We start from the raw sequence: 144,179 nt of genomic DNA on the forward strand, positions 1-144,179 counted from the left end.
TGGATAATGTCAGTAACTCACAATCATAATAGTGGTACGAAGAGTGAAACACAGCGGCTCGATCGTCGGAACACATCACACAAGGCATAACATAGATCATAGAGGTAGAATGCAATAGTAGCGGCCCAAAGGTCGAATCAGCGGTGGCTCGAGCATTGGATCAGTGCTGAAATCGTATGCCAACACGGATCGAATATCATATGGGCGTCAGAAGGGCATGACAGTGTGGATCGAGGGTTGAATAGGCGCCGTGAATGTGGCAGCGACGCTGGATGGTCAGATTTGGTGATAGGGGTGCCTGTAGCGATGATGGAGGGTGTGGCATCGACGAAGGCCATGGGTCGGCCGGTGGCTGTCGCTGGAGGTGGCATGGAAGGGCGGCAGCAACTACCGCTAGAGGTGGCAACGGAGGCCGCTAGAGGTGGCAGCCGCTGAAGGTCGCAGCCGCTAGAGTCTGCAACGGCTGGAGTCAGCGGCGGCGGCGGCGGCGGCAGCGGCGGCGGCGGCAGCAGCCGCTAGGGACAGTGGAGGTGCCTGCGATGCTCCTCGACGGCGTTAGCGGTGCGAGTGCCCTCTCCTCTTGTGCAAGAGCTCGTGGAGATACAAGAGATCCAAAACACAAAGCGGTGAGAGGGAGGGAGAAGCGTATGAGATCTCCAGCGAGGTGACAGCGAGAGCCTCCGGCAGCGGTGCAGCGTGCACACATCATCCCTGTGTCGGCCGTCTCTATGCGGCAGAGAGAAATACGAAGAAAAACTTCCTACGAGCTTGGAAAGGGGGCCCTCCTGCTGAAGCAGCGAGAGGGGAGAGGAAGGAAGCGTAGCCGACGGCAAAGGCGGTGCTGACGTCAGCGGAGAGAGGGGGAAGCATCTTCGAGTGCTGGGCGGTGATGACGACACGAGTCCGGTGATGTTTCCGTGAGGCGGTGATAGCTTGAGAGGGAAGAGGAAGTGGTTGCTGGAGTGGACGTAGAGGTGGTGTGGGCAGCGACTGGTGTGCGACCGGCGACCTGTCGGCCCCGTGCGTGGCGGCGGAAGAAAAAAACCCAGCCGTCTCTCCTCCAAAGCGATGAACAACACCCCATATAAACTCAAAACCCTAATAGTGAAAAGACCAAACTGCCCCTCCCTTCCTCCCTAATTACTCCTAGGTCCCTAACTACGTTCGCTTCAGTTATCAATTTTTAGAAAATTTGTGGGAATTATTTTTCAAAAATCTAAATTTTTACGATTAAAAATTAATTTTTGTAAAAAAAAATTTAATTTTTTTTTGAATTTTTAAAAAAAATCTAAATTTTTTTGTCATGGTTAAAAACAATAATCTAGAATAGAGTTAAAATTTCCACGAATAAAAAAAATTAATATAAGTAATAATAAATTATTTTATACATAGAGATGTATTTTTTAAAAAAAATATTTAAAAATAGATTTTGATCTCAAAATATTTTATAAAAATTTCTGAGTATATAATATAGAAAGTTTATTTACAAAAAATAATAAATTAAAACATCCAAATCAATTAAATTTAAAGAAAAATTTAAACTAAATATGATTTTAGAACTCAATATAGGTTTCTACCTACTAGATTAACAAGATATTTTCTAAGAATGTATTTTTATGATACTTTTACCATTTGATCCTTATGATATCTAAAATACCAATTTATTCCTTGAAATTTTCTAAGTTTATGAACGTGTAAACCTGCATCACTCTTTTCCAATTATTCTAATGCTTTTTAACTTAGCATTTTTAATTTTTAATTTGTCAAAATCTTCTAATAAACAGAAATTTGCTATGGTTATTTTCATTTCTAGGTTTTCATTTTTTCAATTTCTTATTTGTTTCAGTTTATAGAGTGATTTAGACATATTTTATTCAAAAATATAATTGATTAGGAGGTAAGAGACATACCTCACTTACCATATCAGATCTGAAACTGGATTCTCCACCCGTATTGCTGCATTCTTCTGATGTGGTTTCCTCTTCATCGATGCTAGCTTCCGAGTTACTTGGTTCATTGTAACTAGCCATCAGTGTCAGTCCAGCATACACTTCTATCTTGGATTTGGATGAAGAACTTTCATCCCAGGTGGCCTTAAGATTCTTGTACTTGGATCTTCTTAGCCCTTTGTCTTTCTCCTTCTTGAGCTTTGGATAGCTGTTCTTGATGTTCCCTTCTTCCTGGTAATTATAACATCGAACTTTTCTTTTTCTTCTTGGATTTTTCTTGGCCTGCATCTCATTAAATTTGTTAGATCCAAAAAAGTTTTTGAATTTTCTTACCATATACGCTTCTTAGTCTGCATCAAGTTCTCAGTATAACTTGAATTCGTCCTTCTTATTGACTCTCAATGCCAGGTTCTAACTTGACTCTTTTCTTGTACTTACACATTTAGATTTATGTAATTCTAATATTGAAAAAAGACTTTCTAGCGTTCTTACCTCTAGATCTTTTGATATATAATACGCGTCTATGACCGAGGTTCACTTTGGAATTCGGGTAAAGGCATTGAATGCATAGCAGACTAAGTCCCGATTAATTACTACTTCGCCAAAATTGATTAGTCCGGTGATGAGTGGTGTTTTCCATTTTGCATGTCACGTAGCACATCAAATAAATTAAGATTGGAAACTCACATAAGCTAAAGATAAATGTTGTAGCAACGAGTCCCGAGTCATATTTTTCCAAGGATAACTAGTGAGTGTGTGTTAATTCTAGAATCGATTCAAGTTGAACTCATTTCAACTCGAATACATTTAATTCCCAAAAGTGCACTAGAACAATCTAAAATAGGAGCAAGTCAGTATTGTTTTCTTCTACACATGATTCATTTCCTTCTCATCATACTAAAATCAACTAAGCTCAGATTCTAATGTCTCATTGAATCAAATAGATCAATTATTATCTTTTTGATTCAAAATCACAGTAAACATGAAACTCAAGAGCTCACTATACTTCTAGAAACCGAAATAGCATCCTAACCACAGACACGATCAACTTCAACAATTAATTCGATCACCACATCTTCAATTCATTCCCACAATCAACAAAATGATACAAAGGTAAATCATGAAGAACATCAAGTGATCCATTCAACAACTAAACTAGTTCACAATCATTAAGATCAAGAATCAAATCAACACTAATAAAGGAAAACCAAGTTAGTAGCTAAACATTCCAAACAAAACACTAGCTAAACACTAGTTAGAAACTAAACACTAGTTGTGTGTTACATATAAAGCAAGAGTTTCATCACATATTCACGAATTAAAACTGAACACAAATTGGCATTAACTGAGATTCCCAAAACAAGACAAACTCAAATTACAAGCAATTAAGTAGCTGTAACAGATCTTGTATTGCAGAAATTAAAAGAAATCAGATAGCAAGCTTAGAAATCAAACGGAAATTACAAAGCAGTAAATCAGATCATAAGATCTGAGCAGGTATGAGTAATCTAAAGTAAACAAAAACAAACAAACATGTTCCACATCCAATTCCAAGCTCAAACCTCACTCAACCTACTGTCAACAGAAATGCTCCAAGAAAACTCCCTTCGAACACCCAACTACGATCAACCAAGCTTCCAACTATTACCAGGTGATACTCACAGCTCCAAGAAACCTCCCTCGAAGCTCCCACCCATATGGTAACTTCATCGGCCAAAGAACAGAGCATAGATTCTGTGAATTGCCAAACTAGATCAACTGATCAGATCAACCTAGTTTCGCGATGGAATGAAGATCGGAAAAGGATCAGAGACTCTAAGAAACCTCCCTCGAAGCTCTGTTGAATACGAAATTCACTGATCGGGAACCTCCCTCGAACAAGAACGCGGCGGCGAACAAAATCCAAATCGCGGCTGAAGAAACCTCCCTTTTGCGACTCTCTGATCTCGGACGATGAACGCCGACAGCTTGAGATCACCGTCATTGAAGAAAATAAGCTCTCGGATCTAGAATGCGAACGGGAGAGTCGGGGACAGAAGATGAACAGTGGATTTGTCGCAAGGAAGAAAATACGCCCAAGCTCAGGAAGCACTGTAGCTTCTCACGGCTTTTAAACCTCTCCCAATCTAATCCAACGGCTGCGATGCTTGGAGCTCAATCAACGGTGGAAGATCGCCTAAAATCCGATCCAACGGTACTGATCTTCATTTACGGTCTAGATCTACTCCTTACTAGGTTGGATGGTTCGGATCTTCAATGGATGGTGTAGATATGCTCCAATCTTGAATGAATGGCTACTATTGTTCTGGAGCTTGATTGTCTCATTAAAACCTCGATCCGAACACAAATTTGGTTCAAATTCATCCCAGTCCCCGAACCTATGATGCTTACAAAATAACCATAAAAAATTAGCATCAAATAAAGCCGTAATAAAATAATTTATAATTAAGTCCAAAATCGATACAATGCATAAAATGTAATGTAAATATGGGTTCCATCTATGAAAACTACATCAAACCATGAATATATGAATGAGAATAGTGTAGTAAAATCATGGTTATCAAATCCCCCATACTTACTCTTGAACGTCCCGTGCAAGTAAAGAAAAACTAAAAATCCTACTTAAATGACACCCCCTAAACAAATTCCTAAACATGATTAGAAAATAAAGAAAGTAAACCATCTAAGATTATCACATTCCAAAATCTCAAGCATTCATGGACTTCAAACTTTACTCTTGGTTAACAACATTATAATTTCCATCTATCAAGAGTAAATTGAAATTGATTTCACACTAAAAAGCTCACAAGATAGAGTTTTTGTGACCCTCATCCTATTTCACATGTAATCACAAAAATGGAGGGCGCTCATACTACTTGTGCTTCTTGTACTACCATATGCTTGCTTATCTTCTACTCTCTACCATGATCATGGATATAAATCACAATATGAAGGTTAATCATAGAAAGAAAAATGTAAGAATATGAATTAAGTGCACATCAGGGCATTAGTTGCAAGAAAAAAAAATAAGAAAAGGAAGAATTAGCTCAAAGAAAAGATAAGAAAGAAAGTATGAGTTTTAGTTCTAATGGAAGACATGGATACAAAAGAGTGCTATATAAATGAATACTTGGCCATACTTCCTTTTTTCTCTTCTTCCTTAACTTTCTTCCAATTACTCACCATTAATCAACAATTTCAGTTTCTCATTCCTTTAATTTCAATGAATGCATCTCTAAAAATTCACCCTTGAGAACCATTTCATTCCTTCCCAATTCCAGTAATCTTCATTTACTTAACTTCAGTTCTTAGCCTTTCAAAATTCTGGCACAAAAACTGCATTAGTAGAACTTAACCTTCATTGCATTTGTCTCCTTCCTGTTTAGATGCAAAACCCACTGTACACTTCCCTTTTAATTGTTTCTTTCAAGTTCTAACTAATGATCCTACTAATCCTTGAACTCTACAGCTTTTCCTTCTAAATTTAAGCATACCATTGATACAAAATTCTGCATTTCTGATTCCACTTCAACATTTCAGCATTTCATCATCTGAGATGGTACCAATTTAAACCTTCATGTTCTCTAACTGTGCATTCAACCAATGAGACAACTTGGATCATACCTTACCTCCCCCACACTTAGATCTTTGCTCGTCTCAAGCAATGAAACTCAACAAATGCTCAACTAACTTAAGAATTTCTACAATTTCCTGCAACTTCACAGAATTTAACACAGTGCTAGATTTCAAACATTTTGCATTTCATTACTCATTTAATCATCAGTGGTTCCAGATCATGTATCTGTAACAGCTAATGGAATGAATTAACAATTGAATACTTTTCAAAATTCTGCCCAACAGAACTTTAATATCGGTCTGCAATTTCAAAATCCTACCCTTAGTATCCAGATTCTGATATAGGCTGATTTCTGCAAAAATTTTCCAAAAAGTTGAGCTTAAGAAGATGGTTCGTTTGATATTAAGTCGAAAGACTTTGAGTTCCATTAATTTCTAACCAGAAATAGCAAGGAATCTTAACCCAAATCTGTCTTCTTGAAATCAGAATCAACTTCCTGTGTTAATAAGTTTCATCTCCTTTTTCATCATTTTTACATCCTTTATTTCTGTAGCTTTCCTTCTACATTCAATCCATAGCAAGACCTAACCAAATTCATCTCGAAATATACCTTCAATGACTGCATATTCAGAATTCTAACTCAACTGCAAAATGGACAGATTCATATCATAAATTCCAACTTCCATTTTCCATCTTTTATCACTATTCTATATCAAATTCTCACTCTAAAATTCAGCTAAACTATGGAGATGCAAGGTCTTCTTTTATCAATACTCTACAACAGCTAGCTTCCAAATTTTCAATGAACAAATAGCTTTTAATTCTAGTTGTCACAGCAAATGCAGATTTTCTGATTTTTGTATAGTTTCTGAATTTGTATCAACTCATCATCATCTAACATTTTAAGATCCCTATCAAATCATCCTGCAAAGATTTCTGAATTTAAGCAACTTAAGCTTGCTACAACTCCTTCATTCAGTTTTCAGCCAGCACACTGTTTGAGTATCAAGTACTATCCTTCCCTTCCTTCTTTTCAGATTAAATGATTCTATCTTCAAGTACTCCATGAGTGTAAAGGTTCTTATCAGTCAAATTCCGAATTTTTATCCATTAGATCAGATTACCAGCAGATGCATTTGTTGGAATCCCAAGGTTATTTTGGTGTGATCAACAAGTTAAGTTAGGTCCTGTATGTTTCTAACCTTGTGTCTAAGTGTGCAGGAACTTAGGAGCACAGGTAGTCGAGTGGAAGACACAGCTAGCGAGAAGGACGACACGAGGTGCGTCCGAGCGACGAGGCACTGCGAAAGAATACACCGACGGATGAGAAGGAAGCGTGCGGGGGTTCCGAGAGACGAAAGCCGGAGCGGAAGACTGCTCGAGGAGCAAGAGACACAGCTAGCGAGAAGGACGACACGCGGTGCGTCCGAGGGACGAAGACTACGGATGAGTATGCCGGCGGACGAGAAGGAAACACACGGCGATTCTGAGGGACAAGAAGCCGGAGGGAAGTCCGCTCGAGAAGACCAGAAGTTGGGTACGGGTGAGCCCTTTTCCAGATAGCAGAGATCACCCAAACGAGCGGATCCGGAGTAGAAGACCCGGACCGAGGCGAACTGAACCGGAGCAGTGGTCCCCAGATGAAAAAGTCAACATTGGTTGACTTTAGGATCTGGGGCGCCCGGACCAGCCTGGGGCGCCCGGAACCCTTCTGGGCGCTCGGACTGTAAAGTTTGACCAGATCGAGTTTTGACTCGATCTGAACGTTGGGGGATAAAATTTATCCCCCCCAAGGCGCTCGGAACCCTCCAAGCGCCCCGACCAAGGCTATAAATATAACCTTGGTCCAGAAGCTTTTCAATCAGTTCAAAAATTGTAACAACGCTTGTGCGCTTCCACTGTTTATATTAGCTTCTTTCTTTCTGTGTCTATATTGCTGTAAAAGAGGATTCTCCGCCTGAAGGAGATAGTAATGCGATCATTTTCCTTGGATTAACAACCTCCCCGGTTGTAACCAAGTAAACATCTAGTGCCTCATCTTTTTCTGTTTTGATTTATTGCTTTTCTATTTTATATGCAAGTGTTAGTTTGAAAAGTCGGGAAGGGTTGTGTTTTATTTTTACAGGGCTATTCAACCCCCCCCCTCTAGTCGGCCACAACGGTCCTACAGCATTCACCTTGCGAACAGTTTACAGTTTCACATATACAACCCTATAGACTTTGCAATCTCTGTCCAGTCGCATTGTCTAATTCCGGATCAGCAGCAAATCTATCTCTGCATTTAACACTTAACTGCTAAACATTAACATCCAAATTTAACAATGTTTTGGCTTACAGATTCTGCATTTCTGATTTTTGTACCAGATTTCTTTCTTCATGTTTGTAATATCAAGAAGCATGTGATTTCATATCTTCACTACTTTTCCTCACTATACATTAAATTTATTTAAATATTAAACAATGTTTCTGATTCAATCAGCTTCAGAAATTCAGCTAGGTCCAACAACTCACTTCCTCTGCACTGTCCAGAATCAACAAAATTCAGCCTTATTTCATTTCTGAAATTGTTCAAAAGAGTTGTTGGATTGTAATTTCTTCAAATATTCAAAGTTATGGAACCATCTTGAAGTGCTCCATTAATAAAATGATTTACTACAAAAGAAATTCGAAACCTAACTCATAGTATTCAGATTCAATCTTCTCAAATTTTCTTCACTGTTTCGAGTATTGTATCAAGTAGTTACTATTATCCTCATTCCTTCAGAATTTCTATTCCAATTGAAAGTGCTCCACGAGTGGAATGGTGCTTTGCAAATGAATTTCGAATTTTTGATCCATTTTAATCAGATTTCAATAGCTACAAGAGTTCACTGTTGAAAATCAGAATTCAACTCAGTAATCAATTCTGCTCCAAACATACAGAATTCCAAACTGCAGACTCAATTCTTGCATCTGATTTTTCTTCTCCAAAACAACCACTTTTAGCTTTGCATGCTCATTTATACATCCTTAATCCAGCTTAACTGCAATGCCCCCTATTACTAAATTTGTCAAAGCTTCACACTTCAAACTCACTGTGCTTCTGATTACTTTCAAACTCGTGTAATTAATACTGCCCATTGCAACTGCAATTGCTGAAAATTAGAGTTCATTACTCATTGAATCAATTCCAGTAGAAACTTAGTTATATTAAATTAATCATGATACAACTCTTTCATTTCCCTTTTCACACTTCCAATGTTTATACAGAAACCCCTTTATTTTTCTTCAAAAATCTTCTCTACTTGACATCAAATCTTGATACAAAATTAAAGTACTCAAAGTGCATCAATACTTTTAGCTCTGAAATTTCACTAAACAATTCAACACAAGGACAATGTACCAAGCTTCATGAAACCTTACCAAATCTTCAAAATTTCCAAATCGCGCAAAATCTTCCCCCACACTTCAACTTTTATTCATCTTGGCCAAGTCATTCATCATATAACATTCAAAGTATCCTCATCCAAGATAGAAATATAGCAAGAAATTGTGTTGGAAGAATGAACAAATAGATTAACCTTCATAAACATGATTTAATCCATTAGATTGTGGTTTTGAAAGAATCAAAGCAAGTTCTAGAGTGCAATGACACAAGTGCATCACTCAATTAAGGCTTAAACTCACTAGGCATGAAAAAGTATCAATCCAATTCATCAATCAAATGTCCATCATTAAGTAGAAACCTTGAGAAAATCAAAAGTCCATTATTGACATTAAGCCCCAAAATAGATTCTCAAATTTAGCTCACATTCCCTACTTCTAACATGTTATAGAAAAATTGCTAGGGGTGTTATTTTCTTATTCACATTCAAAATCAAATGCAATAAGAAAACTACCAACTGTAAACATAACTAAATGTAATAAGAAAATCAACATTTGTATTCACAAGATTTATTAAAGTAAAGACTAAACATAAAGCATGAATTGAAATGCAAAAGGAAATCAAGTCGAAACAAACTCCCCTTCTTCCCGGTGGTTGAAGAAGATTTAAAAGAAGAAGCCACCCCGGAAGTGGAGTAATCATGGATATAAACAAATCCTTTTTATTCTTCATTTTTTTTCATTGCAAATCCTTTCCGGAGGTCGAAGGCGGTTCAGTTCAAGCATCCACTCTGGAAGCTTGTATTCTCCTATAACATCATTAAAAAGAAACACCTCCCACATGCATATAGGATAAAAAGAAAATAGGAGAATATTAGTGTGAGTAGAAAATATTTCAAGAAATGAATCACATTTAATAAAGTCAACAATTGGTACCTCAATTAAATTTTCTTAAAAATCACAAAAAAAAATCACCTTGTCATGTTGAAATGTACCTAAAGTGGTGTTTGTTACCTCTTTCTCATCAAGAATGACTCAGGTTTTGGTTCTGGTGAATGTACAACCAAAGGTAGTGATTCTTGGGTACTTGGCTCCATAGTACAAGTCCATACACTCTCTTTATCATCATCATCAAATCCAGGTGATTCTTGAGGTAATGCTTCCAATAAACATTCCCCTACATTTAAATTATCTTCAGCATCAATACCTGCATCATTTCCAACATCTACAGCAACAATATCAGTAAAATCAAAAGTATGTTCAACTACATCATCACAACAATAAAAAGTACTTAAAGAATCTAGTGAAGAAGTAGATGCAGTGTCAGGCCTGACAAGATCTCCACAATCCATCTCTTCACTGGTGTTTTGTGTTTGTAACTGGTTGATGGATGATGCAATTTGATCCAACTGATTCTGTATATTTTGAATTCATGAGAATTGTTTCTTTTGATGCTCTCTCATTTGTTGCATAATATCCTTTAATTTCCATGTTGACTCATCCATCTGAAGATTATTCTGTTGAAAAGGATTTGTCATAAAAGATGTTGAAACCTCTTGAAACCCATATGAATTCTGGTAGGTTGGATATAGTTCAATAAATTGTCCTTATGTACTTTCATACCTGAAACATGAATTATCCACCTAATTAGCATTATAAGCATTAGAAAATGATTCATACCTATTTTGTTGATCTGTGTTTGGATAAAATTGATACTCAGGCTGAAAATACTGACTCTCCATTCCTCCTCCAAAATTCTGAAAAAATGGATCCATGCTACTGAAATCTCCTGTCTTTCACTGCAACACTAAACTCAAAATTAGAAGATTCAAGAGCATAAAGTTTCAAACACATGAATTAATGAAAATTAAAGAACTTACAATTTAGAGATAAGCCAACATGAAAATACAAAAAGAAATAAGCAATCAAATCAAGAAAGACGCTAACAAAATAAATCAATCAATGCTCAATCTAAAATAAACACACACTACTAGTTAGTCTCGCCGGCAACGGTGCCAAAATTTGGTGTTTTCCATTTTGCTTGTCACGTGGCACATCAAATTAATTAAGATTGGAAACTCACATAAGCTAAAGATAAATGTTGTAGTAACGAGTCCCAAGTCGTATTTTTCCAAGGATAACTAGTGAGTGTGTGTTAATTCTAGAATCGATTCAAGTTGAACTCATTTCAACTCGAATACATTTAATTCCCAAAAGTGCACTAGAACAATCTAAAATAGGAGCAAGTCAATGTTGTTTTCTTCTACACATGATTCATTTCCTTCTCATCATACTAAAATCAACTAAGCTCGGATTCTAATATCTCATTGAATTAAATAGATCAATTATTATCTTTTCGATTCAAAATCACAGTAAACATGAAACTCAAGAGCTCACTATACTTCTAGAAACCGAAATAGTATCCTAGCCACAAACACAATCAACTTCAACAATTAATTCGATCACCACATCTTCAATTCATTCCCATAATCAACAAAATGATACAAAGGTAAATCATGAAGAACATCAAGTGATCCATTCAACATCTAAACTAGTTCACAATCATTAAGATCAAGAATCAAATCAACACTAATAAAGGAAAACCAAGTTAGTAGCTAAACATTCCAAACAAAACACTAGCTAAACACTAGTTAGAAACTAAACACTAGTTGTGTGTTACATATAAAGCAAGAGTTTTATCACACATTCACGAATTAAAACTGAACACAAAATGAAATTAACTAAGATTCCCAAAACAAGACAAACTCAAATTACGAGCAATTAAGTAGCTGTAACAGATCTTGTATTGCAGAAATTAAAAGAAATCAGATAGCAAGCTTAGAAATCAAACGGAAATTACAAAGCAGTAAATCAGATCATAAGATCTAAGCAGGTATGAGTAATCTAAAGTAAACAAAAACAAACAAACACGTTCCACATCCAATTCCAAGTTCAAACCTCACTCAACCTGCTGTCAACAGAAATGCTCCAAGAAAACTCCCTTCGAACACCCAACTACGATCAATCAAGCTTCCAACTATTACCAGGTGACACTCACATCTCCAAGAAACCTCCCTCGAAGCTCCCACCCGTCTGGTAACTTCATCGGCCAAAGAACAGAGCATAGATCCTTTGAATTGCCAAACTAGATCAACTGATCAGATCAACCTAGTTTCGCGACGGAATGAAGATCGGAAAAGGATCAGAAACTCTAAGAAATCTCCCTCGAAGCTCTATTGAATACAAAATTTGTTGATCGGTGTTGGTGCAATATTCCCCAGGTCAAGGTTGACCGTGTTGATTGAGCTTGAATTGAGTCAAGCTCGAGTCTTGATGTTGTGGTTTCGATGTTTGACAATACATGTAGTCAATACATGAAGATTGCAGGTGCAATTGTTCATGTGTGAAGAAGAGTCAAGTAGGTCAAGATTGACTGGATACTTGACCAGAAAGTCCTGGTGAGTGAAGCCAGGTGAAAGTCCTAACTGAGAAGTTAGGCAGAAGGGAAATCCTAGTGAGTGAAGCTAGGTGAAAGTCCTGGTGAGTGAAGCCAGGCAGAAGGGAAGTCTTGGTGAGTGAAGTCAGGCAGAAGGGAAGTCCTAGTGAGTGAAGCTAGGCAGAAGGGAAGTCCTGGTGAGTGAAGCTAGGCAGAAGGGAAGTCCTGGTGAGTGAAGCCAGGCAGACATGAAGTCCTAGTGAGTGAAGCTAGGCAAAAGGGAAGTCCTGGTGAGTGAAGACAAGCGAGGAAATCCAGATGGATCAAGGATGATCGGACACCTGGTGTTGGGAAGTCCAAGTAGGTCAAAGGGATTGACCGGATACTTGGCACGAGAATAAAAGTCCAAGTAGGTCAAAGGAATTGACCGGATACTTGGCACGAGGAGGAAAGTCCAAGTGGGTCAAAGGGATTGACCGGACACTTGGTGAGCGAGTTCTAGCAGGTCAAGGTTGACCAGATGCTAGGCACGATGAACCAACAGGTCATGGTTGACCAGATGTTGGTTTAGGAGGCTTTAGACTTGATTTTGGGAGAAATCATGAGCTGGATCGATCAGCCAATCGATTGGCTCATGCCCAATCGATCTGCCGATCGATTCGCTCATGCCCAATCGATCGGCCGATCGATTGGGCAAGTCTTCATGACAAGCCTCCTCCCAATCGATCAATGGATCGATTGAGACAAGTGCGTGATCGCACAGAACAGCGCTGGATCGATTGGGGAGCTGCGATTTTGCACGATAAGATCTGGATCGATCAACCAATCGATTCAGGCAATTCCCGAGAGCATAGAGGCGCTCTGGATCGATCAGTCGATCGATCCAAAGACTCCCCGATCGATCGGGATCCGACCGTTGGCATCATATTTAGCTGCAGGCGTTCGATTCCTTCGGTAGAACTTCCAGATTTCATTTCAGATCTTCACAGCAACTCCACAGCTTTTCCACAAAGTTCAGATCGCCAGTTCTTGAAGGTTCTTGGAGGTTTTTCCATGTCAAGAGGCGGATCTACAGCTGAAAAAGAAAGTTAGGGTTAGGGTTTCCTTGTGCAAACGTGTAAGTTTTTGCTTGTATTTAGTACCCTTTTCTTTCTTCTTGTAGTGTGAACTTGTAGGGTTTCTCCACCTTCGGTAGTTACCGAAAAGGAGTGTTTTATTAGTGGAGGGTGCGTGAGTATGTGGATCCTTGGACTAGTCACCTCTTCTTGAGGTGGATACCAAGTAAATCCTTAGTCTTAGCGTTGTGTTTGTTTCCTTTGTATTTTCCGCTGCATATCTTGAAGAAACAAGCAACGAAGAGCAAGACGAGCGCAACGAGCGCATCGAGCTATTCAACCCCCCCCTCTAGCTACATAATCGGTCCCAACAAGTGGTATCAGAGCGAGGCCGCTCTTCACCGGAATCATCGCCAGAAGGGGCAACAAAGCTAGAGGGTGTAGAAGTTGGAGCAAATTCTACAAGTCGAAGACTTCATCAAAAGGCTCAACTTCAAATGGAATTCCAAGATGGACTTGGATTCGATACGAGGGTGCCTCCACTATTCACAATGACAAGCTTCGATTCTTGGAGATCAAGAATCGAAAACTTATTGATAATGGAGATAGAGCAATGGTTTGCTCTAATTGAAGGATTTGAAGCTCCAACAAATTCCAAGGGCAATGTTCTAAAGAGCAGCAAGTGGAGCCAAGAACAAATCCAAAGATGTGAGGCCAATGACAAAGTGATCAAGCTTTTGGTCAATTTATTGCCAAGCAACATCTTGGAGCAAATTGGAGATTTTGAAGATGCCAAAGAGCTATGGAACAAATTGGCAAAGATTCATGAGATCCCCTCCACTGTACCAAACCAAGAAGAATCCAAAGAGGGTGACTCATTGGATCAAGATCAAGAGGAAGAGGACTCCGAGGTTGAGAGATGCTCAACTTCCGAAGAAGAAGTCCAAGAAGCTTCATCTTCAAAGGAATGCAATGAAGAAGGCAAGGAGGGAGCATACTCCTTGTTCCATGTACAAGATGAGGATGAGGAAGCCTCCACCTCTAGGATTGAGGGGGAGCAATTTTCATTGACACCGGATCAAGAGCAAGAAGAAGCCTCCACATCCGGGTCAAAAGAAGAAGAGGATGAAGAAGCTTCCACCTCCACAAGTCAAGACAAATCTATTGGAGGAGTATCAAGTTCAGATCAAGAGGAAGCTTCTACCTCAGGATCAAAAGGAGAAGATGTCACCCCTACAAGCAAAGGTATAACAATTTCAATAGAAAATAACAAAAATCATATCATTTGCTTTGAGTGTAGGGGAAAAGGGCATTACAAAAGTAAATGCCCTAAATTGGCCAAGAAAAAGGGTCAAGTGGCACAAAAGGGTCAAGTGGCACAAAAGGGCAAGGAGAAGCCCAAGGAGACCGCTCCCGGAACAAAAAGGAGCAAGGAGCACATTGTGTGCTTTTTGTGCAATCAAAAGGGACATTACCGAGTCAATGTCCCAAGGGGAAGAAGGCGGTCAAGGCTCAAGGGGGAAGCATACCTCAAGGGGGAGTCTCCAAGGTAAAAAGAAAGGTATCATTTATTGAGCCTACTCCCTTGAACAATGGTAAAAAGCATGCTAAGTCAAGTCTTTATCATTTTAATGCTATTTACCATAAGAATAGAGAGCATGATAGCATTAAGGAAAAACACATGGTTCTCCATGCTAAAACTACCACACCTAGGGTTAGGAAAGTAGATGGAATTTTAGGCAAGAACTCTAAGGATTTTAGCTACAAGCCTAGAAACAAAAATGCTCATGGACTTAATGGAAAACCAAAAACTAAGGACTTAGTGATGGAAAATTAAGTCTTAAGGTCAAGACTTGACAAACTAGAAAAGACCCTAAAAAGGATAGAAAATATCTTTAAAGGGCAAAATGAGCAAAATCTAGGTTTAGGACAACAAGGGTCATCCAAGGGCCATAGAGGTTTGGGATACAAACCTAAAACCAAAAAGGATGTACCTACTTACCATAGAGTTCCATATAGTTATGGAACAAACCCTAGGTCTAGTGGTCAAGTCAAGAATACTAAGGAGGTTATTCCTAAGAGTATTTTTGCAACAAATGTGACTAAGACTTCTAAGAAGTCCAAGAAAGTCACAAAGAATGTCACAAGGGAAGCAATCCCTAGGGTTGACCTAGAAAATGTGACCAAGGCTTCTAAGAAGTCAAACAAGATCACTAGGAAGGTATCTAGGGAAGTTATCCCTAGTGAGTACCTAGAGCATCCAAGGAGCACCAATAGGTTTTGGGTTCCTAGGAGCATCTTCTCTACCCCATAGATGGGTTAGAGAGTGTCAACTCTAAGTGGAAGGGTAGTTAACCCAATCATGATGAAGTTGACACTCAAGGGGCATCTTCAAGGTTATTATTAACCTTTGAAAATGAAAAGGATAAAGGGTTTACTCTTAGAAAGCGTAAAATGTGTCATATTTTGAGAAATTGGATGAAATTTTAAATGACACAATTTGAGAAAATCATAAGAACTACCAAGTTGGGATTTTGGTATGTTCTTAGGAAGTTAAAGGTAAATTTAAGCCTTAACTCAATTGATTACTCTTTAAAAGAGTAATTTGTGCCAAAATTTGAGGAATATGTTTAATTTAAATTGGCACAAATTAGGAAAAGCAAAAGAAATGTCAAAATTAGATTATTGGCATTTTCTTGGGAAATAGTGGGCAATCTAAGTTTTAAATCTTAATTTAGCTAAGGCTTAAGGATACTTAGGTAGACAACCTAGGTGTTTCATTAATGCTAAAACTTGTCATGCTTTGTTTGCCCATCATATGTCATGACATCATGCTTATTTTTTCATTCATATTTTAGTATGAAAAATATAAAAATACCATGTCATGCCATACATACATCATGTAGTGATAAAAATTTTCTTCTGAAAATTATTTCTTTTTGATGTATGTCATAACATCATCATGCATTATTTTATTTCCTTGCAATTTAAGGACAAATGGCATTTATTAACAAATCACATCCTTGGTGGATGTTCATCACCTCAAAATGCCTAGATAGATATGCATGATCCCTAGATTAGGGCAAAACCAAAGTGTACATCTCACAAAAGAACTATAAGGTGACTTGTATGTGTTTTAGTACACATTAGATACGAGATGTTAGAATGATGAACAAAACTCAAGATGTTGATTTAGTGTATTCTTTTGAGTTTTAGATTCATCAAAACACATAGTTATGTGTTTTCCAATCATTGGGAAAGCTAATGTACAAGTCATGTGCATTGAGCCCAAGGAACATGGTTGGATATTGATTTTGAAAATGATTTTAAATATATTTTGGAAAACCTTGATGAAGGCTATCTTTTAATAGTAATCATTATTGAATAGTTGAACACAAACTTGAAGAAAACACTAAAGTTTTTACAAGTTTTCAAGTTTGTGTCAATCTTTGAAAATAGAATGTATTTTCATAGAAAACTATTTTTCCATGATAATATATGCCCTAAATAATATCTACAATAATTTTCACGATTTTTGGAATTTTGTAGATTTTTCTAGGGGTTTCTAAAATTGACTGAAATGGAATTTCAGCTTTTTCAGAGCTTCAATCGATCACCCGATCGATTGAAGGGTCTCAATCGATCGGGCGATCGATTGAGAGCAAGCTTCTCGTGGACAGAAGCTTCCTGGATCAATCCACCGATCAATCCATCCCTCCTGAATCGATCAGTGAATCGATTCAAACAGGTTCAATCGATTGGGACCCAACTCCAATCGATTGGGAATGTTGATTTTGGCTGATAAAGCCTGATTTCAGCATTTTGGACCATCTTCAGTCTCGGTAACCATTCCTAACCCCTTAAAACATATTTATACACATTTAAGGGGAGTTTTCATGATGAAAACAAGGATGGATTGGTTAAGGAAGACTAAGTCGAAGTTTAGGTTGAGGTTCGGTTTCATTATTGAATTTATGAACCTCAAAACTTCTAATTTTGGATTTTCTAAAGGTTTAGGGATTCCTAGTCATTGTTGGTGCAATGACAGAAGTTTCATGCATGTCTTTAGGGGGAGTTACTCTTTAAGGACATGAAAATCTAATTTTTCATACACCTTGGAAGGTGGTTAACCTTCTGTCGTGAAAATGCTCAAGGTTGGACATTTGACTTCAATGGAGAGTGGATATCTTCATTGTTCAAGTGGTGCATGCTCATGGATGAGCATGTGATGATAATGAAGGGTATGAGACCTTCATTTGAATCGTGTGTGAACACAACAAGTGGCTCTGTTCCAACAAGTGGTATTCACACAACAAGTCTATATACCAAGTGGTATATGCTCAAGAATGAGTGTTGAGAATGATAGTGAAGGGTATGGGTCCTTCGTTATCGGATTGTGAGCAACAAGTGAAGTTGTGAACAAAGTTAGGTAACTCTTCAGGGGGAGAGTTTGCTTATTTTGATGTGTGCCAATAGGGGGAGAATGGAAGGGTTTAAGTTAGGCCTTCATTATCTAAGAGGGAGTTTGCCCTCTTAGGGGGAGAATGTAGGGTTTAACTTATGTCTTCATTACCTAGTGGCATGAAGAAGGTTGAGGCTATAAGATTAGCCTAACTTACAAGTGGTATTGTCAAACATCAAAAAGGGGGAGATTGTTGGTGCAATATTCCCTAGGTCAAGGTTGACCGTGTTGACTGAGCTTGAATTGAGTCAAGCTTGAGTCTTGATGTTGTGGTTTCGATGTTTGACAATACATGTAGTCAATACATGAAGATTGCAGGTGCAATTATTCATGTGTGAAGAAGAGTCAAGTAGGTCAAGATTGACTGGATACTTGACCAGAAAGTCCTGGTGAGTGAAGCCAGGTGAAAGTCCTAACTGAGAAGTTAGGCAGAAGGGAAATTCTAGTGAGTGAAGCTAGGTGAAAGTCCTGGTGAGTGAAGCCAGACAGAAGGGAAGTCCTAGTGAGTGAAGCCAAGCAGAAGGGAAGTCCTAGTGAGTGAAGCTAGGTAGAAGGGAAGTCCTGGTGAGTGAAGCCAGGCAGACATGAAGTCCTAGTGAGTGAAGCTATGCAAAAGAGAAGTCCTGGTGAGTGAAGCCAGGCAGACATGAAGTCCTAGTGAGTAAAGCTAAGCAGAAGGGAAGTCCTGCAGAGTGAAGTCAGGCGAGGAAATCCAGATGGATCAAGGATGATCGGACATCTGGTGTTGGGAAGTCCAAGTAGGTCAAAGGGATTGACCGGATACTTGGCACGAGGAGAAAAGTCCAAGTAGGTCAAAGGGATTGACTGGATACTTGGCACGAGGAGGAAAGTCCAAGTGGGTCAAAGGGATTGACCGGACACTTGGTGAGCTAGTTCTAGCAGGTCAAGGTTGACCAGATACTAGGCACGATGAACCAACAGGTCATGGTTGACCAGATGTTGGTTTAGGAGGCTTTAGACTTGATTTTGAGAGAAATCATGAGCTGGATCGATCAACCGATCGATTGGGCAAGTCTTCATGACAAGCCTCCTCCCAATCGATCAATGGATCGATTGGGACAAGTGCGCGATCGGATAGAACAGCGCTAGATCGATCGGTTGATCGATCCAGAGCCCCCAATCGATCAATGGATCGATTGGGGAGCTGCGATTTCGCATGATAAGCTCTGGATCGATCAGCCGATCGATTCAGGCAAATCCCGAGAGCACAGAGGCACTCTGGATCGATCAGCCGATCGATCCAAAGCCTCCCCGATTAATTGGGAGCAATCCAATCGATCGGGATCCGACCGTTGGCAACATATTTAGCTGCAAGAATTCGATTCCTTCGGTAGAACTTCCAGATTTCATTTCAGATCTTCACAGCAACTCCACAGCTTCTCCACAAAGTTCAGATCGCCAGTTCTTGAAGGTTCTTGGAGGTTTTTCCAAGTCAAGAGGCGGATCTACAGCTGAAGAAGAAAGTTAGGGTTAGGGTTTCCTTATGCAAACGTGTAAGTTTTTGCTTGTATTTTGTACCCTTTTCTTTCTTCTTGTAGTGAAAACTTGTAGGGCTTCTCCGCCTTCGATAGTTACCAAAAAGGAGTGTTTTATTAGTGGAGGGTGCGTGAGTGTGTGGATCCTTGGACTAGTCACCTCTTCTTGAGGTGGATACTGTTAGGATCTTCGGATGGCTAGAGAGGGGGGTGTGAATAGCCTCCTCTAAAACTTAACTAAATTCTTCAATCAAATCGTTAGCGCAGCGGAAATATGCACATGAAAATCTAATACAAGGAAAAGAAAGACACACACCACTAACACCAGTATGTACGAGGTTCGGGGATAACTTGCCCCTACTCCTCGGCGTGTCCGTAAGGTGGACGATCCCTTGATCTTTCGGTAGATCACACCCCGGATAGATACCGGCTAAAGATTTCTCCTTCTCGGTGGAGTAACCTCTCCACAAAGTCTCAGAAGATATGTAAATAAAGCACAAGACTTACAGATCAGTGGCTAAAGAGAATGAAGAAAAACGCTCACAGCCACACGAAGACAACAGTTAAACAGAGCACAAGAAGGAAGCTCAGCCAAGAACTCAAAGCTCAGCACCCTTGCTTGATCGACCGAGAGTTCTCTACTCGAACCTCTCTTCATCCTTCTTCTTATGCCTCTGCTTCCACTGCATTCAGCCTGTCCCGAATTACTGTCAACCTGTACTGAATCCCTGCTGCAAGCTACGACGTCGCCAATCACTTTTCCTCCTCCTCTGGTTCTCTGAACTCACACCAATAGAACCCATGGTCTTCACTGGGGTCTCTGAGCTCGAACCAATGAGCAAGAGTCAAGCTGATTCCCATCTGATCACAGCCATATCACAGCCTGATCGCAGCCAGTAACCGTTGATGCTCCAATTGCACCATTTGCAGCGAAACACAGTAGAAAGAACCCTTTGTCTTATTCTTCTGATGGAGCTTAATTTGAATTTAAGCATTGGCATGATACCTGCAACCTGCAACTTAAAAAGCTAACAGCAGATGGTTAATTCAGATGGATCAGAAGTTGCAGAGAAACAGCAGAAACTTCAGACAGTATTGTGGATCGGTCAACAGATCGATCCACAGCTTGTTGGACTGATCAGGCTATGGCCTGATCGGTCCAGGAGAGCTCTGATCGGTCTATGGACCGATCAGGCTATAGGTGGATTGGTCCACAGACCGATCCCCTATACTCTATCCTAACTTCATTGCCTCCTGATCGGTCTCCAGACCTATCAGTAAATCTCACAGAGTGTTACTGATTGGTTACTGATCGGTCTACAGACCGATCAGTAATTCTCACAGTGAGTTACTGATTGGTTACTGATTGGTCTGGTGACCGATCAGATAACCATAGTATCACTGGATCGGTCAACAGACCGATCAGATATCCATAGTATCACTGGATCGATCAACAGACCGATCCAATGCCTATATAGGTAGGTTTAGAGCTTCCCAGCCCTAAACCCTAAAGCCTTCCTGGTCTAGAGAACGAGCTACCGAGCCCTCTCTGACCTAGTCCGGAGAATGAGCTACCGAGCCCTCTCCAACTTCGTCCGATCCAGAGAACGAGCTACCGAGCCCTCTCTGACTTAGTCCGGAGAACGAGCTACCGAGCCCTCTCTGACCTAGTCCGGAGAACGAGCTACCGAGCCCTCTCCGACTTCGTCCGGTCCAGAGAACGAGCTACCGAGCCCTCTCTGATCTAGTCCGGAGAACGAGCTACCGAGCCCTCTCTGACTTCGCGTGCCAAGTTTCCATACTTGGACTTTTCCCTTCCACCTGATCAACATTGATCGGTAATCAATCTGAGTTTAATTAATATCTGATACAAACTTAAATCAGTGTCAACATCAAAACAACAGTCAGGTCAGACCGTATCAACAATCTCCCCCTTTTTGTTGTTTGACAACACGATTTAAGTTTAGATCAGAAATGCTCATATTTCCCTAATTTTAGGGGAATCAAGATCCTTCCCCTAAGACGAATACAACACTAAGGAAGTCAATAATCCTCAAGGTTATCCTCTCCCCTAAAATCAAAACTTCATTCTTCTCTAAACTTAGTCATCTTCTCCCCCTTTGTCAAACACCGAAAAGGTGCGAATTAGGTAATAAGACTCAAAGGACTCCCCCTTAACCCATACTGTCTCTTTCTTAATCCACACAGAATTCCCTCTAAGTGTAATATCGGACAGTAAATAAGAGACAATCAAGATATGGCATATGAAAAGCATATAAATAGTCAATAAGAACTGAAAAATAAAGAGAAGCAAGTAATACAAAAATGAGTAGCATAAACAGCTAATATCCAGGTCAGACACAGTATCTATCAAACAGTATCTGAAACATAGGCAGTCAAAATGACCAACATAAAACAAAGTGTATCAATCAACATCCTCAATATGATGAGCATCATCATCATCTGCTGGAGGAATGAATCCCTGAGGCGGCATGCTCGAGGGTGGATCGCCCGAGTAATACTGCGGAGGTGGGTAGCTGGCCATCCATCCCAGAATCACCTGCTGCGTCGCTAACTGCTGACTGCGTAGATCATCGTAACGCTGGTCAATCGGAACGCGCAGCCCATGGAGCTCAGCAGCCAGTAGCTCATCGTGCTGATCAATGCGGCTCTCCAGCTCAGCAATCTGCCAGCGCAGATCAGGATCTGCCTCTCCATACTCAGCAGCAGCAGGAAGAGGAGCAGCAACGGGAGCAGCATCAACCTGTCGTGGAGGTGCCCATGGTAACTCACCCAGTGCTCTCTCGTCCTTCCAACGAACCGTCCCATTCTGTCCTATGATGCCAGACTTGGAAAATGCACGTTTTCCAAGTCTGTAGTCCTGCCTCACCATCTTGACTATCCTTCCCTTGGAGACATCAATCTGTAGGGTCTCGAGCCAATCCGTAATTATATGCCTATAAGGCATATAAACTGTGAAGTTGTTAGGCTCACTATAGGAGATGATAGAAGAGTAAATGCTCGACATGATGTCAAAATCGAGACGCCGACGCAATCCATAAAGCATCAGGCAGAGATATGGTCGGATCTCTGACAAGGGCTTGGATGTGATTGGCGGAAGGCAATTTGTGACAATCTTAAAAAGAATGTAATCTGGGGCAGATAGTCTCAGGGCTGCAAAGGTAGGAAAATCAACATCCAACTCATCCTGTCCACCCGGTCTAGGATGTCCGAAGAAATACTCATAAATGGAGTCAGATGAGACATGAAATGGAGAAGGTAAAGGGTCTGATAAATCAGGATATATGGAAAAGATATTTCCTGAACACCTCCGGCAGGCTAGATAGTCAAAGAAGGCCGAGAAAGAGAAATCAACAGTTTGCTTAGCAACTTTAGTTCTATAATTAACATCATTAGTTTGATGAAGATTATTATAAAACTCAGATACTAAGTCGTAATTGATGTCCCGTTCTAAGTAGACTAGAGAATCAAGTTTGTAATAGGCAATTATTTCTGACACAGATGGACAAAATTCATCCATGAATTTTCGATCCACAGACTTACAAGGAAGCAGTTTGAAGGTTCTTTGTTTAAAGACTTCTTCAAAGTGATGGTTTGGAAATCGTCCAGAAACGGATGGTTGAGGTCGGGAGGGAGCCTTAGATTTGGATTTCTCAGTTGACGACTTAGAGGTTCCCTCACCAGCTTGTTTCTTCCTAAAGGTTTAAAAAAAATGTGACATGGACGGGGCAAATAGGTGAGCACAGAAAGCACCAACAACCGAGAACCAAGTCAATAACACAGATACGATGAGAAATGAAAAATGAAGTGCCAAAATGAGTAGAGCTCGAGGAGAATGGAGTTACCTTGGTGCCATATCTCTCGGAGAACGAAGAGAAGAGTTGAGGCGTAGGAGGGTGTCGGCTAGGGCTTCGGCTTGCAATGGGAAGAGAAAGGATCGGGAAGAGTTAAGAGGGATGGGATCGATCCAGGTGTTGATTGATCGGACGGCTGTCCGATCAGGATCTCCCTTGGTCTCCTGAATACCATGATCGGTCGATGGACCGACCAGGGAATCTCCTGATCGGTCCCTGGACCGATCAGGATCCTCGCTTGGTCTCCTGAATACCCTGATCGGTCGGTGGACCGATCAGGGAATCTCCTGATCGGTCCCTGGACCAATCAGGATCCTCGCATACCAGAATAATCTGATCGGTCCCTGGACCGATCAGGGAGAGTATCAGCAAGCAAACAGAGAGTTCTGGATCGGTCGATAGACCGATCCAGCCTCTTCTGATTGGGCTGTAGATCGATCGGTGTCTGACAAATTGAAAATTCAGGAATTTCAGTAATCTGAGATTCGAAGAAGTTTTAGGGTTTCTAAAAACTGAAGATTCAGAACTCAATAAGTTCAGAAACTTCCGAATTCAGAACCTAGTACCTGAAGAATCTACAAACATGAATATTTCCGAAAGATAAGCTTTTACAATCTGAAATTGCTCAGAACCCGAAAGTTCCAAACCTTTAAAAAAAACTTAGATCAACTCCAAACGCATAGAGTTCAGACGTTTTTGAATCTAAAAGTTTCAAAACCAGAAAAACTTCTGAAACTATGATCTATAGTGGACCAAGGTATTAATCAAGACTTAGGCTCTCTATTACCTGGTTCAAAACACATCCTTGCTATGATCAGTTTCGAGTTTGTCAAAATATATCCAAATTGCTATCATTACTTCAACAACTTGTCCTATTTTCAATCAAAATCATGAAAGGTATCGATCAAAGGTATCAATCAACACATCATCCATAGTTAGATAATTTCTAGGTAAAGGTCCAACCAAGTTTCCTTGGTTGGAATATTTGAGTAAGATCTAGGAACCAAATACACATGAATTATGTAATGGTCTTCCCCATACTCAATTTATGTCTCTTCAACCTAATTATTCAAGAGATGCATGATACATTTTGAATAATTTGGCTGATCCTAGCATCTCACCCCATTTCTAGCAAACAAAAATAATTTGTTAAACCTTATAGTTTGTGTGAGATGTCCCCAAGTTGCCCAAATTAATTTCCCAATTTCTCTTGTCGTTTTAATTGTCCTTATTGATCATGATGAAGTCCTAATGGCCTATTGAGCCAAATACATTCCCAATTCTCTCCTTAAATGATTAAATTCATTTTCCGGAAGGGGTTTGGTGAAAATATTGGCTAGGTTTGATTTTGACTCAACATATGTGAGCGCAATGTCTCCCCTAGCTACGTGATCTCTAATGAAGTGATGACGCACTTCAATGTGTTTGGTCTTTGAATAATGGACTGGATTTTTCGTTAGGTTTATTGTGCTGATGTTGTCACACAACACTTGCACTTCCTTATACGAAAGCCCATAATCTTCTAGGGTGTGGATCATCCACGACAATTGTGATACACTCTCTCCCATGGCAATGTATTCAGCCTCGGTCGTGGAGAGAGCAACGCAATGTTGCTTCCGACTTGACCAACTAACCAATGATGAACCTAAAAATTGGCAACCCCCACTAGTGCTTTTCCGATCCAACTTGCACCCAGCATAATCGGAGTCGGTATAACCTATCAAGTCAAAAGACTCCGTACGAGGGTACCATAGACCTACTCTAATTGTGCCCTTAAGATATCTCAGGATTCTCTTAACTGTAATTAAATGAGATTCCTTGGCACAGACTTGATATCTAGCGCACATGCCCACAGCAAAAAGTATGTTCGGTCGACTAGCTGTGAGATATAGAAGACTACCGATCATGCTTCTATATTGCGTTAGATCAACTGGTTTTCCATTCTCATCATTGTCAAGGCGAGTGTTTGTCGCCATTGGAGTGGATACTTCCTTAGAGTCACTCATTTTGAATTTCTTGAGCATCTCTTGAGTGTATTTCGTCTGATGGACATAAATGTCATCTCGAGTTTGTTTGATTTCAAGTCCAAGGAAGAATGTCAATTCTCCCACCAGACTCATCTCAAACTCACTTTCCACGTGAGTGATAAATTCATTCAAATAGCCCTTGTTATTTGAGCCACAAATTATGTCATCGACATACACCTGGGCTACAAATATGTTTTCACCATCTCTACGCAGAAATAGTGTTGGGTCTATTTGACCTCTTACAAAACCCTTTTCTAGTAAGTAAGTTGACAACCTTTCGTACCAAGCTCGAGGTGCTTGTTTAAGCCCATAAAGAGCTTTCTTGAGCTTGTACACGTGGTTTGGAGCTTCGGTATTCACAACCCCCGGTGGTTGTTCAACATAGACCTCTTCTTTAATGAAACCGTTTAAGAAGGCTGATTTAACGTCCATTTGATAGAGCTTGAAGCCTCTATGTGCAGCAAAAGCTAGCATCAAACGAATGGACTCTAATCGGGCCACGGGAGCATAAGTCTCATCATAATCGAGGCCTTCGACTTGACTATAGCCCTTGGCTACAAGTCTTGCCTTGTTTCTTACGACTTCTCCCTTTTGGTTTAACTTATTTTTGAAAACCCATTTGGTTCCAATAATGGTGGTCTTCTTAGGTCTAGGAACTAAGTCCCACACTTGGCTCCTTTCAAATTGACCTAACTCATCTTGTATAGCTATGATCCAGTCAGGATCGTGCAATGCCACATCAACCATTTTTGGTTCGATTTCTGAGATCAAGGCGACCTCATTAGACTCATTTCTAAAGAATGATCTAGTCCTAACCCCTTGTTGGATGTCTCCAACAATCTGGTCTTGGGGATGACTAGAGACTATCCTGGATTGCCTTGGCGTCGGCGGTGCCTCATGAGTGGTCTCACTAGGCACATGCAAAGACTCAGTATCAGGCAAAGGATCAGCCTGAGCCCTTTGTTGCCTTTGCTCATCGTCATCGGAGTCAACTTCGACTCTTTCTATGTTTTGATCATTCAAACTTAGCCTTCTAAGTTCAAATTGAATTTCTCCTACATCCCTCGATTGATCATTTGATTTAGGGATTTCTTCAAATGCTACATCCGAGGACTCTTCAATCAATTTAGTCCTATTGTTGTAGACTCGATAGGCTTTGCTGATGAGAGAGTACCCGACCAGTATCCCTTCATCAGCCTTAGCCGTGAACTTTCCAAGATGATCCTTGGTGTTCAAGATAAACACCTTACAACCAAACACCCTAAGATGTTTAATTGTAGGGGGTTTTCCAAACCAAAGTTCATGGGGAGTCTTTCCTAAAAACCTATGTATCAAGACTCGGTTTTGCACATAGCAAGCTGTATTTACAGCTTCAGCCCATAAGTAGCTCGGTAGTGAGTACTCATTGAGCATGCTTCGTGCAGCCTCTTGCAAGACTCGATTCTTTCTCTCCACAACCCCATTTTGTTGTGGGGTCCTTGGAGTAGAGAACTCATGCCTATATCCTTTTTCTTGACAAAATTCTAAAAATCTATGATTTTGAAATTCTCCACCATGATCACTTCTAATTGTTTTAATTGTTGTTGATTTTTCATTTTCAGTTCTTCTACAAAAGGAAACAAAAATATCTATGGTTTGATCCTTATTTTTCAAAAAGAAAGTCCACGTATATCTAGTAAAGTCATCAATGATCACTAAGCAATATCTACTTCCATTCAATGAAATGACATTACTACAATCAAATAAGTCCATATGCAATAAATCTAAAGCAGTAGAGGTACTTACAGCGCTTTTACCTTTATGAGACGCTTTTGTTTGCTTACCCTTTTGACATGCATCACATAATTTTGTCTTTTGGTACTTGATGCTTGGTAGGCCTCGCACTAATCCTTTGTTGGCCAGCTTTTGAATATTCTCCAACCTCATATAACAAAGGAATGATTCTTCTTCTTTTGACATGAAGCACTTAGCAGAGGCATTAGTAGCGCTTTTAAAAGATACTTGATAAATGTTATCTACCCTTGTGCCTACTAGTACCGTGTCAAGTGTGTCAATGTGTTTGACCAGACATTGACTTGAATGAACTCAATTGTGTAACCCGTATCACACAATTGGCGGACACTTAGGAGATTAAAGGTCATCCCCTTGACTAGAAGGATATTCTTGATTTGGAGACATTCGGATATATGAATGTCTCCAACTCCTATAACCTTAAGGCTACCATTATTACCAAATGACACATTACCTCTATTTTTGTTTTGAAGGGTGGTAAAGAGTGACTTTTCCCCGGTCATGTGCTTGGAGCATCCACTATCAACAAACCAAGTTGATAGATGCTCCCCCTTGACCAATGCCTACAAGACACGAAAAATAGACGTTTTAGGTACCCAAATCTTGGGACCTAATGCATCTACAATGAAAGACCTAGGAACCCATGCCTTGGTCACAACCTTCCTAGTCTCATGAACCCTAGAAGCATGTGATCTATGAAATTGGGTTCTAGACACTAGTGAAATGAAACTAGACTCCTTAGGTTGATATCCTAACTCAGTCTTGTTGTAGACCGCCCTTTGGGCATTTAGAATCATATCTAAGGTCTTAGAGCTAGTTGAGAATTTTTCAAGCATTTTCTTGAGTTTCTCAACTTCACCCTTTAAGGCTTTGTTTTCATCCTCAAGGACCTCTAGATGTAGGTCATCAACCTCATCTTCCCTAAGGGCCCTCAAGTGCGCTACTTCATCTTTTAATGATTTAATTTGAGTTTTTGATTTCTTAAGCAAAGTAGATAAATGTGCAATGGTTTTATAACATTTCTCTAAATGAGGAGAGGTTACCTCTTCATCATCCGAAGATGATGAAGCCACGGTTGAGGTGTCACTTGTGTCACCATCACTCCCGGAATCTGGTTCCTCCCTTTCCATGAACGCTAATTGACGTGTGCTTTTCTCCTTCTTCTCTTCCTCCGATGAGCTTGAGGAGGATTCATCCCAAGTAGCCTTGAGAGCTTTCTTCTTCTTGGCCCTTTCCTCCTTCTTCTTGAGTTTTGGACACTCGCTCCGATAGTGTCCTTTCTTGCTACACTCATAACAAGTAACATTAGTTTTATCAACATTTTGATCGATAGGTTTACCTTTCCCTTTGTATCTCCGGCTTCTTCTCATGATTCTCCTTACAAAGTTGGTCATCTCACTTGATGATGATCCACCTTCATCATCGGACTCGGAGGAGGACGAGGATGAAGGAATCTCTTTTTCCTTCTTCTTTTCTTTCTTCCTTCTTCCATCTTTGCTCTTTTCTCCTGCAACTAAGGCAATACCTTTCTCTTTTTTACCCTTGTTAGCAAACTCATGGAGTTCCATTTCACAAAAAAATTCATCTACTTTAACAATTGAAAGGTCCTTGGAGACCTTGTAGGCATCTATCATAGATGACCACAGGGCATTCCTAGGAAAGACTTTGAGAGCATACCTTACGAGATCGCGATTCTCTACGCGTTCATCTACGGAATGAAGACCATTGATAATTTCTTTGAACCTTCCGTGTAGTTCACTTACTGTCTCGTTCTCCTTCATGGTGAGGTTTGTAGTTGGTTTAAGAATAAATCTCTCTTGGCGATCCGAGAGTCTCGAGTTCCTTCTTGGAGCTCGATGAGCTTGTTCCACAAGTCTTTTGTGCTCGTGAATGGACCTACCTTGACGAGTTGATCCTTGGCTATCCCACATTGTAGAGTGACCACTGCCTTGGCATCAGCTTGTCCTTTGCGAGTTTGCTCGGTGGACCACCTTGATGAGTCAAGTTCCTTACCTTCTTCGTCCTTCGGAGGTGTAAACCCTTCCTTGACAGAGAACCACATTGAGATGTCGGTCTTGAGATAATATTCCATGCGGCTCTTCCAGTATTGAAAGTCTGCTCCGTCGAAGTAGGGTGGACAATTGGTGCTAAACCCTTCCTTCATAGCCATCTTCTTGCTCTTTAGGGTGTTAATCCGGATGAAGAGCACCTAGCTCTGATACCACTTGTTAGGATCTTCGGATGGCTAGAGAGGGGGGGTGTGAATAGCCTCCTCTAAAACTTAACTAAATTCTTCAATCAAATCGTTAGCGCAGCGGAAATATGCACATGAAAATCTAATACAAGGAAAAGAAAGACACACACCACTAACACCAGTATGTACGAGGTTCGGGGATAACTTGCCCCTACTCCTCGGCGTGTCCGTAAGGTGGACGATCCCTTGATCTTTCGGTAGATCACACCCCGGATAGATACCGGCTAAAGATTTCTCCTTCTCGGTGGAGTAACCTCTCCACAAAGTCTCAGAAGATATGTAAATAAAGCACAAGACTTACAGATCAGTGGCTAAAGAGAATGAAGAAAAACACTCACAGCCACGCGAAGACAACAGTTAAACAGAGCACAAGAAGGAAGCTCAGCCAAGAACTCAAAGCTCAGCACCCTTGCTTGATCGACCGAGAGTTCTCTACTCGAACCTCTCTTCATCCTTCTTCTTATGCCTCTGCTTCCACTGCGTTCAGCCTGTCCCGAATTGCTGTCAACCTACACTGAATCCCTGCTGCAAGCTACGACGTCGCCAATCACTCTTCCTCCTCCTCTGGTTCTCTGAACTCACACTAATAGAACCCATGGTCTTCACTGGGGTCTCTGAGCTCGAACCAATGAGCAAGAGTCAAGCTGATTCCCAACTGATCGCAGCCAGATCACAGCCTGATCGCAGCCAGTAACCGTTGATGCTCCAATTGCACCATTTGCAGCGAAACACAGTAGAAAGAACCCTTTGTCTTATTCTTCTGATGGAGCTTAATTTGAATTTAAGCATTGACATGATACCTGCAACCTGCAACTTAAAAAGCTAACAGCAGATGATTAATTCAAATGGATCAGAAGTTGCAGAGAAACAGCAGAAACTTCAGACAGTATTGTGGATCGGTCAATAGATCGATCCACAGCTTGTTGGACCGATCAGGCTATAGGTGGATCGGTCCACAGACCGATCCCCTATACTCTCTCCCGAACTTCATTGCCTCCTGATCGATCTCCAGACCGATCAGTAAATCTCACAGAGTGTTACTGATTGGTTACTGATCGGTCTACAGACCAATCAGTAATTCTCACAGTGAGTTACTGATTGGTTACTGATCGGCCTGGTGACCGATCAGATAACCATAGTATCACTGGATCGGTCAACAGACCGATCAGATATCCATAGTATCACTGGATCGATCAACAGACCGATCTAATGCCTATGTAGGTAGGTTTAGAGCTTCCCAGCCCTAAACCCTAAAGCCTTCCTGGTCTAGAGAACGAGCTACCGAGCCCTCTCTGACCTAGTCCGGAGAACGAGCTACCGAGCCCTCTCCGACTTCGTCCGGTCCAGAGAACGAGCTACCGAGCCCTCTCTGACCTAGTCCGGAGAACGAGCTACCGAGCCCTCTCTGACTTCGCGTGCCAAGTTTCCATACTTGGACTTTTCCCTTCCACCTGATCAACATTGATCAGTAATCAATCTGAGTTTAATTAATATCTGATACAAACTTAAATCAGTGTCAACATCAAAACAACAGCCAGGTCAGACCGTATCAACAGATACCAAGTAAATCCTTAGTCTTAGCGTTGTGTTTGTTTCCTTTGTATTTTCCGCTGCATATCTTGAAGAAACAAGCAACGAAGAGCAAGACGAGCGCATCGAGCTATTCACCCCCCCCCCCCCTCTAGCTACATAATCGGTCCCAACAGGGAACCTCCCTCGAACAGGAACGCGACGGCGAACAAAATCCAAATCGCGGCTGAAGAAACCTCCCTTTTGCCACTCTCTGATCTCGGACGATGAACGCCGGCAGCTTGAGATCGTTGTCGTTGAAGAAAATAAGCTCTCGGATCTAGAATGCGAACGGGAGCGTCGGGGACGGAAGATGAACAGTGGATTTGTCGCAAGGAAGAAAATACGCCCGAGCTCAGGAAGCACTGTAGCTTCTCACGGCTTTTAAACCTCTCCCAATCTGATCCAATGGATGAGAATGCTCGGAGCTCAATCAACGGTGGAAGATCGCCTAAAATATGATCCAACGGTACTGATCTTCATTTACGGCCCAGATCTACTCCTTATTAGGTTGGATGGTCTAGATCTTCAATGGATGGTGTAGATATTCTCCAATCTTGAATAACGGCTACTATTGTTATGGTGCTTGATCGTCTCGTTAAAACTCCGATCCGAACACAAATTTGATTCAAATTCATCCTAGTCCCCGAACCTATGATGCCTACAAAATAACCATCAAAAATTAGCATCAAATAAAGTCGTAATAAAATAATTTACAATTAAGTCCAAAATCGATACAATGCATAAAATATAATATAAATATGGGTTCTATCTATGAAAACTACATCAAACCATGAATATATGAATGAAAATAGTGTAGTAAAATCATGATTATCAATGAGCTCCTTGATCTTCACTTGTAGTTGAGTCACAATCTTACCTTTTTCCAAATGGAGGTTTATTAGCTTACTTCAAAGAATGTCCTATCGTGCAAGCGTTGTTTTGAATGTGTCTTCATGGAACTCTAGAAATTTCTCCCAGAGTTCTTTGGCTAAGGTGTAGCTTTTGATGTGGTTGACCTCTTGAGGTGGCAAAACACTGAGCAAGTGAAACATTGCTTTTCCGTTGGCCACGAATTCTGCTTGTTCCTTCTTGGTTCAATTATCTTCTTTTACGTTGTCGTTATTATCGCGAGATGCTACAAAACCATACTTTATTATTAGCAATATATCAAAGTTAGTTTTAAAAATACCTCCATTTTTCTCTTCCAGTGAGCAAAGTCCTCCTCGAACTTAGGCGGGTGAATGCTAACTCCAGCCATCTTCTTTTTTACTTCGGTTAACGGTTAGTCCTTCTAAAGCTCCCTTGCTTTGATACCAATTATTGGTCCTTTGGCAGCCAGCTAAAGGAGGGTGAATAGTCCTGCAATTAAGACGAATCTACCTTTCTCTTTCTTTTGGCGTTAACTACGATAATAAAAAATAAATACAATAACTGAAAGAAATATGAGGTAAAAAGGTTATTTGGTTTAGAACGAGAAGGTTGCTAACTCAAGACAAATGAATCTCTTTAAGTCGACTCCTTCTTTGACACAAGTCGGAGGCGGAGAAACCTCGTACAAGACGTTGACAGCTCACGTACAATAAAGAACGGGAAAGTATTCGAGTACAATTCGAGTGTTCTTTCAATGAAGAAGACCATGGCTCTATTTATAGCTCACAGGTCGAAAATAGTCGTTTGTTGATGTGGTGATTCCGAGTGCCTGGACCTGCTCCGGGCCCCTGGACCCACTCTGGGTGCCCCTAACTGTGCGTCTTATCTGCTCGTGACAACTATGTAACAGTGCGATGGTAAAACTTTATCATCATCCGGGCACCTAAACCAAGTCCGGGCTCCTGGACCTACTCCGAGTGCCCGGAATGCTACTGACGTGGCCCCTAAGGTTATCAGCAGCAATAGGGCGCATGTTCGGCACCATGGTGGTTCAGGCGCTCGGACTGGCTTGAGCTCCCGGATAAGTTAGCTCTGTGCTGACTCATCCGACTTCTCTCGTCAAACGAGTGATCCTTCAGTCATCCAGAGTTGAACTCACCCGAATCCAACTCTGATTTTCTCCTCGAGCAGTCTTCCGCTCCGGCTTCTCATCCTTAGAAAGGATTGTGCGCCTTATCTGCTCGTAACAACTATGTAATAGTGTGATGGTAAAACTTTATCATCATCCGGGCACCTGGACCAACTCAGAGCGCCCGGAGTGCTGCTGACGTGGCCCCTAAGATTATCCGTAGCAATGGGGTGCTTGTTCGGTGCCATGGTGGTTCAGGCGCTCAGACTGGCCTGAGCGTCTAGATAAGTTAGCTCTGTGCTAATTCATCCGGCTTCTTCTCTCGTCAAATGAGTGATCCTTCAGTCATCCAGAGTTGAACTCACCCGAACTTAAGTTTGATCCTCTCCTCGAGCAGTCTTCCGCTCCGGCTTTCTCATCCTTAGAAAGGATTGTGTGCATCCTTCTCGCTCCATCGATGTACTCTTCCGCAGCTTCTTACCCTCGAATGTACCTAGTTGTCAACTCTATTTCCGTGTCATTTTTCTTGTTGGCCGCATCTTTCGCTCAACTTTTTACGCTCCTAAGTCCCTGCATACTTAAACGTAAGACATTAAATATGCAGAACTTAACTTGATTGATCATATCAAAATCAACACAAAATAGTTACATAATGTCGAGACCCCTTTCCTGATACACAGGACATTTCGAAGTTTTTGTTTGGTTAACAACGGAATTGAGGTTCTAGCTATCCATCTTCTTAATTTCGGATAGGATAACTCACCTTTGTGGATGATTGCATCCGCATCATTCGCATGGTTGATGCATGCTACCGGCATCATCGGCCCACATCCAGAAATGCTTCCTGACAAAAACTACCTTCTCCTCCACTACCTCCACGCCCTCGCCGTTCTCTTCCGTCGAGAATTCACCCGCCTCCAGCAGTCCATCCACGTCGGCATCAACGATATGCAAGATGTAGCGTGCCGGAAGGCCCGGATAAGAGGCGGAAGCCCTGTCCTCCACCCTTATCTCATACATCCCGGGCACAATCCTCACCGCATCTCTCCCCAATTCCTCACGGACCGCACGGACGGCAGCCTCCTCGATAGCCTCCCCAGGCATCATCTTCTCGGAGAGTGGTCAGTACCGGCGTCGCATCGTGTCGTCAGAGAGGATCTGGTGCGACTCGACAAGCACTTCGCCCCGGGGATTACGGATCCTGATGATAGCCACGTTGACGACTCGGAGGGCGGTGAGGCCTCCGTCATTCTTGCAGCTCCAATCAAGCTCAGAGTCGGGAATGAGGAGGATCGAGGTCTCCCTATCATCTCGGGACGGTCTGGGTTCGAATCTCTATGCAGCCAAGATAAATATCTCCCTCCAAGAGTTAATAGCCACTATCCATGATTATGATTTTACCTGTATTGGCCGTGGGATGTACTGGGGGCGCTGGAGCGAGCATCGTTACGTTTTGCAAATCGACGAATAAAGTGGCGGACCAAAGGAGCGATGTCGTGGAATTCCACCGTACACCGGACTGAGTGGATTTTCTAAGGCTAGGAATCACCAAAGCCCAGCAACCGGCCCGACCCACGAAATATAACCAAGGAAAACCTAGGAGCCAGTTGATACCATTGCACGTCAGTGTCTTCTGCGGACGCCAGACGAAATGGTTCCCACCGGTCCCCAGAATGCGACAAGTCACAAAAGCGACGCCAGATTAATAATCACGATACGGCAGACCTGACGTTTGATAAAAAATAAAGGAGGCGAAATTAATGGGCAGGCTGCTTTTCTTTAATCATTCTACGAGTCCTCATTGTCTATTGATCCGACACCACCCCTCTTAGACAAACTCGGATAAAAATTTAAAAGTATTATTATTATTACTTAAATAATTTTTTAAATAGGATTTTTTTAAAACGGATTGAATCGGTAAAAAAAACTAAATATCTGAATTAAAGAAAAACAATTACAAGTAGTTAATGTAGTAACGATTGAATTAATCAACTCATCGGGTGGCATTAAAGCGCACGTGTCAGTCAAGTGCATGGGGGATGTACTTGTGCCCATTACTCAAGTGCCCAGTGGGTGGGATTCGGACAAGCTGTCGACGGACTCCTTTAATGTCACTAGTCGTGGCAACTGGACATGCTACATAATTGGACGGCACATGCCTTAGCGAAGAAGTTTAAATAATAATAATAATAATAATTAAAAACCACCGATCTTGACCGTCATCAGCGGACCCTAGCCAGCGTGAGGTGCTATTTGTGGGACCCACATAGCATTTGGCAATCGTGACGAAGTGTGCGTCCCTAGGTCAGGAACGGCGTTGCCATCGATCCTACTCTTTATCTCTCGCTATTAACACGCCTTTAGGATTAAAAAATAGCGGCCCAACTCCGACCATCCAAGAACGCGCTCGTTCAGCGTAACGGATGCGGTACGTGTCTGGGTCTATTATCTTAGGGTCTACTCTGTGAACGTTCCTGTGAAGCTCAAGCGTCACCCAATCCGCCGACAAAAGTCGTCAACGTGGCTCTTCCTCGCCTTCGTGGCTCTATCGGGCAAGTCACTGTCTCTGTTCCATGTTTGTCATGTGACAGGATAAAACAATCCCGAGAAACCAAAATGCGTTAATCCTTCTATATTTCAACAGGAGAAGCTCGCATGTTATTGCAAGACAGGGAACACCGTAATTACTGTGTGCGACAACTGAGGGCCCACCCTTGGGAATCGGTGCGAATGGTCTTTCCTGTCCTGCCCTCACTTTCCACACCTTCCTTTTTTTTTCCCACCTCTTTTTATTTTGGTGGACGACGAGCTACCGACTAGGCATCTCCCTCAATTCTTCGATCGAGATCCTCCTCGTCTCCTGTCTTCGCATCTCATGGCGGATCTCAACGGCGAACTCACTGCTCCCCTCATCGACTCCGAGGTCGCCATCGACGTGAACGGCTTACTTGAGCGGGGAACCGACGCAGCGCTGGATGAGAGCCCCTACGCGTTCCTTGGCGCGCCGCCCCTCGAACTGCCTCCGATGAGCCCTATCGACCCTTTCCGGAACCAGATCCCTTCCATATCCGGGATGTACGAGTGGTGCAAGACGGTCCTATGCCTGCCCATAGCCGCGGCGCGGCTCGTCCTCTTCGGCATCGCGATCGCGGTGGGCTATGTGGCGACGTTGGTGGCGCTGTATGGATGGAACGATAAGCAAAACCCCATGCCGAGATGGCGTTGCCGTGCCATGTGGCTCACCAGGCTTTGTGCCCGCTTAATCCTCTTCTCCTTCGGGTAATATTCCGTCTTACTAGAAGCGTAAAAAGAGGGTTTCTTTGGCAGTCTGGTTTAGGTTTGATTATGGAAGTTAACATTTTAGTGTAGTTGAGTACAAATTGTTTTTTTTCCCTACTCTTGGTTAATATTGGCACTATTAGTCGTCAGTAAATGCTAACCACAAAGCAACTAGTTGTCAGAATTATTGCGTATATTTATTTTGATGAAAAATGTGATGACAATTTTTTTTTTTTTTGATACTTTGATTGGAGTAATAAAAAAATAGTCTTATAACTTCTTTGGTATAAGTTCGGAGTTTCGACTCAGTAAATCATGGACCTGTCTTGGTTTGGATAAGTCTGAGTTATATGGGTCCACTGTCTTGGTTTGGATAAATCTGAATTATATTGGTCCACTACAAACACTGTTGTGATGTCCCTTGTGTAAATGAATATTCTGTTTGAATATCAATCCCTCAATACAATTGTTTTCGTACTTTCTATGATCATGCCATTCTATACTTTCTATTGTTTTCAAAATCATATCCTCTTTCTTTATCTCCTGATTTTCATTTAAAAATATGTGGTATTTTAATCGTAAATGTGAATTCTTTGATCTTTTAGGAACTGTATCTCCCCCCTTTACATGTGGGTTGAATATCAAGAACATGGTTAAGTCATGTTTATTTATGTGAATTTTTCTCAAGTATCTGCCTCATTGGTATTTGCAAACAAAACCTCAATTGTTGTGGGAGGTTCACTGTTGCTAAATATGCTTCCTTTACATGAGTTCAACCAAACTCTTCACTGCTGTAACTCTAAGCATACTTTCTTTTATATAATTTGTAAGCCTGCGCACAAACTAAGGAGAGTTTTAATAAATTTTGGGATGAACTTAATGACTCAAATTGGACCTGAAACATCTACCAAGCTGGTTCTGATATGTCGCTTGTGAAAATTCATTACACCATGAACACATCATTACATTTTTAACATAAAAATGATTATATCAGTTAAATTCAGTGTCAAGTGGTGGCAGGCTAAAGTCTCATGGTTTTGTTACACATTGTTAAGTCTGTATTGCTTGCAGGTCCACCTCCAATGGTCTTTACAAGTAAAATTCTAGCAAAAATTGATTTTGTTATTTGAAAATATAATAAGACCAGGGAAGCTTTTATTGTCCTTAGAGTATTAATCCAAATCATTATAACTACAAAATTCTATAATTGACCTAGGTTTTCCTTAGATGATGGTATATTATTAAGTCTGCATTGCTTGCAGTTCCACCTTGAATGGAGGGTTCAGCTTTGGTGTCTTTACAAGAAAAATTCTAGCAAAAATTGATTTTATTCTTTGAAAAATATAATAAGATCTGGTAAAGTTTTGTTGTCTTTAGAGTATTAATCCAATTCATTAGAGCTACAAAATTCTGTAATTGATGTATGTTTTCCTTTGATGATGGTATATTCATTATGTATTTTCTGTGAAGGCTTCAATATTTCTTCCTTAGGGTTGTCTCGTATTCAAAGTATTGCTTGAATTGCAGGAATGTAGATTTTTCCCAACTTATGAAGCATGTTTAACTTGTAGATGCTTGTCTATTTAGCTTATTAATGGTTGCTTCTATGACTGCTTTTCTAACAGCTACCAGTGGATTAAACGAAAAGGAAGACCGGCTCCCAGGGAGATTGCACCTATAGTTGTTTGCAATCATATCTCATACATTGAGCCAATATTCTTTTTCTATGAACTAATTCCAACTATGGTTGCTTCTGAATCACATGATTCATTGCCTTTTGTTGGAACTATTGTTAGAGCAATGCAGGTAATCTCTGTTGTCTAGGGATCTTTCATAAACAAGTCTTCATTTTAATAAATAATTTATTCTTATCCTCTCATGGGAATTTTTTTATCGAATCATTTTATAATGGTATGCTTGTCATATTTTGTAGGTTATATATGTTGATAGGTTCTCACCACAATCAAGAAAGCTTGCTATTCATGAAATAAAGGTATAAAGACTGTATGACTTCTAGATCAGTGCTATTATCTATATAATCAATTTTCTTTCCTACATTTGCTCAGCTACATTCTATTTAAGTTAGTTTATTGAATTTAATATCTATTGTTCTTTGGCATTCAGATACATTACATAGTTGGTAAAACCAACGTTCCTACCACGGTGGCAATAACAAACTTACCTAGTCAATATTGATTGAGTTAGGGCCTAACAAAATGCCTCTATGTCCAACAGCTTTAGACATTAACCATCACAGAACATATATATATATATATATATATATATATATATATATATATAGAGAGAGAGAGAGAGAGAGAGAGAGAGAATGACTTAAAATTTAAGATAATAACATGATAATATAGGCTGGGAACTTCTTTCTTCACTTCTCTTGATCATACTACCTGTCTTGCTTTTTTTGTTTGTTTCTTCCCCCAATTCTAAGGGAAACATACAGTTGGCATCGGGAGATTTTTGCAATTTCAGTTTGCTGCAGATGGATTTTCTATCATCTCCTTGCTTGAGTTTGCCTTTGTTAGCACTTTGTCTCTAGTCTATAGATTACACACCAAGAGATTAACTTTATCTCTTTATAAATTGAGTAATCCTAAATGATCCTAGTCTATCTTATTAACTCGATGGACATAAATGTAATTTGACTTTTATTTACTTTAACTCTGCAAAACCATACCATTTTACCTCTAAGTTTAACTATGTTAATATGATGGTCAATTGAAAGAGAAAATTTCATTTTCTCCCAGAATTTACCTTCTTTTTAAAATGCCTTCTCGAGTGAATAACTAACTCTTATCATTTCACACCCTAGTCATTAGGTGTGGGCAAGTGAAATATCATACCTAACCCTGTTTGAACTTTGGGTTTAAAAATCTCTTTACCCAAACTCAAAACTCTAAAAAAATTCCTTGAACCTGTACCTAATTTTTTAAAAATCCCTTCAAATTTTCAGGTTGGTTTCAGGTTGATTTTTATGTTTTGCTTTTTTTCTTTTGTAGAATATCTACTACCAAGTAATAAGACAATATTTGAAAGCAATCGAATTCAAAATTAAATTCTGAATCCAAAATTCAAATAATTTTTCTCCAGAAAATTACTAAATATGAGTAACATGAGTTGATTGCACCTCAAGTTATATTTGTCTTAGCCAACTTAAAAGTTTAGCTAATCAAGTAAAATTTGGCTTGGGAGATTCACATTTTGAAGTCTAGCTTATTGGCTTGCTTTCTTCACATGTCAAGATCAAATAGCCATTTTTAGAATAAAATGCTGGTTATCAGGGGCCCAGAGTCTTCAGACATTAGCTAGCTAATTAGAAGATTGTTGCCTCAGTACTTACTATGTGATTTTGATTGGTGTTGTAGAACATAATTCACTTTACCTCTTCATGTAAAGATTTTTCGTAAGCAACTTGTTTTGGCGTTACAATAGCTATGATGATGAATGAGTATCTCTAATTTATATTTAGGAGGAGGAAAACAACCTAATTTTAAGAGTACTGATAAGAAAAATTAAATTGAAATATATTTATTAGCTATTGATACAGAAATTTGCTTTCTAGGACATGCAAACAGAGAAAGGCTTCTTCCAATGATTTTCCACGTGTTATGTTATTTCCTGAGGGGACCACTACAAATGGGAGGTTCCTCATTTCATTTCGACTAGGTGCATTCCTTCCTGGTTTGCCACTTCAACCTGTGGTTGTTCGCTATCCTTATGTACATTTTGACCAATCTTGGTATGGATTCTACACATAATATATTTTTAATTATTGTTCTTGGTGTACTTGTAATGAATTACTTTTCACTCAATTTAGGGGAAATGTTAATTTGCTGAAGCTCATGTTTAGAATGTTCACACAGTTTCACAATTTTATGGAGGTACATTATCTGATAGTTCCTAATTTTTTTTATCATATTAATTGTGTTATGGTATTTTGCATCTTTCAGTTTTATCAGTTCTAAGGTTCACATGTATTTCTGAAATTAGTATTTAATTGTTCCAAGTATGATTGTTTGCATAATTATTTTTCCTATTTTATTCCCTTACGGTTGTCAGAATATTTGTTCTTCATCAATGATTTCTGGTCTTGTGCGACAATAAATTTATTTTTTGCGACCAACCATTATTTGAATCCAGGATACAGTTTCCATTCAGATTAAATATATATAGGAGTGAAACAAAAATAATTGAACAGTAAAGGGCAAACATGCTTACAAATCTTGTAGTTGCCATCGTTGAAACAACTTTGTTCATGACAGGGCTTTAAGCATAGATGTGTTTCATCTATTATATAGTTTGCTTACTTCCTGAGTCTTGCTCTTGCCCAAAACTAGAAACAGCCACTTGCAAAAAGCAGGGTAAGGCTGCATACAATGGATCTTTCCCCGAGACCCCGCATAGCGGGAGCTTTGTGCACCGGACTGCCCTTCCTTGGTCCTATGAGTCTTGGATCTCCTGCAAAGACGATATTAGGTTAACACTTGAATAATCTCATTATCCAAGCTAGAAACCATAAGGTTTCTTCAATTAGTTTGAAACTTTCAGATGATGCATTTGTTTTTGTTCAATATATGATTGTTTGAGAGTATCTTAAATATCAAGTATAAAAATTTATACAACTATTTTTTACGTGTCCATCATACTTGACCTTAACAAGACATATTCAACTTTAGGAAAACTATCCTGAAGGTCTTCAATGCTGGATACAACGTAAGGAAATGCCTTTTGTAGTTTTTCACACTGAAGGTTGGATTGCTGCAGTTAATGCAACTTGTTTGTGTTTATTATGGCAATGCTATTGATTTGCTGATAGCCAGACACTCCTATGATACTGAAATGAAATACATATAACTTAGTTCTGAACTTATCTTCAGGTTGTTTTGCTCATGAATCAGATTTTGTTGCTATTGTTTTACTGATGTTGTAGTTCAATTTTTCCTAAAAGTAGAATTTGGTTATTACATATGCATGATTACACGAATACGTAAGCTTATTATTAGCACACAACTATTCTTCAGGATATTAGAAAATATTTTTGTAAGTCTTGGATCTATGATTGAGTTTGCTTCATCTGTAGACTTGTTTACTAAGAATGTGTTTGTTCACTTGATAGGTGGAATACCTTCCTGTTATCTTCCCAGATGAGAGCAAACAACAAAACATAACAAAATTTTCAGATAGGGTATACATGTTCAATGGATTTTGATACATGCTTCCAGTTTTGTAATATATTTTCAATAATTTTTGTATTACTTGATGAATTAGATTAGCAGTAATCTTCTTTCTTTGTGGCATTTATTCTCAACATTAAATCATGGCTTATAATCTCATGCCATGCTTACCTGCACAATCAAGATATTACGTTCTATTCTTGCTGAGGTGATATCTGATGTTGATCAACTGTGAGAGGCAGATGGTTTTGTTATGCTTCGGTTTTGATGTGGACAAGTTAGGGAGACACCGAGGCTTCATGCAGATCTTGTGAAGCTTTCTCCAGCACCAGTGACGTCTTTTTCTTTGTCTTCCTCATCAGTGCCACCAACACCATATGCTAACATGGGCTACATGTCACAATACCTATTCCTTCTTGTTAGGGACCCAAACGCTAGCTCAGAATGAAACTTAAATATTTAATGAAAATTCAATTTTGTGAGTTCTAGGATAGTTGGATTTTCTGTTGTAGCAATTTCAAGGTTTTATTTGAATTATGGTTTGCTATATGTTTACAAAATCATCATTGGAGAATATCTGAAACCTTTCTTTAGTTAGACTAGATTCTTTTCATCTCGACGCTGAGTTCGGATATGTTTCACTACAAGAATAGCCAGTCTCTTCTAGAACATCCAAAACTAGCCTTATGAGGCAGTTTTCTTGACATATTCAGATCTATGAGCAAAAGAGGTTGAATTGATCCAAACTTATGAAGTGAGTTAAGAAGGTGTCGATAACCCATCAAATTTTAAAAAATAATAAGATGGCCAAACTAGATGTAGGCTGACTAGATTTCAAATGCTAGTGAACTTGCAGTTTGAGTTGTACTGACTAATACTGTTGTCCCTTAGACAGCTTGTACTTTCCTATAGGGTTGGCAAAATTTAACATGACATTTATACATCATCAACATAGTACACATTAGTAGGTTTGTATTTAACATAATTGTGGTCATAACAGATTGTGGACACTTCTTTGCTTACACAATATCCAACAGCTGATTCAAATTACAGGTTTGAGTTTGGAATAATTATTACCAAGGTCATAACAAGTTGACTCAAACATAAAGTTTTCATTTTTGTGGATTGATCTGCATAACATCTTAATATATTAGTATAAACTACATATTTATATCCTATTTCGTTTTATTTTTTTGGTGAATTATTGTTCAGTTGTTATTGGATATTACTTTGGTAGGTATTTTGATGCATGTAGGAATCTATAGAAGATTTTATAATAAGATGATGAGTTGATTCTAGCTCAAATCAATTGGAGAGAAAAAGGCATAAGAGGCAGAGGCACCAAAGAATACTCTAATTAATATAATAAAAAATGATATGGATATTATTGATTATATAGTCTCACATAGAACTTAAATGGATGTGAACTTAATGGAGGATGGAAGGATAAGATTGATGCAGCTGATCCAAATAGTTGGCATAAACACAGCTTGAGGATAGAATTTTGAATTTACATGTTACTTGGGCCCCCTTTCTTGTTTTCTCTTTGTGGAGTAAATCAGCTTTCTCCAACACAAACAATTACCGTTTTACAATTTTCGCAATCATGCAGAATTACTGATGCACGATAACCTCAATATCTTTTAAGATTCTTCCTACTGAATCCATAAATATGATTATTTGCTATTTTATTCTTTAGGTGTTGAACTTCTAAATTTGTTATTATTCCATCCCAGCATTAGACTTTCATTTATTGGAAGTGGCTACCTTTTATCTGTTTTTGTACAAACCTTTCACAGACTAGCAATGCCATGTCGAGGGCCCTTAATGTTCTACAGACAACTCACTCTTTTGGAGATATGATACTTTTCTCAAGAGCATCTGAACTTGGAAAGGTAAACAGTAAATTTTCCATATTTGATACTATCATAATATCATCCACTTGCATCATTGTTCAGTTCATCACTCAAGTTACTTTCTCGTGTTTAAATATTGGCTCAATACACTATTAGCTGATTTATTGAGGAGCACCTTATCAGCTGATATACTTCTGAAGGAAGTAAAATTGAGTTGCATATTAAAAAGATGCTTTGTTTTCAAATTATTTAATGGCTCTTATATGGATTTTGGAGAATCTACTGTTAGGAATTAGTTAACGCAGTTAATGGTTGGTTTTTCAAACACATACTAGAGGCAATGCCTGGCAGAATACAAATCCAGGATCTACCAATAATTACAAAGGCCCTACCAACTAGGTTGCTTGCCAGCTTGTTAGTTAATACTTGGTTATACAACTCCAATTATTTCTTATGAAAGAAGAATCCAATAAGATGGCTTCTAAGTTCTATAGGCACTTGATAAATTTTGTTTCTTGTTTCTACATTCAAGTTCTCATATGACCTTTCTAAGTAGTCATTTCATCTTATTCCTCGATTTTAATTCACAGGAGAGATGCTCGAACTACATGGTAGAGATGGGATGGGTAGAAAATGTGAGTACTGAATCTATCATATTAATCCCAGTATAAGATTTTATTTGGTAGTGTTATCGCTAAGTTCTAACATTGTTTAGAATAATTGTACTTATTACTTAACCTAAAAAGAAGTGTAATTGTATTCTTTTTCATTCTTATAAAGCTATTATTCATTATGAATTCTGCATTTGCAATTTCGTTCAGATTCATCTAAGTTGGTAATAGATATTGATTTTCCAGAATTACTCAGCCCCTGAATACAATCCACATTAGTTCACATCACCAACTTTTGATGTTGGCATGACTATTGTTTGTCTATCAAGACTCAAGATCATAGAAAGGAGATTATTCACTGACAACAAAACAAAAGAACGACTCATTTAGATGATTCTGCCATGGAATCTTAATGTGTTCGCAGTATGAATATCACTTAACAAATCCCAATCTAGACATTCAATGCTCTATTATATTGTGGTATGAGGAAATGTCACTTTGTTCAGGGTGACACATCCACTCTATTGATGCCATCTGTCACTTGAATTCATTATGCTACCAAGGCCCACAGGCATTATCTTTCTTTTCAATTGCTCTGAGTGTCCCACATTTTGGATGCACATGCATGATGTTTTATCTGAATTTTAATTGAGACAAACAAATTACTATGCAGTTTTCTCAAAAAAAAAAAAAGAAGACTATTCTACAATTTTTGGATTATAACAGGATCTTTGTGTTTTTTAATTGCAGAAGATATTTTAAGATCATAATTCGATGGTAGTTTCTAGGTTACAACAATGTGACTACTTTTGCATTTCATCTTTTAGATATTCTAGCATTTACTGACTGAAGTCTACTTGCTCTATATCTTCTTTTGGATGCGGTTACCCATGATGGCATATATTATTTTATGAAAAGATGACTTCTTTTATATGTTTGATTAATTACAAACCTTTTTCACTGTGCAGTCATTTAACATAAGCACATCGGAAGCTGTTGTACTTTTGGATAAATTTCTTGCTATGGACCCAGATTCTAAGTAAGTCTGCATAAGTCTGAAGTTTCTTCGATATAAATTATTTTCTTTCGCTGTTAATGTAGGAGTTAGCTTAAAGTTGTTAGAACCAACAGGGTAAAAACGGGTTATGTAGCAATTTCGTAATGCTATAAAAAAATGATATAGATGGCATGTAACCACATTGCTACATACTCCATGTTGATCTATTTTGCAATCACATATGTAGCCTTACTGTCAATTTCTAAAACATCTTGTTTTACACGTCCAGTACATCATCATGCTTTAACTTTTAATTGAAGCTTAAATTTTTTTTTTTGTTGTTCTTTTTTTTTTCTCAATGCTAATTTTTGATATATGTAATGTTGGGGTGACAGCGGGCGGGTTCAAATTTATGGTTTTCTGAAAGCATATGGACTTTGCTTGAATCCTCTGGGTGAGAAGGTTAGTCGAACGTCTTGTGCTTATTTAACCCAAGGAATTTACCTTCCCTTCTGAATGAGTGGTTTCTACTTCTCTAGGTTGAATTGTTTGTGCTGATCTAACATGTAACTAATTTATTTTTATGCTCAAGCAATTCCAACTAAGATTTGTCACAACCGATTGTCTCAAATGGTTCAGGATTGAAATCCCATCAGGAATTCTTGTCAGTTGGCCCTTTCCATATTCACTATATTAGTGTCTTCATAGGTGTGAGTTGTATGACAATTATCTTAGATTTCAGATCTCATTCAAGTTGGTTTAATAGGAAGGCACATTTCAAGAGTTTTAATAATCATTTAAATGATCGACAAAAACCAGAACCCTAACAGAGTTGTTGATTTATGACATCCAGATTATCATGCTACTGAGTATAATGAATTCAGTGGATTAGATATTATAGTATCTACTTTGCACTATTTGCACAATTACCAATTACAGGTATGGAAGTATTAGTCAAATAATTGTATTTCTTAAACCTGATATTTATAGGCAAATGCAGTTGTAACACTCAACTCCTATTGGATTAAAATTTGATGCTTTAATGCTTGCTCATATTTGACCAAGAAACTTTCAGTCCTATGACAAAATTCTGTTTTGGTTCACAAATGATGTCTATACTAAACTCTTTACAAATAGTTGGAACTTATGACTTCAGATTGTTACATATGTGCCTAAGCTAACCCTTGAAAAATGCCTTAACGAAGGATCTCTTTTAACTGTCTCTTCAGATATTTGGCTATTTGGACACGGAAAAGAAGGGGTCAATAACATTTCGGCAGGTAAGATAACTAACTTCTTAGTAAGGAATTTTTTCTTGATTTAAAGTTCCACTTATTATATGTAATTGCAACTTTAACAGCATCTGCTATACTTACTAATTTCACAATGATGCAAGTATCACATGAATAGCATTTGAACCACACAAGTTATGATTGACTCTGATATCACGTTCAATGTCTCAGTCTTGACAATGCAAATTCAACTTTTCTAAATAATGTTTGTTTGTATAACAACACGTTTGACCTGCACATCCAAGTATGACTTTGTTTGATGCAGTTTATTGTCTTTATAGAACCTTCGTCTGTATATATTTGATGTCAAATGTCAAATTTAGTGTAGTGTAATTTTTTTTTGGTTCTTCAACTAATTTGCACTGCAATTGACCGCAATCTGCAGTTTTTGACTGGATCAGCACTAATTAGAAAACAGCCATCATTTTGGAGGGCATGTGAAACGGCTTTTGCCAAGTGCTGTGAGAACTCAACAGACTGCATTTCTACCGAACAGGTAACGAACCAAAGTTAATCCATTTCTTATTATTGAATGCATATTGGTCGTATTCTTGAGCCAACATAAAATGCTGTAAATGGAGATATTTTTAAGTTACTTCGGTTTAGCTTTTGAACTTATGGTGTTGTTTGGTCATTACACTAAGTGAGCTATAATTCCTTCAGCTTCATCAACTGTTCGATACAACTGCTGATGGCGTGATCAGAAAAGACGAATTCATGGAATGCCTACAAAAGAATCCATTACTCATAGCACTTTTCAGCACACATCTGAAGACTGATGACCAGTCGGAAATAGCGTGAGATTGGAATTGTGATCAAACTTTGCACATCATTTCGATTATGACGACACAGACGTTATGCCTCAGTGGCAACTAACCAACCCATCCAGTGGTATTCTTTTTTGCCTCACGTCGGTTGGCTGCAAAGCACAATATTTGATAAAATGATGCAAGGTTTTGAATATATATTTGTGTTTGAGGTGGATATTATTAGATTCTGCAAATGGCATTAGTTATATGCTTGAACTCATTGTAAACACTGTTTGCATCTTGTTATTTATAGCAAAACCTGGTATAGAGCATCAGAGTTATTAAATCATAGTATGGAAGATGCATTCCATTATAGTCAAATTTGCAGACCATTCAATTAGTTCATGATCACCTGCATCAGGAAAAAAGCATATTCATATTCATCTGGATGAAAATTCTACTTGATTTCGATGTTTACTTGAGATGATTAGTCGAATTACACTCGTGTGCCATGAGTAAATCAAGGCACTATTTGTTTTTTAAATAAAAAATAGAAGCGATTATTTAATATGTTTAAATTTATCAAAGATGAATAATACGATAAATATTTTAAATTTTTTAATAGTTTTAAACTAGCAGAGAAGTACAAATTTCCCAGCTACGTATTCTCTTTCCTCGTTATCCAGAGCGAACGACGAACAAATTCCAACGAATATAAAACTCACGGAGGAAATTGAATATATATATATATATATAATTTCTCTCCATCATTCTCTCAAACAAGAAGGTGAACCAGCGTTAAGCTTTATCCAAACTTGAGCATCAAAGAAGGATTCTCACAAACTCAACATCATTTGTCTCTTACTCGCCAGATTCAGATGCTAACTCTCAAGTCGATTCCGACGAATCCCAATCAATCAACTCAACGAGTTCATCGACTTGAACTTCTCATGAGATGAATTCATAAACTGGATAAGAACTCGGAGATCTTGGAAAATAAAACAACTTGAAAACTCATACTCAGAACACATTAAACGTTCTTACTCTAGATTATTCAGAAAAATTAAAGCTTTTTCCGAGGTTCTTTAGACAGAGGGCAGATAAGGTGATCTAAATGGCCGACCAGTTCAGTAGTACCAAGGCGAGTGTCTCGTCCGCTTGATGGGAGTTGGCGCAGGGGAAATCTGTGGCACCATGAATATGTCCTCGCTCAACTGTTCTGGCCCCGTCTTCGCGCCCCGCTGGTAGCTGACACTTGCCTCCTTGTTCGCGTGCCACGTCTGGTGGTGCCCGACGCCGGCGGTGGAGGTCGCGGCGGAGAAATACGGCGGAGGGAACTGGGGCACCTGCGCCGCCCACGCTGGGAACTTCTCCGCCGCCGCTTCCTGCCCGCCGCCGTCCAGATCCGGCTCCAGGAAAGGAAGCAACTCGGTTCCCTGCGCAATGATGATAAAAATCTGTTCTTTATCTTTTCCGCGCGAAAAAGATGAAGTTTTTAGGGTTTCTAAGGCCAAACAGGAGGGCGAAATAATGTTCCTGAACCTTCGCGAAATCCTCCATCAAAACGGCCGCATCGTCCACGAGAAGGTCCTCGACGCGCCACCCGGGGCACATCTTTATTAGGTACTCGGAGATGCTGCTTGTAGAATCGGCGGCGACGCCCGTGGATGCAGTTACGGGCGGCCTGACGGTGCCGCTGCTGGTAGTACTGCAGCTGGTTGTGGCGATGGGGGAGGAAGCGTCGACAATCAAGACCGAACTTCGAACTCTCGCAGGAACGGAGGTTTTGGCACTATCTTTAGCCGGCGTCGACTCCGACTCCGGCTCGGTGGAGGAAGAGGAGGATATCGGGGCGGCGGAAAGACGTGCGCCGGTGAGGATGAACCTATTGTGCTTCATGGTGAGTTGGTTGGCGCTGTGGATGGACTCGTCGCAGTCCCTGCAAAGAATCGCGCGGTCCTCCTGGCAGAACACGAACCCCCGCTTCTCCTGCAATTCCCAAATCCAAAGAAGTGAAAAAATCCAGACTTTTTTATCGCAGATCCACCACGAAACCATCAAAATCGCATCTTGGACAGACCTGGCAGACATCGCAGACGGGGTGGGACTGGGCGGAGAGGGAGAAGCGGCGGTGCTTTCCGGCCAGCTTGTTCGCCCGGTGGACCCGCCGGTCGCAAGCTTCGCAGAGGGCAGCCTCGTCGGCGCAGCAAAACGCCGAGGCCGCCTCTTGGCTGCAGACGTCGCACAGTATCTTCATCGAGCTCTTCGACTCCGTCGAGGAGGAGTTGGCCGGAGCAGCGGACCAACGCCGGGGAGTTCAGGTGGGAAGCCATTGGAACGGAGGCCTTGTTGGAATTTATGCTGTGGATTGGGAATTGCCAGTTGTACAAGTGGCAACGATTAAACTATAATTAAATCTGGGAATATTTTATTTTAACCCCTCCAATAGTTTTATTTACTTTCTATTTTGCTCCTGTAACCTAAAATATTACATTTTACCGCCTTAATTTATTAAATAGTAAAAAAACATTCCCTAACCTTAAACATTGCTTTCTCACTATTGTGATATCTCAAGTACACACCTAGAACACATTATATCGGAATTTATATAATTAAATTAATTAAAAAGGATGATATTAAAATTTTATGATAATTTACATATACTAGTGAGGAATCCCCGACATTACTTTGTACTAAATTATTTATAAATTTGCTTAAGCTCAAGTAGGAGATATCTAATTCTCAATCTTGTATCATTTGAATAGATGGCTACAACATTGTGAGCTGCAACACATAGATATAGTACTCTTTTGCTCCTTCCAATATCGTTTTTTAATCTAACAAGTGGACTACTAATCGAATAAGTTTAGTCCTCTAAACTATTTACTTTTCAAACAAAAATAAACTATTGATGTGTACCAGCAAAACTAATATAATTTTCATCATTATGAGTAAATTTCTCGCTTAGTAAATTATTTTTGTTCTTGAAAATGCCCTTTGCAAAGGGCCAAAAGCCTACCGACACCCTTTAAACTTTTATTGAATTAATTTAAAATACATCCAACCATTATCTAATATTTAATATATTTGATTCTTCGCAATTTTCATCAGGGTGACTCTGTTCCTAGGTTACGGTTTGCAAAATAATGCTTTTATATTTAGCGAAAGAGGATGAGGCAAAGTGTAAAATTGGCATTCATGATTGCAAGTAGAGGAGTGCTTTTGTTTTTGTGCAATGCATGTAGACTAAACTAATTTGCAAAAAAGGAGATATGATTCCCTAAAGATAAGGGTATCTTGCCAAGTATTTTATTATTTAGTCATTAATCATGTAACCATAATTAATTGATTTATTAACCCCTTGTCATTTTTTTTCCTTACAATAGAATGAGTGGAATCATGGATCAAACTATTTTCAAAAAATAATACACATTTTTTAAAAAAAAAAACTTGAGGATTAATTTTTGTTGAAATATATTATTAATTATAGTAAAAAATTATTACACTCATATCATATGCTTATCAGAGTACGTTATCAAGTCATTTAAAGGGAGATAAATCTTCAGTTTATCATCAACAACCAAATAATTATGAGTGGGAAGAGTTTTTTTCCTAATAGCATGCATATTGAAATACATTGTTAAAAAAAATTGTTCAATCGACTAACATTAAACTTAGGGCGATTGGTCCAGTCCCAAAGAAATTTTCTATCCATTGATAGGGTAAATGGGAAAACACTCACGATGAGTAACCTAGAAATCTAATATTCTATAATTATACATCCTTTTTGGAGAAAAATCTCTATAAATATCTGTATTTAGGGATCAAATTTTGACTATCTGAGTAGTAAACCTAGGATATAATTTTAGTGTTGAAATATATTGTAAAAATAATAAATAAATAAATGATAATCCCAATTGAGCTTATTGACTATCCCTAGGGTGACCGATCCGATTCCATGGAAATTTTTCATCAGCCACAAGAATAAATCGAGAAACGTACACGACGACCAGTATAGAAATCGAGCATCTTTTGATTATGATCCTTATTTGAATGATAAATTTATATATATATATATATATATATATATATATATATATATATATATATTATAATTGAGAATTGAATTATAAATATCTAGATAATAATTTAAATATTTTATTGTGACATCGTAATCCTGGAGATGGTTGAAATATACTGTAAGCTACTTGAATAGATGGTATCGATAATATTAATGGTGAGGCATGGGCTCAAGCATAGACATATGTATACATTGAATCCCACGGCATGGGCACATGCATGTTTACAAGAAAGAAGCACGAAACCATATCCTTGCTCCATGATGCATTATTTTATTACAAATATCCAAGGGAAGGGCAACGTAATTTCATCTTCTTTCATTTCATTTCATGTTTCATGATGTGGCCATTTTATTTTATGATGATTGTTCTTTAAAAAGACTTTGTTTTTCATATCAAGTAAAAAGGGGGAAAAAAAGAACTTTAGAATATCTTTTATGAATAAAAAAGATTAGTTTAACTCCATGTATTTTTTGAATAAGAAATTATTTAATTTTAATTATGGAGTCATTTTCAACGTTTATGATGAGACAAATGTACGGATTGAAAGTTAAGAGACCTCACATCGTTGCCGCTACGAAGAGAGAAGATAACGCATCAACGTGTGCAAGCGCATGATCCATGTATAATATTATGATTTGTTTTTTTTAAAAAAAAATATTGTATTAAAGAAAATGGCAAACTCAATCTAATATTTAATTGAAGGATAAAAGAATAAAAAAAAAATAAAGAAATTAAAAATAGGTTATTAGATTCCTCATTCACTATCTTAAAATAATTTGAATCCACATATTTTTATCACATTTCTTTTTATAAAAAAATCCACATGCTATAACTAAAGGAATACATTTGTTATAACTAAATAAGTGCAATATCTTATAACTAAACAAAAATATCTAATATAATTAAATAACGAAATAATTATACATTTGGATATTTTTATATAAAAATAAAAGCATATAATATGATAAACCTAATTAGACTCATTTACTAATTTAGATAATCGGATTGTTAGGGTCATTTTGGTACTAGAAGGGGGTGAATAGCTTGTTGTGCATCTCGTTACTTGCTTCTTGATGATGATGTGCAGCGGAATGAACAAGAAACAAACTTACAACATTAACACAAGGGATTTACTTGGTATCTATTTCAAGAAGAGATGACTAATCCAAGGATCCACACGCGACACACACTCCACTAATCAAAATACTCCTTCTGGTCGGAGGCGGAGAAGCTTCATACAAACTCACACAATAATATACAACACCCACAAGAAGAAAATACAAAAAATACAAATGGAAACTCTTTCTTCTTGCTTACTTGTTGCTTGTTATTGTCTCTTGAACTTTGGAAGTGTAACTACACTTGTTTCCAAGAGCATTCAAGAACTGGCTACGAAGGTGTGGAGAAGCTTGTGAATCATCACTTTTTGCGCTGTAGTCGCTGGAGAGGAATGCACGAAGAAGATGCTCGCCAACGGCTATAACCAGCACAACGGTCGGATCCCAATTGATTGAATGACTCTCAATCGATTGGGGAGGCTTTGAATCGATCGGCTGATCGATTCAGAGCGCCTCTGTGTTCTCTGGAAAACCCCTGAATCGATTGCCCGATCGATTCAGCCTATATCGTACGATTTCTAGCTTCCCAATTGATCAGCTGACCGATTGGAAGTTTCAATCGATCAACTGATCGATTTAGAAGCTCACTGTTCGCTCAGAAACTTAATCGATCAAGACAGTTTCTGTATAAAATCATGTCAATCAATCGATTGGTTGATCGATTGAACCCCTCCCCCCAATCGATTGTCCAATCGATTAGCAAGCAGAAAACTGTGTAGAGCTTGAAACGAGCTTTGTTTCGCATCCGAGATCACCTCATTCCGATATCCGAGTCAAAAGTTATGGCCTTCGGAAGTTTACTACGTCCGAACTTTCTAGTTCCATGCCAACTCTTATTGGACTTACGATCGCTAAGTGTTTGGTCAACTTTTGACCCATCAGGACTTTCTCTTTGTCAACTTCTTGTTGGACTTCTGATCACCAAGTAGGGGTGATCATGGATCGGGTTGGTTCGGTTATTGGGCTAAAAAATTATCCGGCCCTACTAGATCAGATAATGCAAAATCGGGACCTACATCCGACCCTATATCCAGCGGTTCTTATGTATCAGATATCCAACGGGTTGTCAGTTATTTGGATATCCGACCCTATATCCAATGAAATATAAAATATAAATATAAATATAACAAAAAAAAAATTAAATGATAATAGACATTACTCATTACACTTTATAGCAGCTAATCGGAAATAGTTATTACAACGTATAGCAGCTTATTGGCAGTAGTTACTACAACGTGTAATAGCTTGTCAACATTAGTTGCTACAAGTAGGGGTGATCACGGATCGGGTTGGTTCGGTTATTGGGATAAAAAACTATCCGACCCTACTAGATCAGATAATGCAATATTAGGACCCTACATCCGGTCCTATATCCGGCGGATTATTTTTTTTCGGTTCAATTCGGGTCGGTATAAACGGGTTGGTCGGTTTGGCGGGTTGACTGCTCACCCCTATCACCAAGTGCCGATCCTCCTTGACCCACTTAGATTTACCATTTCGTGTCAAGTGTTCGGTCCTCCATGACTCACTTAGACTTCCACCAAATGTCTGGTTACCCTTGACCCATCTAGATTTCCTTGTGCCAAGTATCCGGTCAATCCTTTGACCTACTTAGACTTCTTAATACCAGGTGTCCTGTCAACCTTGACCCACCTGGATTTCCACATGTCTGGTTTCACTCACCAGATCTTTCTATCTGCCTAGCTTCATTCACTAGGACTTCCCATCTGTCTGACTTCACTTATCAGGACTTTCACCTAGCTTCACTCACTAGAGTTTTCACCTGACTTCACTCACCAGGATTTTCACACTGCCTGGCTTCACTCACCGAAACTTTCACCTACTTGGCTTCACTCACCAGGTCTTTCCACTACCCGCCTTCACTCACCGGGACTTTCACCTACCTAGTTTCACTCACCAAGACTTTCATCTAGCTTCACCCACTATAATTTTCCAACTGTCTAGCTTCACTCACTAGGTCTTTCACCTGACTTCACTCACCAGAATTTTTCATCTGCCTAACCTCCAGTTAGGACTTTCCCAGTCAAGTATCCAGTTAACCCTTTGACCTACTTCACTCTTCTTCATATATAACTGGTCAACCTTGATCAGAGGAGAATTGTATCAATAATCTCCCCAAACGGACGATCATATTTATAATCTCTATATATTGTCAAATATCGAAATCTAAATATCAAGACTCAAGCTTGAGTCAACTCAAACTTAATCAATCAGATCAATCTTGATAAAAAAATATTACACCAACAAGGATCGACCCTACAAAAATTTACCACCGATCAAATAAATAAATAAAAATAAAAGCACATAAGGCATTTGATGTAGTTGTCAAAATTCATACAACACTAATAAAAGGTAGCTTTTATTCAACTATGATAGACATATTCAATCTTACCCTTTAAAATACTACTTAATTTGTCTCCCATACTAACGCTTGACTAGAGTATTGCAATAATATAAAATGATATTTGAGTTCAACTTAAAAAAAATATATGAGATATTTGAATTTATTTTGAAGCTCGAAAATATATTTAATTTTGGCTAATTCGGTTCAAATGGCTCGAATCTTGACTTGGACGACAGAATCTAATTATAGTTTGAAATAATTTAAATTTAAGTTCCTTTCGAATTATTTAAAATTGAATTTAAGTATATTTAAATTAAAATTATGTAAAAATAATTAGAGTTTTGATTCGAGTTTAACTTGTGAACGGCTTGTAAATAATCGAATAAAATATTATGAATTTGAATTTGGTTTAAAAAAAATTATTCAATATATTAAAATTCGGCTCGAATTTAATAATTTTAAATATAAATTAAATATTTTTTTGAGTTGGCTCCAAAAATTTGAGAACATGTTCAATTCATTTGTATCCCTAATACTAATCTATCAATCTCTTTACCCTCATCAGCGTAGTAAAAAAATGGAATCAGTTATCTAGCAAAGTAATTATACACCGTCAACTCTATAATCATTTATGAGGAGATAAATAAAAAAATTACAATCGATCATTACAGAGAGAATATTTTTTTTTAATTTTATCAAGACTAATCTTTACCGTCCTCATCAGAATTGTCGAGTGGAAGATGAGGATGAAACCATCTTAGGAATCATGACAAACAAAATAACATAATAAATTAAGATTAGGATGATGATGGGAGCGGAAGCCTCCAGCTCTCAACAGGTTGCCTCTCAGATGTTAGCGATCTCTTTTCCCTCATCCGAAGGGGCAAGATACTTTTTCACATAAATAAATTTTAAATTTCATTCACGGACGCTTTTGCCTAGGTAAACTCGAACGAGAGAAAATTCATGTGCCTCAGCTCCTGTAGATCCATAAAAAAAAAAAAAAAGTTTCCATCCTTAAATATCAAGACACCCCTAAACCCCAAAACGGCCAAACCCCAAAATCGCCCAGCCCCAAAACCTCAGCATTTCCCTCTTTTTCTATTTCCGCATCCTAACAAACCCTGAACCCCCAAACCCTCGACATTTCCCTCTTTTCTATCTCCCCGTCCGAGTAAACCAGCAGCGTAAAGCCAGTCACAGAGCCGCTGGGCACGTCCGATCTCCAGCGCAGCCTCCAACTCCTGCGAGTGCTGTTTTCGATAAACTGAATGAAGATGTTGTCAGCGTCACTGCCGACAGAGGCCTAGGCGGCTAGGCCGGGTGCTGCCATGGCCAAACAGTGCGCATTTTTTTTTCTTCTTCCACTTTTAATGCTTGCTCCCGTGTACTTTTGCCCTCTCATTGCTCAGATCGCAGCCTGTTGGGAGCGTTGTTCAACAGCTGTTCCACCACTTCGCCAATCATTAAACAATTACTAGGCGTTCCAGGTGAATCGCTTGGATAGCACAGGCCTCTCTGCTCAGGCTTAAATAAATGTTGGAATTGTGGTGATTAAGATAATGTTGGGGGACTTTTATATAACAATGATTGTCCAATCAAATCTTATCGTGTCCCTGTGCATTAATGTAAACATCAAATGTTGCATCTAATTGAGAGTGATGGGGGGAGACATTGAATGCGTTGGTTGAGTTCGAGCATCGGAGTGGAATAGAAAAAGGGTAATTTCACCTAACGACGCATTTAAAATTATGTAATTCTTAAACGACGTTATTTTACTTTTCTCGTTAATTATTATGATACTACGTTCGAAAAACAGTAGCATTAATTTTAAAGAACAACCCCAAGACTATTGTAATATTAATTTTTAAAAATGACAAAAGTTGATCATGATCATCCCTAACACCCTTGTTTGTCAATCTATCCCAAAGTCAATAAATTATCAAAGTCAATAAATTATAATGATGTGCACACGAAGAAGGTATTGATTTGAACCTTAAATTTCATGATGATAACATCTCATGTGCTAGCCATTAGACCATTCCGAGAATGACTTTAAAACCAACACACATGTCGCATACCAAAATGTTGTTGCATTAACTCTAAAATCAATATCATTATGATATTGTATTTTGAAAATAAATATCTTAGTAGTGTTATTTTTGAAATACAATATCAAAAATCAACATCACAATTGTATTAATTTTTTAAAATATATTACGATAATGTTGTTCTTTAACATCTAACACATGGTACTATTTTTAAAATGCAGCACCATAATAATTAACGACAAGAGGAATAAAATAAAAAATAAATATGTCCTTTAAGTAATTTAAAAGTTAATTGCACCTTTTAAAAACATCACAATTTTAAATGCCCCTATTTGAAAGAAGAACTACAAAGTTAAGATGAAATTTTCTATTAATTTTTTAAAGTAAGCTTGAATGCTGGTGATATGCTCCTTGTTAATTACGTCCAAAGTGTTCACATTGATAATTAGAGTAAGAGCGTGGTACAACGATTAGTTGGCTTCAATTATTGATTGTGAATTTAGTAAATCTCGACTTTTAGAGAGCCACATATTCTGTGTGCGAGGGAAACGAGCTAAATATTAAAATCATAAATTTATTAAAAAATTTAGCAAAAGAATTTTAAGTTGTTCAAATGATAATCTAAGGTGCACGTGTTTCTATTTGGGGTTTAACAACTATTGAAATTCTTTTCAACTCAACTAGTTGACAAATCTTATTATGTAACTCAAACAGGGTTATGTTAATAAGAACAACCATAATCAAAGTTAGTTTTGAGCGCCTTCGGTAACATTGAATCACAGGTTAAAGGAATGTCTCTATATAAGTGTGCATACCCTAAACCATAGCTAAACTATTGCTTTATTTCTTCCATAGTTACGTTCCAATAATTGACAATGAGATCTACTCGTGCTATAAACAGAGATCTACTCGCGCTATGATTGAAATCTACAAATTTTGGTAGGCATTAAATTGAGATGGATTGCACTTTTCAACCAAACCAAGCCTTGGATCGAGTCAAATGATTCATACGAGGAGAGGAGCATGAAACATGTGCTTCCCTTATGGGAGGAGGGGGAGAAGTCGATAGTCGCATGCATTCATGGAACCTCATCTAACAAAGTGGAGCCACTTGCTTATCTTTATTTCTCATTGCATGGTTTTGATAGTCATTAATTAAAAAGGAATCACTATTGAAAATCATAATTAGTAATGAGATGGAGACCAAATTCAAGGCCTTTGAACAAATTTTCTAAGAGGGAGGGGATAAGAAAGCAATTGTGGACTAGGAGTGGTGAGTTTGGATATGAAGAGATCTTATATCAACATTGATTGCAACGTCTCACCTTACTTTCATAACATTATTAATAGAGGGGGAAAAAAACGGGGAAATGTTTGGCATGCTCTATTCTTCTTTAGTGTTTTCATGCTGAGCCGATAGACTTTGCATCATAAGCTATTACAATTAAAAAAGATACGTGTTACTTACAGAAGTAATCACTTGCGTATTCAGCTGTGGAAGCCCATTTGTATGCTCATAAACAACCTAGACCTTCAAATTTGTGATGTGGACCAGCTATTTCAGTTTCATCACAAAAATGCTTTGTCAAACTGAGAATCAAAACACATGTTGCAGTCGAACTGGAGAAACCTGGGAGCACAATGAAGGGTAAATCAAATATAGAAGAGGATTACAACAGAACATAGCTTTTTAAGTCCAAGATCTGCACCCCTCATTTCATTGTCTATAGATTCATAATTCATTATGAAAAATAATATCAAAGTCAATTCTAGATAAATCCAATTCTAAATATTCCATTTAACAGTTGTCTTAATTGTCATGTGTAATTGATTGGCCTTCACATGGGGCATAAAAGAGTTCATATGAAGCATGATGGAGGTGGTAGAAATAATAAGGTCAAACTTTTGAACGAGGGCTTAACTTGCTGCCCTCAGTGTGTTTGGGTTCTGTTCCCCATGTCCCTAATAAGATTGAAGGCCCACACAAACAAATGTTTCCCCCTCTTAGATTATAAGGAACTGAGTAAAGAGAGAGGAAGGATGACAAAGCACCATGTATCTTTTCCAGTTTTCTGGGAAAAAATGATGGCTACAAACAAAAATAAATAAATAAATTAGTAAAGCTTAAGTATATCACACAGGCGGAACAGCTGAAGCTTCTAAAACTAGAGTATAAAGATCTGAAAAGAGAATCCTAACAAAACTTACCTACAAATTTTCTTCCGAGGGAAAACAATTTCCTGCTGTGTTCAAACCTCACAAATGAAAAAAAAAAAAAAAACACAATATCATTTCAATTTTCAAGCTTAAATTATAGAGTAACAAGAACCCTTATATCATTAAAATAGATACTAGATATGAACTATTGAATGAATACATAATCATTAAAATCTCAGGTATTTTCCGTTCATTATAACCCTTCTATCATTGTCTTGCTTTACATGATGCATGATATCATTTTTTATTAATCTTAAACCACATCAGTTGATTTTTCTATAATAGATCTTATCTAGTAAAAAGCTTGTCCTTTTCTTTTATTCAGCAACAATCGAAAAGTAGCTGACTACTCTCAACTGAGAGTATCTCTTTGAGGGGAAATCACACTCAGTCTATTGAACAGGGGGATAGAAATATTTGTGGATGTCTTCGCATATTAAACATTAATGAAGATGTATCCTCCATTATGTAAAATATTCAGTCATGCCAATAAGTAAGAGAAATTCCTTTTTCTGCCTACTTTAGCAACCAAAGTTTTCTGAGAAAACAAAGTTTTAGTTAATTCATGTTTTACCCATCGATTTATATGAAATAAAGGATCACAATGGCAAGAAGCAGAGTTTCAAAGTTGGCAACACCATGCATAATAGCAGTTTCTTAGTGTACCTTAGCAATTGCATAATTCCATGAATGTATCTCTTGGAAGGAAGTATTGGGACAATGCAGTTAGGAACATTGGACCAGAAAATTAGTAAGTCATACGATTATCATTGGAAAAGCTTTTGGGGAACCACGGTAACAAGATTTTCATCTTATCTGATCATAAAAGTTAATCTAGGGGCAACACTCATGAAATAGTTCCACAATACAATGCATATATAATATACTCGCTCATGAAAACTTATTACAAGTTTTGCACCTAACCATTATAGCCATATAACAAATATATAATATTTAAGGCATCATATATTTTCCTATCAGTTTATACCTTAAAAGGCACAAGGTATCTTCATATAATTGCTATGGACATTCATCATATCAACTATTTCAATGGTTTGTTTTACAATTTTGACTTCCAAAAAAGGAGGTAGTAAGCATACAAGATTTTCATGGCACAGAATTGGTGCAGATGCAAAAGATGCAGTTTTACTTTGCACGTTAGCAGATTAGTTTAATGACTTAACAAGGATAACCTAGCAAATTGAGCATTTATTACCTTTGCACTAAACGGCTAAGCCACCAAGGCACTCTCTAAATATATATTCCTTAACTACACATGAAAATCAAGAGGTAGAAGTTGAAAAAAACAGAAGAAATTTGAACACAGTGATAAAAGATTAACTTTACTGAACTCATAAGTTGTTTACCGACAAAAAGAATTAATTTGGTAGTGATTTATACAGGTGGTATGAAATCTTAGTTCATATCAATTATCAAACCATATTCAGAAAATTAAAAAAGTTTTAGAAATCATTAAAAATACAACCCATAACTAGATGCCCACAGTATATTAGACAATTCTCAAAATGAAAAATATCTGGAATTATATAATCAAATGTTCTTCTAGATCATTATTCAGATAAATATGACAGTGTGGCATCAAAAATTTACATTAATGGTTTACAGGCTTAGCTTGTCTCGGAGCATTGAGACTGCTGCTTTATCAGTAAACCATGTTAACTCTCCATCTTCAAGGGAAACCATCTCAACAGGCAGCACATTAGTTGTTTTCTCATTGCCCAGAGCTTTGCTAACGACACTAGCTTTCCCAGCTCCAGCAACCACCATTGCAACATAAGCAGATGAATTGATTACAGGTAAAGTGAATGTAATCCTTTCTGGTGGCGGCTTTGGAGAGTCCTTTATGAAGGCAACCCACTTATCTGTCACATTAACGAGGGGGTGGCTGGGAAAGAGGGAAGCAATATGACCATCTGGTCCCATTCCTAATAACATGAGATCAAATCTAGGATAACCAGTTGCTGATTTGACAACCACACCGATGTTGACCAGATGCTTCAAAGTGGTCTCATAGTCTTCAGCAGCACCTTGGGCTGATAAGGCATCATTGATGGCACAAACTTGACCAGGTGGAATTGGGACCTGCCATTTGAGAGAGAAACTAGTGAATTCCAATGCAACACTTGCAGGTAAAACAATAGGTTCAATTGTTACACAATCTTGATATACAAGAACAATAACAAAGATATAATTACAAATGAGCTATTCCCACAGGAAATATTTCAAATTAAACAGGGAAAATAGCAATATTGAAGTTCTCCACATGGATTTAGAAACTTCGTGTATACCTAAGATAAGGAAAATAGACATAGTTTGGCGTATCAACCGTGGTGAAGAAAATGAGGGAAAAAACAAATAAAACTTATGATTTGGAACTTTCACCAACATAAATGTACAAATTATTAATTAAATTCAATCTCCAAGATATTTCTATGCGGCATGAAATTTCGATCAAACAATTCAAGCAACAACCATGAAAATGAAGATACAATCCTTAACGGTGAAACATTTCCTCCGTGACAGTTACTCAATAAGATTAATGGCTAATGCAAAAGTTGAATTCTGTATGAATCAATACTAAGGAGAGATTTTTGTTAGAATTCCGGTACCTTAGACAAAAAAACATCAAATGCTAGTTTATAATTGCTGTCTTCGTGATCCTTTGAAACCACCCTCTCATCCACCCAGAAAATGTACCATTTTGCCCAATTTAGTGTTTCCGAGTAAGGAGACTCCGTCAATTCCCTATAGAAGAGTCCTTTTTTAAACTAATCTAACCCATCAAACCCTGAAAATCCGTATTCATAACCAACTGGCTCCATACTTGAGGAACTTGATGAGAGATCCGCCGGAGAGAACCACAGTGAAAGCGCCTCTCTCGCGGATGAACTTCTCCGACAGCTCCACTGCATACTTCGCAAGCGACACGGAGAGCTCCTCCTCGGTGTCGAAGACCAGCAACCCCATCTTCTCCTTCGCCGCGAGAGTCTCGTCGGAAGCCATGGCAGGAGGTGAGGGCAACGGTATGCGATTAGATCGCAGCGGACTCGGGCAGACGGCAGAGAGTGATATCCTCCTCGACCGATCTAGGGCTGCCGATGAGAAAGGAGGAGAGAAGGTCGCCGAAAACCTACAGATCGGTGACGGCCGCCAGCGGAGGAGGCGGTAGCTTAGTGCGGCAGGCGAGCCGGAGGCAGCGCAGGAAGCCATTATAGTGCGGGGCTCGGGGGACTTTTGCTTGATTTATCTCCGTCGAGATGAGGATGGACGCTGAAGAAAAAAGATTACACCATTTTTTCTTATACAAAATTAATGATTTTTTTATATAAATAAATCTTGTTGGCCACTGATCAGTTAAAAATTCCTATCTTCCGATTATAATATATGCATGTATTAAAATATATATAATTGTATATATATAATTAATATATAAATATCCTAAAAATTACTAAATGATCAGAATCTGATCAACTAAAAATCTAGAATATATACATATACATAGATATTTTAATAATATCATATGTATATATAAAATTTACTCTTACTAAAATGTCTTTATACATATATGCATATATATATATATTTTAGCTAGTCAAATTCTGACTATTTAGTATTATCTTTAATAAATTTTATTGGTCAGTTAAAAATTTTTATATTCCAATCATAATACATACATATAATTAATATATCCCTATGATGTTATTAAAATATCTATATATATATATATATATATATATATATATATATATATATATATATATATAGATCAGATCCTTAACAATTTATTTCCCATCTGATTTATCGTGTAGTAATTTTCTGGCTAAATACTGAAAGGAGTACACCTAAAGTTTAAAATTGACCAAGATATCCCGAGATTTATCTCTATTCTGTTTTACCCATCTGTCGTCTCTTTACCCACTTTTTTCTCTTTCTCGGTCTGTTGCTCTTTCTCTCTTTTTCTTTCTCCATCTCTTGCTTTTCTCTACGTGCCCAGGTTAAGTCATCTTCAAAATAATAAATAAAACTAACTAAGTTTATGATTGTGTTTTTTCTTTCCTTACCTACATAAAACAACTATTATGATATTAATTCTATTTTTTAAAACCAACACCCCCATATGATATTAATTTTTAAAAATAAATACTATAGTGATATTAATGTAATTAAGTTATGGTGTGGACTTTTTAAATTAGTAAAAAACAATATATTTGGATTCTAGATCAATGTAGAAATCCACACGTGTTGAAATGGCTCGAGCTCTCTAGGTCGATCAATTAATTTCGATCAAAACTTATTCATAAATCTAAGAGATTTAGATTTTTTTTAAAAAAATGACATGTAATAAAAAAGAGTACTACAGTGAAAGTATTTAAATATTCATGCCTAGATTTGACATTCATACAGTCAGATAAGTTGTAAAATACCGAAAATAGGCGAATATTAATAAGGGAATTTTCAGGAATTTTTGGAAATTTTTCGGGAATTTTTCGGAGCTCGTATGGACGAGTTAACGGGGATGAATACGGGGTCCGGAAAAGCCTGTTTAGGCTACCCCATTTAAGCGAGGAAATGTTTATAATTACATTTCCTTTTTCTTTTATTTTCTTTATTTGTTTCGTTTTCTTTTATTCTTATTCCTCTCTCGACGCCGACCCGTGCCCGAGCCTTGCCGCGCGCCCGACTCCTCCGAGCCCTAACCGCCGGAGTTCTAACCGCCGGCCGCTGCGGTTTTCCTCATCTCCCTCACGTGCAAAAGGCGGAGACCAAGAGGTGCTGGCATTTCTCTTCTCCCTCTTCTCAGCCGAGCGATTCCTTGCCCTAGCGCCGGCCCGCCGCCGAGCCCTAGCATCTCCGCCGAAGCCGAGCAGTGCCGGCGACTCATCCTCTGCCTGGACTCACTCAGCACCGCCGGCCTTCTCCACGCCGAGCTCTGCACAGAGCCACCGCCGACCCGAGTAGCACCGCCGCACCCTTCGCCTTACCGTGGAGATCTCAGTCGCCCCTTTTGTTGGAGCAGATCAAAGGGTGGTGCCGCATCAGTCGGCTGCCTCCCGCGCCTGACATAGTATGTGGATTCTTCCTGTTGCCGACCACTGAAGAAGGATGATTGTTTTATTCTTTCTTAAAGCTGTGGGGGTCTTGGAGTAAGGTAGGATCGAGGTATATTCTTTGATTTGTAATCGTCACTGCTTGATCTCTTCTTTTGGTCCCAACCAGTGAGGATTTGTTGGAAGTGATCTTGGTTCTAGTGGTGTTTCTTGCCGGCAGCACTCAAACAAGCATTGTCAGGGGTTTTGGATCAAGAGCAAAGGTAAGAATGTGTACTGTGAAGAAAAGAAAGAATTTGTTACTAGAATTAGTTTTAGGTTTAACTTTAAATCTAATTGTGTAGTGGATTTAAGTTTGGATTTCTAATCTAATGAGTTGATTGGGGATTAAGTTACTAACCCTAGTTAACTATTAGATTTAAATAGGTAATTGAGGTTATGTGATTAGGGTTTTACCCTAAATTAGTTTTGGGGATTTTATTTAGCTATTTTTATGAATGTAGCTAAATAAAATATATGTGCTTTGGTGACACAAGACCTTGATTCGAGACGGTATCTCGACGTCGGATTGGACATTTCTTTTGTCGGAGGCGGGTACTTTTGACTTATGGCATTTGATATACATAGTAGTGAATTTAACAAGTTGCATTAATTATGTCCTTTATTTCTTTCGGTTAGTCACTACCCATTATCTGATACATGATTGATTGATTGCTTGATTTGCATCCCATGTATACTTTATTTGTTTATACATGCTTATAGGGGGTAGTGATATACCATGCTTCACCATGTTCGGGACCTAGGTTTTATACCTTCTGTACCTTTGATTCGATATGATCCGCTGACCTAGGGTGCACTTTTCTATATATGGATTAGGTCATGTTTTATGGTTATTGTCATGCACCATTTGCATGATTGCATCGTGCGATAGTCCGCTCCGTTATTGTTGAGCACATCGCCATTACATGGATCCGCACACACCACCACTCATGGGTTAGTGGTCGATTCAGCAGTGTGTGTTGCAGCAATCTGTTAGGCACCGCTGGTCCACTCATGGGTAGTGAGACACAACGTGTTATCCTAGGATTCCTCCCGTCACTGTACGGAGTTGAGAGCATCAAGCCCCTATTTATGATTTGGGGTAGGAGGATAGGTGTATCGACAAGATCCCGTCCACTCGGTCACTCATCGGGAGTAGTGACGACAGAGTGCAGTTGTCACAGCCCTATCCACTCGGCTTCACTATTTTGTGAGATGATCGACTGGCGTCGGGGTGACCAGGCATCATCGGCATCATACGCATGATGCATTTATTGCTTGTGCTTGTGTTTGCTGCATTTATGCATATTGTTCGATACCTATGTTTGACATGCATACTGGATTTCCTTATCCCTCTGACTGTTTGACCTTATACTCGGGACCTGGTTAGTACAGATTCTTGCTTACTTCAGATGCATTTTATCTTTCTTATCAGGGACGCATGATTAGTGCTAGGTGTTGTTTCCTACTTTGTATATCAATTGTACTGCTGAGTGTTGGACTCACCCCGCCTCCATTGTTGATATTTTCAGTTTGAGGCTTCCAGTCGCTGGCCCCCATCTGCACGTAGAGCCAGTTCTCTACTAGTTCGTTATTTGTTTTATTTTGGCCTTTTGCTATATCAGACTTTGTTTTAGTATTGTCTTTGGATTTTTCCTATGGATATTATATGGAGTGATACCTTTTGATGGATTTTTGATATGATGTTGGATTTCATTCTATTACGTGCCTGCCTGGACGGCAGAAGAGGTGAGTTCGTTGGATTTGAGCTTTACGAGTGTAGTGGAGTAGGGTGGATTTCGAGTCAGAGTCCTATTGTTACTGAATATCTTTATAAACTGCGTGGTGTTTGTTTTTATTTTTGTTATCATTCCAGCCGCTTGTGGCTGATGTATATGTGATATGTAGAAAGTTTCATATTGTCCGCCGTACAGGGGAGATGCTGCCGAAATTTCTTCGGACAGAGACTCCTCTGGGGCGTGACAATTTAGTGGTATCAGAGCGGGTTATGACACCTGCTTTAGGTATTCTGGATTTTTGGATTAACCCAAGTTTGCGAGTCAAACTGGGTAGTTGTTTGAGTGACATAGATTTTTCCATTACGATTGTGTTTGGATTTCCGTTTCGGATTTATATGGATTTCCGGTGATTTTTTTTATGATCGGAAATTTTGAGGTCAAAAGTTGGGGACGGGACAGCGATGGAATATCTCCAGACGGCAAATAGGTATGATGTTTATTTTATGATAGTTAGGACATCTATTAGCACTTTATCTTTATTACCTGTCTGGTTGTTGTAGCCATATTACATGTGATGGGTTAGTCACTGATCTTGGTCGACCCTCATAGAGATCAAGGATTTTAGTCTCTGGTGATTTTTTTTATATATCATACCATCAGTAGTTTTAGCTTCTGTTACTACTCGTAGGAGATGGAGGCACATACCAGCCTCTGCTATTGTTAGCTGGGTAGTGGATGATACTTACATATTCCTGTTGACTTAGCCAGGAGAGTTTATACTCATATCTTTTGGATATTAGGGTACCAGGTATGATGGAAATTGGTCATTGGGGGTTACCATGTTTGATCATTGTTGAGAATGGTTTGAGGTTGAGGGATATTGTGATATAAGATATTATGATATGTTGATTTCTAATGATTTATGAGAGTAAATGTTATGTGGTTGTCTGATGATCAATTACTAGATATTTGTTTTGATGATCTATTAGTGGATAACTATTTTGATGATTTATATTTGGGTTGTCATTGATGGTGACATAGTGAGTGTCATTTATGATATTCACAGGTTTGATGATTATGGTTGGTGATCAAATTATAAATTGGGTGTTGGAGAGTTTACGGTTGAATGTGCCTATGAGATTTTAATAAATCTGGTTGGTTATGGATAGTTAACAGGATGAAAAAAAAATTTTGATATATGTTTCCTCTGATATAGGACTATATGGATAAATAATGATGGATGTTTTGAATGCTAACTTGCCCTCATGGGGAGTAGAGATTTATTCATCTGATATAGTGTGGGCTGATGTTTTTGAGGATGAAGATGAGAGTGTCTTGATGTTCTTAAATTCTGACTTTTTCTTTTGGGTCGTACACATTTATACACATGATATTATGTGGTTGGATATACCTTAGTTGCTTGTGGAGGATTAAGGTATTCTTGATTAGTTAGTAGATGAATGATTTAGTTTTGTTGGTTGATCAGTAAAGGATTGCCATACTCTATTTTTAGAGGTTCGAACCTTTAGGTTATTTGTGCTTAGTTATGTATCTAGAGCACCTTTGAGTACATGTTTTGTACTGACGTGGGAAGGACTGATTTAGTCAGAAATCATTTTCAGCTTGGATAATTTATAAAGGATCGATGTATCATATTCCATGAAGACTTTGACCGTGGACTGTATATACCTGGTGGGATAACTTAGAGGGTGCATTGGGATATGTGACCCCGCTGGTGTAAGGAAGTGTAGAGCTAATTGCTTAACACTTATGGGATACAATCGTTACTAGTGTATACTGGGAGAGTACATTTGGATTTATGATGATAAAATTTTTCCCATTGGATATAGTCTTTGTAGTGTATGACATTGACTGGCAATGTTATACCACGGTGTGTATATCGTTCTTGTCTGATACCAGTTCCTTTGAACCTAGAGCAGGGTTGTTACTGGATGATTAGGCTGCTTTATTTTGGGGTTGCTTTTGATTGATGTATTCATGCTTGATACATATGCATGAATTTTGTTTAGATATACCGGTAATCCATGAGTGTTGGTAGCATAAGGTTGGTCTCTTTGATTGAGCTGATATGCTGATTTTGCATGTATATCATGATTGTTTTGGGTTGTAGGAGTCCTGTGGTAGACTGTCCATTTGCAAGTAGTATATGTATCCATGTTCTGATATGATTTGAAGGTTCCTTGTGGATCATAGATATGTAGTTCAGTGTATGTATCTGGAGGTATTATTGAAGATAGCTTGTTGATTAAATCCGAGATGTAGTATAAGTACATCGGTGGTGTTTTGATGGAGGTATTTTGTCGATTTAATCTGTGTTGTGATATGTACATATGTGTTTGGTGTGGTATCTGAGGTAACTTTTTGATTATGTTTGATTTGTGAGTGCACCTGAGTTTAGTATGCTTTATTGGAAGTATATGTTGGTTATACTCTTGGCATAGGTGAAGATATGTCATGTGAGTGTTGTTTGTGATGTATTGTTGATTTTACCTACATTGATTTTGCACACGTGTTCGGTATGTATTGTTGGAGGTATCATACTGAATATACCTGAGTTGTGAGTATGTTTGGTGTATAATAATTGGAGGATTTTGTTGATCATACATATGTTGTGTGAGCATGTGTGCTAGGTGTATACATTGGTAGCAGTATGATGATTCTACTTATACTGAATGCAGAATGTGGAGTGACTGCATTATGTCATTTGTTGAATTAACCCATCAATTAATTTTCCTATCAGTGGATGACCCACTAGGATGCTGATAGAGTTGATGATGGATTTGATTAGTTACTAGGTTGTTATAGTCTAGGCTAACCACAGTGAATTGTGGTAGAGAGATCTTGTACAGCCTCTAGCTGGATAGTTAGGTGCCTTGGGGCACTTATGTATTATTTTGTGGTGGAGCGTTGCTCCCACATATCACGGATTGCTGGTAGCGGAGCATTGCCCCTATATTTATTGCAGATACATGTTTCAGATTATTTGTGGTGGAGTGTTGCTCCCACATATTGAGGATTTCTTGTGGTAGAGCGTTGCTCCCACATATGTGGTGTTTCCTGTGATGGAGCGTTGCTCTCACCCTGGAGGATTTATTCTTTGGTGATTTATGTTATTGATGATCAGATTTTTCGATTTATTATTGGAGATCTTATGGATAAGAATGTCTGTGATACGGACATTATGTGTATTGGTTTTTGCCATATAGGCTTACAGTGCCTTAGATGTTTCCAGGGACTCGATGATCCTGGTATGTCGAGGATGTTTGGATAGGTGTCCATTATCTTTGTGGACGATGTTGTGATCTATTACGGATCCGAGGTGAGTCACGTACACTACCTTTGCATAGATCTAGAGATGATTCGACAAGAACATCTATATGTGATTATCAGTAGTGCTGGTTTGGATTGTCTTTTGTTATGATGTTTGGGACACACGGTCACCAGTAGGAGTGTACCGTGGTTCCACAGGAGGTAGAGGTTGTTACCGTTGGGAGCAGCCGAAATCAGTGTAGGAGATCCGCAGTCTTTTGTGACTCGCAGGATATTACAGACCTTTCGTCGAGGGTTGCTTCCGCATAGCTATGCTACCTTCACGCGTGACTATGAAAGGCGTGAAGTTTACTTGGACTGAGGATTGCAAGACCAGCTTCTAGGAGCTGAAGCGGAGACTAGTGTCGGCTTTGATTTTTGGTTTTTACCTTCGGAAGAGGACGAATTTGTCCTCTACACCGACGCGTCTCTACAGGGTATGAGTGTTGTTCTGAGGTAGCACGGTAGAACGTTCTTATATGCTTTTTGATAGTTGAGGGAGCCTGAGAAGAAAATACTCAGTACATGATCTGGAGTTGGCCGCTATTATTTTTGCCCTGAAGATTTGGCGGTAGTACCTGTATGATATTACATTGAGATTCTCACTGACCATCGGAGTCTCAAATATCTGTTCACTCAGAAGGAACTTAATCTTCGACCGAGGAGATAGATGGAGTTCCTGAAGTATTATGATTGTACCATTAGCTATCACCTGGGAAAAGCTAATGTGGTTACCGATGCACTTAGCTAGAGGTCCAGATGGACTTTAGCTTGCCACCGAGTTGTGGTCACAGATTTGATTCAGGATTTCTCTGAGTTAGACATTGAGGAGCAGGGACAGACAGAGCAGGGTATTCTTGTTACCATAGTTGCTCAGTCGTCGATCAGGACGAGAATCCGAGAGACCCAGTTGTTGAGACCTCATAGAGCTCAACGTGAGGCAAAGTGGTCCATATTATCAGACAAGGATGTCAGAGGCATAAGACTGCCAGAAGTGTTATCCTGACCGGAGTCGGAGACCCTAAGAGTTCTCCATTTGCGACCAGGTATTTCTACGAGTTTCACCCACGAAAGGGGTGAAGAGATTGGCCTCAGAGGTAAGCTAGCTCTGCGATACATTGGACCTTTCCAGATCTCGGAAAGGATTGGAGCAGTAGCTTATCGGTTGGCACTATTGTCATCCTTGACAGGCGTTCACGCAGTATTCCACGTATCTAGGCTGAGGAGATACGTACCCGATCTGATACATGTGATGATAGATAATCTCAGTTCTTCTTTCAGCCTGATGTCACCTATGAGGAGGTTCCGGGATGGATTCTAGACCGGAAAGAACGTCAGTTGCGGAACAAGACTATCCGGCTGGTTAAAGTCGGATGACAGCATTATTCGGACGAGGAGGCTACTTGGGAGCTCGAGGATACGATCCGAGCTCGATATCCCCATCTTTTCACTTGAGGTATGTGATTTATTTACCGTTCAGCATTTATACTCTGTATCTGTTGTTAGTACTGGCTGATGGTAGATAACGAAATTTGGGGACCAAATTTTTATTAGTGGGGGAGAATGTAAAATACCGAAAATAGGCGAATATTAATAAGGGAATTTTCAGGAATTTTTGGAAATTTTTCGGGAATTTTTCGGAGCTCGTATGGACGAGTTAACGGGGATGAATACGGGGTCCGGAAAAGCCTGTTTAGGCTACCCCATTTAAGCGAGGAAATGTTTATAATTACATTTCCTTTTTCTTTTATTTTCTTTATTTGTTTTCGTTTTCTTTTATTCTTATTCCTCTCTCGACGTCGACCCGTGCCCGAGCCTTGCCGCGCGCCCGACTCCTCCGAGCCCTAACCGCCGGAGTTCTAACCGCCGGCCGCTGCGGTTTTCCTCATCTCCCTCACGTGCAAAAGGCCGAGACCAAGAGGTGCTGGCATTTCTCTTCTCCCTCTTCTCAGCCGAGCGATTCCTTGCCCTAGCGCCGGCCCGCCGCCGAGCCCTAGCATCTCCGCCGAAGCCGAGCAGTGCCGGCGACTCATCCTCTGCCTGGACTCACTCAGCACTGCCGGCCTTCTCCACGCCGAGCTCTGCACAGAGCCACCGCCGACCCGAGTAGCACCGCCGCACCCTTCGCCTTACCATGGAGATCTCAGTCGCCCCTTTTGTTGGAGCAGATCAAAGGGTGGTGCCGCATCAGTCGGCTGCCTCCCGCGCCTGGCATAGTCTGTGGATTCTTCCTGTTGTCGACCACTGAAGAAGGATCACTGTTTTATTCTTTCTTAAAGCTGTGGGGGTCTTGGAGTAAGGTAGGATCGAGGTATATTCTTTGATTTGTAATCGTCACTGCTTGATCTCTTCTTTTGGTCCCAACCAGTGAGGATTTGTTGGAAGTGATCTTGGTTCTAGTGGTGTTTCTTGCCGGCAGCACTCAAACAAGCATTGTCAGGGGTTTTGGATCAAGAGCAAAGGTAAGAATGTGTACTGTGAAGAAAAGAAAGAATTTGTTACTAGAATTAATTTTAGGTTTAACTTTAAATCTAATTGTGTTGTGGATTTAAGTTTGGATTTCTAATCTAATGAGTTGATTGGGGATTAAGTTACTAACCCTAGTTAACTATTAGATTTAAATAGGTAATTGAGGTTATGTGATTAGGGTTTTACCCTAAATTAGTTTTGGGGATTTTATTTAGCTATTTTTATGAATGTAGCTAAATAAAATATATGTGCTTTGGTGACACAAGACCTTGATTCGAGACGGTATCTCGACGTCGGATTGGACATTTCTTTTGTCGGAGGCGGGTACTTTTGACTTATGGCATTTGATATACATAGTAGTGAATTTAACAAGTTGCATTAATTATGTCCTTTATTTCTTTCGGTTAGTCACTACCCATTATCTGATACATGATTGATTGATTGCTTGATTTGCATCCCATGTATACTTTATTTGTTTATACATGCTTATAGGGGGTAGTGATATACCATGCTTCACCATGTTCAGGACCTAGGTTTTTATACCTTCTGTGTACCTTTGATTCGATATGATCCGTTGACCTAGGGTGCACTTTTCTATATATATGGATTAGGTCAGGATGTTTTTATGGTTATTGCCATGCACCATTTGCATGATTGCATGCTGTGCGATAGTCCGCTCCATTATTGTTGAGCACATCGCCAGTTACATGGATCCGTTGGTTTATTGTAGCAGTGTGGTAGGCAGGCAGTGGCTCCGTTAGGTACCGTTGGTCCACTCATGGGTAGTGAGACACAACGTGTTATCCGGCAGGATTCCTCCCCGTCACTGTGTACCGGGAGTTGAGAGCATTGCGCTCCCCTATTTATGATTTGGGGTAGGAGGATAGGTGTACTCTGACAGCATCCCGTCCACTCGGTCACTCATCAGGAGTAGTGACGACAGAGTGCACGGTTGTCACAGCCCTATCCACTCGGCTTCACTATTTTGTGAGATGATCGACTGGTGTCAGGGGTGACCAGGACGCATCATTGGCATCATATGCATGATGCATTTATTGCTTGTGCTTGTGTTTGCTGCATTTATATGCTGCACATTGTTTGGATACCTATGTTTGACATGCATACAGGATTTCCTTATCCCTCGGACTTTTGACCTTATACTCAGGACCTGGTTAGTACAATATTCTCCTGTTTACTTCAGATGTATTTTTATCTTTCTTATCAGGAGACTGTACGCATGATTAGTGCTAGGTGTTGTTTCCCTACTTTGTATATCAATTGTACCTGCTGAGTGTTGGACTCACCCCGCCTCCATTGTTGATATTTTCAGGTTGAGGCTGTCCGGAGCAGTTCCAGTCGCTGGCCCCCCATCTGCACGTAGAGCCAGTTCTCTACTAGTTCGTTATTTGTTTTATTTTGGCCTTTTGCTATATCAGACTTTGTTTTAGTATTGTCTTTGGATTTTTCCTATGGATATTGTATGGAGTGATACCTTTTGATGGATTTTTGATATGATGTTGGATTTCATTCTACTACGTGCCTGCCTAGACGGCAGAAGAGGTGAGTTCGTTGGATTTGAGCTTTACGAGTGTAGTGGAGTAGGGTGGATTTCGAGTCAGAGTCCTATTGTTACTGAATATCTTTATAAACTGCATGGTGTTTGTTTTTATTTTTGTTATCATTCCAGCCACTTGTGGCTGATGTATATGTGATATGTAGAAAGTTTCATATTGTTCGCCGTACAGGGGAGATGCTGCCGAAATTTCTTCGGACAGAGACTCCTCTGGGGCATGACATAAGTTATGTATATGTCTTAAAGTCATAAGTTTTAAAAACCTTCTAATTGTTATTGTTAATAACTTCAAGCTGATATTTTTTTATCATAATAGACTTTGAGATACTTTGAATGAATATAATCAGATGTCTTTATGTCTATCAATGAATTTTGACCGAAATACCTTGATATACCAAAAAAAGACTTGAAATGCTATTTTTTAGGCTTGAACTAGGCGGGATGTTATGGGTTTTACCACGTCACAAATATAGATATCTAAATGAGTTTTGATTTTAAAAAAATTGTATCTTGTTTTGATATCCAAGTCAAAAGTTATAGTTTCCAAAAATAGACAATTGACACACACACACATAACTTATCGTAGAGATGTTAGATCTAAATATCAATGTCATAAATACCTTCACCGCAGTACCCTCTTCCACTACATGTCAACTTTTTAAAAATCTAAATTTCCTAAGTCCATCAATGAGTTTTGGTCAAAACCCATTAATAAAACTAAAAAACTCAAACCATTCAAACATGTGTGAATTTCTATGGTATTCCGGAATCCAAATATGTTATTCTTTACTAATTTTAAAAAGTCAACACTATAACTTAATTACACCAGTACCATCGTGTGATATTGATATTTAGAAACCAACACCACTTGGGGTGCTGATTTTTAAAAACTAGTATCACAACGATGATGTGATGTTAGTGTAATTAAATTGTGATATTATTTTTTAAAATCAATATCACCTTAGTTGTTTTATGCATGTAAAAGAGAGAGTCCTCTCAAGACAACGCGATGGTTAAGATATAGGATATTGTCACATGAGGTATTGAGATTAAAACTCAATGTGTAAGTATATCTTCCTTATATCTTGATCATTTGTATTAATGATTAATAATTATTCATGATTTATTTTTTCTAGGTTAGTTTAGAAAATTTTAATTCGACAAGAAAGCTAAGAAAAACGAATAAAAAGCATAACAAAGGAAAGGAGAGAGAGGGAGAGAGGAAAGAGATGAAAAAGTTAAACGATGTGTAGCTTTTGAGCATTCAAAATCTTGAAGTGCTTTTAGATAATTTCAAACTTTAGGTGTACCTTTCAAATTTTGTAAACTTTGAACGGTTATTGTTTAGGAAATCCATTTCATGTTTTTATCATCACTCCCTACTAGGGGTAAAAACAAAAAAACTCTTAAAACTTGCTAGCTAATTGCATAAATAAGGGGTGTTTAGTTGATAAATTTAATTAAAAATGAGTGAATAAAATGATAGTATTTAATTTGACTTATGAGTTTGGGATTGATAATTTAAGAATAATTTTTTAGATGTATAAAAATCAATTCGTATTTCATTTTTATTTTCATTTCTATTCCACTTTACTATTAAATTCATACTCATAGTCATTCTAATCATTTAACCAAACGTTACTTAACCCCTAGCGTAAAATTTGACCTATATTAATTGAAATTATAAGAATAAAAAATATATTATAATTATTAAAAAAATAAAATAAAAATGCATCAACTACTTATGCATTGCATTAATGAAACAATTCGCCTCGGCAATTGTTTGATTATTCAATGGATAATCAAAAGATTTAATATTCGAGTTTCAGTTATGATTCACTGTAGATATTTCTTTAGTGAAAAATAGAAGATTTAAGAATGTTAGTAAATGAGACTCAATAAATACTTTTAAATTTATTGTAATGATTGATAGAAATATTTTATAAATTCAAAGTGATCATTTTTTAAATTATCGGTTCGAAAAATTGAATATTTGAATTATCAATGTAAGAAACAAAATTTGAAATAACTTTGCCCAGAGTATCAACTTATGGTAAAAGATGATTCGCTAGCTCTCAATGTCCTCGTTAATATGTTCGTAGACCAATAAGAAGGAGGTAAATCATAGGTGACTACTAGTCATTAATGCAGGTGGTGGGAAAGGCATGCTCGAACATGCCAAGTTTCGACCCTAAGCCCAGTGGCGAATCCAGAAATTCAAAAAATGTGGAACCGCTACATCAGCGACCTCCTAGAGTCGATCCCACGAATATGAAGAAAGGTAAATGTAGGTACACAGCTGAAAGCACATGGTCGAGACGCTAACCCTAGGTAATGATATTCTGAGGATTGAACCATGGACCTCTCAACCATGAAACCATGTGCCCCAGCTGTGCTACGCCCTGGGGGCGGCGGATCTAAAAATTCAAGCATGGAGGGACGATCGCGGTGAAGATGTCCCTCATCCTCAACTCCTGTCGTGCCGCTCTTCTTCCTTCTCGTGCACCTTCTCTCCGGCAGGTCTGCTTATCAGGTTACCTTACCTAGTTTCATATTTGTACAGCTGAGCTTTGGCATTTCTATCTCATAGGTCTTATCGTCGAGAAATTGTCTCTCGATCGAGTTGATTGTTGGTTGCTACTGGAAATATCGTACCGGTTCATTTGTACAAAAATTTTGTACAAGTCATGAACCATTCCTAACAACCTATTGTGTTCTTTAGAAATTAAATTAGGAATCGCAAACAGAACTTAACATTATTGATTCCAAATTTAACTTTTTTGCTCTTAGAGGTTTAGACTTGGATCGCAAACGATAGATAACATTATTGATTCAAATCCACCCATATTACAAATTCAATTAAATATTAATTTCAAAGATTGGCTTCCAGGTTAAACATAGCGAGACACTAGGCCTTCTTGAATATGGGAGCATCCACCACTTCCTAGACAAAGTCTTTCAACGAAATTTAATATTTAATTTCCTTATAGTAATCCTAGGTTTAACTAAAAGGAACAATCGAATCACAAGATCGGAAAAAAAAAATAAAAGAACACAAACTCGAATCATAAATTCGAAACCTAGAATCATATGCCTCTTGTGTTTGGTATTTCAAAATCTATATAAAGAAAACTAGTATGATACGGAATAGAATTACTAGTTATACCTTTCTTTGTAAGCAACAACCTCTTGATCTTCTATCGTATTCTTCTTCTTATCTCGGACGTCGTGCCAACGATAATCTACCGAGACGAGAACCACCCAAGCTGCCTTATTCTCCAAGTAAGTTTCGGCCACCACAAGAACTCCAAGAAAAGATGAGGTTCGGCCACCACCACCAAGCTCCAAGGGATGCTAGAAACAAAGTCTCCTATCTCTCCTTCTTCCTCTAACAAAATCTGGCCACCAACCAAAACCCTTGAGATGAAGATACCGCCGACCAAGGAAGAAGAATAGGAGATGGAGAGGAAAAGAGGGGCCGACCACCAACCAAGGAAGAGAGGAACCAAAGAAGATATCTTGTTATGAGGTGAGGCACCTCTACCCTCTCTTTTATATTCCTTGGTCTTGGCAAATAAGGAAAGTTTTATTAAAACTTCCGTATTCTTTTTACCAATGAAAGGAAAGTTTAATAAAATTTCCTTTCAACCTATATATGGTCGACCACCTTAATCTCTCCAAATAAGGAAAGTTTTAAACAAAAAACTAAAACTTCCTAATTTGTTTAAGGAAATTTTTAAATAAAAATTTATTTTTAAAAAATTTCCTTCATGGTTGGTCATAAAAGGAAACTTTTATAAATTAAAATTTCTCTATTAAAATATGTGGATGATTTATAAAAAGAAAAGTTTTCTCTAAAATTAAAATCTTCATTTCAATCTACAAATAAGGAAAGATATCAAATCTTTTCTTAATCTTTTGTAGAAACTATAAAAGGAAAGATTTAATTTTAAAATTATCTTTTAAATTAAAAGGATGGTTACAAAAAAAAGAAAGCTTTTTCAAAAATTAAAATCTTCCTTTTAACTACAAATAAGGAAGATATCAAACCTTTCACTTAATCTTTTGTAGAAAGCTATATAAGGAAAAATTTAAATTTTGAACTCTCTTTTAAAACTATGACTTCCACATAAGAAAGATTTTAAAAAATAAAATCTTTTTTAATTTAATGTGGCCGGCCACACCAAGCTTGGGTTCAAGCTAGGGCCGACCACCTATTAAACCATCTCACCTTGGTTTGGCCGGCCCTAACTTGGGCTCTAAGCTAGGCTTGGTCGACCACCTTAAGGTGAGTAAGAAGGTGAGTATGAATGGGTATAAGACTTTATAAATAAGAGGCTACGATAGGGACCGAGAGGAGGAATTGATTTTGGTCTCCCGATGAAATTAAGCTGTCCGTGTTCGCCCTGAACACCCAACTTAATTTCATCAATAATAATTCATACCACTAAAGAATTATTATTGAACTGTTGCATCAATCCCAAATTACATTTTGAGCTCCTTCTTATCATAAGTGTATTAGTCTCTCTGTGTTTAAGATATAGAATGCCTACTAATTAAATGAGTTACTGACAACTCGCTTAATTAATATCTAGCTCCAAGAGTAGTACCATTCAACCTTATCGTCATGTCGGACTAAGTCCACCTGCAGGGTTTACATGACAATCCTTATGAGCTCCTCTTGGGGACATCATCAAGCTAGATTACTAGGACACAATTTCCTTCTATAATCAACAACACACACTATAAATAATATCATTTCCCAACTTATCGGGCCTATTAATTTATCGAACTAAATCGGCCCCTGTGATAAGTCAAAGAAATAAATACTAGATATATGTGCTTGTTATTATATCAGGATTAAGAGTACACACTTCCATAATAACAAAGGTCTAGTTCTTTTATTAAGTCAGTATAAAAAGAACCTGCCTTAAATGATCCAGCTCAATACACTCTGAGTGTACTAGTGTAATTTTATAGTCAAGAGAAACTAATACCAAATTACACTACGACTATTCCAATGGTTTATTCCTATCCATCTTAGTCGTGAGCAACTGTTTATAATTTATAAAGAATTGATAACATGATCTTCTGTGTGTGACACCACACACCATGTTATCTACAATATAAATTAATTGAACAACTACACTTAGCATATAAATGTAAATATTTGACCAATGTGATTCTTTATTTCAAAATAAATATTTACAAAAAATTAGGTTTTTATTATACACTCTAACACTGAGATCTACTGGTATATGCGCGGACAGTGGGTCACTTAGTGGTGTAGATCTGCACACCGAGCATCAAGGTGGTTGGAGTTTCGTTGGCGGATCTAGAATCCCATACCAGCCCAAGGCTTGAGGATTCGCTCGAAGGAAAATAGTATTTCGCCCGACTGCGAGTTGTAAATTCCTCACCCCTTTGATTTTGGTCGTGCATTTTTATACATGTGATTCTAGTGTGCTTGCTATAAGAATTTTCTTTGCATACAGGAGTTCCATCGCGCGGCAAGGGGCGTGACAATAAGGCAAAAGCAATTCAAACTCCCATTCCTAGATTTAAAGATATCTCAGGTTTTCTACCTGGGTTAAGCATTCACGTAGCTAGTTTTGGTCAGTGCAACCATAAACAAATTGTCATTCATATAAAAATTGCTTCTTGTTAAAACTAAGACAAGGAATTTATTTTGTCAATCAAATTATACATCCATTAGAGATTTAGAGGGTTGAATTGAATCTTGCACTATATATAATCACTGATATAGATACTGTAAGGTGATGAACGCAAAGAGGTGAATATGATAAACTAACTTTTCTAAAGAAACGTGATGAACTTTAGCTAGGTCAAAGAGAATTTAGCTGTCCATTATCAACATAGAAGATTAGAGAAAATTCAAAAAAATTATATTTAGAGTTCTTGCAAAGAATAGATCATCCAATTCATGATGTTCATTGTTCAAGCACTTGTAAATCAAAGTCAATAATTTCTTAAAGAAAATTAGCCAAATGATTGAAAATAATTATCTTGGATTTAAAGAGATCAAAATGGATGATACCATGCAATCACTTTTGATGTAGGCTCTCATAGTAGAAAAAAATATTTTGCGTCTTTCGAAACCTTCAATTTAGCAAGCTTGGTTGACAAAGAATAATTCTCAGATTAAAATTATGACTTCTCCTCAGTTTGAAGTAATCATTATATGTTTGTTTACTCAACTCAGTCGAATAGCCTAAAACTTAGCTTGAACAAGTATAACAAATTCTATTGGAAAAAGAAATCAATAACTATGTTAAGAATTCTTGAGGAATTTCTACTGATCACTTCTATAAAAAAGGACAAGTTTTTGAAGGTTTTTAGCAGGATCCGTTCCTACATAAAATCTCATGTGACAACATCTCATATTTCAACTATGCACTGCCCTGAGCCGTCTAGTACTAACATGGCTGTACTTATGGATGACATTAATGTTTGAATTTGAAGAAGAGACGCAAACCATTTCAACCACTTCATTCTATTTCAAGCTTGCACTTTCCTAATGCGGACCGTGAGAGATGTGGAAACATGGCTAACATTTGGAGCTTAGGTTGTAGCCAAGTGATGTGTTGTTGCTATGTGGACTCTAAAGTCAAATTCAATGATAAAAGTCAAAAAGGTATCTTTATTATTCTAGTAATGTGTGTTCAACCATTAAAATTCTCGAGCCCATTTACACTCGCATCGCATGGAGTTTTGCCTACCCTCACTCTCTCCGCATTGGGATCATGGAATTGGAAGGAGGAAGGCTACCTAACTCACTCAGAGAAGAACCATTTTTGAAAAAATAAAATAATAATTTCACTAATACAAAAATGAAGAATATAAATATAAATATATATATATATATATATATATATATATTCTAAAACGAATGTAGTCTTTATTATTGACTCGTGGGTCTATTCAGTAATAATCGTTTTTATTTTATTTTAATAATTATTTATATATTTGTTTATCTGTTTATCTATTCCCACCACCGACGCGACGCGACGCCTATTTAGGAGCCGATCTCACATCGCTTCCACTCCCACTCCGCGTTCCCTGCGCTATTTCATCTTCGTTCTCTTCGCCTTCGTCGCTCTTCTTCTTCCTCTTCTTCATCTTCGGGAGGCGTTGAACGCTCGGGAATGGAGGCTTTCTATTGGCTGCTCTTTGGCGGGCTCGCCGCGGTGGTGGCCACCCTCGAACTCAGAAAGACCACCCGCGATCGGGCCGCCACCTCCTCCGCCTTCAATTCCTTCAAGAACAACTACATCCTCGTCTACTCCTTCATGATGGGTGAGCGCACCTCCGCCTTCCTGTAGATCTTTTAGCACCCACGGCAATGTGCAGATCTGATCTGTTCCCATTGCTTTAGTGCCGGATCTCACTCTTCGTTCCCCGTGCTAGATTTTTCCATCACTTTTTTCAGCCATAATGATTTCTGTGTTTTTTTGGAGGTAGCTGGAGATTGGTTGCAGGGTCCCTACGTCTACTACCTCTACACTACATATGGGTACGGGAAGGGAGACATCGGCCGTCTCTTCATCGCCGGATTTGGATCTTCCATGTTGTTCGGTACAATTGTGGGATCTATGGCAGACAAACAGTGAGCGCTTCCCCAAATTGGTCCGATCTAGCGTTCCTTTCCGTTTGTGATGTGAGTTAATCTCGAAGTTTTTTGTGTTCAAAATTACAGGGGTCGGAAGAGAGCTTCAGTCACCTATTGTATCACCTACATTCTCAGCTGCATCACCAAACATTCTCCGCAATTCAAGGTCCTGATGCTAGGACGCGTATTGGGAGGGATCGCCACGTCCCTGCTGTTTTCTGCATTCGAGTCATGGCTTGTCGCAGAACACAACAAGGTTATTCGAAATCATTATTTTTTTTATTTAGAAAATATGCTTGTCTTTTTGTCATTTTTTAACAGAAACGCCTTTGTGTAAGCTGATGCTATTTGCATTTATCGGTTGGCAATAGGTTTATCTATGACTCCTTTATGATTGTGCTTCCTTATTTTGCTTGGATCGCCTGTTGTTTTGTTTGCTCTTTAGATCTGACATTGATACTCCCTATGACTTAGGGCACATGGAAGAGAATTACGAATCGTTGTCTGGAAGAATTTGTAGTTGTTACAGATTGCCAGCCACTTTCTAAATTCCCAGTCCGCTCTCTGTTCATGCACCTGTTTATTTTCAGACCTTCAATTTTACTTGTCTTGTTAGTCTACTTGTTTTCATAATAAGAGTCATCCAATCTGTACTAACGAGTCAATTTGTGGTTTGACTTTATATATCAGAGACCAAGTAAAATGGCTTGAATGACTTTGACAAAAGATTATGTGAAAGCACACCCAAAAAAAAAATGTGAGGAAAGTTTGCTGAATGATTTCCTTTCAGAGGTTCAGACCATGTTAAAGTTTGTTGGAAACATAAATCAAATGGCAAGAATTCTAACCTTCTACACGTTAAGATTTAGATATCAGTTAAAATCCAGCTTTATAGCTTGACAAAAACTGTGTGATTTAGAAAAGATTGTATAAATTGTCTATGTTGTTGAACGTCTTTATGAAATTTAGGACCATCTCAAGGACAATAATAAATTGGTGCTTAATTAATAGGATATAAGTAAAATGTGTACATGCTAGAAGTTTTATATTTGGATAGCATGTGTCTTGATAACACGTTTTGTTTCTCATACATTTCCTACAATGATACAGAGGGGTTTTGAACCACAATGGCTGTCCATAACTTTCTCAAAGGCCATATTTCTTGGCAATGGTCTAGTTGCCATTGTATCAGGGCTCTTTGCTAATTTACTGACAGATAACTTGGGTTTTGGACCTGTTGCTCCCTTCGATGCTGCTGCTTGCTTCCTCGCAATAGGCATGGCGATTATTTTATCAACATGGACCGAGAACTATGGAGATCCTTCTGAAAACAAAGATTTGCTCACCCAGTTTAAGGTTGCTGCATCAGCTATTTCTTCTGGTTAGTATTGTACTTCTTCACTGTTTAAAGGAAATATCAATCTAAAACCAAAAAAAAAAAAAATATCACATTGAGATCTTATGTGTCCTTGCAGATGAGAAAATTGCTTTGTTGGGTGCAATACAGTCGCTGTTTGAAGGGTCCATGTATACTTTTGTCTTCCTTTGGACTCCTGCTTTGAGTCCAAATGATGAGGACATTCCTCATGGTTTCATTTTCGCCACTTTTATGTTGTCGTCAATGCTAGGTAGCTCCATAGCATCTCGGCTGTTAGCCCGTGCAGTACCAAGAGTTGAATCTTACATGCAGCTTGTATTTGCTATAGCTGCAGTCACTCTTCTCCTACCAGTTGTTACAAATGTGTGTGCACTGCATTTTTGCTTCTACTCTCTTTTTTACTTGCATGGAGATGTTCTCATTTGATCTTTTGCTATCTGCAGTCCTTAATAGCACCATCAACAGTCAAAGGCGGGAGTATTTCTTTTAGTGGCTGTATTCAGCTCTTTGGATTCTGTATATTTGAAGCATGCGTTGGAATATTTTGGCCATCCATTATGAAAATGAGATCCCAGTACATTCCTGAGGAGGCTAGGAGTACAATCATGAATTTTTTCCGCATTCCGCTGAACATATTTGTGTGCATTGTTCTATACAATGTAAGTTTCCAATTTCAACTTGTCCCCAATTCTAGCGTATTCTCCATGCAAATTTGGTATTTGCACATCTTTTGTACCCCTCACTCCTATTTTTCGGTGGGCAAAGTCTAGATAGATGAATATTTAATGTTCATCTGGCTCAACAACCAACTAAGCTTCTATGCCTATACTACTATTCATCTGTATGATTGTTGAAATGCCATTTTGCAGGTTAGTGCATTTCCTATGACTGCCATGTTCGGCATGTGCTCTGCTTTCCTTTTCCTCGCCTCAATGCTACAGAGGAAGTTGATGAAGATTGCTGAAGCCCACAAATCAAGTAAGATAATTATCTTTGTATTTTGTATTCTGATCTTATGAACTTCATCCTAACAGCTTCCGGCGTTGGAGAATAGTTTCTGGCATGTAATTTTTAGCAACATGCTTTCCGTCAACCAAATCTTGACTAGTATTCTTCCCAGAGTCTCCAGACTGGACTTCCATGAAGGAAAGAGACGATGAGGCAGAGCCACTAAACATTTGATGAACTAGACAAGGTGATGTTCAAAACACAAAATCGTTGCATTCCTGGTGAGCAATAAGTTTGCTGCAATTCATCTCCTACGTGCAGTTATCAGAACTTCAGAAATGCAGGACTTCATATTGAGGTTTACTTTAGATTCTTAATTACAGTCGTCAAACAACTGTAAAGTTTTACGAGTATCTCTGTACCGCAGAAATTAGACGTTTCCAGAATTAGCCTCCTAATACATATCCTTTTGCTGCTTCATTTTGTAGCTTCTTACTATCAATATTGTACTTCTTCAGATTTACTAATTCATAATGATATTCCTATGTGTCATTTTCCACATCAGGAGATATTAAAGATGATTATGTGGTGTTTTCTACGCACTAATAACGCCACATCAAGACCATATAACGTTTAGGTTATCACAATAAAGCAAGTTACTTAAATCTCTCAGACTCCATATTAACTCGTTCATTCATACATCAATTTACAAGAATCGATTTCTACGTTAAGAAAAAGAAAAAACGCATGGCCGTAGGACCTCTTCGTATCGCAATTTTCCTCTTCGTTTTGTGCGTATTTGTGACTTTATCAACCTCAAGAAATGTTGTCAGATTAATACCCCAGCCAGATGAAGATTATTATAATCTGGAGTAACTATTTCTGCATTTTATTTTCTCATTTTTTTAAAATGAATTAATTTCTATTTTCTAGTTGCTGATGATATATTTCTGAACAGGGACTTTTTGGACTGGTTTCGTCATATAATCCGGTGGAGCTGATGAAATTATTGTATCGCCTTAATTTGATTATATCAAGAAAAGAAATAAACATTCCGCAATAAAATTATTCAAGGAATAAACATACCGATGCGTCTTAAGTAGTAACGCTAAGCATTTGGATTGTGATTTCTTCGAACCCTTGAGACTTTCTTCAAACTCTTCTCCTTCGCGAAGCACCATCTCTGCAGCCTCTTCTTCTTCGTCGTCAAATGTAGAGGTATCCGATCGCCACGATGAAGAACTGCCGGAAAAGAGTGAGCTTGGCAAGGTTTCTCGCGGCTTTCCTATCGGTCTTGGAAGTCTCCCGCGGAGATATGATGGACCAGATGATTGGGAAGAGGAGGCCGGCCGGGTGAAGAGGAGGTGTGCGTAGGCGCCGTGGAGGACGCATCCGGGGTTAGAGCTAGCGCCGCGGTCGTGCTGCCAGTCGTAGGATGCCTGGATGAGTACGAAGCCCAACTTTGCTTTGACGGTTCGATTGGCATCAAAAGTCGTGACTATTGATGACGTGTAATTTAAAACATTTACATTTTAATTTTAACTTTATTTACCTGCCTCCATTGTTGATGACGCACTGCTCTGCTCGAGGAATCCCGTTATATAAAAAGGCCTTACGCGCCGACACGTTTTCTGACGTCGGATCGGCCTTCAACGGCTCGTGATCCTTCCGTTTAGTATCAGGTATGAAAGAATGGAAGAACGGGGAAGAGCAGGGAGAGTGGGAATGTGCGAGAGAGAGGAAGACGGAGCGGAGCGAAATGGGTCTGCTGTCGAACAAGGTGGAAAGGGCGGAGATTAAACCCGGCGATCACATCTACACCTGGAGAGCGGTCTACACTTACGCCCACCACGGTGCGCCTACAATCTCCTTTCCATTCTTCGCATTTGTTTTGGATTGTGTTCTTCATTAATCGCCGTTGACGATTCTAGCGTTTATGTTTGGGTTCGGCTCAATTTTCGCTAGTTTTCATCATGAAACTTTCGCGGTTATTATATCGATCATAGCTGGTTCGAGATCTCCCAGTCCACGCTTGATTTCTAGAGATCTAGCGATTGTGTTGTTGGAAGATAATTATGGGGTCGTATAATTGTAGTCGTTTTTTGGATTGGTTGATTTTTCTGCATTTTCAGGAGAAAATAAGGGAGTTATGGTGGCATTCTACAACTTAACCCCAAATTGATTGTGTCACTAACTGGGGTCTCTTCATCGTCTTTGTTTTATTGAATTTAACATATGATGCCATGCATTGCTAAGGTCGACTTCAATTACGATAAAGGATTCAAATTCTCCCAGTAAAAATATGTTGTTTCTAACAGCAAGAAAAATTCTTGCTCCAGTTTTCAATCTTTGAACTTTCTGATAATATATATGCAGTAGCTTGCCTGCTCCCTACTGTGTTTCTAATTGTTCAAATTTTTAATTGATTAGGTAAGTGGGATAAGATTTTAGTTGGATTTGATGTTTCTTTATTCTAAGTCTTCTACCTTTTATGGTTTGATTGCCTACCCAGGTGCTGCATGTAAGTTTAGACTCTTCCACATTCAGTGCAAATTCTACATGCAATTCTGTGCACAGATGAAAAGGACCTGCTTGTGTCCTATGCATTATAACTTACAGTCTTGTACATATGCATTATTTATCAGAATATCTATCTTTTGTTAATTGTTACTTTCTTCTGTTATGCATGATTTCATCTATGTTTTTTTTTACCTAGTTATTGTGTCATATAATGGTTCTGAAATCAGCTTTTGTAGATTCTCTCTGTCAAAGCGTCTTCCTTTGGAAAACTAATTTTCATTGTTACTCTTCTTCCACATCCTGTCTCTTTAATTTGTATTAGCATAATCTTCTTCTTCTTTTTTTTTTTTTTGTATTCCTTCAGTCTTACACTTCATGCATGTGCGTGTAGATAAACTTCATAGATTGTCATAGTTGTAATTTTCTCGTCATTTACCTCCATTAGTGAATTTTTTGGTTTCTGTTTTTGAGGCCCAGATAGATCCTTTTGTCAAGAAGGTAATCATCATCTCTAGACAATGGTTTTCTTCTGGGGCCATCTCTTGTTGGGGGAAGCATTTTTTGCTTTTCGCAAGTGATGGTCTTTTTTAGCTGTCTTGGTTTCTGCTTCTATGATTATTCCTTTTTACTGCGGATTCCCTTCATGGTAAATAGTTTCTTTTGCTGCTCATGACAGTTTTGTCACCGTGTGGATGGAAACTGATCAATTGAATTGCATTTTTAATTGCTGATAATTCATCTATTAGCGACAACAACATAAATCTTTATTTGGATGTAAACACAAATTTGTTATGACAAACATCTCATAGAACTGGCCCACCTAATTGAAAAAGTTGAAGGCATTTTTTGTTTTGTTTTGTGCATTAATTTTAGACGCTTCCTTTATATCAATGGCATAAATTCTCCTGAGGGTGAATTCTGTCTGATTCTTCTTCTTGACAGTTCTGAAAACTTCTTCACATTGCCAGGACAAATAAAAACTATACTTATATTTGGATTTTTATGTCCATTATTCATTAGGACACCTAGTATTGTAGATGGGCTGATGAACTAATTGAGTACATATATGCAGGCATTTATGTAGGCGGAAACAAGGTGGTTCATTTTACCCGCAAAAAAGACACTTCAAGGGCTATTGACTCATTCGACTCCTCTTCCATTTCTTCTAGCTCAAGCTCAGGAGTTCCTGCGGTATGCCCAACTTTTCCAGATTGTGGATTCCATCAACCCAATAGTGGGGTCGTCCTCTCCTGCTTGGATTGCTTTCTTGGCAACGGCTCCCTTTATTCCTTTGAATATGGAGTTCCAACCTCGGTTTTCCTTGCAAAGGTCCGGGGTGGCACATGCACCATTGCAGAATCTGATTCCCCAGATACTGTAATCAACAGAGCAATGCACTTGCTTCGAAATGGTTTTGGCAATTATGATGTCTTTGAGAACAACTGTGAAGACTTTGCTCTCTACTGCAAGACTGGCCTTCTATCCCTCGAAGAGCTTGGTAGCGGGAGAAGTGGGCAAGCATCATCCTTATTCGGCGTTCCTTTGTCGGCTTTATTATCAATGCCATTCAAGCTGTTGGCTGCAGGGCCTGTGGGGATGGCCACTGTCACTGCAGGGATGTATTGCGCAAACAGATACATCACAGACATAGGTGTTAGAAAGGATGTCGTAAAGGTTTCGATGGAAGACTTGGCTTCAAACATCAGTGTGCGACATTCCAGGGGCACAATCACAGAAAACTCTTCTGATGCTACCACAAATGCAGCATCTATCGAAGAAGAAAAAAGATAGGATAGACTACAATTACAATCCTAGCACAGTCCAGATTCTATTGTTTGCTTATCGAAGTCATTTGTAAGGAAATGTCGACGCCAAATAAATCTAAGTCGATATCTAAGTGATGTTTCTGAATTTAAACTATGAGTTTATAGATGTGTACCGTATGGTATAGTGAAAGATGCTCATTCAACTGGTACATGGATTTTACGTCTGGAAGAATTACTTGTTAGAGCAAATTGATCATTACAAAATCCCAGTGTGATCGAGTGTTGGAATTGTCCTAAATATGGTCCATTTAATTATTTAATCTTTCAGTTAGACAAAATGATTCATGATTTCTGCGATGAACTTATCTTTCTCTTATGTTTTCCCTTTCTTTTCCATTTCATCTTGGAATAATCGAATAAATAAAGGTCAATAATGAGGGATTTGAGTTATCTTATAAAAGAATTATAATGTGATATAGGTGATACGGCAGAATTGAGAAGCTCCGAGTCAAAGTATTTCTTGGATGTTGGTGGCCAAGCGCTCCTCATCTTCTCCGTATCGAGTAGAAGTATTTTTACTCAAAGTCAGTGAATGTCGGTTTAGTCCCGATAAAACTCCTCCGATACTTAAGATAACGAGAGTAAATGATTATAAGAGAGTTAGCCTATCATCAATTATGATTTTTCTTTTATAACTATTACTATGTAACAACGTCCTTTATAACATTAATATTCTCCTTCTATAATAGTTTTCCTTTATAACATTACTTTTCCATTTAGCAATAATCACCCAAAACCTTCGTCCATCATGACCATTGTCAATATCTTTTAGCTCTCATGACATAGCCGAATTGATTATCATACAAAATTATCTTTCAATGAGATGACTAATTTTGATTTCCTGATTTACTCCTTCCTAATAGTGTGAGGACATCAAATTTCACCTTTTTACATCATTATCAATATCTTTTATTTCCCCTTAACCAAATCCAACCTATGCTTTTCTTTTTAAAGTAATATTTAGCTTTACGCCAGCCTCTTGAACACTTTCTGAATTTAAACATGTTTCCCGAGCACCTCATAATTCTGCTTCTATCTTCGACTCTCGAGTAGCTTCAAATTCTGAATATCATTTCTGAACAACTTGTGACTCCGCTTTCTGAGCTCCTTAACTCCAAACCTGATTTCCCAAATATTGAACAACTCGGACTTCATTTTAGAGTGCTACCTTACCAACTCCAACACCAAGTTCAATCTCGTTTAACCCAGCCGGTCCATCCCTAACTACTGCAGAAGCAGAAGTGCATATTACGAAATTTTGAAATGCGTTCAAGTAGATATTCTATCCATTAGAATTGACCGGCTCAATTAAGCGGTTCGGCTCGAGCTGGACCAACCCCGATAAAATGAGACCGGAGGAGGGCGCTGCGTTGGAATTGCAGACCGGAGCTCGGCCATGAGTCCTACGAAGGAGCCGGAGGGCGGATCATGCCGGGAGGAGGCGGACTCGGGCTCCGCTCGTCCGCCTCTCCCGCCGGCGGCCGAGGTGGCTGTTGGGGAGCTAGTCTCCGCCTTGAACCGGCGGAGGGTCTATAGGGACGTGACGCTTGCTCTCCGCTGCGGCCTCCGCGATGCCGCGGCCGACTTCTCCTTCCTCCGGACCAGAGGCCTACGGAGCCTCCTCAAGTTCCTCGGATCCATCTCTAGCTCCGACGAGGCCATCCGCCTCTTCTGCCATTCTCAGACCATCCCCGAACTGCGAGGTGTGCCCTTTGGATACGACTTTATGAATCGCGCTTATCTAGGGCATCCATTCAATTGCATTTCTGGTTTCAGATGCGACTAAAGATTTAGATTCGGGCCTTCTCATTTTTTGATTCCTAAAATTGTTATGGAAATCCAAGGTTTGTTTTTGAGGATCCGTAAATGGCCTATGCTTGATGTTACATGATATATTATAGTTAATGTGTGAATCCTGCTAAGTTTTGCTGAACCACAATATATATCTAGGGTTTCAAATTTTCACCTTGCTAATCCTTACTGGTCTGTCTGGACAAATCAAAATTGAGCAATCTCAGAAAATCTTTTTATGGAAATATTAACTTTGTCGGTGTTGTCACCATATGTGTATGTAAGATATAGCTATCTGTCATTTATTGTTGATATTCAATGTTATTTCTTGTTTTATGAGAAATACTATAGATAACCAGTTTTTCTTTTTTAGGGTTTAATTTTCTCAACAACTGACTTTACTGCAATTCTAATATAGCCACATATACTATTTAAACCATGTACTTTGCATATCCAATTTATCCACATATGTACTACAATTTTGTTGTAGTGATGACTGATGATCTCTATACTTGTACTTGTTTTGACTGGGAATAAATATAGGGGAAAAAGATCTTAGTATACAAAACATTGTTTTGAATTGTATATTCTTTTATTTGTCTCACTTAAATCTTGTTTACATGCAGTGGTTCCTGTTCTCTTTCAGAATTCATTGCAGCAATCGAAGGACAACCCTGTGGTGATTTTGGACCATATATTTGGTGTGGAACCTTTGAAGATTGTTAGTCCTGCAACGGAATCTGAAATTGCTATTGCACTCAGAGTTCTGGAAGGTTGTTGTTTACTCCATAGTAGCAGTGCAGCTTTAGCCCACAAACACAAGGCAATTGAGGTACATGACTGCACACACGTTTATGTGTAAAAAAAAGTGTCCTTCGATGAAATCAATAATATTTGTACATTGTAATTTCACAATTATAGTGGAATATATGTTAGACAGGCTATAATTTCTACATTGTCTTACATACAAGCTAGGTGTAATGCAGAAACATTTTTGGATTTAGCTGTATCTGTTACTTGTATGAACTATAAAGTCCTTTTTATTTCTTCTAACGACTTTGTGGTGCCTAGTTGCCTAGTTGTGGAACAGTTACTACCTCAACATTTATTGCTGTTTTATAGTTCCTGTAATCATGAATTTAATTGTGATTTTACTTATGCAGTGCTCTATTGACTCATTTTCTATTGGCTAAGTGAATATGTAATTTAACATTTTAACATATCACGCTGTATGTATAAGTAAATACTTAATGGAGTATGCCTGTTCAACTGACATTAGGAACCATGCTGGCACAACTTATCCTAGTTTGTCATATCTCATATGTACAGTAGCCTGCATGATAGTTTGACAAATTTATTGAGGATCTCGTTGTATGAGCTGCAGTTTCTTCATGCCTCCTGAGGTTCCATTTTTTGCTTGCTTCTTTTTCTTTTAGATATGATGTGCTATGCATATGTTATGTCATGTATCTTTTTGAATTTGTGGTAACTAAACATTTTCTAAAATTTTTGTCCAAGATGTAAAGCCTTTGCATTTTGGCATACTTATTTTGCCTTTTAAGGATAAACTTGGTTTTTATACTCTAGCGTTTGCATATCTGTTTTCTGCACAATCATTATTTTTCATGTTTGAGCATTGTCTGGATTACATCCTCTATTACATGCAGCTTTAATGTACTCCAATGACCATTTCAATAGAATCATACTATTGTTGTTGGCTGAACTTAGGGGAACTTACCATATTTTCTACGGATTCCGTCTAACTGGACATATAAAATTCTACTTTTTAATAAGTATTAAACTTTTCTGCTTGTTGGAATATCTTATTTTCATTGTTGAAAATATTATAGAACTTGGTTAATCTTTTTTACTGTCAAAGACTAAAAACAATGTGACTGCAGGTGTTAGTTAACATACTTTCCACTAGAGGAACCATTGAGCAAGGGGCATGCTTGGATGCTTTAATAGCAGTACTGTTGGAATCTTCATCCAATCAGATGGTATGCTTTTTCGAAGTGTCATATTTGTTTGCTCTCTCTCTATGGACAATACTGATTGCAGATTGTCTTTTGATAATGGATATCATATGAGATGGAAGTTTTAGTTGATGTGCTCTACCAAGTATTGCATATCTGTTATTTCAGTATATGTATGCCACAACCAATTTTGTGCAGTAAAAACTAGTACTGTCAATGGAAGTTACCATTATGCTGTGTCCATATTCACTTTGCTAGATACATTGTTGTGAAGTTTATATTAGAAGTTGTTGACCAACCCACATACATTTAGACTGTGGTGTTTCACGTCCTTGGTTTCTCTGGTTATCTTATTCTCTTATTCTGTAGCTGGGATTGTTATTGTAATGATTTCCTTAATGCTGCTTCATTACAAACTAAATTAGTTCTTCTGTGTTAATTTCCTTTGCACAATGGAATCTGGGTAGTCAGAATTATTATGTGTGCTTAAAATTTCCTACAGGATAATCTAGAAAGCAAATCAGCTGTTCTAGATATCAACACAGTCCTACAGAGCTAAATTATTAATTAACCAGTAACTAGTCCTCAAATTCAGAAGAACCATTAGTTCCTTTGATTAAATATGCAGAGAGAAGTAACTGTCATTACCAATAGAATGCCCATTTAGAACAGGTATTTCTTAGTTTGGTTTATGCAATGGAATATATGTTTTACTTGAATTTCTATTTTTTGATTTGTAGGAATGATATAAGTAGTAGGCAAAGAAAACTTTCCACAATGCCAAAAGAAATCCCTACACGAAATATTTTATCCCCCGTCCTGCATGCACTACCCATTAGCCCAATGGATCCGCCTGATTTGCTCTGTTTGTTCATTCATTACACATGCTTTGGTGAATATAGTAAGAATAAGCATTCTTTGAAGAACGTAATAGAGAAGGAATAATTATTCTTTCTTTTGATCAGAGAATCACCATTCTATCAAATAGGAATAACTTTTCTCTAAGCTAATAAATATTTGAGTCTACATCTCTTTGAAGGTCTCAATAGATATGTAGTAACGTATGTGATCCTGTCCGAAAACAGAGATGATGACAAGCTGGGGATGTGGTTTGAAGGTTGACGAAGTGAAGACTCCTCGTAGTTCTGCAACACAAAAGTGTCAGTGCCAGGCTGGGAAGAGGTTCCTGGCATTGGCCCTCCGATGCTCAAGTCAGTCTCTGGTGATGTAGAAAAGTGAACTGTAGCTAAAACATGTAGAAAACGAAGTTGCGCATACCTTTGCCTGTTGGTGGGAACCTCCTTTTATAGTGCCACTATAGTGTTCGTGCACGCATCTCAAAGCGTAGGCACGTTTTCGTAGGTGTCTTAGGAAAAGACAAGTCAAAAATTATCCCTGACACCATTCCTTAAATAGCCATGTAACTTTCTGATGTGACAGCCTAAAAGCTTCTAAAGGATATGACAAGATAGCTAGTGGGCCTACACTTGGCCGACCAGCCGCTTGGCCAAGTAGTCCCCGTCGAGATGCAATGAATAGAGCTATTGCCCTGCTTTCCGTTCGGCCATATTGTTGTCTGAGGGCTATCCTTTGTTCGACCGGACATACCTCTCGCTTGGGGGTAGTGGTCCGGGGGAGTTGCTGCTTGGCCATTGGCCTTAATTGTGGGCTTTCCCAGAGTGACCGTTCAGACACGATTTGGGCCGATCGAGTGGTCACGCCCAGTCAGACAGACAATGCCGCCGCTTGGCTTAATTGGTTTGCTTCATGGGTCTGGGCCTTTGACTGCTCTAACTTTGACCTCTATGTCCGTTGCTTTTCTTCTACTTTGATCTATTGGTGGAGCCCCCTTCATCTCCGCATCATAGGCCTTTCTCTCAAGTCTAGTCGAAGGAGACTGTAAGTCCGACTGACTAGACATTTAGTATGACCCATCATTCTTTCTTCCCAACCAGCTGTGCTTGGGCTCAGAGCTGTCGTTTAGCTGTGATGTCTACTTACAAACGTCGTTTGCCAGTTGACGTTCCTTGACTCAAGGGTTTATAGCCGCCGTTCGACTTTCGATGTTCTTTGACTCAAGTGTTTATAGTCGTCGTTCGGTTTTCGAAGTTCTTTGCCTCAAGGGTTTATAGTCATCGCTCGACTGTGATGTTCTTTGGCTTAAGAGTTTATAGTCTTCGCTCAACTGTGGAGATACTTTGGTCCGAGACAAGTGTAGATAGTTCGACCTCGAACGGGGGAGAGGGAAGCTTCGATAACATGGTCCGAGACCAGTGGACACTGCTCGACCTCGAATGGGGGAGATCGGAGCCCGTAGTAATATAAGGGAGCAAAACCCTTATCATGTATGATCGTGGAATCGTGTTGACCAGTTGAAGATATAACTTAATCCCTCGACTCTCGAATGTCCCTGGAGCCGGGGAGATAAATAGTGTCGATTCCTTGACTCCCTAATGTTCGCAGAGTCAGGTAGGGAATAATTTGAGCCCTAATTGTCAAAGGGAACAAATCCCCTAGCAATATGAGGGATCAAAGCCTGTAGTATACTATACCGGTGAGCTGAACCCCTATTCCTTGATTGGAGAACTGTAGTGGATCCTACGGTCAGAAGGAAAAATATAGTATAATAATAAAAAAACTGACCTGTTGATCGGCTGAAGATCTGACTCGGTTTCTCGACTCCCGAATACCTTTGGAGTGAGAGGAGAATATAATGTGTTCGTAGAAATCCCCCGGGATCACGATGATGGCAAAGTTTTCCGGCATCGTTCATCTTCATGTTCCAGATCAGGCAAACTTCCCACATACGACGCCAAATTTGATCCTGTCCGAAAACGGAAATGATGTAAGCTGGGGATGTGGCTCGAAGTGAAGACTTCTCACAGTCCTACAACACAAAAGTGTCAGTGTCGGGCCGGGAAGAGGTTCCCGGCATTGGCTCTTCGACGCTCAAGTCAGTCTCTAGTGATGTAGAAAAGTGGAGAACTGTAGCTAAAGCGTGTAGAAATGAAGTTATGCATATCTTCGTCTGTAGGTGGGAACCTCCTTTTATAGTATTACTGTAGTATTCGTGCACACATCTCAAAGCGTAAGCACGTTTTTATAGGCATCCTAGGAAAAGACAATTCAAGAAGTGTCCGTGACATCATTTCTTAAGCAGCCATACAATTCTCTGATGTGATAGCCTGGAAGCTTCTAAAGTATGATTTGTCTGCTGGACATGCTCTGCTGTCAGCGGCATAGACTCTTAAAAGGATATGACAAGATAGCTAGTGGGCCCACACTTGGCTGACCAGCCATTGCTCGACTAAGTAGTCTCAACCGGGACGTAATGAACAGAGCTATTGCCTCGCTTTCCGTTCGGCCATATTGTTGTCGGAGGGCTTCCCTTTGTCCGATCGGACATGCCTCCTGCTCAGGGGTAGTGGTCCGGGGAAGTTGCTGCTTGGCTATTGGCCTTAATCGTGGGCTTTCCCAGAGCGGCCATTCGGACACGATTTGGGCCGATAGGGTAGTCACGGCCGGCTGGACAGACGATGCCGCTGCTCGGCTTAATTGGTTTGCTTTATGGGCCTGGGCCTTTGACTGCTCTGATTTTGACCTCCACGTTCTCTGCTTTTCTTCTATTTGACCCATTGGTGGGGCCCTCTTCATCCTCGCATCACAAGTCTTCATCTCAAGTCTAGCCGAAAGAGGCTGCAAGTCCGATTGACTGGACATTTAGTATGACCCATCATTCTTTCTTCCCAACCGGCTGTGCTTGGGCTCAGAGCTGCCGTTCAGCTGTGATGTCTACTGCTCCGCCGTTCGGCAGTTGACATTCCTTGACTCAAGGGTTTAGAGCTGCCATTCGGCTTTCGACGTTCTTTGACTTAAGGGTTTATAGTCGCCGTTCGACTTTTGACGTTCTTTGACTCAAGGATTTATAGCCGCCGTTCGGCTTTCGACGTCGCCGTTTGGCTTTTGACATTCTTTGACTGAAGGGTTTATAGCTGTCGTTCGGCTTTCGACGTTTTTTGATTCAAGAGTTTATAGTCGCCGTTTGACTTTCAATGTTCTTTGACTCAAGGGTTTATAGTCACCGTTCAATTGTGGAGATACTTTAGTCCGAGACTAGTGGAGATAGCTCGACCCCGAACGGGGGAGAGGGAGGCTTCGATAAGCTGGTTCGAGACTAGTGGAGACTGCTCGACCCCGAACGGGAGAGGTTAGGCCCTGATGTATGTGGAAGTGGAGCTTGTAATAATATAAGGGAGCAGAGCCCTTATCATACATGATCGTGGAATCGTGCCGACCAGCTGAAGATCTGACTTAATCTCTCGACCTCCCAATGCCCGTGGAGTCGGGGAGATAAATAGTGTCGATCCCTTAACTCCTTAATGTCCGCGGAGTCAAGAAAGGAATAATCTGAGCCCTGACCGTCAAAGGGAGTGAAGTCCCTAGCAAGATGAGGGATCAAAGCCTATAGCGTACGGTATCAGGGAGCTGGACCTCTATTTCTTGATCGGAGAGTTGTAGCAGATCCTACGGTCGGAAGGAAAAATATAGTATAATAATAAAAAAATTGACCGGCTGAGGATCTGACTTGGTTCATCGACTCCCGAATACCTGTAGAGTGAGGGGAGGATATAATGTGTTCGTCGAAATCCCCTGGGATCACGATGATGGCCAAGTTTTCCGGTATCGTTCATCTTCATGTTCCAGATCAAGCAAACTTCCCATAGACGGTGCCAAATTTGATCATGTTCGAAAACGGAGATGATGGCAAGCTGGGGATGTGGCTTAAAGGTTAACAAAGTGAAGACTCCTCGCAGTCTTGCAACACAAAAAACATCAGTGCTAGGCCGGGAAGAGGTTCCCGGTATTGGGCCTCCGACACTTAAGTCAGTCTTCGATGATGTAGAAAAGTGGAGAACTGTAGCTAAAGTGGGTAGAAAATGAAGTTGCGCATGCCTCCTCCTGTAGGTGGGAACCTTTTTTTTATAGTGGCATTGTAGTATTCGTGGACGCATCTCAAAGCGTAGACACATTTTCATAGGCATCCTAGGAAAAGATAATTTAAAAAGTGTCCCTGACACCATTTTTTAAGCAGCCATACAACTCTCTGATGTGATAGCCTCGAAGCTTCTAAAGTACAATTTGCCTGCTGGACATGTTCTGCTGTTAGTGGCACAAACTCCTAAAAGGATATGACAATCGACCAACCGTTGCTCGGCCAAGTAGTCCCAGCCGGAACGTAATGAACACAACTATTGCCCTACTTTCCGTTCGGCCATATTGTTGTCGGAGGGCTGCCCTTTGTCCGACTGGACATGCCTCTCGCTCTGGGGTAGTGGTCCGGGGGAGTTGCTGCTTGGCTATTAGCCTTAATCACGGGCTTTTCTAAGCGGCCGTTCGGACATGATTTGGGCCGACCGGGTGGTCACATTCGGCCGGACAGATTGGTTTGCTTCATGGACCTGGGCCTTTGATTGCTCTGGCTTTGACCTCTATGCCCGCTGTTTTTCTTCTACTTTGACCCACTGGTGGGGCCTCCTTTCATCCCTGCATCAATTTTGTTCTATCTTTACACTGTTATGCAGGTATATGATACATGTATGTATATATAATCATTGTTAAAAATAATATGCTATATAATCATTGTTAAAAATAATATGCTAAGAAATTTATCAATAGATTTCTGGTCACATACAGGCAAAAATAGTCTCCATATAAAATATTAACAACCTTTAGCTCATCCTGTGCTTGCTTCTAGTGGCAATCATAGGTTTCAAGCATTATTTGTTATTCAGTTTATCATGGTTTTATGTTCCAAAAGAAAACTGTGGTATGGTACTATGTAGTGATGATTTTTTTTATTGGTAATTACAGAAAAAGATGGATACATATAATATGTTCGTTGGGTCTTATAATTTCTCTTTTGTCTAGCAATCTGCCAATTGATAAATAAACATCTCAGTTTGCTGATGAATTTTTTGGCTCAGGATTTTCGAGAATGTCATGGTATTGAGAAAGTCATCGATCTCATTAAAGATGAGCAAGTCGATGAAAGCATTAGGTCAGTTTGTTTGCAGCTTTTTTGATGCTTATTGTGCGTTCTCATTGAACTCTTGATATTTATTGCAGTTGCTCAGTTTCTGTGATTTTGTCTTAGTTAGAATGCCTTTTAATTGCCTGAAAGAAATGCAATAGCAGTTGATTAGTTCATGCCTGTAGCCTGTTATTTCAAAGCAAAAAGCAAATAAAATCTCTTCCTAAAAACTCTCAGTCACTTTATTTCAGCTTGTTCTTCTGTTCCTAAGCCACTCTCCTTTTCCTCTTAGTTATGTTTCAGATTATGTATGATTCTAAGTTTTTATTGTGGTGTTTTGACATAACTGAGACAACAAGGGTTCAAGTTATTAAAAACTAGAAGATTTTCTAATGTAGTACTGATTAGTTGGTTACTAATTATGATTCACAATTTCAACAATTAGTGAAAAATTGGAAGTAGAATAGAATTCAGAGGGAGAAACGACTGGATATGTGATGGATACTCTTCATCTACTTTACCATGGCTCTCACATTTCTGAATAGGCTTTCGCACTTGAATATTACAGCTGTGAAACCATGGTTGAATGAAATATCATGAATTCTGATTTCTATATAACTTAATGTGGCTTTGCCTTGGGTGAATGACTCATTCTATCATCTCTTTGGGCAGGTTGAAATGTGGAGAGTTTCTGCTTCTATTGGTTGGCTATGTGAATCGGAACGAAAACTCTCCATTGGCACACATACACGAGGATATGCAGCGAAACTTAGGCGAGAAGTGTGCATCACTAGTGTGGGCGGCCAGCCAGTTTGGATCAACCCTAGACCCTGAGCAAAGACAAACGGCTCTACATATTCAAGCGCGGAGGGTGGTAGAGTCCTTGGTGCTATAATAGTCTCATTCAGCGCAAAAATGTGATATTCATTCATAGTGAAACCTACTATATTATTTTAAGAAATTTAACGTAAAAAAGAAAAAAAAACATTTTTCCTTGTAGCTTTGTATTGTATTAGTTTAATTTGTGGTGTTGTTTCAGTTTTCGAGTTGTTTTGTTTGCAACTGATGCCACGGCTGTTTAGGATTTGTAATATTCTAAGTTGAACATAGTCAAAGTATCAAGACTGATGTATGACCATGTTTATATGTGGATAGATGAAGAGGATAAACTGAAAAGAAAGGAAGACTGGAGGTTTGAACAAGAGGAAAGAATGCTGAAGAGATCATTTTCCATCAAAATCACGTACAGACTTTTATACACGCATTACAGTTTTTAATGATTGAAAAATATGTTTCAAATATCTAGGTTTAATGTTGCTAGAACAGGGGGTCAACTGTACATGTCTCATCACATCAAGAAAGCTTTGTGCCATCTTCAGAAAAAACTGCAAAAGATGTTTCCAGGATAATGCCTCCAAAGTCAAGAGAAAATGGCATTAACGAAGGCCTCAGCATCAAATGGTTGGAGGTCATCAACTCCTTCGCCAACACCGACGAACTTGACAGGGATACCGAGTTCCTCCACCACACTGACCTGCAATTGAAACAGTGTCAAGCGGCTACAACACCAATTTTGACTGCCAATGGATTCATGAAATAACAAAGGGATGATCATGGATGAGCAATCGTACCACGCATCCTCCTCGAGCGGAACCATCCAGCTTCGTTAGTACTAATCCAGTGACGCCAACAACCTGCATTCAGTTATAACTATGGAGTTTCTATTCGCTTATGGAGCATTTATATTTTGGGAGGCAAGCATAATATGTTTGTCATGCACTGCAAGAAATAGAGTTGTAACTATGATCTAAGCGACAACCAATGTGTTTAACTACAACAGATTTCTTCCAACACATAAGAATGCTCAACTTGTCTATCATCGTCGTCAATTACAACAGTTTGTCTTAGTCTGTCTATCTTCCTTTTCTCTCCCATTTTCCTTTTTTACATTCTGAGATGTTTGCTCATACAAAAGGCCGGATAGGATGAGGGTCTGCCACTTCAATAATAGTAGATTCATCTCTAAGGCATATTCTAGCTAATAAAAATGGATGAGCAATAAACCACATGAATCGAAAACCCAAGTGTGCCACTATGTTATGTTATAGTACTAACGCAATTCAGAAATTTTTTGGCAGTTTAAATGCATTAAATGACTTATTCAATTGAGAAATTTCACTAAAACAAACAAATCACATGTGAACTCGAAAAATAGCTTCAAAGAGAGTTACTTCATTAAATTCTCTCGCCTGGGGCAGCATGTTCAAACCAGTGGTTCCATCAAGAACAAGCAGTATCTCCTGATAATGCAGCAGACAGAAAAAAATATCAAACAAGGAAAAAGAATAACCAAGAGACATCCTACGTCCAATGCATTTTTTCAAGATTAAATATAGATTGAAAATAATGACCAGACAAACTGAGTTGTTTTGCCAGAAACCAAACTAGAAAGAAGATTGTTTTCTAAACCCAAATTTTTTAACAGGAGAGGGTTGAGGACAGTTGTGCTCTGTCAAACGTTAATTACAAGAAATTCATTGAGTTGTATCAAAGTAATATGACATTCCTTGGCTTACAAATGGACTCCTGAGAGTGGTTGAGTAATATGTAGCCGTACAAAGGTTGGAAATGGATGCTTTCACCCAAGATTATCTAAATGAGTTATTCTGCAGAGTTTGTCTATGTTCGATTACTAGTGAACTGAAGACACCTAGAGTCCACTGTTTCAGTGATAGTTGCAGTCGAGCATATACTCGATATAGTTGTGTAGTTTATAGCAGAACATTTTTAATGTCCCCGATAGTTCTTTCTACATGAATATCAATGCTACAATTTCTATATAGTTCGATGTTAGCATTTACTACATCTCTTCAGTGGTTGTTAGCATTTACTAACTCTCCAGTGACTCATCATGGAACACCAATCAACATTATACATATTATTATTTATAGTTGGTGCATAGTTGAGTAGAGTGATGAAAGGATAATGTTTGAAGATTCTTCAGTCTGTCTAGGTTTTACCAGGAATTCTCCATGGCTAGTTTGAACAAATACGAAAATGATTGTTCATTACTCTGGAAATAAATTAAATGATTGTTTGCTATGGTTGGACTTTGCATATATGATTAACCTAGATGTTTTAAATTAGTATCTCTTTGGATAACAGGTTCTTAATTTACTCAAATGAAGGAAAACAATGAACTTCCAGGTGCTAAAAGATGACTACCATGAAGTCTTTCGGGAGGCATAAAGTTGAAACAATTTCTAGTGTGATCGTGTTAGGAATCCAAGACCAGAGATATAAATGACTTGAATTTAGATAGCAAGATGGAGGGTGCAGCATTAAAAGTTGGCTTCATTTACCAATTGATATAACTAACATTTTAATAAGGTTTATTACATGCCTTCTTGTTTCTTCTGCAGTATGGTTTATGAGAAATCAAAATCCTATCTATGTTCAGATTTCTGCATGTCTCATGTTAGCCTAGTTCATTATAAAGCTTGATATGTCAGGGCATGACAAAATGGAACAAAAGCTGATTTTTGGCTGTCGCAAATGTAGTGAACTAATCCATCAACCTCTGAAGCTATACCAAGCATTATTTTCATGTATGAAGCAGAATAATTCTTTATAGTAGTCCATCATGCTAAGATGATGCTTTATGCATTGTCATTTTGATGAGGCTCTTGCTACAATGGAAGCATATCAGGACACTGATATATATCACAAAAGTGGGCTCAAACAGATGTAAAGAATAAGATATGCTCTTTTTTTTTTCTCTCAAAAGAGCATCTCAAATCATACCAATAGATCAATTATGAAAAGATGTAGACAGACATCGTGCATTGTCATAAAAAATAGCCTGTCTAACCAACATTGTAAATAGGTTATTAAGTTATGAAAAGGTCAGTAGTGAAGTTTGGTCATACATTTGGAGCACCTGGAATGACTTTGGCAACAGCTTTCTTGCATGCCACCAACTCCTCCATTAGACTGTAGTTTGTATGAAGACCTGAAGGACTTGAGTTGTGTTAGCAAGTAATAATTGCTAGAGTATATAAATTTAAAGGGCAGATAAATGTCACATACGTCCGGACGTATCACACAAGATCACATCATAGCCTTGCTGTTTGCCCTTTTTCACTGCCTTTGAAAGGACTACGTAGGAAATACGATTAGAGGACACACAAGTAAGCATTACCAGGACAATATGGAAAGAATATAACAAAAAATTTTGGTGAACTTGAAATCTGATGGATGGAAAAGATACAACACAAATAAACCTGATGGGGCCTTCACTTTATCATCATCAGCCACAACTATTTCTGATTGCGTTCTCTCAGCCCATACTTCCAGTTGTTCACTAGCTGCTGCTCTATATGTATCACCTGCTGCCAATAAAACCTGAAATAAATGGATCTCTTGAATCATTTAACAAACTAGTTATCATTTCGAATGTAACAATCACAAGGTAAATTTCCAGTTTTCTAATGAAAATCCTGTAGGAAGTGGCAACAATAGACAATCTTCTTCTCAAAGGAGCTGCTGATTAACAGAATAGCTCACATAAAGCAAGCTAGAATGTGAGTGCCTGTGCGGACCATGTAGTGTTCCTACTGCCTTTGGTGATGCTTCAAAGATGAAAATAATATACAGCAAAACCACATATTTTTTTTGCGAAATTATCAGAAAGCGGTTTGAGAGAGTAGTCAAGTTGGTAGTAACTGTAGCTATACCAATGAGAGTGTTGCCACGAAGGTCAGTAACAATGTAAAGTACCTCACTTTAAATTAATAAGCACCAAGGATACACACAAAAAGAGCTATACCTTTACCCCTTCATTTTTCAATCTATGAGCAAGTTTTCCTGAAAAAATTCAAAACAAAATAACTCAGAATGTGACACAAGTCCAAGAGTTTACATGCTCAAACCAAAAGGGCAAAATAATATTTTTTTGCATATTATTCAGAATTAATCCAAAAAAAATCCAATATCATTGATTATTAATTATGAGTACCTGACAGAAAAAGTAATAACTTTGTTAACACACAATGAGATGGAAGAGGAAGCACTGTGAACTCCTTTTTATCTAGATTTTGATTAGCTACAAATTTATAAGTATTTCAACACAATAGGAACAGCTCTTGCCTTATCAATCAGCAACCAATTCATCTCTATACATGAATTACATGTCTAGTTGCAATCAATACAGGAGCATAATGAGAGGTAGAATTAACTCCAAAATTCAAACACAAATAGATGAGTTGAAAAGAACTTTGCTAAAAAGATTTTGCAATCACTGTTACATCTTACAAGTAAATCCTACACAAAAAATAAACCTGAGTAACTTGGGTAAAGTACCTAGCCTAAGGATGAAAAGAATACACTCCGCTACTTTCTTTAAGGTGAAAGCATAAACGGAAAATGTGCAAGTGAACATACAAGATCAAAATGATTACCAAGAGACGTTGTCTTTCCACCTCCATTAACACCAACAATCATAATCACTGCAGGTTTTCTGGTTGCACATGGAAATCAAAGGCTTTGCAATTGAGTCCAGCTTGGACGAAAGACCAATTGGATAAAAACACATGAAGAATAATTCAAAGTCTAGAACCTAAATCCCAGCTGAAGCTCTGTCTTACTGCCCTTGCTTGTCAACAACTGGAGCACGCTCGTCTTCAAAGCCTCCTAGATATTTGTTAATGAGCATTAACTTAGGCAGTTACTGAAGGGGAAAAACCTACAAGGAAGATGCTGAAGCAAGAAAAAGTTCACCTTTATCTCACTTCCAGACTTCAGCTTCCCCGCTAGTATATCTTCCCGAAGGCTGTCCACGATCTTGAACGAAATTTTCGGGCCGAAATCAGACACTAAAAGTGCCTACAAGAAAAATTCGAATGAAAATCAAAGTCAACTCTTCCCACTGCATGATCATCCTTTTTTTAGCCACCTCTTCGAGCTCATCCAGAACTCGGTCGGTGTCGGCGAGGTTCCAGTAGAGGAGGAGCTCATCCACAACGGAGAGGCTCTCACGCGTCTTGGAGAATCCGGAGAAGAGCTTATCAACATCGCTCTTGGCCTTCTCCTTGATGAGGCGACCCAGCCGGGTGAAGAACCCGGTTTGCCCGGCGGCGCACCGAAACCGAGCTGCCGAAGAGACTCCCCTGGAAACGAAGACAGAAAAGGACGCCGCTGAAGCAGGAGAAGAGAGACGAGGCGAATGCGAGAGGAAGGAGATGGCAAGCCGCGACGAAGCTACGACGGCCATCGTCTCTTCCGCTGTTAACGCCGCTCTTCTTATCCCCTCCCTCTCTTTTTTTAATATATATTAAAAATGCATTTATAAATTAACATCCCATTTTAAAATAATTATAAAATTTCTCAAACCGGTCCAGCACATTGAGCACGGTGAACCGGTTCGGCTATTTCATTACGGATCCCTTCTCGACTCGGATCTGACTCCAAGGGCACAATGCTTTCCTCCCCTTCCCACCACCTACTCCTCCTCGCCGTCGCCTCCGCCGCTGTCTCCCTCCTCTGCGCCTTTCTACGTCTCCCGTCCCTCGTCCTCTACGGCATCCACACCTACATCCACCCGGACAGCACTGGCGCTGACGGCCCTCGTGCCGTCCTCCGTCGCCCCTCCGCCGCCGATCTACCTCCCGAGCCCAAGCGCCGTTCCCGTTCCTCTTCTGCACAGAATCGTCTTCCTGGATTCGACGATGCCAATGCCCAGTTGCTTCGTCTTCGCCTCTCTGACTCCCAGCTCCGATCTCGTCTCTTCTTCCCCTCTTTCCATACCGCTTTTCTTTCGTCCGCTGTTTCTCTAACCAACCTTACTCTCCTTAGCGTTCTCCGCCCCAGTGATCCCTCCTTTGCTGTCTCGATCGCTGCCTCCGCCGCGGCCCTCACCACTGCTCATCTCTTCCTCCTCCTTTCCAGGATCTTCCTTGAGAGATCCGCCTCGAAGAGGTCCGAGAAGGAACTGAGCTTCATCTCTGGAATCTTAGGCTTTGTTTCCGCCCTAGTCATTGTCTTTGTCTTCTCTCCCTCCCTCTTTGACATCGATCTGGGCGGGGATGACGCTGGAGCCGCAAAGACAATCGCTTCGGTCTTCGCCGGAGCCCTCGCTTGGCTTCTCTTTCTCCCGTCGACTAGGGCGGCCCGAGCGTTCTGGCTTGCCACAGATCAGCTCCGGTGGAATCTCGCTGTCGTCTCGTGCGGCTCCATCAACAAGTCTCTCCTTTACTTCTCCGTTCTCGCTGGCTTCGCTGCGCCGCTTCTCTGGGTGTCGCCAATGGCGATTGTGCTGGCCGGCGGCGAGATCAGATCTGTGGGATTTAGGAAATTCAGAGTTTGGGCTCTCCTTGCTTCTGCTGTGTTGCAGCTTATGGTCCTCCGCCCCAATATTCAAATGTACCTCAACGAGGCTGTTATCTGCTGGTACCAGCGGTTGCATGCAAGCCGTGTACCGGACACGGATTATGGGAGAGCGAAGGTGTTCCTTCAAAATCACTACCTCTGCCTGGTAGTCCTCCAGTTCCTTGCACCACCGACCATAGTTCTTCTGTTGCTTGGATTGTCCCAGGTAAAAGGCGACTTGTTTAGTGATCTACTTTTGGCGGGTAATCTTTTACATTGCTCCGATCTAGTAAAAGACGTAGCTTTATTCTTAGCATGGTGGACTATGCTTGTTTCTTCAATCCTGACGTTGTCTAACCTTGCTTTATACCGTTGTGGTTTCTTGTTTGTATCCTAATGTACCATTTTTTTTTTCTTTGAGCATTTCTTCCACAGGCATCTGAATACATTTATTATTGTTTTTACCAATGCAAAAGGGATTGGCTATCTTGTTTTGATTCAAGAGATTGGTTTTCTTGTTTGTTTGGTCAATGATTTTTTTTTTTCTGTTATTCATGCGATACTCAAACTTTGATGATTCCAACATAGTGTTCTTCACCATGTTCAGAATTTTATAGCACATAACTACTTCATATCCCAGAATTTTAGGGCATCTCTAATAGTTAAAGTTTTGAATGAGCTTTTTTGAAGATTTCAATATGCCACATCAACATTATAAAAATTCATTGAAATATTCTTAATGCTCTAAGTGAGTTTTTTGTAATTCTCTCCACATGTAATTGCATGGCTCATGTACATTAATTCTCTCCATAAGTGGACTTATTATTAATTATTTATAAAATGAAACATTATAAAACATTATGACAATCATTGACATTAATTATTAGCTCTATGTTTAAAAGAAAAAAATAGGTTTGAAAACTCAAACCTGCTCTTAAATTAAAAACCCCAAACCTTATATACACAATCATAAAAGCTCTTTTTGGTGAGATTTTTCAATTTTATAAATTTCTAATAAAGCTTGCATTGGAGATGCTCTTAGCTAAAAAGCTCAATTATTTGTGTTTTTCAGCTATAAAAGCAAGAATCCAATGCTCACATACATTTATAGCTGTTGATATTTCGTTAGTGTTTGATCTGGAGGAAATAAGAGAGAATGGATATGTTTTAGTTAGATTTATTGGATATATAAGGAAACTCAGAAATTTCTTGGAGAACTTTTTCATTTCATGTGAATCACACATGGGGGATTTGAATATTTGATGATCGTTGTCCATGCATATATTATCCTCTTTGCCCTTGACCTTCTCAATTGTAGCATAAGGTAGGTGACAATCCTCACCCCAAGAGCCCCTTCAAGCCTTCCATATGCGATTTGGAAGGATGATAAATCATGGGGGGTTTCTACCAGCACATTGACATTTTGCATGAGATCAGATGAACTGTGATACATTTTGTGGAATTGAACTCATAACTTATTACAACGACGTCACTTAACCCTTAATCTTCTAAAAAAAAAATTTAATCAGGCCGGGTAACGGGATTTGAACCGTGGGTACCTGAGTGACAATTTGTATACCGCATCATAACTCCGGGACAAGTCTAAGATCTCTTAACCTTCTCAATTGTGGTAAAAGACGAATACGCTCGCCCCCAGCGCCCCCGCTAATTCGTCCCAGGGTTAACACGGAGGAGGTAAATCACGGACAGCTACTAGAATAGTGATTAGCATATAAGGGAGGTATTTATCTCGATTTTATCGAAATTTGAACCCCAGACTTCATTGTGGCAACACCTCATGCGCTAGCCACTAGACCCATTCGAGAGAACAAAACTAAGGTAGGGTAAATTTTTTAACGTGACTGAGCCCATCGCTCTGCGGCCCCATACCCTAGAAATCCCCGAAGGGATTTTTTGGGGAGCCTCAGTACCACGTATCCGACGGATAAAGAGTTGATAAGAGGGTTTGAACGCGGCACCTCAGTGCCAATGAGTAACAACGTCATAATCAGAGCACCCCTAGTTCTGTTGTAAACTAAGGTAGGGTAAATTTTTTAATGTGACTAGGTCCATTGCTCCACGACCCTATACCCAAAAACCCTCGAAGGGATTTTTTGGAGAGTCTCGGTACCACGTATCCGACGGATAAAGAGTTGATAAGAGGGCTCGAACGCGGCACCTCAGTCAACAGTGCCCAAAATAGGCACTTAAATTGATAAGAGCATGCGCAGATGGGGGCTCGAACTTGGCATCTCAGTCAATGAGTAACAACGTCATAACCAGAGCACCCCTAATTCGATTGTTCCCTTAACCTTCTCAATTATGGCAAAAAAGCGAATACGCTCGCTCCCAGCGCCCCCGCCAACCCGTCTCAAGGTCAACACGGAGGAGGTAAATCACGGGCGGCTATTAGCCTTTGGAATAGTGACTAGCACATAAGGGAGGTATTTATCTCAGATTTATCGAGATTCGAATCCCAGACCTCATTGTGATAATATCTCATGTGCTAATCACTAGACCCATCCGAAAGGACTCCCTTAATCTTCTCAAGGCTTACACTAATGTGGTTCTTTCAATTTCAATAGTAGCAGGAGTGGCTCCTTCAATTAATTTATTAATTTCACTGTGCCATGATTTTGTTGGTATTACTCTGGCTTAGTAAGTAGGATAACTAAGAAACAGATGTAAAGCTAAAGAGAGTAGAATTGGATTATACATTCTTTAGGAGATTTTCGGTAATTTATCAAAAGACGTACTAGGTTTAATGTATTTATCAAAAGGTATATCACCGTTTGGTATTTACCAAAAGACGTAGTTTACCAAAATCTATTCCCAGATTACCCCTCTGGCTAATCTGGCAACCGCCTTTTTTAAACACATTTTTCCAAGCATCCAAGCCGAAAATAGAATTGAAAAATAATTTGTGGTTTGGATGCATGTCTTGTCACCGTCTCTCTCCCTCCATCCCTATGCGTGGTGTTATAAATTTGAAAGAAATATGAACCATGCGCTTACCATTACTGCTCGTGCTGGTTGGCGGGATTGAAATAGACCAGTTAGGTTTATGGCATAATGGTGTAAGAGTTGCTAGAGGAGACCAAGGACAAATTAAGTTAAGAACGTCAGCCGAGAAGGACAAACTTCTTGCAAGAGGGAAATTAGTAGAAGCACACATTTAAAGATTTAGACATATATGTATTGATTTTTTTACTGCAAATTAGGATATTGATGGTAAATAAAAATGACAGTATTGGTAGGAAGGGTGGCGGCAAAAAGTGTTGTTATGATTTATTTTCGTTGTGTGGGGAATAATATTCAACAACACCTGAATTATAATGTAATAGAAGACTTAATCGATTTAAGTCATGTTAGTTTCTGACGTTGATAGTTAAGTTAGGCTAAAAATTATTTATTTTTGATTTAGGATTTAGTCAGTGGTGGTCTTAGTTTACAAGAAGTATATGCTTCAAAAGGGGCCTGATAACATAGATATCAGGCCCAACGAGATATCAGGCCCACATTGGGCCTGATATCTATGTTATTTGGCCCACATTGAGCCTGATATCATCGATATCAGACCCACCTTGGGCCTGATATCGATAAAGTGTTATGTGGTTAAAACTTTGCTTTTACATCAAACCCTTCCTAGTTTGAGCAAAATTATAATTTAACTACAACAATAGATTATGTAGTTACAAATTTACTAAAATAGTTTGTAACTTATTTATCAGGGATGATCATATAACTGAAGAAATTCTTTCTGAGATATGGAATACTCTTGATGTAAATTCTAGCATTGGACATGCAGCTAATGTAGGAGAAGTATCTAGAACAAATATTCCATCATCTTCGCAGTATAGTTGTGTGCCTAACACAAATAGAAATACAAGCAGTAATTTCACATTTGATCTAAATGAAGAAGCTAGTATTCAAGAAGATGAGGTTCTAAACCCGTGTGCAACACTTGTTGATTACTATGAGCCTACTTGGAGTGAGGAGGAAGGGTATTATAACCGAAATGGAGAGGAAATGCAATGCAATACAGATGTACAAGAATTCTTTGCTGATGATATGCAGATTGAACAATATGAAATATCTCAAGAACAGTACAGTGACTTAGAGGAGGAGTTCCCAATAGCTGATGATCCATATATTCTAAATTCTCGATTGCTCCAAAGGTCAATTGAAGAGGCAACAGATCAACATGAATTTTTTGTAGGACAGATATTTCCGTCTCGACAAGAGTTCAAGAATGAACTTGTGAAGCATGTCATGGTTAAACATATGATATACAACCCAGTTGACACTCGGAAAAATAAAGTAAAAGTTGTCTGCTTCAATCAACCATGTAAGTGGAGAGTAGTTGCCCGGGGGGGATGTAGAGTTCATTGTTACGAAATATATAAAGGAACACCAATGTGGCACCATTAGGGAAAGTGCTGATCATCAAGCATGCTCTTCATCCTTTGTAGCTTCTTTTGTTGAAGAGCAATTTCTTGCTAATGAACAATACAAGCCAAGTATGATTATAGCAGATATAAAAGCCAGGTTTGGAGTGATCATATTCTACAGAAAAGCATACATAGCTTGAGAAAAAGCGATGAAGAAAGTTGTTGGAGATTATGACCAAGCATATAGAGATCTTCCACTATATCTGCGTGAGTTAAGAGTCAGGGATCCTGAAACCTATGTGGCACTACACAGGAATGAGGTTAATCAGTTCCAACGCTGTTTTTGGGATTTTGGAGCTTGTAAAAGAGTATTCAGGTCTTATCTTCGTAAATTAATTGGAATTGATGCCACACACCTAAGAGACAAATATCCGAGTGTGTTGTTGATGGCTACATCAATAGATGCTAATGACAATGTCCTCCCAGTAGCCTTTGGAATCGCTGAAGTTGAATGTGGGTCTGCATGAGAGTGGTTTCTGGATCATACGAAGAGATTCTTTAATGTTGATCCAGAGTCAATGAGTATAGTATCAGATAGACATCGTGGCATTATAGCAGCAGTTAGGATAGTCTACCCTACTGCCCATTATGCTTTTTGTTGCCACCACATGTCTTGCAATATGGTAACATATACTGGCAGTAGGTCAGGTTTAGGGTTGTTTTGGGCAGCAGCTCGAGCAAACACAACACTACAATATGATATCGTAATGCAGTCCATGCTTGAAAAACATCCAGATGCTTATAAGTGGCTTCAGAACATTGACCCTAAAAGATGGGCTAATGCACACTTTAGTGGCAGAAGGTACACAATGCTAACCATCAATTGTGTAGAGAGTTTAAATGCTTTGTTCAAGGAGACACGTGAACTTCCGATAAACAGGTTAATTGATAATACCAGAAGAAAGGTAGCTCAATGGTTCTTTAACCGTAAGGAGGAAGCGTCGAAATGGTATGTTATATTTAATTTTTTTGATCAGGCCCCTGTTAGAATGTTTGGAGTTTATATATGAGAAGATAGATATGGTGTACAATACAACTTATATACATTATCTCTCTTTTCACTGATAAGCACCAACATTGCAATTTGGATGTCACAGGATATTGTGACTTATATTTGACTAATCACTATGTAATATAATTAATATTCCAGTTCCAGTTTATCCTCTTCTCATATAATACATAATACTGTATTAAATAACAAAGACTACATACAAACATATAAAACTACCTACACTACGTAACTTAATTTACATTCTCTACAAGTTTTTACCTTAAAATACTATGGATATTTAATGTTTTATGAAACGATATGATATCAGACCCACGTTGGGCCTGATATGCAATCATATCAGGCCCACGTTGGGCCTGATATTGAAGCATATCAGGTCCAACGGAGGTTGATTATATTTTATTTTTTTTCCAGCACCTATAGAGCTTTAAATAACGATTTGCCAGTAGATTTAGAGTCCTTGCAACTCCATCATACCACTCGAACTGAAATGGGTCGAATCAGAGGTGTCTAGATCCATCAGTGGGTTTTGACCAAAACCCACTGATAGCCCTCCCCTACTTGGATTTACCTGAAATCACGTTCCCTATGAAGGTCTGACTGGGGAAAAGGTATATCTGGTGTCAAAAAGTATTTATACCCCATTTCTAAGAAGGTATTGCTCCGTGCCAGTTGGCACGGAACAGTGCACAACATTTCTTTTCAACCCTATGTAAGGGGACTTTTAAAATTGATCTTATTTAATTTTTTTGATCAGACCCCTGTTAGAATGTTTGGAGTTTATATTAGGGGGAGATATATTCAAACTTTATGAAACGATACGATACCAGACTCACGTTGGGCCTGATATGCACTCATATCAGGCCCACGTTGGGCCTGATATTGAAGCATATCAGGTCCAACGGAGCTGATTATATTTTATTTTTTTCCCTGCACCTATAGAGCTTTAAATAACGATTTGTCAGCAGATTTGGAGTCCTTGCAACTCTAGATTACCACTCAAACTGAAATGGGTCGAATCAGAGGTGTGTAGGTCCATCAGTGGGTTTTGACCAAAACCCACTGATGGCCCTCCCCTACTTGGATTTACTTGAAATCACGTTCCCTGTGAAGGTCTAACTGGGGAGAAGCTATATCTGGTGTCAAACGTATTTATACCCCATTTCTAAGAAGGTATTGCTCCGTGCCAGTTGGCACGGAACAGTACACAACTTTTCTGAAGGGGACTTTTAAAATTGATGCTATTTTTTTTTTTCATCAGGACACTGTTAGAATGTTTGGAGTTTATATTAGGGGGTGATAGAATCAAGCTTTATGAAACGATATGGTACCGGCCCCACATTGGGCCTGATATGCACTCATATCGGACCCACGTTGGGCCTGATTTTGAAGCATATCAGGCCCAACGGAGGCTGATTATATTTTTTTTTCCCAGCACCTATAGAGCTTTAAATAACGATTTGCCAACAGATTTGGAGTCCTTGCAACTCCAGATTACCACTCGAACTGAAATGGGTCGAATCAGAGGTATGTAGGTCCATCAATGGGTTTTGACCAAAACCCACTGATGGCCCTCCCCTACTTGGATTTACCTGAAATTACGTTCCCTGTGAAGGTCTGACTGGGGAGAAACTATATCTGATGTCAAAACGTATTTATACCCCATTTCTAAGAAGATATTGCTCCATGCTAGTTGGCACGGAACAGTGCACAACTTTTCTGAAGGGGACTTTTAAAATTGATTTTATTTAATTTTTTTTATCAGGCCCCTGTTAGAATGTTTGGAGTTTATAATAGGGGGAGATAGATTCAATCTTTATGAAATGATACGATACCAGGCTCACGTTGGGCCTAATATGCACTCATATCAGGCCCACGTTGGGCCTGATATTGAAGCATATCAGGCCCAACGGAGGCTGATTATATTTTATTTTTTTCCCTGCACCTATAGAGCTTTAAATAACGATTTGCCAGCAGATTTGGAGTCCTTGCAACTCCAAATTACCACTCGAACTGAAATGGGTCGAATCAGAGGTGTCTAGGTCCATCAGTAAGTTTTGACCAAAACCCACTGATGGCCCCCCCTACTTGGATTTACCTGAAATCACGTTCCCTGTGAAGGTCTGACTTGGGAGAAGGTATATCTGGTGTCAAAACGTATTTATACCCCATTTCTAAGAAGGTATTGCTCCGTGCCACTTGGCACGGAACCTAGTGACATTATGCTCTTGAAACCGACTGTTGGTCTGAGCCTATTTGATATTTTAAACAATCACAACCGTTACCATATTTTTAGTTTTGAGGAGATAGAAATGGTGTGCAGTATAACTTATATACATTATGTCTCTTTCCACTGATAAGCACCAGCATCGCATTTTGTATATTGTGACTTATATTTGACTAATCACTATACAATATTATTAATAATCCAGTGACAGTTTATAATCTTCTCATATACTACATACCACTGTATTATACAACAAAGACTACATACAAAGATATTAAACTACCTACACAACGTAATAAGTTCATTTACATTCTATACAAGTTTTTGCCTTACAAGACTGGATATTTAATTCAATGTTTTAAAATACTTATCTCTCAAAATTGATACCATTACATCAATTCTAATCTTTTTCATGTCTCCTTGTTTGAAGTCCATCTTCATATCATATAGGAGACGTCGAATGTATTGCATCACAAAGAAGCCACAGTCAACGCTGTAAACAACAACATTTTTATGGTCAATATTTTTTTATCAATAATTTATATTCACACTCTGTGCTCGATTTACCTTACTTGTTGTTGTGGATATTCTATTGTGCGAGAGACCCATTTATCGAACGGATAATGCCTTTCCAAGTTTGGATGAATATCAGCAACGTGCTCACGACTATATAATTTAAAATCTGATACTTGAAGATTGAAGAGGAAATTTCCATTTTCCATCAACTAGCATTTATATTAAAATACAACCATACACATTATTATTAGATGCTCACCGCTGCTTCAAATTCATATTTGTATTTACTTCCACTTGCTAGAGAATTGTACTGATTGAACGTCATTGATTTAGTGTCCACCAGCAACAAGTGGAAGTGTGCATTATCACTGCACAAAGGTATAAATATATACCTTACCTCTTCATCTCCTCTTCCGTCTTTATCAGGTGTTGGAAGGCAAACTTACTTGACGATTTCAATAATGACTACAAATATGCAAAGTCATACATACATAACCAAATAATAAAAAGAATTCTAAATTTTACTATACTCAAATCAATTCCTTACTGTGAAGAATGTTGAACAATATATTGACTTGTTGTATGTGCTTCCAGACGGGAATGCCCCCCTAAATAGAATTTTACAATACGTGTTGATTACATCCCCTCTTGTCAACATTTCTCCATTCACACCAGATAAAAGGGAATACAAATTTAAACAAAAGGGTGGTTCCTCCCAAACTATATCATTTGTAAACCTACAAAGTAAACAAATCAGAGATTATTTTTACAAATTTAATTTTGATAACCTTAGCTCAAACGATACGAGAAGCATATAATAGTCTTGACTAATGTAATTTACATACTTTATTTCCTCTAAGGCTTTTAACAAGTACGCCACCTCTTCGTCTTATTTTTTTTTTCTTGGAAGACTTAAATTGCTTCTTCACATACTATGCACACAAACAAAAAAGTCAATTAGATAATCCATTAAATCTAACAAATTACAATGAAATTTGCAGATATCGTCTTACAACAATTGCTTGTTTCCTCATTTTGTCATATTTGACAAACATATCTACATCCTTCTCTGCCTCTTCATCAGATTTGTCTTCCATCAATTGTACAATATTAATTTCTTCTTCCATTTCATTCAAATCAAATTTTCCTTTCCCCTTGCCCACAACAACATATTCTTTGACAACTTTTTTTCCTTCTCCTAGACTTGTATCTTTCTCCGCAGGCTCACTTATTTGTATATTTCTACGCTGCCTCTTAGGTAAAATTTTGAGCCACAATGGACTATCAATTAGAGTGTCCCTGTAATCATAGCGACTTCTGTCACGTCCTCTCCTACTTCTTGTTGTAACACCTACAGGTTCAATTTGAGGATCGTCTACAGGCTCGCTATATTGAGATTCCATGCCTTTATTTTCAACTATTTTAAGTAATTCTTTCACCCTCTCCTTCAATTGCATGTTCTCCATTGTTAGCTCTTTAATTCTGTTTGCTTGAATAATGCAATTACAACACTCCTTATTAATCTGCCTTCCTACTTCAGTGACTTCAATTTGTGATGCCTCCATTGCAGGTGGACTGTCAGCAACGCCAGCAAAGTTCTCAACCAATGATTTTTCATCTTGGTTAGGGATTAGGTCAATCACAACCTGTAAGAATATTAAACCACATGTTAAAATAAGACTTTTTAACCCAACTATAGTCAAAGTATTCAAAATTTACCTCTTCAGATGAGACTTTGTCAATCAATTCTCTCACCTTGCTAATATGTGAAGGAATATTCCTCCACTTATTTATTCTCGCTCCTTTGATTTTGTATGGTTTTTGGATTGGAACATGCTCCAAAAACCATGTCTGATTCACCATCACAAGGGTTAACTATTTTAAAAAATGTTCGCAAAATATTAAAAAATTTCACATAAATTATACACTTACTGCCAAAAGACCAGCAAATCCCTTTAGGTAAGGGAGGTTGGTGTTAGACTGTTTTGTCTCAGTTGATGAAAATATGTCCTCAATCTTAGGTAATTGTGGAGCCATAAATTCATGGATTGCTTCAACCCAATTGAATCTATCAAGATTCTCAAAATCATCTACTATATCTATAAGACTTAACGGGACCTTATATGTACTAGAAGAAAATAAGACACAAACAAATATATACAAAATATAGAATTTGCAAAATAATAAAATATCATCTTCGCCTTCAACGCGATTGCCATAAAATTTAAGCAACTTCTCAATTCTTGATCTAGTAGCTTCTTTTTTGTTTGAGAAGTAAGTTAGAAAGAGGTCACTGGATGCTTTAGCTGAATTGATCGGAATTGAAGCTCCACGGTCTGCAATACCAAGCAGCAATGAAACGTCTCCTCTTGTGAAGCCAACCGGAATACCTGACCAAGTTAAATTATTATTAGACTTCTACCAACACATACAAAAGTATTAGGAATACCGTCGACATGATACGATGTCATATCAGGCCCACGTTGGGCCTGATACGACATCGTATCAGGCACAGGTTTAGCAAAACATTAAATTTTACCATACAACTACTTTGTAATTAAAATATAAAATTATAAATTATACCTGAGAATCTAAAGGTTTGACTACTTGAATCCCAATTTTGAAATATATTTACCAAAATTCCACAGATGTGATGCATATCTTCTATGTCCAAAAAAATACGAAAGGGTGTCTGTTTGATCAACACTATGTGTCGGCCATATAAAATAACAGACCCTCCATGCGTTCCTTTATTCGTGGATGGTTGAAAAAAACTTTTAAAGTGACCGAGGACACTGTTCCAATGCAGTTTCTGTCCAACATCAACTGAACCCTATACTTTATAAAAATAAAAATAAAATTAAAATCATACTATTTTAGCTTCTCAATATCACAGAATTTGTAAAATGATAACCTTTACAGCTAATTGATGTGGAGAGGATGATGATGCACCCGATCGACGTCTTTGCGCCATTATGATACTAGCTGATTGATGTAAATCCTAGAATCCTTCACTGTTGGCGTGCGAACAGTCCTGATTTTTAATTGAACTGAAATGCTTGATGCCGCTTGAGAAACACTCGAGGTCACTAAACTAGGGTTTCACAAGAGGGAGCTGCACTCGCATGCCACGAAGAGGGAGGTACACTAATGATCGAATTTATTTTTTTAAAATCAAAGTAATTCAAAAATGTGGTTCGGATGCCTGGGAAATGATAACTGATTAGAGGAGATTGGCGGGAGGGCTATATTCAGTATTACTCATCACTTACCTGTGCTTTTTGGTAAATACCAAATGGTGATCCGCCTTTTGATAAATACATTAAACCTAGTACGTCTTTTGGTAAATTGTCGGAGGATTTTTATTATTAGAATAAAAAAATAATATTATCGAACAATTGGTTTGTTGAATTTGTTTGAATAAATTAAAATAATATTTTAAATTATGGATCAATATTTTTTGTTTCAATTTAGAACGGGTCATCGGACAGCCCAGCCCACGGCCCAACAGACGGCAGGGAACAACGATACAAGAAGATCTACCGACAATATCTCCGCCACGCTATTCAACCACGACCAACCACGTATACTTATGGGCCCTGTCGGACCCTGCCGAACCTTCTGGACAAGTAAAGATCCCTTCGAAGCTTCTCGACCTAATTCACTTTTTAAAAATCATCCAGCGCCGTCGCGCTGGAATCCTTCTTCCTCGCGCCGCTCCTATTTCTTCCTCGCCTTCTTCCCCTTCCCCGTTGTCCGAGGCTTTGTTATCGCTCGCCGTTCGAATCTTCTAGAAGCTGTGAAGCCCCCTTCCTTCCCTCCTCCCCCGCATGCATTGGGCGGCGTCGGAGATCGTCCCTGATGGGCAACAGCGGTCGTTGCCGACGCCCTTCCTGACGAAGACGTACCAGTTGGTCGACGATCCGACGGTGGACGACGTGATATCGTGGAGCAACGACGGCACGACGTTCATCGTCTGGCGGCCGGCGGACTTCTCCCGCGATCTCCTCCCCAAATACTTCAAGCACAATAACTTCTCCAGCTTCGTCCGCCAACTCAACACCTATGTGCGCCCGCGCCCTGTTCTTCTAGATTCGTTTGCTGGGATTCGTAATTTAGGAAGTTTTAATGCGATTTCTTAAAATTTTCGCAGGGATTCCGCAAGGTCGTACCCGATCGATGGGAGTTCGCGAACGATTGCTTCCGGAGAGGCGAAAAGAGCCTCCTTTGTGACATCCAGCGGAGGAAGAACGCGATGCCGGTGACTTCGTCGTCCACCGCCGGCGTCGTGGCCGTCTCGGCGACGAGTCGGACCTTGTCGCCGATGAATTCGGGGGAGGAACAGGTTGTGTCGTCGAACTCCTCCGGGCCGGCCCCGCCAGCGGCGGACTTGACGGAGGAGAACAAACGATTGCGGAAGGAGAACGAACGACTCTCCCGCGAGTTGGCCCAGATGCGGAAAATATGTGACGAGATCGCGGGGCTGGTATCGAGTTACGCGTCGAAGGGACAGGACAGCGACAGAGAAACGGCGGAGTTGGAGGAGCTCGCCGCGGCGACACTGCTGGAGTTGATGCCGATGGCGCCGGCGTGTGACAAAAAAAGGGTAGAGGAGCGGCAGCCGGAGGAGGAGGTGGAGTCCGCGAGTGCCGAGGCGGCTTCATCGTCTCCGAGGAAAAACCTGAAGTTGTTCGGGGTGTCGATAGGGATAAAGCGATCTTCAGAGGACGATGACGACAGCGCTCCACCGAAGGATGAGTCAACGGAGGAGTTGCCGGAGTCGGTCCTCTACCGCCCTCGGCCGAAGCGGAGGGGATGCAGCGGGTCGTACTCGTAAGGGTTCGGCCAGTTCGGCGACGTCAGGTACGACGAGGGGGCACGTGAATTTGGAAGGTGTTGATCACGTGCTTCGGATGACACCTATGAAATTAGGTGACCATTATATCATATTACTATAATAATAATAATATTATTATTATTATTATTATTATTTTCGTGTTTTGGACATACAAAAATGTATATTAGACGTTTTCTTGTACAGTAAGTGAAATGATTTTTGCAACATTTTGCTTTTAAAATTGGAATCTAGTTCTTACCAGCTGATTAATTTCTGTTCCTAGATCCAGCATTATCAATACTTCAATCGTCATAGTTCTGGCTGTGCACTACATTTTCTACCACCCCAAATTTGGGGTAGTTTTTTCAATAATTTGGTGCCATTTAGGAATGACAGGTTGCTACAATTTATCATCTATTTATGTCTACTTGTGAGATTATTTTTTACAAGAAGTATAAGGAAAGAATCTTTTACTCTTTTCCATTTTTTATTTTATATACAAAATAAAAATAATATAAATTTATTTTTTAATTTTTTATAAATTTTGTAAAATTTTATAATATTAAATTGTTTATAATATACTATAAATAAGAAAGTAATATAAGTTGTATGTATTCAATAAATATTTAATATATTTTATTATGACATTTACAATATACCATATTTGAGGTTAAATTTAGAAAATTACTAAATTATTTTTAGTGTGAAAAAATATTAATATAATTTTATTTTAGATTTTAAAATCTACCTTCTTTGTAAAATAGTAATATATATGAGCCATCTTTATAATGAATAATATTTATGGACAATACTCAAATAAAATTTATACATTATATTTATCAATAAAGTTATTATTATCCTCGGAGGGTGTTATGGTTAGGCTTTTCGATGAGAGATTAGGTATATGGAATTCGAGATTCAATTACGGTATGCTATGGGAGAACTCAACTATAACGTATCGTGAGAAATTTTTCCCTCAACCAGTAACATATTCGAGAACATTGATGTGTGTAGATTATATATATTTTTATGCATGTTTTGACGCACATTCACATACTTTGAGCATGCTTTATCTATGCATTTTCATATTTTCAGTTTTCCTTTTAGCATATTTACTCTTTTTGTTCGGAGATATGCTTTTGTGCATTTTTTGTACATAGGAGTCGAATTTGGTGAAGGATGCATGTTCGAGGCTAAAACTGCAAGCGAATCGAGGGAGGAAGGCATTGCACTTGAACTTTACATGACCCTGCCATGGGGGGTTGCCCAGGCCGTGTGGAGATCCTTGGCCGTGTAGCTGCAGCAGGAAAGGAAGATGGCTTGGCCGTGTAAATCTCACACGACCGTGCCAAGATTTGAAGCCAAATGGAGCCAGGCCGTGTATACCACACGACCATGTAAGATTTCCAGAGACCAAGGAAGCCCTGGCCGTGTACACCACACGGCCGTGCAGGGTTTCCAGTGAACAAGAGGGCTCTGGCCATGTACACCACACGGTCGTGCTAGGTTTCCAGAGGCAGAAGCAGTCCAGGCCGTGTAGATCTACACGACTATGCATGGGGGGTCATGGAAGATGCATGTCATGGTCGTGTACCACACATGGCCGTGTAAGGTTGGCAGAGAAGGGAATGACTTTGGCTGTGTGAACCTCACACAACCGTGCCTTGGGGTCGTGTGACGCCCAAACCTTAGCTCTATATAAAGCCTCCTTCATGTTTTGAGAAGGGATCTTCTCCCTTTGGGGGGAAACAAGATTTGGGGCGTTCCTTGCCATTCTTGGAGGGATTTCCGGCGATCTAAGGGCAGATCTTCACGGTGAATCGACTCCGGGAAAGCAAGGATTGGATTCGAAGACGTTCTTCTTTGTAGATAAGTTTTCTTTCTCTCTTTTCTTGGATTTGAGGGGATTAAGAATGCTTGTAATCTTCTTTTCTTCAGATTTATTTCCTTATTTTATGGAGTAGATTTCTTGTTCTAGGATGGAGAGAGTAATTGTAAAGATGATTTGATGTAAAACTCTTGTGGATGTGTCAGTTTCCTATTTCTATGATTTTGCCATGTTTGTATTCATTCTATCTTGTATGGATTGTTGTGATTAGGGCTTAATTACCGTGCTTGATTGGATGTTTGGATATCTTGTGGATCTTGTAGAGATTGTATCTCATTCGATTTTCGGAGGGGCGTTCTTGACAGGAACATGTCCGTGTAAGGACGTTTGAGGAACGATCTTGAGGGTGAAATAAGATAATTCAAGGATGTAGGATAGATTGTGTGCATTAATCTTTATATCTCGATGCGGTTGATGAGTGATGAATTCGTATGTTGATTATCCGAGGGACGCACGTGACAGACAAGCCCGTGTAAGGACAACATAGGTTCATTCCTAATTGATCACATTTAAGTATAGATTTCAATCCTAGGTCAGTTGCCTATTGCAAGAGAGAACCGACAACCTTCTATAAATGATGGACAATTGAGGAATAAGATTTGGTAGATCATTTGCATGGAACAATCCTTACAAAGAAACCAAAACTCCTAGAACATTCCTTTTATCGTCGCCCTTATTCTTGTTTCTTATTCTTTCATTTCTTGTTTACATTTCATAGTCATACTTAATTTTTGAAAACCAATTGAATAGTTATTTGGCTAATTCGCATTGAGACATCTTTAGTGTTTATTCCAGTCTCTGTGGATACGATATCTTTTATTATTACTTACGACATTTCCGTACACTTGCGGAAAGTCAACAAGTTTTTGGCACCGTTACCGGGGACTGCGCTATAATATTAGAGATTATCAAGTTTTTGGTATAATTCTTTGAAATATCAAAGTATTAAAACCTGGGATGAGTTAGAGCAGAAGTTCTTGGGCAAATATTCCCCCCCACAGAAGACTACTTATTTGAGAAGTCAAATATTGAATTTTAAGCAACTTGTTGGGGAGGAGCTCCATCAATCCTGGGAAAGATATTCATCTCCTTTACAGTTATGTCCCATCACGGTATCGAGAGATGGTTAATCATGCACTTATTCTATGTGGGGCTTTCTTTCTCAAATAAAAGTCAATTAGATATAGTCTCTGAAGGATCTTTTTTGAAGAAGAGCTTACAAGAAGCCAATGAGATAATTTGCAGGATTGCATCAAATTTTAATGATTGATCAGGACAGAATAACACAACTCTAACGGTTAATATGGTTGAAGGAAAGGAAAATGGAGAGAAAGGAATTACTCTGAATCAGAATGATCTTCAAGTATTATTTCCTTGGTGTTATGAGTCTCTTTCAAAAATATTTGATGAAGAGACAGTTTCAACAGAGGAAAAGAAAGAGGATGATATTTCTCTAGAAGATGAAGAGGATTTAGAGAAGGGATCTCAAGAAGAAGAAATTAAGTTGATAGAATAAGAGCTAACTGTGCCAGAAGTAGTGCCACCTCAACTTGAACTCAAGCCATTACCATCAAACTTAAAATATGAATTCCTTGGACCAAATTCCACTTTTCCAGTTATAATTAATGCTAATTTAACTTAGTCTGAAACACAGAGATTGATTGAAGAGTTAAAGCTACACAGAAAAGCAATTGGATATACAATTGATGATATCAAAGGGATTAGTCCTTCACTTTGCATGCATAGAATTTTACTTGAAGAGGGTTATAAAAATTCAATTGAACATCAGAGGAGGCTAAACCCAAATCTGAAAGAGGTAGTAAAGAAGGAGGTGCTTAAACTTCTTGATGCCGGGATCATTTATCCAATTTCAGATAGTGAATGGGCGAGTCCAATATACGTAGTCCCAAAGAAAGGGGGAATGACTGTTATAAAAAATGAGGATAATAAATTGATTCCAACACGAACAGTAACGGGGTGGCGAATGTGTATTGATTATTGAAAGTTGAATAAAGAAACTAGAAAGGATCATTTTCCCTTGCCTTTTATTGATGAAATGCTTGAGATATTAGCTAAGCACTCATATTTTTACTATCTGGATGAATATTCAGGATTTTTCCAAATTCCAATTCATCCTTAAGATCAAGAGAAGACTACTTTTACATGCCCCTATGACACTTTTGCTTATCGTCGTATGCCATTTGGATTTTGTAATGCTCCAGCTACTTTTCAGAGATGTATGATGACAATTTTTTCAGATTTAATAAAGAAAATCATGGAAGTGTTCATGGATGACTTCTCAGTTTATAGGAATGACTTTGACACTTGTTTGTCAAATCTTTCTACAGTTCTTCAAAGATGTGAAGAGGCGAATTTAGTTTTAAACAGGGAAAAATGTTATTTCATGGTTAAAGAAGAAATTGTTTTGGGATATAAAATATCAGAACGTGGGATTGAAGTGGATTAAACAAAAGTAGAAGTAATAGAGAAGTTACCCTCACCAATTAATGTAAAAGGAGTAAGGAGTTTCTTGGGGCATGCTAGATTCTATAGGCGTTTTATCAAGGACTTCTAAAAAATTTCTAAGCCTTTAATAAATTTGTTAATTAAAGATGTTGAATTTTGTTTTGATAGTGATTGCATGGGGGCTTTTAATAAAATAAGAGTGCTCTTACTTCAGCACCGGTAATCTAAGCCCCGGATTGGAATCTTCCATTCAAGATAATGTGTGATGCTAGCGACTTTAAAGTAGGAGCAGTTTTAGAACAAAGGAAGAATAAGATTCTACATGCAATCCATTATGCAATAGTAAAACACTTGATGCAGCTCAAGTGAATTATTCCACTACAGAAAAAGAACTCCTAACCGTAGTATTTGCATCTGATAAGTTTAGATCATATCTGGTGGGTTCAAAGGTGATAGGTTATACTGATCATGCAGCCATCCGATATTTACTAGATAAGAAAGATGCTAAACCTCGGCTTATCAGATGGATTTTATTGCTTCAAGAGTTTAATCTTGAGATTAGAGATACGAAGGGAGCAGAAAATGTAGTGGTTGATCATCTATCCAGAGTATGACAAAATAAAGAAAATGATGCAGATTTTGACTTACCTATTGATGATATTTTTCCCGATGAGCACCTTCTAGCTTTGTCAAGTGTTAAAATACCTTGGTATGCAGATTTTGTCAATTTCTTGGCAAGTGGAGTTTTACCCCCAAATTACTCCAATCAACAAAAGAAAAAGTTTTTTTTTTTCAGATGTGAAGAATTATATTTGGGATGAACCCCTCCTTTATAAGAAATGCAATGATGTGATTTATCGAAGATGTGTACCTGAGGAAGAAGTCAGAGATATCTTATTTCATTGTCATTCTTCTTCCTATGGAGGACATTTGGGGAGTTCTAAGACAATAGCGAAAATTCTTCAAGCAGGTTGTTATTGGCCAACTCTCTTTAAAGATACTAAGAGTTTTGTACAGTCATGTGATCAATGTCAGAGAACTGGAAATATTACTAAGAGGAATGAAACACCACTGAATTATATACTGGAAGTAGAATTATTTGATGTATGGGGAATAGACTTCATGGGGTCATTTCCTCTTTCATATGGGAACAGGTTTATTCTTGTAGCAGTGGATTATGTATCCAAATGGGTAGGAGCTATAGTCTCTCCTACAAGTGATGCCAGAACAGTTATCAAATTGTTTAGAAGCATAATTTTTCCAAGATTTGGTATGCCTAAAGCAGTCATTAGCGATGATGGATCGCACTTTATAGAAAGACAGTTTGATAATTTACTTAGAAAATATAGAGTGAGTCACAAAGTAGCAACACCATATCATCCACAAACTAATGGGCAAGCTGAGATTTCTAACCATGAAATTAAAGTCATACTAGAAAAAACAGTATCTACTTCACGGAAGGACTGGTCATTGAAGCTAGATGATGTCTTATGGGCATATCGTACTGCCTACAAGACTCCTATTGGAATGACTCCATTTCGACTAGTTTATGGAAAGCCTTGTCATCTTCCAGTAGAATTAGAACATAAGGCTTATTGGGCAATTACAAATCTAAACATGAATCTCAAGGAAGTAGGAGAGAAAAGGAAGCTTCAGTTAAATGAGCTTGTTGAATTAAGATTGGATGCCTATGAACATGCTAGATCTTATAAGGAAAGGACAAAGAAATGACATGATCAACACATTCTCCGCAAAAGTTTCAAGGCAGGAGATCTAGTTTTATTGTTTAATTCAAGGCTAAAGCTTTTTCTGGGAAAGCTTAAATCAAGGTGGACGGGTCCATTCGAGGTTAAAAAGGTTTATCCTTTTGGAGCTGTAGACATTTGGAATAAAGAATTGGGAATGATTAAGGTAAATGGCCAATGGTTGAAGGAATATGTGCATGGTATGAAATTAGAGGAGAAACAAAGGTTGTATTTTTCTGAACCTCGTCCTCCGGATTGATTATGTAGTTAGTTACATTTTATGTTTCTATTTTTCATTATAGTGTATTTACTTTGTTTTTGCTTTTGGGTTTCAGGTTGAAATTTCGCTTCCATGAGCTGGCCATGATCGCTTCATGGGCATGGAAGTATTGGAGAAGCAAGAAAGGAGAAAAATAATCTTTTGGAGCAAATAGAGTATGGCCGTGTGCTGTACACGACTAGGCATATGTTGCAGAAAAGGGAGATGCTTGGGCCGTGTCTATATGACATGACCGTGTAGAGTCTCCAGAGAAGAAAAGGTGTTTGACCGTGTCTCACACACGGCCGTGTGAAGAATCCAGAGAAGAAAAGGTGTTCGGTCGTGTCTCACACACGGTCGTGTGAAGAAACAAGTACAGAAGCATGCACTAGTTGTGTCACAGACACGCCGTGTGCTGATTCCAGTAAAGGAGAATGGTGAGGTCGTGTCCTAGGAACGACTGTGTAAAGATAGCCGAGGAGATGAAGGTTGCAGCCGTGCCAATTGGCATGGCCGTGTGAGCCAACCCGAGAAGGAGAAGGGAGAGGCCGTGTAGATCTACACGGCCCGTGTGGAGAAAATTGTTCAAGGCCGTGTCCTCTATGCACGGCCTGATCCAGGCCGTGTCCCCCACACACCCTCTTCATTTCAACACCCTCTTCTCTCCAAAATTCCTCTCTTCTTCAACCTTTCTTCCAAATCTTTTCAGATCTAGATCTAAAACCCTTTCTTTTCCACAAACTTTATCTAGATCTAGATTTTTCTCTTCTCTTGGACTCAAGATCTCCATTTTCTTAACCTAAGATCTTGTTCTTTGAGATCTATTTCTTAAAGATCTAGTTTCTCCAACCATAAACAGTACCCTTCCCCACTCAAACTTGACAATATGTCTAACCTTTTGAAGAGACTTTGCAAGGGGGGGTGGTGGATCTAGTGGAGACAAAGGGAAGGAGCCAACCAAAGACAAAGGGAAACAACCGGTGAAGGGCAAAGGAAAGAGGATCTCACGCGACGAAGGTAATGACAACGAATTCAATATCGTGTTTAGAAATGATGATCAAATAACTAGATTTGTAATTCTTATCAATAGAAAGATCGTGTGTACTAGGTATATGGACCCAACTGTTTTAGATATGATTGGAATTAGAGATGATATAGATTGAATGATTGAGTTTTTAGATTGGAGTGACATTTTATACACACATCTACCTACTTATCCTCGCCTTGTTTTGGAGTTTCTAAGTTCACTAGATGTCCATTTTGCCAATGAGGATGATTATGTTGGCAAGATAACTTTTAGATTAATAAGTCAAGAATTTTAATGGACATTTAGTGACTTTAACACTTGTTTTGGATTGTCTTCCGGTAGCTCTCTTGACTCCAGGTTTAATTGGAACAATTTTTGGAGTTCAATCATCGGATTAGATCAACCCTATGAGCCCTCTAGAGCCAAGGCTTCTCACATGCAAAACCCTGTTTTTAGATATCTACATCGAGTCATGAGCAAAACTATTTTTGGTAGAGGGGAAAGTGATGGAGTCGTTAAGAAAGTAGAACTTTATTCTCTATGGGCTATGTTACATAAGGTTGATTTTGACTCCGGTTTTCAATTTTTGCAAACCTTAGTGAGAGCTGCGAGGGCATCTTCGGGATCAATAGTGCTTGGTGGTTTGATTACTCAAATAGTCATTAACTTAGAACTTGATTTAGATGGGTTGGAAGTTATTCATGGCAAGGCAATGATATGATCGACATAGATGCATGTCTTGCTATGAAAATGATTGTTCGGGATGAGAATTGTTTTGCATTTCCTAGGAGGAATGGTTTTCCTTTACCTCTTCCTTGTCCTGATCGAACTTCAGTTCACAACCCAGCTAATTGGATAATCACTGATTTAGACCCCGAGAATGTTCCTTCTATATCCAGAGACACAGAGCCACACATTGAGCCTTTGACATCTCGATACCCACAGCCCTCCGGTCTGTTAGGATCCTTTGTACGGCTAGAGAGGGGGGTGTGAATAGCCGACCCCAAATCGCTCGCGTTTCTTCCTACACTTCGTTAGCGCAGCGGAAAAATAAACTAGAAACGAAAGGAAGAATATCAAACCTTAACACAGCGATGTAACGAGGTTCGGAGATTAGGGCTCCTACTCCTCGGCGTGTCCGTAAGGTGGACGAGCCCTGTCAATCCGTCGGTGGATGAATCCCCGGAAACCCGGCTAATAAATACTCCTTATGGGTGGAGAAACCTCGCCACAGTCTTTTGCAACAGCAAACAAAGGAGTACAACAATAGAGACAACAAACAAGAACAACAGAAATTGTAAAACACTTGCTTGCCTCTTGTTGTCGACTGGAACCTTGATGAAGCAGCAGCTTCTCAGATCCAGCAGCTAGAACACCAGCAGGAAACTCACGCAGAGCTTCAGCAGCGATGAGAGCTCAGCAAAGCTCAAGAGCACACCAGCAGCTCAGTAGCAGAAGAGAAGAGGAAGGAGAGACAATGCAGCAGCAGCCCTCGACCCCTTTATACCTGCGAAGAAGACAGCGAAGAAACTAGCCGGCTAGAACCCTGATCGGTCCGTGGACCGATCAGGAAGCCTTTGCCTGTTCCGTCCCGATCGGTCCATGGACCGATCAGAACCTCCGATCGGTCGTGGGGACCGATCAGACCTGTGCTGATCGGTCCCGATCAGTTATCGTCAGATCTCCTGATCGGTCGTGGAGACCGATCAGATACACCTGATCGGTCCTGGACCGATCAGGAAGCTTCCTTCGTCTGATCGTCTTGATCGGTCCGTGGACCGATCAGGAACTCCACAGTATGCTATCGAGTGGAATCTGATCGGTCACCGGACCGACAGAAACACAAGTATCACTGGATCGGCCTGCAGACCGATCCAACTCCTAGGTTTAGATTGCCCTCTCTAACCTAGTTCGAGAACGAGCCACCGAGCCCTCTCCGACTCCATATGCCAAGCTTTACTCACTTGGACTTCTCAACACCGGATGTCCGATCACCCTTGATCCATCTGGATTTTCCTCGCCCGCTTCACTCACAGACTTTCCACCGCTTCACTCACCAGATTTCAGATCGCCTAACATCCCGCTTAGGACTTTCTCACCGGCTTTACTTACAGGACTTTTCAACCGCCTAACATCCCGCTTAGGACTTTCCCACCGGCTTCACTCACCAGACTTTCCAACCGCCTAACATCCCAGCTTAGGACTTTCCCACTGCCTGGCTTCACTCACCAGGACTTTCCAACTGCCTAACATCCCAGTTAGGACTTTCCCTCGTGCCAAGCTCCCTGCTTGGACTTCTCCGTGTCAAGTCTCCATACTTGGACTTTTCCAGTGCCAAGTCTCCATACTTGGACTTTTCGCGTGCCAAGCTCCCTGCTTGGATTTTTCCAGTGCCAAGTCTCCATACTTGGACTTTTCCAGTGCCAAGCTCCCTGCTTAGACTTTTCCGTTGCCAAGTCTCCATACTTGGACTTTTCGCGTGCCAAGCTCCCTGCTTGGACTTTTCCCGAATCAGGTCAACCAGGTCAACCTTGACCTAAGGTTGCACCTACAATCTCCCAAACATCTATTCTTGTCAAACATCAAGAATACAACTCTATCACGAGTGTCAAACATCAACATGCAACTCAACTAGGTCAACCTTGACCTAAGGTTGCACCGACAATCTTCCCAAGTCAAACATCAAAATACAACTCGAGTCAAGTCACCTCGAGTCGGGTCAACCAGGTCAACCTTGACCTAAGGTTGCACCAACAATCTCCCCCTTTTTGATGTTTGACAAAACCCATAATCAAGTTAGGTTAACCCGATAACCTAACTTAGGTTTTCCAACCATCTTCCAATGTCCAATGTTCTTTCCTTGAACATTCTCTAGGTTAACCCGATAACCTAACTTGGGTTCTCCAATAATTCTCCCCCTTGTTGACACACATCAAAAAGAATTTCAATGTTCTTTTCTTGAACATTCCTTGACATTCTTTCCCTAGCTTAGGTTAACCCGATAACCTAACTTGGGTTCTCCAATAATTTCTCCAATGAACACTCTCCCCTTTTTGACACACATCAAAAAGGAAAAAGAGGGTATCAAGGTCAAGAGTTTCTTCCTAATGAAAGTCCCATACCTTTCATTGAAACTCTTAATTTCCCCCTTGATACTAAACTCAACAATCAACTTAGTGATAATCCCATATCACTCAAGTCTTTAAGAGTAAAAACTCCCCCTAAAAGTCAACTCCCCCTTGACTAATAGGTAAAACTCCCCCTAAAGGTCAACTCCCCCTTGACCATTGCACCAACAATGTCTTGGAGAGTTTCAAACCTTTAGAAATCCAAAGCACCAATTCCCTGCTGAAATTTCAGATAAACAGTCGGAAAATCAGCATTTGGCACGACCTGATCGGTCAGCAGACCGATCAGGATCCCATTGGATCGGTCCCCAGACCGATCCACATTCACTGGGATCGGACTGCATCGTCACTGATCGGTCTCCCGACCCACTCCTTCTGGATCGGTCCAGTGACCGATCCAAGCTCCCTTATCAGAATTCCTGAATTTCTTTTACCCGAAATTCAGAAACCCATAAACAATTACAGAAAATTTCAAAAATTATGAAACTTTGAGGATACACTCCTCATAACATATACTATCAAGAAAAAATAGTTTTCTATGAAAATAACTTCCATTTTTCAATCTTGATACAAAGTTCAAAAACTTTGAAATAGTTCAAGTTTAGCTCAACTTTGTATCACTTTGGTCAATGATGAATGCTATCACTAGGAAAGCTTCATCAAGGTTTTCCAAATCAATTTTAAAATGATTTTAAACCTTTTAATTTAGGACCATAATCTTAGGGCTAAATGTACATGACTTGTACACAAGCTTTCCCTATGATCCTCCATTTCTTGAATTAGGCTCATCTAGGTACAAAAACTATGCACCTTGATCCTAACTCATGATCCTAATATCTCACATACATCTAAAGTGTATCAAACACATCCAAGTCAATGTTGATGTGAGATATGGGTTTAGGTATCTTAGACTAAGGTCTCATGCATTTTCTAAACACAAATTTGATCTCAATATCAAAATGTGTTTTTCATCCTTAAATCAATTTCATTGATTATTAATGCAAGAGATGATGACATGGCATAAAATGATATCATAAGTAAAAACATGTGCCAATGTCATGATGTCATGGCATAAAGTTTGAAAACTTAAATAAACATGACATATAGATAACCTAAGCATTATCATGACATTTCAAATGATAATAAAATAAATATGATGTCATGGCATGGCATATGGCAACCAATCATGGCAAGTTAGCACAAATAAAATACCTAAATTCCCTATCTAAGTATCCTTAGCCTTTGCTAACTTAAAATCTAACCCTAGATTGCCCATATATCCCTAAGAGAAAATCAAAATCCCAATTATGGTATTTCTCTAGGTTTTCTTAAATTGTGCCAAATAAGATTAAAAATGAAATTTCCAATCTTTAGGCACATTTAACTCTTCAAAGGAGTAAATGATAATTCCATTTCATTTTCAAAAGTTCTCAAAATCTTGAAACTGCTCCTTGAGTGTCAATTTCCTCAAAGTTGGGTTAACTACCCTTCTTATTGGAGTTGACACTCTCTAACCCATTTATGGGGTAGAGAAGATGCTCCTAGGAACCCAATACCTATTTGAGCTCATTGGGTTCACTAAATATTCACTAGGGATGACTTCCCTAGCAACCCTCCTAATGACCCTCTTAGGCTTTGAAGCCTTGGTCATTTGGGTCTCGTCAAAGTCAACTATAGGGGTGACTCCCCTTGTAACCTTGGTAATGGTCTTCCTAGCCCTAGGTTTTGTTCCATAATCGAATGGAACATTGTGGTAAGTGGGCTTGACCATTTGGGACTTAGGTTTGTGACCCAAACCTTTCTTGTCCTTGGACTTGAGTTTTTGACTCTTAAACCCTAGAGATGACTTCTCCATGTTTTTAAGAGCCTTTTCTAAATTATCAAGTCTTGACCTCAAGACTTGATTTTCTCTCTCTAATACCTCAAGTTTTAATTTGTCATTTTCTCTTGAGATATTCCTAGGCATGTGTCTAGTCTTCTTGGGATTTCTACCTAGGTTTTCCTTAACTTTAGAAGCGTTAATCCTAGGGTTGATATTTCTAGTGTTATCCTTACCTAGGCTAACATGTTTAGCTCCTAAGCACATGTATTGGTTCCTAAAGTTAACATGCTTATCATTATTAACAATTGCAACAAAACTACTAGCATGAGTTTTATTAGAATTGCAATAATGAACCTTAGAGGTTACCTTAGGGTTTGCCTTAGCTCCCCCTATCGTTGTGCCCGGTCTCTTGCCCTTGTGAGGTTGCCCCCTCGGACAATGGCTCCTATAGTGTCCCCTTTGCTTGCATTGGAAGCACACGATGTGCTCCTTGCCCTTGCGTTTCGGGACTCCGGCTTCCTTGACCTTTGGCGCCGGTGGAGTCTTTCTTACCCTCTTTGGACACTTACACTTGTAATGTCCATGTTCCCTACACTCAAAGCACATAATGTGTAATTTAATTGAACTTAAATTGCTTGAGTTACCTAGGGTTGAGTGTGGAGATGAGCTTTCTTCTTCAACCCTTCCGGAGGTGGAAACTTCTTCTTCTTGCTCCGAACTTGAACAAGAGGAACTCTCCTCCTCTTCTTCCTTGGATGTTGAGTAGCCCTCAACTCTCAATTCGCTCCCTCCATGATGTGAGCTACTTGGCTCACTAGGCTCCTCTTCATGGCTTGAAGTGGAGCTCTCCTCATGAAACTTGGCCAAGTTGTTCCACAATTCCTTGGCGTTGTTGTACCTATCTATCTTGCACAAAACATTATTAGGTAACGCAAATTCAATAATTTTTGTTACCTCGTCATTGATTTCGGATTGTCGGATTTGCTCTTTCGTCCACTCCTTCTTCTTGATAGGTTTTCCTTCCTCATCCATCGGAGGAGAAAACCCTTCTTGTACACAAAACCAATGTAACATATTAGTTCTAAGAAAATACATCATCCTTACCTTCCAATATGTGAAATTGTCGTGAGACTCGTAGAAGGGTTGAATCGTGACATCTTCTCCAAAGAGATCCATCTCTAGCCCGTGCTCCCCCGGGTGTTGATCCGTCGAAGAGCGGCCTCGCTCTGATACCACTTGTTAGGATCCTTTGTACGGCTAGAGAGGGGGGTGTGAATAGCCGACCCCAAATCGCTCGCGTTTCTTCCTACACTTCGTTAGCGCAGCGGAAAAATAAAGTAGAAACGAAAGGAAGAATATCAAACCTTAACACAGCGATGTAACGAGGTTCGGAGATTAGGGCTCCTACTCCTCGGCGTGTCCGTAAGGTGGACGAGCCCTGTCAATCCGTCGGTGGATGAATCCCCGGAAACCCGGCTAATAAATACTCCTTATGGGTGGAGATACCTCGCCACAGTCTTTTGCAACAGCAAACAAAGGAGTACAACAATAGAGACAACAAACAAGAACAACAGAAATTGTAAAACACTTGCTTGCCTCTTGTTGTCGACTGGAACCTTGATGAAGCAGCAGCTTCTCAGATCCAGCAGCTAGAACACCAGCAGGAAACTCACGCAGAGCTTCAGCAGCGATGAGAGCTCAGCAAAGCTCAAGAGCACACCAGCAGCTCAGTAGCAGAAGAGAAGAGGAAGGAGAGACAATGCAGCAGCAGCCCTCGACCCCTTTATACCTGCGAAGAAGACAGCGAAGAAACTAGCCGTTGCGTCGCAACGGCTAGAACCCTGATTGGTCTGTGGACCGATCAGGGAAGAAGCCTTTGCTTCTGTTCCATCCCTGATCGGTCCATGGACCGATCAGGGAACCTCCTGATCGGTCGTGGGGACCGATCAGGCCCTGTGCTGATCGGTCCCCAGACCGATCCCAGCTCTCCCAGCCGTGAGCGCACTCGTCTCCTGATCGGTCGTGGAGACCGATCAGGCATACACCTGATCGGTCCCTGGACCGATCAGGAGCTTCTTTCTTCGCTTCTAATCGTTGCCTGATCGGTCTGTGGACCGATCAGGAACTCCACAGTATGCTACTGAGTGGAATCTGATCGGTCACCAGACCGATCAGGAAACACTGAGTATCACTGGATCGGTCTGCAGACCGATCCAACTCCTAGGTTTAGATTGCCCTCTCTAACCTAGTTCGGAGAACGAGCTACCGAGCCCTCTCCGACTCCATATGCCAAGCTTTACTCACTTGGACTTCTCAACACCAGATGTCCGATCACCCTTGATCCATCTGGATTTTCCCTTGCCCGGCTTCACTCACCAGGACTTTCACCGCTTCACTCACAAGGATTTCCACACCGCCTAACATCCCAGTTAGAACTTTCTCACTGCCTGGCTTCACTTACCAGGACTTTTCAACCGCCTAACATCCCAGTTAGGACTTTCCCACTGCCTGGCTTCACTCACCAGGACTTTCCAACGCCTAACATCCCAGTTAGGACTTTCCCACTGCCTGGCTTCACTCACTGGACTTTCCAACTGCCTAACATCCCAGTTAGGACTTTCCCTCGTGCCAAGCTCCCTGCTTGACTTCTCCGTGCCAAGTCTCCATACTTGGACTTTTCCGTGCCAAGTCTCCATACTTGGACTTTTCGCGTGCCAAGTCTCCATACTTGGACTTTTCCCGCTCCCCGCTTGGATTTTTCCGTGCCAAGTCTCCATACTTGGACGTGTCCAGTGCCAAGCTCCCTGCTTAGACTTTTCCGTTGCCAAGTCTCCATACTTGGACTTTTCGCGTGCCAAGCTCCCTGCTTGGATTTTTCCAGTGCCAAGTCTCTATACTTGGACTTTTCCAGTGCCAAGCTCCCTGCTTAGACTTTTCCGTTGCCAAGTCTCCATACTTGGACTTTTCGCGTGCCAAGCTCCCTGCTTGAACTTTTCCCGAATCAGGTCAACCAGGTCAACCTTGACCTAAGGTTGCACCTACAATCTCCCAAACACCTATTCTTGTCAAACATCAAGAATACAACTCTATCACGAGTGTCAAACATCAACATGCAACTCAACTAGGTCAACCTTGACCTAAGGTTGCACCGACAATCTTCCCAAGTCAAACATCAAAATACAACTCGAGTCAAGTCACCTCGAGTCGGGTCAACCAGGTCAACCTTGACCTAAGGTTGCACCAACACGGTCATCCAGATCCTGCTAGGCATTCTTTTGCCTATGGTACGGGTCCCTCCAGATTTGACTTCTCAGATTTTTGTGCATCTTTAGAATCACTTCATGAGAAGCAAAATGCCCAACGTGAAATGTTGGAAGGTCGCTTTTCTTTATCAAATGATCAGTTTAGAGAAGTACAAAATCACTTTCAGTTCACGAGGAATTTTCAAGGTCAAGTGGTTGAATTTGTCCAGGATTATGATACGGATCATGCTAGAATGAGAGATTTTATGCAGAGCATGAGTGGCACTAGCCAACAAGTAGATTCTTTGTTTGAGTATCATATAATCCTGAGCGAAACTCCAGGTTTTTCTAGTTTTTCCATTGGCTAACCATGTCGTAGACCTCCTTTCCCTCGTCCACCTCCACCTCTTCCACCATATTGATTTCATCGGGACGATGAAAAGTTTAAGTCTGGGGGGGTGTCGAACACCTGATTTTTCTTTTAGTTTTCAACTTTTGCTTGTTTTCTGCATATTTAGTTTTTGTTTTGCATTTGTTCTTGCTTTGGTTGCATGATTTTTGATGGTCATTTGACTATCTTTTGAAAATCTTATGGCATACATCTTGAGAACATCAAAACTTCACTTATATGCTTTCTTGTCTTCAAGATTAAATGTTAGCACGTTCATTATCTAGATTCATGATGTTTTAAGTGATGCTAGTAGTATGCTTAATGAACCTTTTTTCTCTATCTTGGGTAGCATGAAATAAGCTAAGTATCTTATGGAGATGAGTTTTAGTTTTGGCTTGACCTTAAGAATCTTATCTTCACTTCACTTCTACTTAATGCTTGAATGGTTGATATCATTGAAATAGTCATGATTCATCTTGTTTATTTAGTACTTGGTTTTCATGGTGATTTCTCAAACTTCATTTTGGTTACTGGATGAGGCTCAAATCATGTAAGCCCATTTGGAAAAATCAAAATATCCCAACATTTGTGCTAAAAGTACATTTGTGAATAAGATTTGCACAATGCAAATACTTATGAAAAAAAAGTGAAAAAAATAGAAAAAAAGTGAATAAGGGATATAAAAAATAACTGTCGTGAGTGAAATCTAGCAAGTCACCCATTTGAGACCGAGTTAGGTTACTAGGGAAATGACTGCTTAGCTTCTCTTGAGGTTGAGCACGCCTTTGAGACCTTGGGTTGATTGTGAAATATGAACCAAGCGTGTGGCAAGTAAGTGCCTATCACTGGTTACTTGTCTATCACTGGAAACATTAGGAATTAAAACTTGATGACGACTTGACTAGGACATAGATTGAAACTTAAAGAGTTTTGAGTTATTTTATTTGCACTGTGCACAGGGTACTTATGCTTGAGCCATACTTAACTTATTTTCATGATCATGCTACTAATGAAACTTTTTGATAGAGTTAGGAAAAAGCATTGGGGATATGAGTGCGTTGTAGAACATATGAATTTAGATTGCAGCATTTTGCTTGAAGACAAGTAAAGGTTTAAGTCTGGGGGTGTAATGTGCGTAGATTATATATACTTTTATGCATGTTTTGACGCACATTCACATACTTTGAGCATTCTTTATCTATGCATTTTCATACTTTCAGTTTTCCTTTTAGCATATTTACACTTTTTGTTCGGAGATATGCTTTTGTGCATTTTTTGTACATAGGAGTCGAATTTGGTGAAGGATGCATGTTCAAGGCCAAAACTGTAAGCGAAGCGAGGGAGGGGATCCTTGGCCGTGTAGCTGCAGCAGGAAAGGAAGATGGCTTGGCCGTGTAAACCTCACATGACCGTGCCAAGATTTGAAGCCAAATAGAGCCAAGCCATGTACACCACACGACCATGTAAGATTTCCAGAGACCAGGGAAGCCCTGGCCATGTACACCACACGACAGTGCAGGGTTTCTAGTGAGCAAGAGGGCTCTGACCATGTACACCACACGACCGTGCCAGGTTTCCAGAGGCAATAGTAGTCTAGGCCGTGTAGATCTACATGACCATGCATGGGGGGTCATGGAAGATGCATGTCACGGCCGTGTACCACACATGTCCGTGTAAGGTTGGCAGAGAAGGGAATGGCTTTGGCCGTGTGAACCTCACACGACCGTGCCTTGGGGCCGTGTGGCGCCCAAACCTTAGCTCTATATAAAGTCTCCTTCATGTTTTGAGAAGGGATCTTTTCCCTTTTGGGGGGAAACAAAATTTGGGGCGTTCCTTGCCATTCTTGGAGGGATTTTGGCAATCTAAGGCGGATCTTCACCGAATCGACTCCGGGAAAGCAAGGATTGGATCCGAAGACGTTCTTCTTTGTAGATAAGTTTTCTTTCTCTCTTTTCTTGGATTTGAGGGGATTAAGAATGCTTGTAATCTTCTTTTCTTCGGGTTTCTTTCCTTGTTTTATAGAGTAGATTTCTTGTTCTAGGATGGAGGGAGTAATTGTAAGGATGATTTGATGTAAAACTCTTGTGGATGTGCCAATTTCCTATTTCTATGATTTTTCCCTGTTTGTATTCATTCTATCTTGTATGGATTGTTGTGATTAGGGCTTAATTACCGTGCTTAATTGGATGTTTGGATATCTTGTGGATCTTGTAGAGATTATATCTCATTCGATTTTCTGAGGGACGTTCGTGACAGGAACATGCTCATGTAAGGACGTTTGAGGAACGATCTTGAGGGTGAAATAGGATAATTCAAGGAGGTAGGATAGATTGTGTGCATTAATCTTCATATCTTGATGCGGTTGATGAGTGATGAATTGTATGTTGATTATCTGAGGGACGCACGTGACAGGCAAGCCCGTGTAAGGACAACATAAGTTCATTCCTAATTGATCACATTTAGGTATAGATTTCAATCATAGGCCGGCTGTCTATTGCAAGAGAGAACCGGTAACCTTCTACAAATGATGGACAATTGAGGAATAAGATTTGGTAGATCATTTGCATGGAACAATCCTTACAAAGAAACCAAAACTCCTAGAACACTCCCTTTATTGTCACCCTTATTCTTGTTTCTTATTCTTTCATTTCTTGTTTACATTTCATAGTCATACTTAGCTTTTGAAAATCAATTGAATAGTTGTTTGGCTAATTCGCATTGAGACATCTTTAGTGCTTATTCCAGTCTCTGTGGATACAATATCTTTTATTATTACTTACGATATTTCTGTACATTTGCGGAGAGTCAACAAACATTGATTGTGAAAGTGGATCTCCATGTGTACTTTTCATATTTATCTTAATGGTCAAAGAGAAATTTTCATGGAATCAAATTGGTCATCATCAGGATTAGTCGGACTAAAATAATAATAATAAACTTATTATTAAATTTATAAATAAAACAAATAAATTTATAATATAAAACTAAATTAATCAACAAAATAAATTTAAAAATATAAAAAATTTAAACCAGTTCAAATGAGTGCTTAATATTATTTAAACAAGCGCACGTTAAGGTTGAACCAAACTTAATTAATAAAAAGGAATCCAACTTTATATGGGATAAAGTTTACTTATTAAATAAGTTGATTATATTAAATAAGTTTACTTAATTTATTTTTAGTTAAGTTTACATAATTTATTTTTAGACTTTGACTAAGTTATTTTATTAAATAAGCTTGAATGATATAAAACCTAATTAATTATTATAGGATAGATGGCATCTATAGGGAGGGGGGAGTGCTTAAGCGCAGCGGAAAATTTCTAGTTCCTCCAGAAGATCCATGCGAAGGGAAAGACATGTTACAATCTATACTAAGTTTATGTCATGATAGTATACCTTTGATGCGTGCACACGAACTCCAGACAGCTTGGATCTCAGCACGATCACACGTTCACGCCTCTATGGTATCCACACGAACAAGTGTTCGTTTATCTCACAAACTCACAAAGTGGAGAAGGCAACCACCTAAGGTTGTGCTAGCAACCTTGATAGGAGGTCTCAGACTAGAGGAGAAGAGAAGAGGAAGGAGAATGAAGAAGTTCACCAAAATGAGAGAAAAAATGCTTAAGTATTTTCATTCAATGAATTCAATGAAAATACTTAATGAGCATTAATTCAATTAATGAGCATTAATGAATATTTACACTCCATTGAGGACCACATTTGAAAGTCTTCATTTTGAATTCAATTTTGAAAATTGAATGATTCATTGAATTTCAAAATTCAATGAATTAATCTCCATTAATCTTCTTAGTGAATGAATTCACTTGAGTCTAACTCAAGTCTAATCCACTTGAGTCTAACTCAAGTCCAATTTAATCGAGTCTTACTCAATTGATCTCATGCAATTTCAAATATAATGAATCACTATATCATTAATTCGTATTGACTCCTTGAGTCTAGTTTGAATTGGATTCAATCCAATAATTAGATCCAATTGAGTCTAACTCAATAAGTCCAATTCGGATTAGACTTAATCCAATGATTCATCATATGAACCCATATCTAAATCTATTTATTTTTTGTGTATGACCCAATATGTTCTCGTAACGTTGACAATGTATCCAAATCAATATTTAGATACATAAGTAATGAGTAACATTTAGCAAGACATCATTGCTACCCAAGTGACGAGAAAGTCGAGATCCGACTTAACCTATCCGTGGCTATTATCTTATATGACTTGGTCCCTCTATCCTTGATATCTAGATTGATCAATGAGGCATAGACCGTGTCATCCTCTTATCAACCTTTTGTATTTCTTGATATCTAAGTAGACACACTCAATCAAATAAGCTCAATATCTCATATTAACTCATTTGTGCATGGCCATGGCCTTGGTCGGGGTGCCCCGAAGGGATTCCGAGCGCCCTGGGGGGGATAAAACTTTATCCCCCAACGTTCAGATCACGTTTGACGCAATCTAGTCAAAAAATCAACTCTGGGCGCTCGGAAGGGTTCCGAGAGCCCCGGACAGTCTCGGGCGCCCCGGAGGGAAAAGTCAACCCCGTTGACTTTTTCCAGCCCGGGTCTTCTGCTCCGGCTCCGTTTGCCTGAGACCGAGTCTTCCGCTCGCTTGGGTGATCTCTGCCATCCGGAATAGGGCTCATCCGAACCCAACTTCCGGTTTTCTCGAGCAGGCTTCCGCTCCGGCTTCTCGTCCCTCGGAATCGCCGCGTGCTTCCTTCTCGTCCGCCAGCGTACTCATCCGCAGTTTTCGTCCCTCGATCGCACTCCGTGCCGACCTTCTCACTAGCTGCGTCTCTTGCTCCTTGAGCAGTCTTCCGCTCCAGCTTTTTGTCCCTCAGAACCACCGCACACTTCCTTCTCGTCTGTCGGTGTACTCTTCCCCAGCGCCTCATCCATCGGACGCACTGCGTGCCGTACTTCTCGCTATCCGCGTCTTCCACTCGACTACCTGTGCTCCTAAGCTCTTGCACACTTAGACACAAGGTTAAAAACACACAGGACCTAACTTAACTTGTTGATCACACCAAAACAACCTTGGGGTTCCAACACTTTCTTGTGTCCTACTAATCAAGGGGCCCACAGATATCACTTTCGTCATATGGAAGGGATAGATCCCATCTACATCACTCACATCCCTCCGCATAATTCATTGCATACCCAGTGATCGACTTTATTGTCCACCTTGTTACAGGTGACGTTTGTCGATACCAAAGTACACAACTCCTTATGTAGGGAACCGTAGTGACTTCAGGCCTAAGGACTATTCATACCAATAGTCACATAAGAATGTTTATGACACTCATATAGTGATCCATGAAACATTCTCATGGTGGGTCATTCAATATATATTCTCTAATATATTCTCTAATATATACTCATGTGTCAACATGATATCTTATATCCATGACTTGTGAGATCAAGTCATCCGTTGACCTACATGCTAGTCTCAATGCATTAATATTGTCCTTATATATTAATGTTTGACTAAGAATAGTTAAGAGTAGTGTTCCATGTATATCTATAATATCTCACTATCAATTCAACCAATTGATATGCTGTAGATAAGAACCTACTACCCAAGGACATTATTATACTTATTCAATTGGCACTGAACTGAAATAAATATAATAATCAACTTTGCCTTTTATTAATAATGAAATATGATACAAAATAAGTCCTTTATAATCATCTCATAATTGGTATTAGGGCTAATACTAACAATCTCCCACTAGCACTAGTGCCAATCACTAAGATATCAAATACCCATTGACCTAGTGTGACCATCATGCTTCCTCTGTGCCAAAGCCTTGGTCAAAGGATCTGTAATGTTAGCATCGGTCAGGACTCTGCATATCCTCACATCTCCTCTATCGATGATCTCTTGAATGAGAAGGAAACACCGTAGTATGTGTTTGGATCTCTGATAAGAGCGAGGTTCCTTAGCCTGTGCAATAGCCCCATTGTTATCACAATAGAGGTCTATTGGGTTCGTTATACTAGGAACAATACCAAGCTCTATGATAAACTTCTTGATCCAAATAGCTTCCTTTGCTGCAGCTGAAGCAACAATGTACTCGGCCTCTGTTGTAGAATCAGCTACTGTGTCATACTTTGAACTCTTCCAGCTCACAGCACCACCATTTAAGCAAAACACATACCCTAACTGCGATATATAATCATCCTTGTCAGTTTGGAAACTAGCATCGGTGTAACCCTTTACAACAAGATCTTCATCACCTCCAAAGATCAAGAAATAATCTTGAGTCCTTCTAAAGTACTTAAGAATATTCTTGACTGCTGTCTAGTGACCTTCACTTGGATTTGACTGGTATATGCTCATCATGCTTAAAGCATATGAGACATCTGGGCGAGTACAAAGCATGACGTATATGATAGACCCTATAGCAGATGCATAAGGAATCTGATCCATGCGTTCCCTTTCTTCCTTAGAAGAGGGGCATTGAGTCTTCGAAAGACTCACACCATGTGACATCAGCAAGAATCCCTTCTTGGAATTCTCCATGGCAAAACGTTTAAGCACCTTGTCAATGTATGTACTCTAGCTTAGGCCTAGCAATCTTTTAGATCTATCTCTATAGATCTTAAGGCCTAAAATATAGGCTGCTTCACCTAAGTCTTTCATTGAAAAATAATTCCCAAGTCAAGTCTTCATTGGCTGAAGAGTAGGGATATCATTTCTAATGAGAAGTATGTTATCTACATACAATATGAGAAAGATGACTGTACTCCCACAAACCTTCTTGTAGACACAAGGTTCATCTTCATTCTTAATGAAACCAAACATTTTGATCGCATCATCGAATCGAAGATTCCAGCTTCTAGAAGCTTGCTTTAATCCATAAATGGATCTTTGCAACTTATAAACCTTTCCAGCATTCTTTGGATCTACAAAACCCTTAGGTTGTGTCATGTACACATCCTCGAGTATATTTCCATTAAGAAATACAGTTTTGATATCCATCTGACATATCTCATAATCATAGTAAGTTGCAATAGCAAGTAAAATCCGAATAGACTTGAGCATCGCAACTGGTGAAAAAGTTTCATCATAGTCTATATCATGAATTTGTTTGAAACCTTTCGCTACCAATCTACCTTTATAGGTATGCATATGCTCATCCATGTTAGTCTTTACTTTGAAGACCTATTTACACCCAATGGGTTTGATCCCTTCAGGTGGATCAACCAAAGTCCATACTTGGTTAGTGTACATGGATTCCATTTCGGATCTCATGGGCTCTATCCATTTCTCAGAATTTGGGCCCTGTATAGCTTCCTAATAAGATATAGGCTCGTTAAGACCAACAAGCACTACATCACCGTGATTAGACAAGAGAAACGAATATCTCTCAGGTTGACGATGGATCCAATCAGATCCGCATAGAGCGTGTGCTACTTGAACATGTTGTTGCTTCATAACTTCTTACGGTGTAACAAAATCCTGATCCACAACATCTTGTGGTACATGTTCAATTTCCATCAAGGTGTTAGTGCTAGTTTGTGCATTTTGAATTTCTTCAAGATCGACTTTACTCCCACTAGTTTTTCTAGAAACAAATTCCCTTTCTAGAAAGACACCAGTTCTGGCAATAAACACCTTGCCTTATATGGGATTATAAAAATAGTAACCTTTGTTTCTTTCAGATATCCTACAAAATAGCACTTGTCTAATTTGGGTCTTAGTTTATCTGAGACTTATCGTCGAACGTAAGTCTCACAATCCCAAATCTTCATGAAAGACAACTTGGGACTCTTCCCAGTCCATATCGTATATGATGTCTTTATGACAACCTTATATAGAATGCGGTTAAGTGTGAAAGTGACCGTCTCTAGAGCATGTCCCCAGAAGGAAATAAGAAGATCTGTATGACTCATCATCGATCGTACCATATCTAATAAAGTATGATTTCTCCTTTCTGATACACCATTTCGTTGTGGTGTTCCAGGTGGAGTGAGTTGAGATATGATCCCACACTCAATAAGATGGTTATGAAACTCTTGGCTAAGGTATTCCCCACCTCGATCTGATCGAAGCATCTTAATAGTCTTATCAAGTTGGTTTTGTACTTCATTCTTGAATTCTTTGAACTTTTCAAAGGATTTTGACTTGTGTCTCATTAGATACACATAGCCATATCTACTAAAATCATCAGTAAATGTATTGAAGTAATGATAGCCTCCTCTACTTGCTATTCTGAAAGGACCACATACATTGCTATTCTGAAAGGACCACATACATCAATATGTAAGAGTCTTAACAGATCATTAGCCCTTTCGCTATACCCACTAAATGGAGTCTTTGTCATCTTGCCTTGAAGATAAGATTCATATGCCTCATATAATTCAAAATCAAATGAGTCCAAAAGTCCATCCTTATGAAGTTGGGATATGTGACTCTCATTTATGTGACCCAAGCGACAATGCCAGAGATATGTTTGATTCAAATCGTTAGACTTGAACCGTTTGGTATTGATATTATAGATTGAGTTTTCAAAGTCTAGAACATAGAGGTCATTCATAAGAGGTGCACTACAATAGAATATATCATTGAAATAAACGGAACAACATTTGTCCTTTATTACAAATGAAAAACCTTTCTTGTCCAAACAAGAAATAGAGATAATGTTCTTTGTCAAAGCGGGCACATAACAACACTCTTCTAGTTCTAAAACAAGCTCAGTGGGCAAAAATAAGGAATATGTTTCTACAGAGACAGCAACAACTCTTGTACCATTGCTTACTCGTAGGTCCACTTCGTCCTTTGTCAATGCTCTACTATTTCTTATCACCTATACATTAGTACAAATGAGAGATGCACATCTAGTATCTAATACCCATGAAAAAGAAATAGATAGATTGACTTTTATAACATATATACCTGAGGCAGAAGTCTCACTTCTCTTCCGTTTCAGTTCCTCTAGGTACACTTTGTAGTTCCTCTTCTAATGTCCGGTCTCACCATAGTGGAAGCATGTTCCTTCCTTAGCAATCCCACCTTTGGGTTTCAGTGCATGAGTCTTGCCCTTGCCTTTGGCTTGGGTCTTACCCTTACCTTTAGGCTTCCACTTGCCTTTGCCTTTAGATACCATCAAAATGGTACTAGGCTTTAACTTCTTAAGATTGAGTTCAGCAGTTCTCATGGTGGGTCATTCAGTATATATTTTCTAATATATACCCATGTGTCAACCTGATATCTCATATCCATGACTTGTGAGATCAAGTCATCCGTTGACCTACATGATAGTCTCAATGTATTAATATTGTCCTTGTATATAATGCTTGACTAGAAATAGTTAAGAGTAGTGTTTCATGTATATCTACAATATCTCACTATCAATTCAACCAATTGATATGTTGTAGATAAAAACTACTACCCAAGGACATTATTATACTTATTCAATCGACACTGAACTGAAATAAATATAATAACCAACTTTACCTTTTATTAATAATGAAATATGATACAAAATGAGCCCTTTACAATTATCTCATAATTGGTACTAGGGATAATACTAACAAATATAATAAAAACTTAAAAGAAAGAATACTTGTAGGATTTACTTAGTTCCCAACCCTCTAGAGTCAGTACATCCTATTGAAACAGGTTGGGCCGATAAGAGGGGGGGGGGGTGAATTGCCAGAATAAAATACTAAATAGAATAATTAAGCTGAACAAAAAGTAAGAGGACAATCTATTTACTTGGTTACAACTTAGGTGGCTGTTAATACAAGGCGTTGAAGAAAGCTCCACTAGAAAAACTCTTTTGTTGAAGGCGGAGTCGCCTCTTAAAGACGTTTACAGATCACAGAATGACTAGGAAGTGAATACAAGACTAGTAGTTTAGTTGTTGACAACACAAAAGAAAAAGCAGAAATGAAAGAACTAGATTACAAGTTATTGTTCTTAACTGTGGAAATCAATGCTCTCTTTATAGCACTATTCGGGGCTCCCTCGGGGAGATAAACTTTATCCCCTAACGTTCAGATCGAGTCGATCTAGTCAAAAAGTCGGGTCCGGGCGCCTTAAACCCTAAACCCTAACGTTCTAATTTGTACATGGATTTTGCTATAACCTTAATACCAAAATAAAGCTGATCAGGAGATAAGAGGCATACCTCACTTACCATATCAGACTTGAAGCCTGACTCTCCCCTTGTTTCGCTGCATTCGTCTGAAGTCGCTCCCCCTTAATTGATGTTGGGTTCCAATGTACTTTTCCCTTCATAGCTCGCTATCAGTACTAGTCCGGCATATTCTTATACTTCGGATTCAGATGATGAAGTGTCGTCCCAAGTGACTTTTAGAATCTTGTGCTTCTTGGGTATCTTGACTTTGTCCTTCTTTAATTCTGGGCAATCTTCTTTTAAGTGTCCTTCCTTTTGACACTGGTAGCAATGAACCCTTCTTCTATTTCTTGGATTTTTCTTATTCTTCATTTCTTTAAATTTATTAGATCGAAAGAATTTTTTAAAATTTCTTACCATATATGCTTCTTGGTATTCTTCTGAGTCTGACTCGAGTTCATCCTTCTTGGTTGCATTCAGCGCCATAATCTGGCTTGAGTCTTTTGTTGTCCCTGCACATATGGTTTCATGTAATTCAAGAGTAGAAAATAATTCCTCTAAGGTACTTGATAGATCGAATGCTAGCGATAGAGGGGGGGGGGGGGTGAATATCGCTTCTTTAAAACTTTTCTTTTCCTTTTTGAAATCAGAAATGTGCAGCGGAAAGTAAAGAGAGAGACACGTTTGTTTACTTTGTTCAGAGCTTA

General features: G+C 39.2%; 9 protein-coding genes and 1 long non-coding RNA gene across 11 annotated transcripts; 7 read left to right on the forward strand and 3 right to left on the reverse strand.

The window, feature by feature from the left end:
• Positions 1-35,642: 35,642 nt before the first annotated feature.
• Positions 35,643-47,175, forward strand: LOC122056198 (lysophospholipid acyltransferase LPEAT2-like). The gene is made up of 13 exons (XM_042618033.1): positions 35,643-36,135; positions 37,761-37,941; positions 38,069-38,128; positions 39,726-39,889; positions 39,968-40,031; positions 41,267-41,335; positions 43,124-43,219; positions 43,771-43,815; positions 44,760-44,830; positions 45,184-45,250; positions 46,018-46,068; positions 46,466-46,576; positions 46,744-47,175. The coding sequence occupies exons 1-13, from the start codon at positions 35,732-35,734 to the stop codon at positions 46,879-46,881; spliced, it is 1,521 nt and encodes a 506-aa protein (XP_042473967.1). The 5' UTR covers positions 35,643-35,731; the 3' UTR covers positions 46,882-47,175.
• A 643-nt stretch (positions 47,176-47,818) lies between these two features.
• Positions 47,819-49,176, reverse strand: LOC122056199 (B-box zinc finger protein 20-like). Its single transcript, XM_042618034.1, has 3 exons — positions 48,910-49,176; positions 48,372-48,818; positions 47,819-48,265 (listed from the first exon to the last, which is right to left on the reverse strand). Exons 1-3 carry the CDS (start codon positions 49,084-49,086, stop codon positions 47,957-47,959), a joined length of 933 nt encoding a protein of 310 aa, XP_042473968.1. The 5' UTR covers positions 49,087-49,176; the 3' UTR covers positions 47,819-47,956.
• A 5,936-nt stretch (positions 49,177-55,112) lies between these two features.
• LOC121968141 lies at positions 55,113-55,996 on the forward strand. The gene is made up of 2 exons (XR_006107956.1): positions 55,113-55,736; positions 55,814-55,996. It is a non-coding gene; the product is annotated as an uncharacterized LOC121968141 (long non-coding RNA).
• A 4,184-nt stretch (positions 55,997-60,180) lies between these two features.
• LOC122056200 (probable 6-phosphogluconolactonase 4, chloroplastic) lies at positions 60,181-61,950 on the reverse strand. Its single transcript, XM_042618035.1, has 3 exons — positions 61,508-61,950; positions 61,293-61,428; positions 60,181-60,765 (listed from the first exon to the last, which is right to left on the reverse strand). The coding sequence occupies exons 1-3, from the start codon at positions 61,891-61,893 to the stop codon at positions 60,283-60,285; spliced, it is 1,005 nt and encodes a 334-aa protein (XP_042473969.1). The 5' UTR covers positions 61,894-61,950; the 3' UTR covers positions 60,181-60,282.
• Positions 61,951-79,898: 17,948 nt separating this feature from the next.
• LOC122056201 (molybdate-anion transporter-like) lies at positions 79,899-83,396 on the forward strand. 2 transcript variants are annotated; one of them, XM_042618036.1, is made up of 8 exons: positions 79,899-80,198; positions 80,364-80,508; positions 80,599-80,767; positions 81,622-81,892; positions 81,987-82,252; positions 82,333-82,548; positions 82,759-82,867; positions 83,010-83,396. In XM_042618036.1, the coding sequence occupies exons 1-8, from the start codon at positions 80,048-80,050 to the stop codon at positions 83,069-83,071; spliced, it is 1,389 nt and encodes a 462-aa protein (XP_042473970.1). In that variant the 5' UTR covers positions 79,899-80,047; the 3' UTR covers positions 83,072-83,396. The 2 variants fall into 2 exon arrangements, with proteins under 2 accessions (XP_042473970.1, XP_042473971.1); XM_042618037.1 differs by having other exon boundaries at positions 83,019-83,396.
• A 1,081-nt stretch (positions 83,397-84,477) lies between these two features.
• LOC122056203 (protein LEAD-SENSITIVE 1-like) lies at positions 84,478-87,289 on the forward strand. Its single transcript, XM_042618038.1, has 2 exons — positions 84,478-84,690; positions 86,430-87,289. Exons 1-2 carry the CDS (start codon positions 84,522-84,524, stop codon positions 87,146-87,148), a joined length of 888 nt encoding a protein of 295 aa, XP_042473972.1. The 5' UTR covers positions 84,478-84,521; the 3' UTR covers positions 87,149-87,289.
• Positions 87,290-88,540: 1,251 nt separating this feature from the next.
• On the forward strand, positions 88,541-98,150 carry LOC122056206. Its single transcript, XM_042618041.1, has 5 exons — positions 88,541-88,886; positions 89,601-89,806; positions 90,876-90,974; positions 96,935-97,008; positions 97,654-98,150. Exons 1-5 carry the CDS (start codon positions 88,580-88,582, stop codon positions 97,874-97,876), a joined length of 909 nt encoding a protein of 302 aa, XP_042473975.1. The 5' UTR covers positions 88,541-88,579; the 3' UTR covers positions 97,877-98,150.
• Positions 98,151-98,190: 40 nt separating this feature from the next.
• On the reverse strand, positions 98,191-103,312 carry LOC122056205 (cell division protein FtsY homolog, chloroplastic-like). The gene is made up of 11 exons (XM_042618040.1): positions 102,935-103,312; positions 102,760-102,864; positions 102,599-102,672; positions 102,441-102,499; positions 101,810-101,847; positions 101,265-101,385; positions 101,071-101,139; positions 100,911-100,993; positions 99,213-99,281; positions 98,613-98,675; positions 98,191-98,515 (listed from the first exon to the last, which is right to left on the reverse strand). Exons 1-11 carry the CDS (start codon positions 103,250-103,252, stop codon positions 98,402-98,404), a joined length of 1,113 nt encoding a protein of 370 aa, XP_042473974.1. The 5' UTR covers positions 103,253-103,312; the 3' UTR covers positions 98,191-98,401.
• Positions 103,313-103,406: 94 nt separating this feature from the next.
• Positions 103,407-104,841, forward strand: LOC122056204. The gene has a single exon (XM_042618039.1). It carries the CDS (start codon positions 103,457-103,459, stop codon positions 104,741-104,743), a length of 1,287 nt encoding a protein of 428 aa, XP_042473973.1. The 5' UTR covers positions 103,407-103,456; the 3' UTR covers positions 104,744-104,841.
• Positions 104,842-116,224: 11,383 nt separating this feature from the next.
• On the forward strand, positions 116,225-117,617 carry LOC122056207 (heat stress transcription factor B-2b-like). The gene is made up of 2 exons (XM_042618042.1): positions 116,225-116,616; positions 116,703-117,617. Exons 1-2 carry the CDS (start codon positions 116,380-116,382, stop codon positions 117,384-117,386), a joined length of 921 nt encoding a protein of 306 aa, XP_042473976.1. The 5' UTR covers positions 116,225-116,379; the 3' UTR covers positions 117,387-117,617.
• The last annotated feature ends 26,562 nt before the right edge of the window (positions 117,618-144,179 follow it).

This window comes from Zingiber officinale, chromosome 3B, assembly GCF_018446385.1.
Source record: "Zingiber officinale cultivar Zhangliang chromosome 3B, Zo_v1.1, whole genome shotgun sequence".
NCBI lineage: Eukaryota > Viridiplantae > Streptophyta > Magnoliopsida > Zingiberales > Zingiberaceae > Zingiber > Zingiber officinale.

Excerpts from the sequence above, each read along its gene's own strand:
- LOC122056207 (XM_042618042.1), top strand. The coding sequence starts at position 116,380 with ATGCATTGGGCGGCGTCGGAGATCGTCCCTGATGGGCAACAGCGGTCG. Across the intron at positions 116,617-116,702 it reads TCCGCCAACTCAACACCTAT|GGATTCCGCAAGGTCGTACC; the intron begins GTGCGCCCGCGC and ends AAATTTTCGCAG.
- LOC122056199 (XM_042618034.1), bottom strand. The coding sequence starts at position 49,086 with ATGAAGATACTGTGCGACGTCTGCAGCCAAGAGGCGGCCTCGGCGTTT. Across the intron at positions 48,819-48,909 it reads CCGTCTGCGATGTCTGCCAG|GAGAAGCGGGGGTTCGTGTT; the intron begins GTCTGTCCAAGA and ends TGGGAATTGCAG. Across the intron at positions 48,266-48,371 it reads TGATGGAGGATTTCGCGAAG|GGAACCGAGTTGCTTCCTTT; the intron begins GTTCAGGAACAT and ends ATCATTGCGCAG.
- LOC122056205 (XM_042618040.1), bottom strand. The coding sequence starts at position 103,252 with ATGGCCGTCGTAGCTTCGTCGCGGCTTGCCATCTCCTTCCTCTCGCAT. Across the intron at positions 102,865-102,934 it reads TTCTGGATGAGCTCGAAGAG|GCACTTTTAGTGTCTGATTT; the intron begins GTGGCTAAAAAA and ends TTTTTCTTGTAG. Across the intron at positions 98,516-98,612 it reads CCGCTCGAGGAGGATGCGTG|GTCAGTGTGGTGGAGGAACT; the intron begins GTACGATTGCTC and ends TTTCAATTGCAG.
- LOC122056200 (XM_042618035.1), bottom strand. The coding sequence starts at position 61,893 with ATGGCTTCCTGCGCTGCCTCCGGCTCGCCTGCCGCACTAAGCTACCGC. Across the intron at positions 61,429-61,507 it reads TCTCTCATCAAGTTCCTCAA|GGAATTGACGGAGTCTCCTT; the intron begins GTATGGAGCCAG and ends ACTCTTCTATAG. Across the intron at positions 60,766-61,292 it reads TTGATGTTTTTTTGTCTAAG|GTCCCAATTCCACCTGGTCA; the intron begins GTACCGGAATTC and ends CTCAAATGGCAG.
- LOC122056206 (XM_042618041.1), top strand. The coding sequence starts at position 88,580 with ATGAGTCCTACGAAGGAGCCGGAGGGCGGATCATGCCGGGAGGAGGCG. Across the intron at positions 88,887-89,600 it reads GACCATCCCCGAACTGCGAG|TGGTTCCTGTTCTCTTTCAG; the intron begins GTGTGCCCTTTG and ends GTTTACATGCAG. Across the intron at positions 89,807-90,875 it reads ACAAACACAAGGCAATTGAG|GTGTTAGTTAACATACTTTC; the intron begins GTACATGACTGC and ends ATGTGACTGCAG.
- LOC122056198 (XM_042618033.1), top strand. The coding sequence starts at position 35,732 with ATGGCGGATCTCAACGGCGAACTCACTGCTCCCCTCATCGACTCCGAG. Across the intron at positions 40,032-41,266 it reads AGTTTCACAATTTTATGGAG|GTGGAATACCTTCCTGTTAT; the intron begins GTACATTATCTG and ends TTCACTTGATAG. Across the intron at positions 41,336-43,123 it reads TAACAAAATTTTCAGATAGG|ACTAGCAATGCCATGTCGAG; the intron begins GTATACATGTTC and ends AACCTTTCACAG.
- LOC122056201 (XM_042618036.1), top strand. The coding sequence starts at position 80,048 with ATGGAGGCTTTCTATTGGCTGCTCTTTGGCGGGCTCGCCGCGGTGGTG. Across the intron at positions 80,509-80,598 it reads GGATCTATGGCAGACAAACA|GGGTCGGAAGAGAGCTTCAG; the intron begins GTGAGCGCTTCC and ends TCAAAATTACAG. Across the intron at positions 82,868-83,009 it reads TGCTGAAGCCCACAAATCAA|AGTCTCCAGACTGGACTTCC; the intron begins GTAAGATAATTA and ends TATTCTTCCCAG.
- LOC122056203 (XM_042618038.1), top strand. The coding sequence starts at position 84,522 with ATGAAAGAATGGAAGAACGGGGAAGAGCAGGGAGAGTGGGAATGTGCG. Across the intron at positions 84,691-86,429 it reads CTACACTTACGCCCACCACG|GCATTTATGTAGGCGGAAAC; the intron begins GTGCGCCTACAA and ends ACATATATGCAG.
- LOC122056204 (XM_042618039.1), top strand. The coding sequence starts at position 103,457 with ATGCTTTCCTCCCCTTCCCACCACCTACTCCTCCTCGCCGTCGCCTCC.